The sequence below is a fragment of the Sylvia atricapilla genome, chromosome 13 (assembly GCF_009819655.1).
Source record: "Sylvia atricapilla isolate bSylAtr1 chromosome 13, bSylAtr1.pri, whole genome shotgun sequence".
In the NCBI taxonomy this organism is placed as follows: Eukaryota; Metazoa; Chordata; class Aves; order Passeriformes; family Sylviidae; genus Sylvia; species Sylvia atricapilla.
Genome location: NC_089152.1, coordinates 10,089,342 through 10,205,612, shown reverse-complemented (window position 1 = coordinate 10,205,612; position 116,271 = coordinate 10,089,342). Strand labels below are relative to the sequence as shown.

At 39.1% G+C, this 116,271-nt stretch overlaps 4 protein-coding genes and 1 long non-coding RNA gene across 11 annotated transcripts; 3 read left to right on the top strand and 2 right to left on the bottom strand.

Moving 5' to 3' along the window:
* The first annotated feature begins 9,370 nt into the window (after positions 1–9,370).
* Positions 9,371–61,263, top strand: TRPM7 (transient receptor potential cation channel subfamily M member 7). Its single transcript, XM_066328386.1, has 40 exons — positions 9,371–9,450; positions 29,852–29,931; positions 31,374–31,412; positions 31,873–32,071; positions 33,237–33,450; positions 33,978–34,102; positions 34,707–34,878; positions 35,650–35,824; positions 36,576–36,699; positions 37,260–37,332; positions 37,611–37,711; positions 38,563–38,697; positions 39,492–39,545; positions 40,111–40,251; positions 40,730–40,864; positions 41,477–41,757; positions 42,255–42,483; positions 43,725–43,880; positions 44,018–44,161; positions 44,746–44,874; positions 45,581–45,865; positions 46,913–47,087; positions 47,638–47,770; positions 48,570–48,754; positions 49,395–49,527; positions 49,998–50,713; positions 52,714–52,790; positions 53,639–53,698; positions 54,710–54,788; positions 55,147–55,217; positions 55,695–55,732; positions 56,730–56,755; positions 57,099–57,149; positions 57,238–57,303; positions 57,917–58,200; positions 58,470–58,552; positions 58,874–59,079; positions 59,183–59,234; positions 59,325–59,431; positions 59,727–61,263. Exons 1-40 carry the CDS (start codon positions 9,448–9,450, stop codon positions 59,855–59,857), a joined length of 5,667 nt encoding a protein of 1,888 aa, XP_066184483.1. The 5' UTR covers positions 9,371–9,447; the 3' UTR covers positions 59,858–61,263.
* A 3,198-nt stretch (positions 61,264–64,461) lies between these two features.
* USP50 (ubiquitin specific peptidase 50) lies at positions 64,462–68,653 on the top strand. The gene is made up of 6 exons (XM_066328385.1): positions 64,462–64,649; positions 65,054–65,249; positions 65,870–66,067; positions 66,532–66,674; positions 67,789–67,921; positions 68,489–68,653. The coding sequence occupies exons 1-6, from the start codon at positions 64,462–64,464 to the stop codon at positions 68,651–68,653; spliced, it is 1,023 nt and encodes a 340-aa protein (XP_066184482.1).
* Positions 68,310–90,366, bottom strand: USP8 (ubiquitin specific peptidase 8). 3 transcript variants are annotated; one of them, XM_066328384.1, is made up of 20 exons: positions 90,226–90,366; positions 85,520–85,690; positions 84,746–84,890; positions 84,173–84,258; positions 81,459–81,603; positions 80,769–80,826; positions 79,896–80,040; positions 79,480–79,642; positions 78,487–78,631; positions 78,102–78,295; positions 76,412–77,023; positions 75,109–75,198; positions 74,434–74,514; positions 73,807–74,069; positions 72,986–73,198; positions 72,329–72,539; positions 71,773–72,009; positions 71,122–71,264; positions 70,623–70,755; positions 68,310–68,696 (listed from the first exon to the last, which is right to left on the bottom strand). In XM_066328384.1, exons 2-20 carry the CDS (start codon positions 85,621–85,623, stop codon positions 68,661–68,663), a joined length of 3,204 nt encoding a protein of 1,067 aa, XP_066184481.1. In that variant the 5' UTR covers positions 85,624–85,690; positions 90,226–90,366; the 3' UTR covers positions 68,310–68,660. The 3 variants fall into 3 exon arrangements, with proteins under 3 accessions (XP_066184481.1, XP_066184479.1, XP_066184480.1); XM_066328382.1 differs by lacking the exon at positions 68,310–68,696 and adding an exon at positions 69,458–70,411; XM_066328383.1 differs by lacking the exons at positions 68,310–68,696; positions 75,109–75,198 and adding an exon at positions 69,458–70,411.
* A 1,367-nt stretch (positions 90,367–91,733) lies between these two features.
* LOC136367032 (uncharacterized) lies at positions 91,734–94,450 on the bottom strand. 2 transcript variants are annotated; one of them, XR_010744625.1, is made up of 3 exons: positions 94,202–94,450; positions 93,001–93,237; positions 91,734–92,111 (listed from the first exon to the last, which is right to left on the bottom strand). It is a non-coding gene; the product is annotated as an uncharacterized lncRNA (long non-coding RNA). The 2 variants fall into 2 exon arrangements; XR_010744626.1 differs by lacking the exon at positions 94,202–94,450 and adding an exon at positions 94,141–94,197.
* Positions 93,823–114,008, top strand: GABPB1 (GA binding protein transcription factor subunit beta 1). 4 transcript variants are annotated; one of them, XM_066328378.1, is made up of 9 exons: positions 93,823–93,866; positions 100,536–100,643; positions 101,447–101,614; positions 102,081–102,275; positions 103,369–103,480; positions 103,913–104,026; positions 105,779–105,964; positions 107,266–107,381; positions 112,220–114,008. In XM_066328378.1, the coding sequence occupies exons 2-9, from the start codon at positions 100,536–100,538 to the stop codon at positions 112,370–112,372; spliced, it is 1,152 nt and encodes a 383-aa protein (XP_066184475.1). In that variant the 5' UTR covers positions 93,823–93,866; the 3' UTR covers positions 112,373–114,008. The 4 variants fall into 4 exon arrangements, with proteins under 4 accessions (XP_066184475.1, XP_066184474.1, XP_066184476.1 ...); XM_066328377.1 differs by lacking the exon at positions 93,823–93,866 and adding an exon at positions 94,005–94,104; XM_066328379.1 differs by lacking the exon at positions 93,823–93,866 and adding an exon at positions 94,031–94,168.
* Positions 114,009–116,271: the final 2,263 nt, after the last annotated feature.

Below are 116,271 nucleotides of genomic sequence, written 5' to 3'. Positions count from 1 at the left end.
ATTAATGTCATTCCTACAGCAAGTACAAGTTCAAGAACCCTGAGAAAACAACTGAGTAAGCACATGCTGGGCAGTGGCAATGGAGGCTTTCCTGCAGTGCTTCCTTTGTTTGAAGGTCACCTCTGGACATTTCTAGTCAGTTTGGGGCATGTCAGCTCAGGAAAATTTACCCTGATTAAATCTAGTTTAGCTAGATTTACTTTGGAAGTATGTTAATTAAGACAATTGAAAATCTGTATTGGCAGTTAACAAAGGCTTACTGCAAATTTACCTAATCTATATCAAGTTTAAACTTTTGTTTGCAAGAGTCAGGAGCAGACAAACTGACAGCCTGGAAATCAGTTGTTGCCATTCACAGAGATTGAGCGTGGTGCCAGTTGATACGGGTAAGATAACTCACCTTGTTTGCAGCTTCCCTAAGAAAACAGAAATTCCAAACAGTTTTTGTATGTTAGTAGTTCCCCCCTTGACTGGAGCTTGAACTGACAGCCTCAGAATACAGTGGTCATCTTCTGTTTTATTTAACTGGCATTTCATCATAAATTACAGCATACCTCAGTGTTTTAATAGCAGACTGAAAATGTGTCTTCTGATGTGTTATGCTCTTTGAGGAGTCCAATATCTGCCAAAGTTCAGTGGGTTTGGAGAAGTTTCTGAAAAATCCTGAAGCAGATAAAAAAGTCATAATTCATTCAAAGTCATGTACAATTGAAAGCCCTCAGAAGCTTCACAAGCCTATTTAAGATGACTTCTTTGTCTGTTTGACATCTTCCACATGGAGGATTTATTAAATTTTCAGCTATAAGTGATAACAGAATTAGTATAAATAAAAAAGACCTTTGGCAACATAAGTGTATTCAGCAGCTGGCTGTGGAAGCTCTGTCTTGTTCTGTGCCTAATAATGCTCCATGCCTGATCATGCCTGAGGTTTCACACACGTGCTGCCATTTAGTGGGATGTAAACTAACCTTTTTTTTTTTCTTTCAAATGCTTAGGTACTTTGTTTACAAAAATTATGAATGGAGTTTAAAATTTTATATAAATAGTAGGTTAGTATTGACTACTGAAATGAGGTTTTATAAGTTCAGTAGAACTGATTGCAACACTTCTAGCAATTTTAAATGTTTTTAATATTAAATTTGGTTGAGCTAAACACTGTTAAAAGCCTTGTTAGTCATACTTTAATAGAAAAATCTTACTACCTTTTCATTGTATGTTTACTGACAACAGCCCCCTTCCTTATGACTCTTAAGTTATCACCTTAAAAATGTTATTAATAAATGTTACTTGGAAAAAAATAGTTGAGTAATTGCTTTGTTGTAACTCTTCCTACTGTGAACGTTCATGGCAAAACAATTAACACTTCATAATACCAAGTAAATTAAAAATCCATGAATATGTAGTTACAGTTTTTCTCCATGTAGCAAAGTTACAATTCTACTTCTAAGTACCTGTGTGATGGGTTTGGTACATTGCTTTTCTCTATTTTTTCCCCCGGGATGAAGAAGGAGGAACTGAATTGACCTATATCAGTTTTCCTGGTGTGACTCAGTAAATGCTGTTGTACAGCTGTTACTGCTGAGGCTCGGTGAAAGCACACCTGAGAGACAGTGAGCTGGAAACTTCACAGCTGCAAACTTCTCGATGGAAAGAAGCTCCCTACTGATGCCTCTTGGAGGCAGCCAGGAAATAGTGCTGCAGAGGAATCCTTCAGCTGAAGGTGCTTAGCCGTGAGGGCAAGGACCAGCCAAGTCTCAGACTTGAAAGCCAGGCTGGGTTGGAAGTGTTGGCAAGGAAAAAGAAAAGATCACTGTACCTGAGTGCACTTGATATGTGATCCTTGAGACATCTCTACAGCCCTGTGATAGGTGTTTTGTATGTAACATGTTTTTAGGTATTTTAGGTCTCTTTTCCTTGTACACTGGAGGTTCCAGTAACTTTGAGTCATAGTAATGGAGTGCTTAATGGGGACAAAACCCTCCAAAATGCTCTTTGAATTTACTTATTTTAAAATAAGTAGAAGTTAAGAAGGACAGATACAGCTGCAATGAGCAAACTTGTTTTTCACTGTCTGTTCCCCATGCATTCCATTATTAAAGCTGCTCCATTTGACACACTGGCTAAACTGTAATTTGGAAAATTGCAAATAGAAGAGGCAGTTTCTTCTAAGGAAGGGGATGCTTGACAGTTCAGATCAGTCCAATCTTTACAATACAGTTCCCTTTAGGCACAAAAATCAGCTTTTCCCTGTGAGTGTGGAATTAATGTGGAACTCCAGGGATGGAGACTGACAAAATACAAAATACAGGCCTGGCAGTCTGCTCTGAGCAGGTGGGGTGGAACTAGGCAACCTACAGAGAAGCATTCCACCTCTGCTGGTTGGCTTATGAAGGTGGAGGTTTTTTGCTTGTTTTTCAGCTTCAATGATCTGCAAGTTTTTTAATTCATGGGAAAACTCATTTTATCACCATGAGTTTGATTTTTTTTTTAAATTTGGAATAATTTATTTGTACTAAACGGATTGAAATATATTTTAAAGTTGTCTTTGGATTTCTAATGCTTTCAGAAGCTAAAGCACTGTTTTGTTTTCAAGCAGCCCATACAGCACATTTTCTGGGTGAATGCTTTATCACTACAGATTTTGAGGAAAGAAGAAGGGCAACTTGGAATGTTATCCTTTTTTTCAGTGGTGAGCAATCAAAGTTCAAGGTTTTGTGTTCTTGAGAGAGGTTGATGGGGGAAGCTCAGGTATCTCTGGAATTCCTCTTATTGATAAAGAATGTGCAAAATCCTGTTTCCCTGAATACTGAGGACATCAAATAGCTGAGAATTTGTTTTTGCTTGCAGCTCAAAGACCTTTTAACCAAGAAGGTGCTTAGATCAAAGAGCTTTCAGCTTTTTGTTAGGGGTGTGCTCATGGGTATTCTGCTGTCTGGTTTCTGTTCTCTCTCCTTGCTCATGAACATAGGACCTCCTTTCTTTCCTCCTCTTTTCTCTTTGGGGCAGTACTAGCATGATTTGAATTGTCTTTGCACATTACTTTATCTTGGACAATAATATGTTCCTCTGTTCCAGTATAGAGACCATTAATGAGGAGGTTTAATCTTTTGGGCTCTATGAAAACAAACACAGCCATCGTGGCCACCAGTAACAGGAGTTTAAAACAAGCTGATCTTCAGCATGTCCTTGTCTGTGTTATCATCCCACTGACTCTGGGGTTGCATCAGTGGTGGTGTAACTGGCAGGCTTAGATCTAGAAACAAAAAAAGTAAGGGTTTTTGCAGTTTCATCAGAGGCTGAAATGTGCTCATGCTGCTTCTCCCCATGTTTTGCAGAAAGGCTGCCACAATATGTGAACTTGGGTATTTGACACACTTTGGAATACAAGGAAATTGGACACGATTGATACATTTCTAGGTTCAACAACAGTTCAGTTAATTTAATTTCCACCTTTGTTGTGATGTGCCCCTTTGAAAGCTACAAGGAAAGTGGTCTCCTTTTAACTAAATATTTCTTTCAAAAGGTAATGGAAACTTAGGCTGGAGAATTGACCCATCCTCATGGATTTAAAGCAACTGACTGCAGAAAGTTAGCAAAGAGATATTTATGTGGTATATGAGTATTTCTGTGGTAGCTGATTTCAAAAGTAAATTTACATTATAGTAACCATGGAACCAAGAGCAAATGCATGCCCACTAGTACCTCCTTCTCATCTGGAAGAGCAAGCTTCTGCAGGACAAAGTGACATTTTTGTCATGGTCACTATCACATTAGAATTTCAAATTGTATGATTAAGACCTGTCCCATATAGAGTTACCTAAAATTTTTTGTTTTGATTATGAGTTATCTATCCCTGGATTTTAAAAACCCCCAAAACATCCAGAAGCAGTGCTCTGTGAACTTTATATGGCTGATAAAATTCAGGTACCTTCAGCTCCATCACTTTCCCTGCTGGTTCAAGCAGCACAGTCCTGGAAGGAGATGCTGCACCTCTGTTTCTTGCACCCGGATCATCTCTGTGCAAAGGCCACCTCATTGCCTGACCATCTGTTCAGCTAGCTCCCAAAACATGAAAACACAAGAATTTGTGAGCTCAAAGATTCAGCAAAAACAATTTTCAAAGGGAAGCTATAGAAATTCTAAAAAGTTAATGGGAGGAGAAAGTTCAGAGGGAACAAAACTGAGATGAAGTCATTTTAGCTCTATCTTTAAAGGCAGGCACTGATAAAGTCTTGCAAAGGGTCGCCATTATGTTGTAAATGCACCCATACGGTTCCTGGCAGCTAGTGATTTTACACATCTAAATAGAGATGCGTGGAGGCACACCCTTGGCAGTTTTGTGCAAGACTGTGGCCTATGTTGGTTAAGCTCTCAAACTGTTTTCTGAGCAGGAACTAACATATCATATTCCCAAATACAGGATATGCTTACATTCTACTTTAGATGATGGGTTGGGTAATGTATCTCTTTTTGTGCACTCATGGAGCATGTTAAGGACATTCTGAATTGCCTGTGCTCAATTACCTCATTAACTTGATATCCCTTCCTATTACTATGGAATATCTTTAATGCAGATTTTAAAACTGGAAAACCCACACTCTCTGTTGCCTAATTTGGATGTGACAAGTCCTAGCACAAAGTTGAACTGGAGTTACTGGTTTTGCACTCTGAGCTTGATGTGTTTGGTCATCGAGCCCTTTGTGCTGCCATCAGAAAGGCACCCTCCAGGCCTTTCCAAGTGTTAGTGGGGAATTGTCATTCCCAGCAAAGTACTGAACCACTGAAAAAACTGAGAAGCCTCATGTGCCATTCCCTGCATCTGTGTTGCAAAGTCAGAGGCTGACTTTGCCTTATGCTCTGGCCCTTATTTAACACCAAAATGCAGTTGTTAGAGAGGAGCTGAACTGCACTGGTGGCCTTCAGGTGATAGCAGATCAGGTCTTATCTCCATCTTCCCTCCCTGAGGCTGGGGCACACTGAGATGCCAATGTTATTTCATCGATTTTAATACCTGAGCAGTTTTGTTACTTGAATCTAAGGACATCCATTGTCTATGAGATTGGAGTCTAAAGCAGTCACAGGGGATAATTTGTTTAAGGACTGTTAAATATGCAAAATCAACCTTTTGTACATTATTGTCTCCTGTTGTATCTTGAATTTACCTTGGATTTTTTGACCTATTTCTGTAACCTTGTTTCTTTTGAGGGAATACATCTCAGATGTTAAAGCTAACACACTGCTTAGCCTAACTATTCTTTGCCTTTAAGAAACCTCGATATAATGCAAAAAGATTACTAAAACTTTGGGACCTCTTCAGAAGATGTGTGACTCTGGTGTGTACCAGAAACAAACAAAGTAACCAAAATTACTAAACAATTTAAAAACTGTGAAGTTACACATTTTCTTAGTTTTATTTCCTCTAGCTTCTATAGCAAGAAGCCTCCTCCTACCTGTTTCTATCTACTTCATCCCATTCCAAAGCAGTATATTTTGAATTGCTGCCAAGTTATGTGATTGTAACATTATTTAGATTATAGGTAGATTATATGAAAGGTATTGGACAAATCTCATCACATAAAATCAGCACAGAAAATCTTCCACAAGTAATGGAGGGGACTTACAGATCCCATTAACCTGTGTTATTGTATGGTTGTTTGCCTTACCTGACAAATTTTAAACTTCCATGTGGAAAGAAAAGCTATCTTCAGTTTTTAGGAGTAGCAGTCCAAATGTAAACTGCTGAGTTGCCACTACAGCTGTAGCTGGAGAAATTATTTACCTGGTAAATCAGGAAAGGACAAACTTGTGGCCAAAGAAGAAAAATGAAGCATTTGGGAGAATTCAGCCCTGTTTCAAAAAATATGAAAAGTAAACAAATAATAACTCTTTTCTGCCAGGGATTACTTCACTGTGTGACAAAAAAACTATATTTTCTACACAGAATCTGTTTGGCCTTGAGTGGGACATTAACTAGATCTTCTTATCACTTAGCATTTGCAACTTATTTAACTACTTGAACTCTAGCACTTATTTAGAGCAACATCAGAATAACAGCACATATCTGGCACGACTTTTTATAGTGTCAAACAAAGAAAGCCAAAACCAGATCACTTTCATTCAATGGTAACTCATTTAGTTTCTCATCAAGAGGAATGCTGTGGGTTTTTTTTCTATGCATGAGTCAGTGTTTCATCCATGTGAGGGTGAGCAATCAAACAGCAGTATCTTGGCTACAGGATATTGCAATACTGAGATAAGAGCTTCCTAAGAGAGGTTCCTTATCCTTTAGCACTTACATTGAGTTCGAGTTGGTTTAATGGGATGTAAGACCTATTGGGGTTGACATCACAAACTTTACTAGTTCTAGTGATGACTACATAATAAATTCAACATGTCAAGGACAGACTGATAGCTTGATTTGAGATATAAAAATGAGATATGGGAACCACATAACGAAAGGAGTTTTGTTTAAACCAGTTCTATTTAATCTGAGATAGCAGAAGCTTGCTTCAGGTTAAAGGTCCTTAAATGCGGTAAGATATAAATAACGCTTCATTATTTCCTTGTCATTCCTGGCTGACAGCTGTTGATTTGGAAGGAGATAGCAGAGGAATTTTGAGTTGACTTTTGGTGTGAATGAAAGGTAACACTTAGCATGACAAATAGCAAATACTTCTCCTACTGTGCACTGATTTGCAAGATTTAACATCTGAATGTACAAGAATTCACCTTTTGGATGACAAACTCTGCTAGTTTAGGGTCAAACCACGCCATGTTTTGTATGGCTGATCAGCTGATCAAGGTAGTAAGAGGAGAAAAGGTGACTTCCTTAAGCCATGTGCCATCACTGCCAGGTCACAGGGACGCATTTCACTGTGGTGCTGTGTTCTGCCTCCACAACACTGAAGGCTCACGCTCCCCCAGACAGCACGAGGCAGACAGGATGTTGATGACTCATTTTCCTTTCATTTTCATCCCAAGCTGTTCCTGAAACAATGTGCTCTCTTCCAAATAAGCTTATCACAGCTGAACTCTGAGTTCAGTTGACATTGATTTCTACAGTTTTGGAGGATCAACAGGAAAACAAGGCATGGAAATTCCTCATCTTACACACATTCTCCTAAACTTATAGCTTGTACCAGAGATTCATGCCCAGGCTGGCCTTCAGCTACTTCTTCCTAATTTCCTTGCTTCTTCTAGCTCTTAGATTTACAAATATGAAACTTGGAGGCCAACATGATAATCATGAGAATCAGTATAGCCCAAATATTGCTGTGAGATGAGGGGAAGGATCTAGCCATAGAAGAACTGACTCATGGACTTAATGTGGGATGTGAGCTTTAGATCAATTAATTAGAAAGTGAAGAAGAGGGAGAGAGGAAGAAGGAACGAGGTAATTTCTCAGAAACGCTTTATGGTGTCAACCATAAAAAATTAAAAAATCCCCCATTTTCTCTACTTTGGAAGATTCTTGAACCATTTCCCAAAAAATTCTACTGGGCTTCCTCTGCTCCTTCTGTTCCTGCTCCCTAAGCCAAGAACTGGCACATGGGAATCTAGGCAGAACAGGTAGTGGCAGATCAGCAGGCTTGGGACCTCTACACTCTTAAGAGAGTCTCTTTGTTGTGTGATCTTGTACTCAGTACTCGTAAGTTTTTCCTGGAAAAGCCTAGTTTTCCCTTTCTATGGAAATTGAGTCTTAAGAGCCTAATTTTCATATCTATGTAAGATAGCATGAATTCTTCTGAAGTGAACTTAAGCATTAGGAGCTCCAGCAGCTGAGGAGCTCCCTGCAACACCCTAATTCGAGCTGGATGCCTCAGTTGCTGGGTCTTCCCAAATTTGCACCTATTGTCTGCAGCAAAGATGTTCTGATGCCGGAATTTATGGACTTGCCCTGCTAAATGGCTGCTAATGCAAGAACATTTGTTTTCTCTTTATCTACAGTTCTGTTTAAAAAAAAAAAAAAAGAAAAAAAAAAAAAAGCAGCAAAAGTGGCTGCTGCAAGCTAATTCTTGGATTGATTTCTGATCATGCCTGTTTGATCATTGGAGTGGACTGTTACCCTGTGGTGCACGAGCCCAGGGTTCAGGTGAGCACAGGTCAGCTCAGCCCAACACTAATGCTGACATTTTGCAGCAAGGGAGGACACATAACTCACAACAACTGACAAATGATCAGGCCTGACAATGAAAAATCAAAGCTTTTAAATTACTTTGAATGTTTAGATTGAGTTTATATATAATTACTGCTCTTGTATGGCCATGGTATTTTAAAAACAGATGAGAGATTTTTCTAGAATCTCCTTATTTTTTTAATTTAAGGAACACAATTTAAGCCAAATCCAGTCTTTTTTTCTTCCCTTACAAATGCTGTTTACTCTAGCACAGAGCTTGTTGCAAAAGATATATAGTGACATATATAGCACAAATTATTGTGTAAGACTTTTCATTTGTGGTACCAATTCTCCAAATTTGCAGACTGCATACAGGGACAAAAGATAAGGTTCCTCCCCTGGGCAGTTCCTAATCTAAACTGGAAACTGAGCTGAGTAAAGTGGAAGAAATGCATCCTCCTTTTTCCCTCCAAAACGAAATTTCTTCCAGTTTGGCTCAGGCCTGTTAGAAGATGCCTCCGATGCGGTGCTAATGGCGGCAGTACCATGTGCGAGCAGGGCTGGCAAGAAAAGCGTGAAGCGATCTGGACGAGCGCTGTTCCCTGTCCTGTACGGAACAAGGAGGAACAGGCAGTAAGGCCGGGTCCCTCTCCGGGGCCAGCGGCTCTGACGTGCCCGGGCTGAGGTGACCCCTCGCCGCCGGCTCCGTGCCGCCCGCCGGGCAGCCCCCAGTGCAGCCGCTGCCTCAGCGGAGCGCGGGGCCCCTCTCTGAGCCGCGCCTTCCCAGCCAGGCTGTGTCTCTCCAGGGAAGCTCCATTTATAACATCTCCGCCTTCACCTCACCAGCAGCACAGGCCCGCCCGCCCGCAGCCACCGGTGCCTTCTCAGGGTATCTCCGGAGCCGCTCGGAGCTCGCCCCGCGCACAGGAGGCCGAGAAGAGCCCTCACGGCCGCGGGCGCCGGGCGGGCAGCACCGCCCCGCAGCCCCCTCCTCCCGCCGGGGGCGGTGCGCGCTGACGCGGCAGCGCCGCGGCTCCTCCGCCGGCCGAGTCGCACAATTATGAGAGAGAGGCGCCGGGCCGAGAACGCTGCCAGCCCTGGGTCCCGGTGCGGAGCCGAACCAGCGCCGTCCTCCGCGTCCCGCGCCTCCCTTCGTCCCCGGAGCGTCGTCCTCGCCCGGCCGCTCCCCACCCAGCCCTCCGCTGCCGCCGAGCCCAGCCCCGATAGATGGAGACAGGCCCCGCCACCGCCGACGCCGAACCACGAGCGGGAGCTGCCCGGCGAGAGGAGAACCAGAGTCGGCGCCGAGACCCAGCCCGGCCCTGAGGAGAATGGTGAGAGCCGCGGGGGTGCCGCGGCGGCGGCGGGGCCGGGCGCGGACGGGGCAGGGACGGGGCGGGCGGCTCAGACCTGTCCCAGCCGGCTGCCGCGGGTCCCGGCCGCCCCGAGCCGCCTCCCGCCGCCGGCGGCAAGGACGGGCTGCGCCCCGGGGCCGGAGGGGAGCTCGGGCTCCGCGCTGCCGGGCCCCGCTCATCTCCCGCCCGCGGGCCCGGCCCTGCCGGAGCTGCCGGCCGCGAATGCCCCGCCACGCCGGGCCGAGGCTCCCGCCGCCGCCCTCCTCGCGGTGCCCGCCGCCGCTGCCGCAGCCGGTGCCGCGCACCCTCCGCTCCCCGAGCGGCGCCGGCTCCCGCGGGGGAGGCACCGCAGCGCTTGGAAAGGCGAGCTCCCCGTTAGTGCTGCCCGTGCTGCCTCCGACAGTCGTGGTGGTTTGGTCTACAACCGGAATTCGCACGGTGTAATTCTCCGGGCTGCAGCAGTCCTGCCCTTCTGATCTTTACACCTATTTGGTTTTTGCAGTTTCAACATGTTGTGCGTAAGGGAGCATACATACACTTAAAGATGGATGAGTGTCTACAAAGAAAACACAATTTCAAATCCAGCTCAGTATTCTGGCTGTTAAACGGTTTTCCATTCCTATAAATTTATTCCTTAATATTTAAGAAATTTGGAGTGACTTGTCGCATCAAATGCTTTCTAGTGTTGAAAATATAAGTGTGAAGTCTAAATATATGGATTTCTACAGTCTGCTTGAGCTTCTAGTAAGATGCTTTGTTTCATTTTAAATAAAGGTGTCTTATTTCACGGCGTTTTCTTAAAAACCATGGGGATTCATGCTCATGAATCTTCCATTTCTGAGTGTATCTGTGAACTGTGTGGAAATGTGGGCTGTGTTTTTCTAGAGACTGCAAATCCAGCACTCCTCTAGGAAGAAGCTGAAAATGCAACCTTCCATTCTGATTTAAGAGTGCTTGGCATCTGCCACTTGCGTGGTACTTGCTCTTCTCAGCTAAAGTGATTTGGTGTTGGGTTTAGTTTCGAGGAGTGGAGAATTTAGGGGGTTTTGTTTATTTAATTTCTTTACTTTAGCTGTGATGGGTTTTTTTTGGTGCTGACGTAATCCTAGAAATGTACAGATTGGTTTTAACTGTCATAGTTCTTTAGATTTGAGACTCACCAGCCTTTCTGGCAATGTGGTGTGTTTGCAGTGTTTTATATTTGCTGTGTGTTTACCAAATGTTTTGAAACCTCTGTTTAATAGGTGTTTTGGTTAAGTGGAATATAGGACAATATAGGCAAGCTCATTTCGCTGAAAATTTCTCTGCTGCTCCATGACTATTTAGCAACTTTGAATAATTGCTGGACGATGTCCAACATTAAATCAGGAATTATTCTAAGGAATGAGTTGTTCAATGTGGCAATTCCGGCTGTTCAGTCTTTTTTTAAAACGTGTCTGTGTGGGTGAGATAAGTGTCTGCTAGATCATCCTTCATACCTTCTGGTATGGGGCCATTCTTTACTTTGCTATTTCAAGGCAGGAGGGGGGAAACCTTTGTGCATGTGGAGCTCTTTAGGCTGGGTTTGCACTGTTTGTCCCTTAGTTTCCTGATGTTGTACTTTGATACTGTTTTTACTTGCTTGAGCTCAGCAGTGGAAAGGTAATGTTCACTTGTCATACAAAGGCTTGAAACATCACCTTGAATCTGGCAGTTATCTCACACTTTTAAAGATACTGTATCAGATCATCTATCTCCCCACGTGGAATATCTTGAAGAGGGTTACTCCATTATGTTTTAAACTTTCGTTTATTTTCTTGTCCCTTGAGGCTCTGCCTAACTAGTCTTGCTGCATTACCATTTTGTCTTACCACATCAGCCCAGGTTTCTCTGCTGTGTTGGTGATAGACTGCAGCATCCAAAGTCCTCTCTTTTTCTCATCGTTATCTTTGCCACTTGCTGTGCTTCCCTTTCCTGGAAACTTTGGACCAACACCCACATTTTTTAAGCTTCTCTTTCATGGCCCATTCGTGAGGTACATTTGTGTTAACTCTTCAGTCCTCATGGACAGTCATGAAAGATGAGCTTTTTCTAAACAGTATTGTTTTGAACTTCAGTAAGTGACTCTGACACAATAGAGTTTGCGCTTTGGCACCAGTAATGTCACAAATAAATGTGTAAGAGGACTTGTCAAAAATCGTGTGTGAAGAGAGATGCATGATAGGATTTTGCAGTCTTGAAAGACGTGAGAATGGATTTCTATATTGCAAAGCTTTGAAATACCAAGACTATATGGAATGGTACTTCTCATGTCAAAATATTTAACCTGAAAAACATGCCTTTGTCTTTTTTTTGGCCGATACTTATTTCTTTTGGAATTTCAAATTTCTTTCAGCAGTGTCTACATTGGCTGTGGTATTTACATGTCCTGTTTATTTACTGAAATAAGCAACATTACTTCTGTTTCTTTTTCCCAGTTTTTTTAAGGGCAGACTGATAGTAAAATCAATGTGTGTGTTTTTCAGAATTGAGGTTTTGGTTTTGAGGTGATATTTTTTGTGTCTGTGAGTAATTGTCTTGGTGCATTTTACCTTCAGTGGTTAAAATTTCAGCAGCTGACTTTTCATCAGATGAATTACTGAATAATCTTATTTGCTGTGTGTATTGGAATAAGATACTTATATAATTACTAATGTTATGTCACTTTTTACCTTTGATACTGACCAGTAGCTGTGGCCCCTGACAAGTGTCTGTGTGCTTCATTGGTTCTACAAAAAATTGTCCGCTTGACCTGTGGTAGAACTTGAACTTTTGTTGCACACTTTCTTTGTGTTCTCTGGCCTGAAGCCCTCTTTTTCCTCTATTGTAGTCTCTGCAGTCTTGTTATTGTCTTTTTAAAAATTTAATCCCTTTGCTTTTGCTCACATAACGAGAACGTAGAGGTGATGGTATCATGTATCGTGATACAGCCAGTACTGGGAGTGATCTACCTAATCCTTGTTTCTGTTACGTTTATTATGGGAAACTTGGCTTTTCTTATGCTAAAACTATAGGTGTTTTTGTGTTTTAAGTAATGGAAAACTAATCTAACAAAAGAACAGAAAAAGTAAACCCCTGAAACCTTAGTGTTGGCCAGTTTTGCTCCCTGTCCTGGCTCGGGCACACGATTAGCTGGGCATCCCTGCTGCTGTGCAGGAGGGGAGGGAGGATGTGCAGGAGGTGACTTGTCTTTTTAGTAGCAGCCAGTCATTAAGCAGCCTACCAGCTGCATCTTAACTGGGTGGGTCCACAGCCCTGAGCAGCAGTGGGGATTCCAGGAGCAGTCTCCATCACTGCTGTTCTGCTGATGGAAGGGATGCTAGTTTTCTTGAAGAGTGGTGAGTTTTTTTCATCCTTTACACCTATATTTTGCTTAGCGTGTAGAGTGTGAGCCACTTTCTTTAACTGCCAGCTGTGCTGCACCCACAGAACAACTTGGGTTTTTTCCCTCCCCAGCCATTATAATTTTTGCACAGAAGAAGGGACCATGCAGGTTGTCTGATTGCTGTTAGGTGAGCAGAGGACAGTTCTTACTCCTGTGTTTTTTCCAAGAGGGAAAGGCCAGTGCACTTCTAATGGGGTAACAAAATAATAATAAAAAAAAAAAAAAACAAAAACAAAAACCACCCAAAAAAAAAAACCAAGAGAGAAACTGTAGACTTTCTTTTCCTTCCCAAAAATTGGCTGAAAAGTGTCCTGAACATATGGAGAATACAGGGAGAAAAATAACTATTGCTAATAGTGGTGCTGGTAGTTCTGAAAAGCTGCTTTATGAAAGGACAGAATATTTAACTGTGGCGAGTGGGGTGACAGCATATGGTATAAGGATGTTGCAGGATTAGTCTGTAAGATAAATGTGATTGATTGCCAAGGGGAACTTAGTGTGGTACCAAACTGACAGCACATTACAGCTTGGTTTACAAGTTATGCATTTTTTGCCCCTTAAGGAAAGTTCAGATGCTACTGAAATGGTAGGCTTGGATTGAACCTTAATTATGGGAATTTCTGTGTTTCTTAAAAAAAATCCTAAGAGTTGCATCACAGTTACAGTTTATTTAATCTTTATGTTATTAAGAGCAGTATAAGTGTTTTTCCTGAAGATTCATAGAAACTCATTCTAACTTGAGCTGGTTCATGGACTTTGTTGTCACATTCTCTGAAGTGTTTGAATGCTCTGTGTGTATTGCCAATGTGAAATTGCTGAGTTAATGTATGTCAAGTCTTTTTTTTTTTTTTCATTTGTTCTCAGCTCAGGGAGGATGGAATAAGATTTGTGTGATAGCATGTCTGTTGATTTTTCTATAGCTGCAAAATCAGAATTTTAGAGGCTGATTCAGTAATCAAGTTAGTACTCTGCTGCATGTAGTTGGAGAGCTGATGTTTTTGATGTTTTTTACAACAACTATTGTAGAGCCCCTGTGAAGCTTTAAGGGGACTTCATCCTCAGCCTGTCTGAGTAGAGCTGTAAATTACATCATATACAGTCCAACATCAAGTGTGTATTTTATTTAAATGCGCATTATGTGTTTTGCAATGACCATACACCAGGCCAATACACAGTTTCAGTGAGTGTGGTTGTATGTTAGTTGTGTAAGACTCACATGTGCATAATTTTCACAATGTCTAGACCTACTGATAGTAATTTAATAGCAAGAATATGAGGTCCCATTTTAATTTTGATTTGAACGTCTTTTTCAAGATGTGTAACCGTCTAGTCAAGCCTTTTGTTTCTTTGTCTTGGTTCCCAAAGCCGGGTCCGGATGACTCCCAGTGCTTTGGATTCTGCCTTTAATTGTTTACTGCTAAACTGAGCAGATGTAAAAAAAAAAAAAAGAAAAAGTTGCATTGTTGAGAATTGGATATTGCAATTAAGTTCTGGTTTGCTGATTTTAGTTTTTTTGTTTGATTTTTTTACTAGCAACGTTTTGGGTGATTAATGAAGTATATTTTTGCTGTATTACATGAAATCATTCTTGCTTGAGAATACTTTCTCAGTTACAACTCTAAATGAGTTTAATCTAGGTGTTCAGCCTTTCACCATATCTCTGTAATCCTCAAAGCCTGGGAAAGTGTCTGTTACAGCTCAGTCAGCGGTAGCACAATGGTTTTTGTAATTGAATCCCAGCTTTTGTTCCATGCTTTGTTCACACTTACCTCTACCTGAAGTGGTACTTATTTTCTTTACCTTATCTACTTGATTCTTGTCACCTCTGCTAACAATTTTCATTTTGTAGTCCCCTGACTTATCCTGGGTCAAATTTTGCAAAATGTCCCTGGCTGATGGTTCTTTTCCAAATGTCTGCTAATTTTTTCTTTAATGCTGCATTTTTTGTGAGATATGTACTTGAAAAACTTGGCTCTAAATGCTTAAATTTAATAAATAAATTTGCATTTATGCTGCCTTCAAATGAATTTCCAGGTGCTTTGTTAGGGAAACTTAATTTCGCAAGCACTTATTGCTTAAAAATTTCTAGAGTTGGAGCTCTCCTAGAGCTAGTATTATTTAGCAGCCCAGTCCTTCCCACTCTTACTCATTTAACATATTTTCTGACTGACCTGGAGTGCTTGAGATGCGTTGCAGGGTAATAACCTCGGGTTAAGGGTTGTTCAAGCCCTTTGCTAGCTGTTCCCACATGTGCCAAAGCTCTTCTTGAAGGTGTGTTGTAATCCAGTCAAAACTCCTTTAAATCCTGTCCGTCTCCTTTCCACCTGTCCCTTTGTGCTTCCTTGTGTGCTCAGTCACAGGGGATCTGAATTGAATAAACTTCTTGTCACCTCTTTTTTTTTTTTTTTTTTTTTTTTTTTTTGTGGATTATTTTGCCGGTCATTTCCCTGAACCGGCTTCCATGTGACTGCATAAATGCTGGTGCTGGTATGGGATAGGTTGGGATCATGTGCAGAGGCTTAGGAAAATGGGATTGTGGCACCCCAGACTTGACAGGAGCTGTGAAGCTGCATTGGCAGCTTGCTTTAAGGTGCCTGAGATTTGGTTTGTGCTATTGCATTAGAAAGTGTTCGGTCACTCTGTGCATCACCCGTGGCACATGAGTGTTTTCTGAGTCTCACAGCCTTGTGCACAGGCATGGATAGAGCTGTGCCAACACAGGTTCTATGGCCTCTTCAAAGTATAAACCAAATTGCTTTGTAGCCTTGTCTAATTTTACTGCAAGCACATGGTGGCTGTTCTTAAATGCTCCTGTATTTAAATTCTTTTTCACAGAGGATGTTTTCCTTGACCTGCTTTTCTGAATGTGTTCTAACAGGTTCAGGATCACTTAGTTTTTACCAGATATGCTGTGCTCCAGTCTGTCTCTGAACTGAGCTGCACCAAGATGAGTTTGATCCCTCCCATCAGGTTATTTCTGTTGGCAAATGATTTTCTGCTGGTAACTTGTCTCATGTAACAGAATATTGCCGGATTTTTTTCTCAGTGTCCTTAGCATGCAGCATATTTGCTTTTTAGTGCTGTTCCCATTCTTGTTTAACTTTCTCAGGAGGCTAAACCTGTTTCTTTGAGTTAGGAGAAACCAAAGCTGCATTCTACTACTGCATCTGCCCGAGCTCAGCACAGCAGCCGTGTGGACAGGTTCAAAGACAGTCATGCTGCTGTACAGCATTGTTAAAATTGCATGTGGATTGGCTTTGTGTTGTGAGTGTAAATGTAGTATTCTAATTTGTGGCTAGAGCCAGTCTGAAAAAGCTGTTTCCTTTCAAAGCCTGTCCCTGGTGCTGCTGCAGGTCATGCAAATCTTTAGGCATAACTTCAGTCACCTGGATAGCTTAAATTATGCATGTGCTTAAGTGACACATGATTAGAGCCTAAAAATACCAGTTGTGTAATTACAGAACTGTTAATCAACTTTCTCTTCAATTATAAAAATCAGTTAATCTACACGAGAGGAGGTGCAGTTAATGGTGTTTTAAATGTCAGTCTTACCAGTTTCTCCTGTGTTCCCTGGCTGCATTATTGTCTGTAGTTTGCAGAATCCTGTTATAAAGCAAGTTTAATAAAACTTCAGCTAAAGTCATTAAAAGAGTACATGGCTGAAGGTGATCTTCTGGACAAAGAGTTTAAAAGGGATTCATCTTGGAGGAGCTCCTGCTCATGGTAGTAACCTTGCACTAGGAAAGAATAATAAATCACTGATTAGCTGACAAATATCCTAGAGAACTGTCTAGGAAGTAGTATTATCTGGTGTGGCAATGCCTCTGGCTTCAGAACTGGCTGAAAGAGGTTCTATCCTCCCGATTTCACAGGCTGTTCTTTACTGACCCCGTTTCTGCTGCTGAAGGTGTTCTGGTTTTGCTGCCGCTGGCCCTGGGGACAGCGCTGTGAGCGCTCACCTGGCCTCGGCCGGGGCACTCGGCACAGATGTGGAGGTTGGGATGGACTTTTACCTCCTAAACTGGCATCAGCTGGCTTTGCAGCCAGAGGCATTGAAAAACAGAAATAGCCACTTAAATAACCTTTGCCCTTCTAATTTGTGCAGCTTCAGAAATGCTCTTGATGAGGATTTATGCCTTTGCCTCATTAAGCATTTGGTCTGTCTTAGTTTTATAAAAGAATTATGCAGAAATAAAAAAAGTTTAAATTTTCAGGTGTAGAAAACCTACCATTTGCTTGCACACAATGTTCAATCCTACCTTGTGCAACTCGGGGACTCTTCCCCATAAATTCTCTGAAATTGTTTCAAATGCTTTAGTGAAACAATGTGGCCTTTTTATGTTGCTTATGTGGGGAAAGAGGGCAGAAACCACTCATCACCCTTGTCCTGGTTTGGGCTGCCAGCTTGTGTTACAGGTGAACATTCTGCGGTGCTGAAGGCTGCTAATAAATGAGTCATTGTGTGAACGTATCCTCTGGTTCTGCTCGGTGTTTCCTGGCCCAGGACAGAGCTATTTGGTTCTGAAGGACAGCACGATGCGGTAAACTTTGGGCTGTGCTTTCTTCCTGGTGTAGAAAATATGCAAGACAGAAGCTTTTCTGCCTTCAGAAAAATCCTGTTTTCAGGTTGTAGAAGGGTGTTTTCTGGCAATCTGCAGAATACAGGTAGACTTTGCAGAGAGGGGGAGGATTATTCACAAGAGCTAATTAGGCAGTGAGTCCCCAGGCTTGCTCAGTGGAGACCAGGGGGGATTCAGAGCAGCTCTTTTCTCTCTGCAGAGAGGATGTAGAAAAATTAGCACAACTGAGATAAGGTTAGTAATTTTGACTATCCTCTTGGGGGTCATTACTGGGTTTTTGGAGGGTTTCTGACAAATACAAAGATCTTGCATGTAGGACAAGAAAGATCTTTAGTAATTAACGTATTAGGAATTGAATGTTAATTATACCATGAATTAGAGCAAATCTTCAATGCCAGATGAGAATGGTGTTCTTAAACTGAGGGTATCTGCCCCTCCAAAATGTGACCTTAGGCAATATGTTCTTGTTTCATTGGCAGCTCTCTGAGAAATAAAGAAATACAGTCTCAACTTCCTTTTCTTCCTGAGTGTTAGAATGCATGTGCATAAAAAAATTAAATCTTTTTGTGTGATAGATCTGTAGTCTTTCTCTGGGTGCCTAGAGCCTGCGTGCTTTTGGGGATTATTTTGATGTACCTTGGCAATATGCTTAGAACAGCTCAGCTCTTCTGCCAAACCAGTATCTTTTTGCTACCAAAGGGGGGTGTCCTACTTCCCTTGTTCCCACCCTGATCATGGCCATGTGATTCTTTCTTGTGCTTTAGTTTTCTGTTCAGTTTGCATCTGAATCTGTTCATTTTGACATTAAAGCTGTCTGCCTTTTTTCTTTTTTCCGTTGTTTTTTTTTTTTTTTTTTTTTTTTTTTTTTTTTTTTTTTTTTTGTGGGTGTGTGTTTGGTTTTTTCTTTTTTGTGGGTTTTTTTTTTTTTTTTTTTTTTTTTTTTTTTTTTTTTTTTTGTGGGTTTTTTTTTTTTTTTTTTTTTTTTTTCTCTGAGAGTAATGTGCTGGTTTAGGGAGCTCAATCAATTCTCCCCAAAGAGCGAGTGCATAACTGCAGGTGGGGGACAAGTTGCAGGAGAATGGGTGAGAGGGCAGAGTAGGAACTTCCTCAGCTTGTCTTCTCTGACTGCACCCTCACTTAATAATTTGAAGAATTACAACTGTAAAAGCAAATATTTCTCCTGTGTTTCTTGGCTTTGCCAAGACATCCTCCTCCCTACTGGTGTCTTTTATTTCTCTAGAAGGATTGTCTTCACTCTTCTCCCAGCAGGCCAGGCAGGAGCCTGTCCCCAGGTATTAGTTCAGTACAGCTTAGACAGGCCATTGTGCCATGTACCACTCAGCATTGGTGAGTTCTATTGGAATTTAGTATGCTGGATGAAATGACCATAAATAGAAAACATTTTCCATGTGAAGTCGTGTTGTAGTCTCTCAATACCATTTAATTAGTTATTTCCCTTACCCTGGGAAAAAAATAAAAAACCCCAAGAAACCAACCAACAACAACAAAAAAGAGGATATTTTATTTCTAAAAATAATATATTTAGTTTCTGAGTAATTATTTAGACTTGTGGTATTTAGCATAAAAGAGCCTCTGAAAGCATCAAAAACTCAAACGACCCTCAAAGGCAGAGGGTGGAAATTTTGAAAAGTGCCTAAATAAACACTGTATATTATTTCATGCAGTAATTATCTGCTTTCACATTTCCTTAACAAACCTGGTTAAGTTTCTTCTTTGCACTTTTCTAGAGCAGAAAACAGAAACTACTTGAATAGTTTTAGTGGGAACTTTTATCTTCTGATAAGAGTTTAGGTACATAGATGTGTCTCGAATGCTGTCAGGGTTCTTGTGCCCCGAGGTGGGGCTGCAGTCACAGTGCACTGAGCAGCTGCAGGCTGAGCTGCCTGTGAGAGGAGAGCTGCTGCTTTGTCTTGACAGGCACTGGAAGTGTAACTGAATCCAGTAGCTCTTTGTTATGAGCTGTCTTTAAAAATGCTTAAGTCTTTGTAATTTGACAGTAGGTGAACTATAGTAAATTCTTGTTTTGGCTTGCTTTTATGACCGCTCATCCTACTTTCTCCAGCCTGGTCTAATATCCCAAGAAGTCTGATCACTCTAAAGAGTTGACCAAAACATTTACTTCCCTACTGCGCTTAAAAAATACTGGCACATTGGTGTGCACGTGTGTACAGGCAGGAGGCGCCCAAAATTCCAGATCTGTTTCAGGTGGGTTTTTGGCTGTGTGTTTGCAGATGGGCCTCTTTCCTAGTTTCAGTAGTTTTGATTATAACAATAAAGTTGTTTTTGTATTTACTGTGTCTAAACATAAATTCTGTGAAATTTCATCATCCTTAGCACTGGTATGGTGCTGTCTCCCATTTCATGTGTCCACTAGTATATTCTGTTGCTCTTTCTTCTCACTTGTGCTATTCAGAGAAATATTATTGATCTGCCATAATTAATGTGGGCATAGGCTTCCTTTTTTTAAAAAAATATATATTCAAAGAGTTGTCTGAGGCCAGCTATGTCAAAAATCCCTTAGTGATAACAAGTTTCCATTGCTCTAGTGAGTTAATAATAGCCTACTTAAGTCAGGAGGTACCAGAATCTTTGCTGTGGTAATAGAGAAGTGTCTTTCTTTGTACAACATGAAAAATAAGTCAGATCTGTAAAGTGAACAGACTAAGAAAGTGGGAGAGCAGGACAAACAGCATCCACCCTTCCAGTTTGCTTTTGTAGTTGTAATGTGCTTCAGCACATACTGAATTAATCAGATGTTCATGCACTTCATGAACTAGAAAGGGAGGACTTTCCTTAAATCTGCAGCTCAAATATTGCCCGAGTACATCCTTTGCACGAGGTAAGGGGGTTTGCAGCCTGTAAAGCTGTCTAGGAACAGCGGCTGCCAGAGTTGAGATTTCTCATCAGGAAACAAAGCAGAAGCAAATTGAGGACAGGATTAATTATTTGGCTGGTCACACAAGCCCTTTCCCACTGCTTTATTTCCAGAGGTGGTCACCACTGCCTCCTTTCTTGCATCTGTGGCTTGTTTCTCTGTGTGAATGGGGAAGGGACTGGAGGTTGCTTGAGGAGGACAGCAACCAGATCCAGATTATGTGAGTTGCTTTATTGCTGAAACCGTGCTCCAAGCCTCATTCCTTCCAAAAATAAATCCAGAGTTTATAGGATTGTCTCTTTGTACACCCTCTGTGGCACATGCAGGGTAAGCTCAGCACTTGCCAGAAGTGTGAGGTGTGAACCAAGTGAATACTTTGATGTAGAGTAGATCTGGTGAGCCAGGGAGCACAGAAGTTTCAGCAGCCAGCTGAAACCCGTATGTCCCATCCGTCCCTGTGGAAAGGACCAGGGAGAGGCACCAGCCTTCATGCCCACAGAAATGTTTTGAGCGACTGAAAAAGACTTGGCACCGTTCTGTGTGTGTTGGTGAGTAGGAATGCTGACTCTACCTTCCTGCTGCTCCTATTTAAGACAGTGTGTAGGCTTGCAATCTGCACCTGGTAAGGTCAGGACGATTGCAGACTGCAGCTCAATCTCTGGTGCTGTGAGAGGTGAGGAGGATGCACAGTTGTGTATCACTGTGGGTAAGGAAGGGAAAGGAGGCTGGATGGTTGAAAATGTAACAGGTTTGAGGTAGGTTTATATGGGTCATTCAGCATAATTAAGAGTGGATTTTAAGTGAGGAACCCTATCAGAAAGAAGCAGGCACTGTATGACAGGCTTGCAGACATTCCTATGTACTTTGCCATTATTTTTTTTTTTTGTTTGGCTTTTGTTTTGTTTTAATCTCATTTGAGCAAAGTGAACATTAAGAGTGAAAATGTTGGCTGAAAAGCTGTAGCTATATTTCTTGTAGTTACAACCACACAGTCTTTCTCTATTCTTTTCTTTCATCCCTGGTGTTAAGTTTTAGGGAGTAAAGAATTATTTTCGTCTCCTTTGAAAACTCAGTGGTTTGTTGCTTCTAGGTCTTTACTTCAGTATATGCTTTGAAATACTTTGTGGATCACATCAAAATGCAATTGGTCTTTGGACACAGAGGAAGTAATTTATTGATTCTCTAGCAGGTCAAAAAATTTTTAGCTTGGTATTTCATTAGTTGAGAAGACTGCAAATGTAAACTATTTGGAAATCAATGTACTTCATCTCACAGCAATGAAACTGGTTTACCTTCTGCTGTATTTTCTTTTTCCTACCAAAATTCCAAATTCTGTCAATGAAAGTTGTTGGAAAATAAAAATTAAAAAGCATTTCTCTCTTTGCTTCCCCTCAGCTTTTCTGAAGGTGTGTTCAGGAACAGCGTGCCATCTGCTGTGCTGACACAGTGTCAGGGAGTCTCTGGTTTTGGAAAGTTTAATTACTGTATCTGGTATAATTGGGCACTTAACTCTGAAGGTGTTTATTGTTATATCAGCTGAGAAAAAGCCAGTTTGAAATTTCACTGGTAGGTGATTGTTGTCTGAAATCAACTGATTGTCCATTCCATACTAACTTGAGCTATCTCATACTCTAGAATAAGTGGCAAAATACATTCTAGGTGCACATTAATATTTACTTTATGCCTTATGTGGTTGTTATATGCATTTTCAAATTTTAATACTTTCTGAAAGAGTAATTTTATGGTTGGTCTAACTGCAGAACAGCACAAACTGTAACCTATTAAGCAAATAAATTTATTTATTTTAAAATATTCTGCATTTACTCTGAATTTTCCTTGAAATACCTATATTGCAGTTAGAAGATAACTTTCCCAACAATATGGGTAAAGTGGATTAAGTTTGAATGTAATAAAAACATACCAAAAATATAGGTCTGTGGATTTTATTCTAGTGCATCGAGGTTAAAAGTCACCACTTTATAATGCTAAATTCTGTTCATGAATTTAGAGTATTCTTAATTAAATGAATCTTCAGAAAAAAAATCCGTAAACTGAATTATGTGCCTTGTAATCGTGCAGTGAAATAATTCTCTCAAAACCAGCCTGTTCTCCAAATAGCAGATTGGAATAGTTTTCATCAAGTTTGAGAGAGCTGTAAAAATCCCTTTTGACAAATCCTGATTACTCTTTGCATCCAAAACTGCACGTGGATTCAGGGACTTCTGTGGTGGCTTCATTACGTCAGAGAAGAACTTGATGAAACAATAGCTACTCTGTTAGAGACCTGGATTGCTGTGAAATCTGTTCAGAGCAAATCTCCTGAACTGTTTAATAAAAAATAGGATTGTTGAAGGTTTGTTTTCAGCACTAAGGGAGCCATTGAGATGAAGATTCTTATCTTTGCTCTCTGGCTCACTTGAGATCTGCTTCCCATGTGCAGAATTCACAGAAGGCTTTCTCTGACTGCCCTATTTCCTTGCTTACTTCAACAGTTTTTATTTAATGTAAATCCAGGGTTGTAGGTTTTTTTTTTTTTTGGTGGTTTTTTTTTTTTTTTTTTTTTTTTTTTTTTGCTGTCAAACAATCTATTTTCAGAACTGTAACAATATTTTCACTAGAGAAGTTTTTTCAATCTGCAGAACTGGAGCTGTTTGCTTTCTTAGGAGTCCAGTGAATTCGGGTGAGCTGTTCTGTTCAGAACAGGATCTTCAGCATAGCAGAGACACCTTTCGTGCATGATGGGTCTGTCTGTTTGAGCTTATCACATTCTGTGACAAGAGATGCCCCAATGCATTTTGGAAAAAAAAAAAAAAAAAAAAAAAAAAAAAAAAAAAAAAACCACCAGCTTCTTGTACATGAAGCTTGTAGTTGTTTTAGACTAATAATAAATAATCCTGATGCAGCAGGTAAAATACTGTTGCTAAAATTTTCATTTGTAGTGGATTAAATGACAGTTAGGATTAAAGCACAGTCCTTGTCATTTAGAGTGACATTCTTCTCAGGGTTACATTAAAGCACTGCATAAATATCTTCTGGCATTGGAATGATGTCTGAGCCTCTCTCTTTCCAGTGTTGCACATATCTGTACTTTCTGTGGAAGTTAGTGCAAAAAATTGAGGTTGACTGATATTGTAGATACTGATTCAGGAATAAGTTTTGTAGGTGCTGTGTGTGTGTTGTACATTCTCTGGACAAACAGCACTGCTATTCTGTGTCAAAGAGTCTTAAATATAGTTCATAATACTAGCTGGCTAAATGCTTTGTCTTCTCCCCCCTCTTTTAAAAAAGAAAACAAAAATCCCCAAACTAAAATTATAGAAGTATGCAACTTTAAATTGAAGGGAAAGCTAGTAAATTAAATGCCTGGGGTTTGACAGAGTCAAGAGTTTAAAACAAATGGCAGCAAATATATGGCATTAAACTACCTAACTTTTTTTTTTTTTTTTTCTCTCATCTGCTTGTTTGCTTCAGTTAGCTGAAGTTTTGAGGAGTTTCCTCAAATGATAATTGTTTCTTTAAGGAACTGGGATGTGATCTGCTGTATTTTTAATACAAAACTTAAAGTATTTTCTTTACTAGATAGACATCACTGTCTTTTGGCTAGCTCTCCACCCTTTGCACAATGGCTTAGTTATTCAGCTCATCCTGGGGTGCACATTTTCAGTGTCATTCAGTGATTTGTCCTAAAAACAGGTCCAGGTGTTTTACCTGGATTGTGGTTCTTACTGCCTTAAGAATTTGAAGCGCCTACTAGAAATCTTTTCGGTGGGCTATTGATGTAGAGGAGACTCTATAATGTTATTAAAACATAGTTGAAACTTCTCATTTGATACATTTTATTTATGGCTCCTCTTCCCACAAGAAGCTTTGTGAATTCTGAACTACTTGATATGCATTAACCTAATTGGATATTGTATTTATCATGGCTGTTTGGCTTTGTTTGGCTTTATTCAATGTATCTAGCACAAAAGTCACAAGATAGAGGTTTGTCTGGAATTTCTGCCTTTCAGCTATAGCTGCAGGAACTCAGTGCATGGTTAGGGTTGGTCTGGGCAGGGTCACAGGTCAGTCCCATGGTGTAGCACGTGTTTGGATAATGGAGTGAGTTTCTCAGATAAGAGATCCTCTGGTAAGTCACGAAGAGTGTGTGTGGTATGTATAGTTATATAAGAAGCAGTAACTTCAAGTTGAAACATTGTCAGGGGACAATTCCTTGAACAGACAAGTTAAAGGACATCCTTAGTACAGTGTGTCTCTTAGAAATGTTTTGAAATTTGTCTTGTTGGCTTTAAGTGACCCAGACAGATAGGACTTCTCTGCGGCAGCGCTAGCATGACTGTTCCTGCTGCACATAGTTCCCACTGTGTCTTCTTGTTTGCAGGCTTGCTGAAACTTTCCTGTATTTTCTTCTGTCCAGATGGAAAACAAACCTTTTGGAAAATTTGAGGCAGTGGAGAAAGAATATAGGGTCTATATTAATTTTTAAATAAAGGATAAATAAAATTGGCGGATCTTTTCCTTAGGAAGGTATTGCATGTATTGAACTGCTGTATGGTGTAAGCAGAGATTTGAAAGATGAAATATGAGACCGTGTAGAAAGTGATATGATTTCTAAATTTGAAGCTCAGTCTATGCAATCAGTGACTGAAATCCCCATTACCAGCCCTCCACAAAGGTCACAGTTTGGCAAATTATTTATTAATTCAAGTCAGTTTCCTGATTCAGTGGGGAGCTTTATTGAAAAGTTGTCGGAACTGCTGGGTTGATATGTGCTGTTGCAGGCTCCAGGGCAATATAGTTGGGAAAAGTTAAATTTTGGGTTTGTAACAAATATTGTTACAATATTGTAACTAATGATCTTACAACAGTATACAGTATCAGAAAAGGGTAGAAAAAATTAGCTGTGATCTCTTTGTTCATGAAGAAGTTCAGGATTTCCAGCTACAAATATTATTTATACCTGCCATATTTGTGTTACTTAAAAATCATGCAAGTCATTTTGAGATCTTGCCAAGCAGGCAGGCTTACTTTCTATAGAGAAAATAATTCAGACCAAGCTTGTTGAATAAACTTTGAGACTTTCACAATAGCTTGATAAGGCTTTGCCATATTGCTGTGCATCGGTTGCTAGAACTTAATTGTCTTCTTATTTTAATAAGTTGAATGAGAGGCTCTTACAAACATGTAAGCCAAAGTGGGGAGAGTGGTAGGTGGTTGGTTTTTATTTTCCAGCCCTTTCATATTGTATCGTATTGTATCATATTTTATGTACTTTGGTGATGGTTGTTGCGTTGTTGGTTGGTTTGTGTTTTGTTGTGTTGTTTTGTTTTTCTTATTGCACCTGCTAAATGCAAAACTTGAAATTAGAGTTTGTGGTAAAAATTTCATTCTACAAAGAGTTGCTGAAGTTATCCAGTGTGAATTTCAGTAAAGATAACATGTAAATCTTGAGCAGGTACATTTAAATGATCTCTGTTACTGGAGCTTTGGAGTGCTAATGCTGTTGCTGAATCAAACATAGCTAATATTAAAATGGTTATGGTGAAAGTTCCACCTGTTATAAAAGGCCATGGGATTATCTTGGTATCTAGATGCTTCCAGAAGTTGGAAATAATTAGACATATTCTCTTGAGTTTGTAGTTCTGCAAGTCCTTGTTTAAATTTTGTTTCAAACAGCAATTAGAATTATTTCAGCATTGGTGAAACTGTAGGGAGAGGGAATATTTATTTAAAATAGTGTAAAATATTTATTTTAATCATGATCTCAGAGTGAGTATATCTCTTCTAGATGATTGAATCAAATCTATGTGTGTCCAAAAAGGTAAAAGTTGAGAATTTTTATGTGTATAGACAAAATCCTGCCAGCATTGTCTTCTGAGAAGTCTTAATGTGGTGAAATTTTCGTAGACTCACCTAAAGACAAAAGTGAAGGTAGTTTGGGAATAATATAAATCATATTAAGATTTTTCTTGTAAGGCTTAAATGTTATTTAACTTGAGATTGAGAATGCACAGGAAAAAATATGAGAAGCTAAGTTTTTTCCCACAAAATGCAGTTTTGAAAGGAAAGAAAGTAAATAGTTGAAAAGCAGATCTCTATATGTTGACGCTACTTGTGCTTTTTGCCAAAAGGCTCCTGACCCATGTTAGCCATAACCATGGTGTAAAGTGCATCTTCTAAAAATACACTGGGAAAACAGAGCACTTGGAGCACAGGAGCTGCCTGTTACTGGAAACAGAGCTTGGGGGTGGAGTTGTGTATCCTGTTCACATGATGAAAAAGCTTTAACAAGAGTAGGCCATTTTTCTTAAACAGTCTGGTAACTTGCATACTGATTTTTGACTTCTGATTTTTGGCTGTTGATTTTTGACTTGATCTCCTATTTTAACTTAAATCTTTAGCGGATGCGGAAGTATTTCTTAGAGCTAACTGCTGCAACTAACTCATACTTAACAGTGTCCTCATATCATCTTCCTTTCTCTGGTCATCACAGGAACATTTTGTAATAATAGTTCTTAATTACATGGAAGACAATACTTCCTACATTTTTAATGTGATTTTTACCCATTTATGGGAAGTGTCTTTCACATTTATCTTCTTGGTTTGTATTTTGGTTTTGTTTTCCTCTCTCAAAGGAAACAAGACTCTAGAATTCGCAAATTCAGTATAAAATCTTCTGCAATAAGGATTGATTGGCACACAGGCGTGCTTCTAGAGAGAGTCTAATTTTGCCAAAAGTTCCAAGTACGTTTTAATAACATTACAGAGCTTCTTCTACATAAATAACTGACTCGGGGTCTTGGGATGACTGGTAGATGTAGTGATGCTGTGCTGAAAATATTTGCACTGCTGAAGGATTGAAACAAATCTTCCATGAGTGGTTAAAACTACATTCTTTAAGAGAAAAATTGATTAATGTTTAGTTGTTTAAATTAAATTTGGGGTCTTTTTTTTTTTTTTTTAGGAAGTGTTTATTATGAAAAGTGATGTTGCACATTGTGAGCCAGTGTTCCTTGTCCCCAGCTTTGATCATCACTTAATAATAAAACAATATTACGTGGAGCAATTGACGCAATTGCTTGTGGTTTATATTCTTTGGATTTTAACATCTAGCATGTTATGCCTGTGCTCTCTTGCTTCAAGGTGTGGTTTTAGCCAGCTGGCTAAAACATCTAAGTATTGAATTACTCTTCTGTATCTTTTTATATTCTGGAGGATCTCCAGAGTTAAGCTTAAGTTTAAAGTAATACTCAGTTTTAAGAAATTAAATACAAAAATTCCCATGTAAACAGTGGGGACACAGGCAAGAGAAAGTAGCTTCCAGAACTGGGATTTGTCTCACAAAGGCTAAAGCTTAATAGTGCTTAAAAAACACCTTAACTAGGATCTAAAAATTTGGACTACTTACTATATGTAGAAACACACCTTTAGTATGATATGTATAAATGTGCATATAGACATGTATCAGGTTTGGTTTTGTAGCAGTGCTAATCATCTGATAAAGGTAGAGAAGAGAGAGAGCTGTTTTGTGCCCAACTCTTGTAAGGTAAAGGTATCCTAGGAAATACTCAGCTCCTTTGTGGTAGATGGTACACTTTCCTTACCAAAGAACTGAGGGGATGCTACTAAAAGATTAGAGATGGATTCTGAGGACAGCAGAGGAAGAGATCTCTTTCACAAGCCTCTTAAGGCTCAGTCACTTTGTTCTGCTTTGAAGGAGAATGAAAACAAAACACAACAAAAAAAAAAAAAACCCAACAAACAAAAAAGAGGGAAAAGGACCATAAATGGAATGGTCTAATAGAATCCTCCATAACACTCTATTTGCATATAATGTTTAATATCCTGTTTTTCCCTTGCTAGACCTTCTTTCTTCTTTGCTACAGCATTCATTCCTGTCTGTAGGGAAAGGAGCTGGGACAGCAGCAAATTATGACCTTGGCTATTTAATTTATGCTAGGTATTTAAAGGATTAGTTCAAATGTAAAATGCACTGTGAAAGTGCTCATTCTGTTGTCTTGCTTTTCCTTCCATGATTCTTCACTGTGGATTGTGCATATTTTCTCCTTCTTTGTGTCTTGAAGTGCCTTTACTCTGCAACTTTTCCTACTCCTTGGATGAGGCTGTTTGCCTTCTTAATGTGAAGACAGAATCTAGAGCAGCAGTTTGTTGCTGTCTTGATAAATTCACCATCAAAGTTCACTAAGGCAAAATATTGGAAAGTGATCATGATGAATAATATAGGAAAAATCTGCTGGGTCTGGGAAATGTTTTGAAAGAAGGTGGGACAGTTCAGGAGCAGTTTTCTGGGGGTCTTTATTAAAATTAGCTGTACATTCTTGCTTGTAATAATATGTCTGTATTATCTTAAACTGATGTTGAAGTTTCAGTGAGTGAAAAATGCGTCCATCTTTGCTTAAACTTCTCTTGTCTAAAAAAATAATTCTTCATTTCTTTATCACTTCTGCAGACCTCTGATTAGACATCTGTGAACAATAGCCATCAGTCTTTTTTCCTCTTCTTGTAAAATAAAACTGTGAAATTTATCAAATTTTTCTAAAGGTGAAATGTAAATATAGTCCATAGCTGTTAGCAATGAAGTAATTTTAATGTAATCTCAGTAAGGATTTAAAGTAATATTGCATAAGATGCAAATTAGCATTCCAAGATTTTTTTTCATGTTTTTAATTTCTGAAAGTCCTGTCTGAATTTTTACCATTGTGTTGCTGAAACACGACATAGGCGTTATGCATTATGATAGTTGGTGGTTGTTTAGCAACTAACTTAAAATTATTATGTAAGTTAATGTTCATGTGGTTGTTTAAAGCAACCAAAATGAAATTGTGTCCAGTGGTTAGAATAGTGAGCATGTAAAGTAGTGAACATCTTAATTTCATGTTTCAGAACATGTTTCAAGTTTAACCTTAGAACACAGTTCAGAGATCCCAGTTAATTTTATTTACTGAAATGAAAAGTTTCTTGATGAACACAGGTTATGAGCTATTTATTGCTAGTTGAAAAGATTGCCAGTGTTGTTGGGAAGGTTCCTTATCCACAATTTCAAGATGAAAATTTTACTTCATTGAAGAGGGAAATAGATGAAATTAGTATTATCTCAGTTTAGTGCAGGTAACTTTTAAAATTTTGACCTGATTTTCTTTCTTAGCAAGATAGGATAACAGTGTATCTTAAAATTGTTTATGGGGGTTTTTTTGAGGGGCACATATTTATTTATGTATTGAAATTCTTGCTATTTGAATATTAGCTTTGAAAAATATTACTTCTGATTTTAAGTGATTTGTATATAAATTACATGATGATTCTGGTTATCTCAACTTTTGGAGAGATGTGTGAGATGCTTTTATAAGGTAATTTGTGGTTTTGTTAGTTTTTTGGAGAGCAAACCCCTCATATTCTAACTCATGTTTTCTTAGAAAGCATTTTTCATTGCAAAGGTATGTGATTTGTATTTTATAATGCTATTAAATTTTTGTTTTTCAGTCCCAGAAATCCTGGATAGAAAATACTTTCACGAAGAGGGAGTGTGTGTATATTATACCAAGTTCAAAAGACCCCCACAGGTAAATGAGAAATGATGCAAGAACTCATTGCTGCTCTTTAATATTTAAAAAGTCAGTATTCTCATGGGAGTTGGACTGGTTTTTTGTATGAAATACTGTCTTGGGTTTGTGCTTCTGTGACTGGACATTGTAGCTCTGTGAATTGGATTTTCTTTTTCTGAAAGTACTTTGGCATTGCAGAAATCTCCCCAAAACGTTCCCCTGTTCCCTTTGCTGCTTACCTCTCCTCCTACTGATGTCTATGATCTGTTTACAGTGAGAAGGGTGTGAAAAAGAAATTTCTGAAGTCAGAAAGTCTCATAGAGATATCCTCTACTGGAATTTAAAAAACACCATTGTAAGTGTAGGGTAAAGTGTGAAAAATCAGCATGACAGAGTAGGCAAAAGGGGTGAAGAATTCATAGAAGAATAAAGAAAACTAAGAATTGGGGTGGGGAAAAAATTTCAAAAAAGAGAGCCTGAAGAAATACTTGCTTCTGGGGAAAATTGATAATGCTAATTGTTCAGATTTCATGTGATGTGTAATGATTATTCATCCTTAAGCTCTTAAAGGAAAACTAGGCTGAAAAATGGGGAAATATGTTTTTAGAGGGGAGGCTGAGGCTAAGAATATTTTGCGTATCTCGCTGCTTTTACGTTATCTTAGATTAGAGGTGTGAAATCAAGTAAGTTAGTGATAACTCTAGTGTGTATCTAGCTGACTTTGACCAAGTGTTACAGGTATAATTTAAGAGTTCCTACAATGGTTGAGTTTGATGTGTATAGTCATGACATTTGTGTCACAGATAAAGTAAAGTTAAATTGAAAATAGATTCAGAATTGCTATTTTTAAGGCAGTTTTGTCTCCCCATAACGTTTACTAGTGTAATTATGGATTTCAGTTAATCTTTTTTTTCTTAAGCTATATATGAGAGCAGCTGAGAAACCTTTTCTTCTGAGTTGGAGGGAAGAAGAATTTCTTTTTCTTAAAAATTTACATCTTAGATATATTTGAGAATCTCAAAAGAGACTTATAAATCTCTTGTTATAGTGGGGCAGGTTACCATTTTTCATTTAAGTACTTTGTTTTTAAACGGAAAAATAACTAAACACTGTAGAATTTTCAAATTATTGTAAATAATTCACCACATTCCTTGAAATCATGTGACATGAGAAGCTTTTAAAATTTATAGCCACAATTGCAGCACATGGAAAATTTGCAAATGCAAACAAAGCAATTAGGAAGCTGTTAAAATTTCCAGAGCATTTAACAAGGAACAGAATGGTCTTCAACACTTGCCCTTTCAGCTTAACCTATTTGTAGATTACAATGGACTTTACAACTTTCCCACCACATTTTGTCCTTCAGTTTCTAAGAATGGCCTGTGGTTGTTGGTGAATTGCTCACTGTTGTGTGTGAATTATGTGAGGAATTTAGTCATAACTTCAAATATTTCTTACAGATGCCTTCCAGGATGTCAGATTTGTCAGCAACTTGTCAGGTAAAAGGCCTTTGTAATTACAATATTTATGAATATTTTCTCATTAAATAAGTCCTTTCATAATAGGGTTTTCAAAAGTTTTGATCAATATTATGAGTGACAAGTCAGTGAAAGGTTAGATATGAAAGAAATATGACTAATGTTTAAAAAACTGTCTGCAATAAGTAGGTCACAGATTTATGAATGTTATATAAATTACTTGGCCTCAAAGAAGCAATTTCTCCTGGCCTCCAGCTTGCTACCTTAGTGAGCTTCAGTATTTTGCATAATAATATGTATTGTAATTGACTGTTGCTGTAAGTATTTATGGCAACAAGGTTGGCTCTGGAAAAGAGGTTTATCTAATGTCTAGAATCTTTGCTTTCTAAATCTGTTCCATTCCTGTTGTAGATAAAGGAGGTTCTTTTGTCTCACAATGGTAGTACTGACCAGGACATTCTTGGTGTCTGTGTGGGTGCAGGTGTTGCTGTGGCCGCTTGGTCAGACAACACGCTTGTTTCACTGCCAGCCTGGCCATGAAATACTCCGATGTGAAGCTGGGTGAGAACTACAATCAGGAAACAGAAGAATGGTCCGTGGAAAAACACACAGAACAGACCTCTACTGATGCTTATGGTGTCATCAACTTTCAAGGTGGCTCTCATTCTTACAGGGCTAAGGCATGTATGATGTTTTGTTGTTCCTTTTTTTTTTTTTTTTTTTTTTTTTCCTTATTCTAACGATGTTGGTGCTGAATGCTTCATTGAACTTCTATAATCGAAGACTGAACATATTAATACCTCTACTGTGGCAAACCAGTGCCCTCTTCTATCCTAGCATTTTTGTTGTGATTTGAATTCTTTCTATTTGTAAAAAGGTTTTTAGGTCTGGTAGAAATTATTTAAAGCTAATGCAGTTTCAGGCTACAGGGAGTTCTTGTAAAGTGACACTCCTGTGGTCAAACCAAAGTGCTTGAGAGAGGGAGCTGTGTTCTTATGCAGCTGGCAGAAGCCCCAAGGACAGTCCAGTGCTCTGGGTCAGATCATCCCTGGGACAGAAGGGCCCTTGGCACGGTTCTTTCATGTTCTTGATAGCAGTGTAGAGGGATTCCTTTGTATTTAGTGTTGCTTAAAATTGCTGTGAACCCTTTTCCAGGTGCACAGAAACTCCAGTCTGCCCACACTCATTTCTTCTTCCTTCTGCAGAGTGCAAGTGAGGTTGCTCAAACCAGTTAAATGGAGTAGTGGGGTTTTTTGTTGTTTAGAACTTTATTCAGAAAGAGTTAAATTTCTGCCTACTGTCCCCTCCTCTATGCAGTAGCTCTTACTGAAGATGTGGTAGTATGGTAGCTGATAACCATCTAGTTAATCTTACACTGTTAAACAGAAGAGTGTTAAAAAGTTGACAGTTTTTAAGTTTTCTGTTAAAAAGTGTAGGTTTCCTTCCCATCAGGAACAGGGAAGGAAAACCAAGCAATTGTCAAACTCTTTGCAGGGGACACAAAAGCCTCTCCAGCAGATGGCACAGCTTTTATAGATACTTCTGAATTTCATCTGATTTAGAAATCATCCAGTGCTTTCATAGAATCATTTTCCAGGTCACTGTGCCAGTAGGCTGGAATACCACGACCTTTCTGTTGTTGTTTCCTTTCCAAAACTTGCTTTCAAAACTGTGTCATCTGGACTACAGAGGATATAAAGGAAGCTTGTTCATTTATTGCATCTGCTGTGTTTTGAGAAACTGAATTACAGTTTCCATAGCCAGGAGTAGGATAATATATCCTGAAATGCATTCTGGTTCTTCTTTTTACACATTTCAACCTTTTAACTGTTCTTGTGCCTGCAGTATGTGCGATTGTCATATGACACTAAGCCTGAAGCTATTCTGCAACTTATGCTTAAAGAATGGCAGATGGAATTGCCAAAGCTTGTTATATCTGTCCATGGGGGCATGCAGAAATTTGAACTTCACCCACGCATCAAACAGTTGCTTGGCAAAGGTCTTATCAAAGCTGCAGTAACCACAGGAGCCTGGATTATAACTGGAGGAGTGAACACAGGTAAGGAACTAGCAAAGAACATGCACAATTAACTGAATTGCAGTTCTACAAGAGCTGAAAGGTTTATTGTATGGATGCATTGCTTCATCCTAAAACAAAGTAAATTTGAATTAATTTGGTCAAATGAAATTAAACTTATGCATTTTGAACATGTGTATTTGAAAGTGGGTTACTGTTTTGTCTGGGAAAGAGAAATAACATATAGAGGGATTGTGTTTGGGGCTTTGGTTTGTTTGATTAGTTGTTTTCTGGATTTTGTGTTTGAAACAAGGAAGAGCTTTGTGTGATTAAATGAAGTACAGTAATGTGCTGGAAACTCTTTAAGTTCCTGCTAGGCTAATACTTGTTTTGTTGAATGACTTTGTAGATGTTGTGCCTTTTCTTTGGTAGTCTGTCAGTAAATTTCCAGATCCTTAAAGGCCTGATTATCTAAATAAAACAACTAAAGTTCCAGTTGCCTAAATACATGTATTCTTAGTAAGATGTGGCATTCAATGCACTGGAATTTTTTTTTTATGCATGAACAGGTGTTGCAAAACATGTTGGTGATGCTCTAAGAGAACACGCTTCCAGATCATCTCGAAAGATTTGCACTATTGGGATTGCTCCGTGGGGAGTGATTGAAAACAGAAACGACCTTGTTGGAAGAGATGTAAGGATGCATTACCTAACTGAAATAATGATTTACCTCATTTACTTTTGACACATCTGCTCAAGCATGTTTTTCCCTTGCTTTGCATCATTGGAATACTTGCTTTACTATGAAGATACACTGACATCTGTGTCTTATGCAAGATCATTACTGTAAACAAGTTGCAAAATGCAAATATGCTACTAGGGGAGCTTGTTCTTAAGTACAATCCTTCCTCTCTTCCCCGCCCTGATACTATTGAATCAAATAACAAAAATGCTAAAGTATTACAGAAAATTCACATTTGGAGAGGATAATAAGTTGAAAATTTTTAATGTGTAGTCTTGAGTACTACTGTTTGCCAGAGAAGTTACAAATTTTCCCCAAATACACCTTTTCAAAGGGTCTTTTCTCTGTTACCATTCAGAACAACATCCGTAGCAATACAATTATCTGCTTCCCTGCACAAAGTGCAGAGCTGCAGCTGTTGGTGTATCCTGATCCAGGGCATGCTTATATGTATCAGTGCTTCTTGTTGAGCCACCAGTTCTTGTGTCTAGTTATGTTTCACAGAAACAAGTGTGAAACTGTGCAAGTAAAGACATTGTTGTGTGCTTACATTTAGGTGGTTGCTCCATATCAGACCTTGTTAAATCCATTAAGTAAACTAAACGTCCTAAATAACCTCCATTCCCATTTCATTCTGGTGGATGATGGAACAGTTGGAAAGTATGGAGCAGAAGTTAAACTGCGAAGAGAACTGGAAAAAACTATTAATTTGCAACGGATCCATGCAAGTAAGTAAGGTGCCTGAGGGCTGTTGAAACAGCTTAATGAAAAAGGTGTCTGCACAAAACATCTGAATGACAAAATAAAAAATTTAAAACTTTCGTTTATAATTCAAGTTTAAAATTCCAAATTTCAGCAGCTGCTTTGGACCCTAGTTATTGTTGATAGATCTGATTTCTCTGGGACCACAGAGGAATAATTTTTTAAATGAAGTTGTCTGTTTACGTTGTATAAACAAATCAGGTCTTGGTGTGTTGTCAGACCTTACTGGTCTGATTAAGTAATGGTTTTGACACTGATCACTTGCAGTTTCATTTTGCAGCTTGGTGATTTCCGAGTTGTGGAGCAACACGTGTATTTTGACCCTTATGGAAATGCCTTTGCAGTATTTCCCATCAGTGGAGGCCTTCCATGTACCTATGCTCAAACTGCATGTGTTGTCACCTTTGAAAACTATTGGGGAAGATAAAAGAAGAGTCCCATAAAGAAAAATTCTTCAGTTTTCTGCATTAGTTCATGAATTTTCTGTGAGGAATCTCTTCTGTTTTGTAGATTGTATTCTTTGGTATTGACCAGCTTGGCAGTGCTTGTGTCCCAGCCTAGAATGTAAAGTGCTTGAAACTGTACATTACCAGTAGTTAGTGTCTGGCAGGCAGCATTTTAATGTTGATTCAATAGAAAGGGCAAACCTGATTTATTAAATACATAAAACTAGTCTTAGCATTCACTGTACACTTACAGGATTGTCTGTGTTTTATTATTTATTTGCCATTTTCCAGGAATTGGCCAAGGTGTGCCTGTGGTGGCACTTGTGTTTGAAGGTGGTCCCAATGTCATCCTCACAGTTCTAGACTTCCTCCAGGAGAGCCCTCCAGTGCCCGTGGTGGTGTGTGAAGGAACTGGCAGAGCTGCAGACATCCTGGCCTATGTCCACAAGCAAACAGAAGAGGGGGGGTGAGTGCCAGCAGTGCCACACTGTCGCATAACCACTGAATGGATTGGGGTGGGAGGGACACAGTGGGTCATCCCAAAGCACACAGCACAGGATGGTTACAGTTCTTGTAACACCCAGATTAATGACAGGATGTACAGATGCATGGCATCTATGTATGCCTATTATCCACAGGTGAGTTCTGAGACCATTTCTTCATGAATTTGTACAAAAGCTTTTTCTATTTAGTGCAGAAAACAGTTGCCTGTTTTGAGTGTAGCTTCAAATAATAAAAGGGATGTGCTTGGGTTCCACAAGACTCGGTGATTTCTAATTAGTTGTCAGGCTTGCATAAATCCTCAAACACACTGGGCCTTTGTTGCAGGGGCTGCCTCAGAACCTCAGGAGGCAGGGATCTAATGTAGCTGTAAACCAAACAGCTTTGTCCAGGTCAAGATCACAAATGGGTCTTACTCAGAGGAGTGACTACTTATTATTTTGTGTCAAAATCTTTTAGTTGAGAATATCTCAGAACTCAGTATGGGAAGGAAAGGGAGAGAGAGTTGAGTTACTTCTAGGAGTCAGTAATATAGGATTGTAGATTAAGTAACCTGTAGTTCTTTCTAAAGGTTACCCAAGGTTTGGCCTCAGCAACAGTAATAAGCTTATAGATAGCAGGACTTTGAATGCACATGTTGGAACTAATTAAACACATTGTTGTTCTTACTGTTCATCTATAACAATTGTTCTCTTGCTTGTTTGTTTCAATCTCAGGAATGTTCCTGAGGGTGCTGAGCCTGAAATCATTTCAACCATCAAAAAGACGTTTAACTTCGGTCAAAGTGAAGCAGTTCATTTGTTTCAGACACTGCTGGAATGCATGAAAAAAAAAGAACTTGTAAGTAGATCTTGCCATAAAACTTTTTGTGCAAGGTGCATGCATTTGTGGATATATGATAGAATTTCTTCTTTTCATTTTTTGGATCTTTTAGTTATGACTACTAATAAAGGTATACTATCACTGTATGCTTAAAGCAAAACCACTTTGTAGAGGTTATGTGTAGCCTGTGTTCAGGGACTGGTGTCTTATTTGGATATCACATTGTGCTGTGTAAGATATAAAATTACCTTATTCAGCTAACTGTGTTAGCTGTCAGGTTAATCTCATAATCTGTAATGGACTGGAGAGGTGAACAGGATACTGTGTTATAGACAGCAGTGAGTTGTAATAATAGCAGGAAAAGAAGTTCAAATTAATTGAAGTTTCCTACTTAGGAAAACAAAACAATGCACATTAAATGTTTAAATTAAGCACAGACAGGCTTCAAATTGCATTGAAGATAATGAAGACATATCTTTTATGTCAGGAATTGAAAAAGATTTAAAAGATTGAAGCCAACCACCTTTGCCTGAAAATAACTTTAAAATATATTTTCCCTACTTTGCTGTTTTGGACAGATTACCGTTTTTCATATTGGGTCAGATGAACATCAGGACATTGATGTTGCAATACTTACAGCATTGTTAAAAGGTAAGACTTAATTTTTTGAGACCATTTGGAACCTCCAGCTATTATTTATAAGTGTTTACATGATGATTATTTATAAAATACTAATAGGAATCGTAAGGTTTAAAACAAATAAGTATCTGTGTTCTCATTGTATAATGCTAATACATGACATAAATGATGACATATACAACATAATTTTGTGTTGGATTGCTTGATGTGGTTTTTCTAGGAAGCAAGAATGTTTACTATCTTGCATTATAATTAATTTTAAATTTTCTTCATTGTGTTTTTTTCTTAAGGCACGAATGCATCTGCATTTGACCAGCTTGTTCTTACACTTGCATGGGACAGAGTTGACATAGCCAAAAATCACGTTTTTGTTTATGGGCAACAATGGCTGGTATGTAATGGTCTGGATTAAGCAGAATGATAATTTCTAATAGAGAGAAGCACTATTTATTATAAAGGGTGAATCTTGACTTTTGTGGAGAGAGACTTTGGAATGCTGACACATTTTTGAGGCAGTAATTTGGGTGTACTGCAATAGCCCATGATGTATTTGAAAATGGTCCAAAACTTTAGAAATGTGCTAACTGTTCTGAATAACTAGGAGAGAAAATACAATACAAAAAGTGGAAGCTGAATTCATGTTAGTCAGATGCTTTTTCTTTGTTACAGTTGCATGGCCCTAAAAGTTCTTAAAAAGCATCTAGTAAAATGCACTATTGGCAGCACTGCAGTGTCTTTTGAGGGAGGGACAAAATGTCTGGGTTTTGTAGTTTGAAAATGAGTTTAAGAACTACCTGGTGGCTCTTGCCTTTTCTCCCTATTACTGTAAAAATAAAGCATGAGCTTATTGAGTGTGCCGTCAGAAGCACATACTGTGTAAGGCTTGTTGATTGCCAAGATGGTTCGTACATCTTTGAAGCAATTTGTGCTTTAGATATTTTATGTCTTTTTTGTTTGTTTGTTTTATCCAATATCAGCCTATGAGAACACCTCAGTTATGTTAAACCAAATGTCTCCTTAGTCCCACTGTCTCAGTAGGCACTACATATGGAACAGTTCAAGTCTTCAGGGTATCCTCTCATCCTGTAATTGTGTGAAATTCAGGGGATATTCGGAACTGAGGGTGACATATTTATAGACTTGTAAGGTTTTTCCAGCCCTGTAAATGAAGGAGGTTGATACACTTAAGTTCACCTTTTTACTGGCACTCTCTAGGCTCTGTCTTTTTCTTCTTTGTTGTAGGTTGGCTCCCTGGAACAGGCTATGCTGGATGCCCTTGTGATGGACAGAGTTGCCTTTGTGAAACTTCTGATTGAAAACGGAGTTAGCATGCACAAATTTCTTACAATTCCCAGGCTGGAGGAACTTTATAACACAGTAAGTAGATGATTGCTTTTTAGCTGCTTTTAGAGCAGTTTTTTAGTTGCTTAGCCTATTGTGTCCTGGCTCGTGTGCAGCAGTCCAGAGGTTGCGGGTGTTGGTAGAGAAGGTTCCTGTGCACGAGGTGTGAGTGGGGAAGTGCCTGCTCTGCACGGCCCCAGCAGCACCAGAATTGCCTGTCAGCAGGGTGTTCATCTGTGTTTGATGGAGGGGATAGACACCAAAGGGAAAATTGCAGCTCTTGTGGACACACACAGTGTGCAAACCACAGTGGGGAAGAGAACGAGAGAAAGTCATATGAGGGAAACTTGTGCCCAGAATCTGAGATCTGTAGGGCTTCATAGGATAGAGTCTGTCTGTAGCAGTTAACATCATAATAGTTCTAGAAAGAGTTTAATTTGTCAACCTGCATAGTTATAATTACTACTTAGAAAAATTTTGTTGCTGTAGGTGTTGATCTAAGAATTCGAAAGTAATTTTGATAACAGACAGAACAAAGACAGAACAAAGAACCTTCCACCAAAAATTAGCTGATGTGAGTAGTACACAAATATGGCTTAGGTTTGTGTTAATAGTCTTGCTATGTGCTTTTGACAAAAAAAGAAAAAACAATGAATTCTTTAGCTAATAAAACTCTGTAGAGAAGCCTCCTTGAGAATTTTATTAATCATATTTATTTATATTTTATTACATTTTTATATTCTAAATTAGTTTTTAAGATTAACCTCTTATCGTGTTGCTGTTGAATGCTAATTTCTCATTCCAAATTTTTCTTCTCTTTTGTCATAAAGAAACAAGGCCCAACTAACCCAACACTCTTTCATCTTGTTCGGGATGTCAAACAGGTACGCTGTCCATGTGAGAATCTGTCAAAGTAGCAGGGTTTTTTTAATTACTTGTATTTGACTATCAATTTGATCTGTAGCTTATTAATTGAATTTTATTTTAAGTATTAAGCTACCTCTGCAGACATTTTGATAGTTTACAATACTTCTGTTGTGTGCTTGGTGCCCTCTTGCCTAAAAGATGTTAAACCCAAAGAGTGTTGTCTTTCATCTTTCTTTTGAATATTTTTCTTCTTGGGGGGGATTGAAAGCTGATGCTCACAGCATGGAGAAATTTTGGGTGTTAAAACAATAGACAAAAAAACCCCAGTGCCTCCCCCACCAATGGAATGAGTATCTATTCTGTTAGAGGAGTTTATGTAGAAAAGAAGGTATAACCTGGTCTTTCTTTAAAAATAATAATGGTTGAGCCATGTAAATGCTTTTTAGGTTTTGTGTTGGAGGGTTTTTTATCATGAAAGGCTTCTTTTTTTAAATTTACTATTTAGAGCTGTGATAAAACATGTAGAAACTCTCTAAGCAAGTTTAATATTATACCTTGAAAAATTCCCTTTTGTACTCCTAGGGAAATCTTCCTCCAGGGTATAAAATCAACCTGATTGATGTGGGACTGGTTATTGAATATCTGATGGGAGGAACCTACAGATGCACCTATACAAGGAAACGCTTTAGAGCGATATACAACAGTCTCAGTGGGAACAATCGGGTATGTGCACGTGGATAACAGCCCGTTGGTCCTCCAGTGAAAAACCCAAACCTCTGTGTTTTGTAGGATGATTGAATCCATGTTGGCTTGTTCTTCTTGTCAACCGACTGGTTCTTTTAAATGCAGTAGTAAGTGTTCTGAGGGGAGCTGAGAACCGTCTTGGGACTGGGGGCAACAGGTTTTGTTCTCCTCAACTTTATTCTAGCATATCCTAATTCCTTCTCTGTGATTCCCTCTTTTCCTACTCATTGAGGAAAAATGAACACCACAGATGCAGATTCACCAGGGCTTGGGATGCAGATATTTAGCTTCTTGTGTGAGCTACACTAATTGACAAGTATAACTGCCCATTTAGTGACTTCTTAAAAATAATGAAAACAAACGAGAAGCTGTGTTAAATATCCAGTGAGAATTCTGATTGTCCTGTTGTGTGAGTTCGTCCATGTGTCAGTAACCAAACCTCTCCTCCTTGTTGCAGAGATCTGGGCGAAATCCTTCAAGTACTACTCCTCAGATGTGTAAAAGCCACGAGTCTTTTGGTAACAGGGCAGACAAGAAAGAAAAAATGCGCCATAATCATTTCATCAAAACAGCACAGCCGTACAAACCAAAGGTAATGGTTGTGAGGGGAGCACCCTGGGGTTTATTTCAAGTAGCTAAGGGTCGGGAGCCTGCTCGAGATCCAAGTGCCACTGGAGGGTGAGTAGAAGCAATTGCATTGACTTTGGTAAAGCTGGACTTTTAACCTTGCTTTTGTCCTAGTTTCTAAACTGCAGCTTTTTTACAGGATTCTGTAAACTTCTCTTTCTGTAGATAGTCTTGTGGATAGGCTTAGTTTGATATGTTAGGGACCAAAAAGCTTATCTTAGACAGAGTTCTAGTAATGAGAGTGGAATTCACATGGCTTGATAGATGGAGCAAGACTTGGCCATGTGTTGCTACAAGCAGTTTCTGTGAGGTTTTTTATTTGTACGTAGGTATATTAGTTATGGCTTCTCTTTGATCTATAATTCAAATTAATTCAGTCTCATAGTTACTAAAATGAATCTTACTCAACTGAAGTTTTTGAACAAAAGTTCCAACTGCTTTTCAAGTCTTCAAAAACTTTCTTCTTTTTTTAAATAATTATTTATAATTTGGTACTGGATCTCTCAGCATTTTATTTCAAGTTACATCTGACCAAGTATAGTGACTTAAAATGTGACTTTATGGTTTTATTTTAAAGATTGACACTGGTGCAGAAGAGGGAAAAAAGAAAAGAACCAAAGATGAAATAGTTGACATAGATGATCCTGAAACGAGACGTTTTGCTTATCCTCTGAACGAGCTGTTGCTGTGGGCAGTGCTGATGAAGAGGCAGAAGATGGCCCTTTTCTTCTGGCAGCATGGCGAGGAGTCCATGGCCAAAGCTTTGGTGGCTTGCAAAGTCTACAGGTCCATGGCATATGAGGCGAAACAAAGTGACCTTGTTGACGATACTTCGGAAGAATTAAAACAGTATTCCAAGTAAATTACATTCCTATTGCTCAAAATATTTTCTTGACAACTGCAATTAAAGTAGTGGGCTGCTTATGAACAAAACATAAGTTGTTCTGGTAGCACACTTGAAGACAATTGTATTTGCAAAAAGGTTTAAGTGGAACTCTAGTAGAAGCTTTATATTAGATATTGCTCTTTCTTGAGGTCTTTTAAAAGTCTTGATTTATAGTCAGATAACAGGAGACTAAACAAGAGTCTCTTTTCAAAAGAGAAGCGTGTGCCATTTTCTTCTGTGTAATTTCTGTGAGTGTTTTAATAGCTGTTTTAGCATGCATATGTTTTTAAAAGAAGTCACAGATTTGTATATTGTGGTTACAAATGACAGTGTATCTGTACAGAAGGGACAAATAATAGTCCCTTCAAGTTGGGCAAGTTGGGAATTAATGCAAGAAAATTCACATTAAACTCATGGTCATTTCTATAGGTACTATATTTTGTTTTGTTGGTTTTTTTCTTCATTTTAGCGAGTTTGGTCAGCTGGCAGTTGAGCTGTTAGAGCAATCCTTCCGACAAGATGAAACCATGGCAATGAAATTACTGACTTATGAACTTAAAAACTGGAGCAACTCCACTTGTCTGAAGCTGGCAGTGTCCTCAAGGCTCCGTCCATTTGTCGCACACACTTGCACACAGATGTTGTTGTCAGATATGTGGATGGGAAGGCTGAACATGAGGAAGAATTCATGGTACAAAGTAAGCACTGTTGCAGTTTATTCATGTAAGAAGGGTCAATGGAGTTTATGTTTAAAGGGAAGGAAAGTGTGTGTTTAAATGCTGTTAGTGTAAAGCTTTCACATTAGCTTTTATTAATAAGTCCTGTAAACCAGTCTCCTATAACATAATCAAAACTGGAATATTTGTTGTAAACGCTTCTTTTGACACTCTATTATCTTTTCAAATAAGGTACAGAAATATAGAAGGCAAAAACCAGGCAAGTAGCCTTTAATCAGAGGCTTAAAGAGATCATGTGAATACTAATCCACTACTAAAAACATAGTAGTAACAACCCTTAACAGATGGAAAACCTGTTGTAAGACTGTAGTTTAATGCATTTTGTCTTTTTACAGGGGGCACATAAGACTTGTTGTAGAAAAGCTTTTTGAATATCCTATTTTGGAGGAACTGAGCAAAAGCAGGGCACAGAACAAAACAAGGGTAGGCAAATTGGGGACAGGTTTTCCAGTGGTGCCCTTTGTGTGATATAGATCAATTATGATCTAGACAGAGATAATTGATATAGATCGATCGAACCAAAATGTAAGTTGCATATTTCTTTGAGAAATTAGGTACCAAAACCTAATTGTTGCTAGAAATATAAAAAATGCAACTTTCCTACAAAATATCTACAAGCATCATTTAACTTGTGACCTACTAAAATCCTCTTTGATAACTGATTAACTGTTTTCTTGCTTGCTTTGTAACAGGCTAATGACAGTAAATAGCTTTCACTTACTCTCTTCATCTATACATTAGCTCATTTTTTTATCATAAACTGAAAAAAAGAAACCAAAACAAAAAACAAACAAAACATACACCACTCCCCTCTCCCCCACAAACCACAACCTTTTTTATGCTTTTAAAATACACTTTGACAATACACTGTTCCAGAGTATCTGGGAGTGGATTAAATAACAGAGTGTGAACAGAATATCTCTATCTTCATGCTTGGAGTACATTCTTTCTAGTAGCTTTGAATTTTGGAATTTCTTGGTTTTTTCCCATTTCCTATGTCTTCAAGTCAAGAAACACTCTGTATATGTGATCCTAAGCTCTTAAGTGTATTTACAAGTAATAACAACTTATTAATTTCTACATTTTCCCCCTCAATAGCAAGCAAGTGAAATTTAGATAATATATTTTCAGAGACTATTCTGTGTGTTCTGATGCTTTAATGTAGATGTGAATTATTTACACTTAGTCTTCATTTTTTCCAGGTGATATTGAGTATTCTACTCCCTCCTGCTATACTGCTGTTGGAATATAAGACCAAGGCTGAAATGTCACATATTCCTCAGTCTCAAGATGCACATCAAATGACAATGGATGACAGTGAGAACAACTTCCAGACTGCAGCAGATGAAATACCTATGGTAATGTGGGGCAGAGGGAGATACTAAAAAAAATATTCCTCACTTAAGTAATCACATTTTTAAGTCAAAGAAGTGAAACTTAGTGCCAGAAAGTATGTATTTTTGTGTTGGAAGTTAACAGTCCTTTTTCATTTTAGGAGGTTTTTAAAGAAGTGAGGATCTTGGACAGTGCTTTTGAAAAGCATGACATGGAGACTCCAGCAAAACCTAAAAGACTCCCAATTACACAGAAGTTTTATGCATTTTATCATGCTCCAATTGTGAAGTTTTGGTTTAATACGGTGAGATTTTTTTTCTGTGTAATGTGTATTTTATTTGGAAATGTAGCACAGATTTTTGGGTTATTTTCCCAACATGGAGCTCTGACTGAATCAATGTTAAGCACTTTCCAAAAAGCAGACAGAAAAACCCTTACCTTGCTGAGCTGGAAATGAGAAATACTTGATTTTGTAAAACTGCATAAGTACATGCTGTGCCCTGTGGTTTGGGTTTTTTTTAATTCTGTTCTGAGTAATTATTTTCATCAGTTGCTAGCAGCAGTTCTATAAACATGTATTAGTCTCAAGTGCATGCACAGCTTCATTTCAATCACTGTAGTAGAAATGCTAGAATTTGTACTTAAGGAAAATAGCTGTACTAAGAGTGAAGCTTTGCTAACAATAAATAGCTTATTACAGCTATTTTTTCTTTTCTAAGATGAAAATGTTTGTATGCCCTTATAAATAATCACTTGTTTGTTTAAAGGGGTAAATACAGTCCTGTAATCCTACTTAAAGCTTTCACTGTATACCACATCAAAAGATTCTGTGTACATCTAGAAAGATCCTTCAGTAATTATATGTATGTATTTTATTTGGGTTTTTAGTTGGCATACTTGGGATTCCTTATGCTCTACACATTTGTGGTTCTTGTAAAAATGGAAGAATTACCATCTGTTCAGGAGTGGATTGTTATTGCTTACATCTTCACATCAGCAATTGAGAAAATTCGTGAGGTATGCCTGTAACAATCTGGGATTTTAGCCTTTTTTTGTCACAGTAAAACAGTATGCTTTAAACAGTATGCTTTAAACTATTATTCTGTAAACAAGAAAACTGAAGAAACTTCAAGCATCAGAGTCCATGATGCAAACCTTTATCTTAAAGCTTGGTATAGGCTGCTAGATGAAGGCCTTGTAAAACAAGGTGGGTAAAATGTGTATTTATTTGTCAGGCAGGCTCTACCACTGTGCTATGACCAAGATATCAAAGCAAAAATAAAGCTTTAGTGACACAGGAGAGGCATCATAACTACAATGTTCCAGGTCAGCAAGAGACTACAAAAGTTCTGTAATAATTTTTAAATGGGAGAAATTAAGTTAGTCCCTTAACTTGGTACCTCATGCTCAAAGGAAGGCAGGTAGGGTTTATTTTTGTCACAATAACTGCCTCAAGAGAAATAAAAACATCACCAAAAACCACCACCAAAAACCACTAAATCCAAAATTCCTTTATAAATTGTTTAGACAGAGCAAAACTCTCATTTGCTTGTTGTGAAGCTGACACAGTTAAACACTGGTTTTGATTGCTCAGCATTTAAGAGTTACCAATTTGAACAGCAATTATGTTTTTGCAAGTATAAAAATGTAAGTGATTCACATATTTTACTGTAGGTCCCTGTGCCATAAACATGAGATGTCCTGACCTTCATTTCTTTTACAGATTTTTATGTCAGAGGCTGGGAAGATTAATCAGAAGATCAAAGTGTGGTTCAGTGATTACTTCAATATCAGTGACACAGTTGCCATTGTCACTTTCTTCATTGGGTTTGCGTTAAGATTTGGAGCCAAGGGGAACTTTGGAGACAACACTTACAGAGAAAATTACGTCTTTGTTGCTGGAAGAATAACATACTGTCTCAATATAATTTTTTGGTATGTGCGATTACTGGATTTTCTAGCTGTAAATCAGCAGGCTGGCCCTTATGTTATGATGATTGGGAAAATGGTAAGTACTATGTTTGTTACTGATTTTTTTTTTCTTTTTCCCCCCCGACTGCATCCATTTACAACTTCTCTCAGTAGTTTTATTTAGTTAGAAGTTTCTTCTCCTGCTATAACAGGATAACAACTTGGTGTGCAGAATTAGCTAGCTGGGATATAACTTGGAGGGTTTCAAAAGAAGCTTCCTTTTTAGAGCTATCCCTGTTACATAAATGTGAAAAAATGGCAAATCTTTCTTCTCTGGCTGTTTTGTTCTCCGATGTCAGAGACTTGAATAAATTTGATGAAGCCTGTTTCTTGATTCAGCTTGCCATTTAGGTCTGAAATTAATACCCTTTGTGTTCTTTAGGTCAAAACTTTTAACTTTAGTGTCCTAAGCACCTTCATGATACTGTGCTATGGAAAACTGAGAATAGATTGTGCTTCTTGACATCTCACAAAAAATATTAAAACTGTTTAAACTTAAAATTAAATAATCTAGCTCTACTGTCAGTAGCTATTCTGAATGTTAAAAACCATTTTAAGGCTTGAGAGCCTAAAATATGAATGTGGAAGGGGCTTTTGTGTTTCTTCCCTCTATAAAACGGTTCTTACAAAATTGAACACATTCCTTAAAAATGAGGGCATCAAGTTGCTCATTTCTCACTTGGATTTCTTGCAAGAGGCATAGGTCTTTGTTCCTGCCCTTGGAAAACTACCTCTGGTTTTTGTGCAGCTGTTGAGTACCTTTAGGAAGGAATGTTTCTCTTTGTCAGCTGTTCCTTGTGTACCTTACAGTATTCCAAGTTGAATGGGAAATACAGTCAGTTGCCTTTGGCCAAGGGTAATAAATACATTATAAGAAAGGACAGGAAAAAACTCAATAGTTTGGGGGTTTTTCACAGGGTTTGTAACTTGACAAAATTTTCTGAGTGAAATATTTGTGTCCTGGACTCTTTTCCTTATATAATACATATAATTTCTCAAGGGTACAGTGTCACCATAGAAGTTTTTAGACTTGTGAGGTCATATTTATGACCTTGTGGATTAACTGACTTTTTTGTGTTAATAGGTGGCCAACATGTTTTACATTGTGGTGATTATGGCACTTGTACTACTTAGTTTTGGTGTTCCCAGGAAGGCAATATTGTATCCTGATGAGGCACCCTCTTGGACTCTTGCTAGAGATATTGTGTTTCATCCATACTGGATGATTTTTGGTGAAGTCTATGCTTATGAAATTGATGGTAAGATACTGCAATTATGATACAAGTAAAGAGAAAACATCCTCTGATAAAGTCTTCTCAAAATCTTATGAAACTCCAGTTTTATGAAAGTCCCAGTACTGTTGGCATTGATTGCATTCATTGGAATACTTCCCTTTTGTGGGTTGCAGCTGTGTAACTATGTGACCTGATTTTTCATTTACTTTTCTAAAACTTAATTGGCTTAGAATGAAAACTACATAATTACAATTTCTCTCAAGGCTGTTCCTAGGAAGATTTTGGCATTCTGCCCCACAGCTATCATGACAAAATTTTGGCTGTGATGATGTACTCCGCTTTAAAAAAAAAAAAGCCAATAACATAATTACAGCATAGTATCAGCCAGAAAGGTATTTTTCTACCATGTTCCTAAATGCATGGAGACATTTTGAACTGCAGAATCAGTGCATGATAGTTCGTTGTTACAAACTGTAAGTGACCTTTTAATTTAGAGGTTTTTCTTGTGTCTATCCCTCCTGAGATTTCTAAAAGATATACATGTCTTCTCTGTTTCTTTTTTTCCCCAACACAGTTTGTGCAAATAATTCTGATGAAAAAGTTGCTCATCTCTGTGGCCCAGGAACATGGTTGACCCCGTTTCTTCAAGCTGTCTACCTCTTTGTACAGTACATCATCATGGTTAATCTCCTGATTGCATTTTTCAAGTAAGTATATAGATAATAGTTAATTTTTCCTAATAATTGGACATGTGTCAATCTCATTGCAATAAGATGACAAGAACTGATGCCAGATCAAAGGAATCCCATTTCCTGGAAGTTTTTTCAGGTTCTAAGGCTGGTGTTTGTCTATTCCTCACTGCAAGCCCATGGCTGTTAGTGAAGTGTGTTATGTGACTGGTTCATGTCACATCTGTGAGGTCAGGGGAATTGGAAGTTCAAGGAAATTTGAAGGCATTTTGTAACTCCTTTGTCAGAAAACAAACAAAATTGTTTGTCTTTATTGACTGTTGTTCCTAAATTCATTTAGTTGGGTAGTTGGGTTCAATTGTAGTAAGTTGTCTTTCATAGTTCTCTGCAAGTGTTTGGTTTATGGGCATAAGCAGCTCATGAACAGTGAAGAAGGCAGACTGCAGAATTAACATGGTGTGATACAAAATTCTGGGTTTAGTTAGAAAGAATTAATTTTTTTGTTCAGCAAACTTGAAATTTGATCTCAGTGTAATTTATTTCTGAGTAAAGATACTGAGATGTTACCTGATAAAGGAGAATTTCATTAGCCCTCTCCTTGCTCTGGATCATGGTGTTCTCTTGAATGTGTTTCTAACTTCCACAAAAAATAATTTTGCTGAAAAAAAAAAAGGTGTTTATGCTTTTGTCTCTTAACTGGCTTCAGAATTCAAGATTGTTATCCAAGTGTTAAAAAAACAAACAATCCAAACACCAACAGCTCCCCACCACCCCAAAAACCACCTTGATGTGTTAATATTGTTCTGTTCCCTTTCAGCAACGTGTATTTACAAGTCAAGGCAATTTCAAACATTGTGTGGAAGTATCAGCGCTATCATTTCATTATGGCCTACCATGAAAAACCTGTTCTGCCTCCACCACTGATCATTCTTAGCCATATGGCTTCCCTGTTCTGCTGTATATGTAAAAGAAGAAAGACAGACAAGACTTCAGATGGGCCAAGTATGAACAGTTATCCAAAAAATTGCAGTAATGTTTTTTGTATGGTTAAAGCAAACTGTCAGAAAAGCACCATGTTCTTGGTTTTAATATGTATTGTGAAGAAAGTCAAAGTGGGGTCTTAATTTTATGTGTTTTTGATACTGATAATTCTTTTGAAAATTAGAAAAAATTGCTGCACTTTTCTCAAGAATTTAATGCCAGCCCCTAGAAATCTCCAGTAAAACTAATGTATCGCACAAAAGATTTCTTGTCTTTGCTAATGGAGATTTTTTTTTTCTTTCTGTAAAACTTCTTTGAAACTTAAAAAAAAAATAAATTAAAATCCAGCTAAGGAATATAGCTTCTGCCTCGAAGGTAAAGGGATTAAAGGATAGAAGTGTAAGGAATGATAATATTGTGCAGACATCCTCTCAGAATTACTCATTATTTTCATTGTATTTTATTGTCGATCTTTGACCTTGAACATTTTCCTGCAACGAGAGAGGAGGGGTCTTAGGTGTCCCTCTGGTAGAGAGTGTTTTTTCTGTTTTGTTTTTATTGTGGTGTTTTATTGTTAACAACCTTTGTAGAGTTGTGATTATTAATTTTCAGCACCTGTATGACTTCACTACATATGTGTCAACCGTTGATCTCTCTTTAGAACTCTTCCTGACAGAAGAAGATCAGAAGAAACTTCATGATTTTGAAGAGCTGTGTGTTGAGATGTATTTCAATGAAAAGGATGATAAATTTCATTCTGGAAGTGAGGAGAGGATTCGAGTCACATTTGAACGGTAGAATATTTACAAGTAAAATTTCTGAATAGAGAGTTAGAACTTTCACAGGTTTTTTTAATGTACTTTAAAGAGGGAGAAATGCAGCTCAAGAACATAAAATGTTTATGCAAATTTTATATCTTATCTTTCCATTGCTATGCAGAAACTGATGATGTGATTGATGATTCTTGATCTATAGAAGCACCCAGTAAACTGATGCAATCATATTATTTAGTTTCCCATGATGTTTTAAGAAACTGATGGATTTCAGAAGGTGCTGTAGAGGCCCTCTATTGATATCTCATTTAATTCTGTGATTCAGAAGTGTGTACAAGTGTTGTATTACAAAACAAAAGTCCAATGCTATCATGTTATTGTGACATTTCAAAGTTGTTTTTCTCCCTGATTAAATGGACAGAAAGGGTTATAATCATGTTTTCTTTTGCATATTTCATTTCATATCTACTTCATAATTTCATTTTTCTTAGGGTGGAACAAATGTGCATTCAGATAAAGGAAGTTGGTGATCGTGTCAACTACATTAAAAGGTCATTACAGTCTTTAGATTCACAGATTGGCCATCTCCAGGATCTGTCTGCTCTAACTGTGGATACTCTGAAAACGCTGACTGCGCAGAAAGCCTCAGAAGCCAGCAAAGTTCATAATGAAATCACTCGGGAACTGAGCATTTCAAAGCATTTGGCACAAAATCTCATTGAGGATGGCTCTCTCAGATCATCTGTGTGGAAAAAGCACAGCATTGGAAATGTCTTTGGTTCTCTCCCACAGGGAGGCCTTGAGAGCAATAACGCTTTACTCTGTAACATTTCTATCCGTGATGACAAAGAAGTCCAACATAAGACAATTGGTCAGGAGTTGGCTCTGGTTCCCCGAAGAGAAGAAAAAAACTTCCAAGAGGCAGGTTCCTCAGGCAGTGCCTTATTTTCAAATGCTATTTCCCCTCCAGAACTTCGCCAACGAATACAGGCTGCAGAGATCTCAAAATCCACTAGTAAAAGTAAAAAATTAGGCAACTCTTCCAACAGCATGCCACATGTAACATCCCCAACAACAAAGTTTTTTGTTAGCACTCCATCTCGACCCAGTTGTAAAAGTCAGCTGGATTCTTCAGCAAAGCATGAAGAGACTGTTTTCTCTAAGGCTACAGAAGGAGATAATAATGTAGAATTTGGTGCATTTGTGGGTAAGTATAATAAAATAGATTCTGAATGTCCTGAAGTCATTATTAGCTGCTCTTATCCTCTTGCTTCTGGCTCTGCTTGCCTTGCTTTCACCCAACCTTGTGTTGAAAATGGAGGATACGTTAATTGTGGTTTTATTCATGATGAGAATGACACTAATGATAACTACAGCTGCAGAGTTGACAAATGTGCTCACCAGTCCCCTGTCAAGTTAGCGAAGAACAAGCCCCAAACGAAGTTCTTTTTGTCAACGGGCGACTTGACATCAGCAGTCAACTGTGGCGGCTCACATGGAAAATTGAATATTAAAGATGAACTTTCCAAAAGTCAGCATGTTCATGCAATGGAACTGCAAACCCGAGATTTATGTTCTAACATCCTTATGGGACTACTTCATAAACTGTGGACCAAATCTAAGCCACAAGGTTTGACTTATCAAGAATTGTATGGTATTTTGGGTGTATTCCGGTTGCAGGTGACTTTATTCTACCATTTTGCTCTGCTTTTTTTGCATTTAACATCTCTAATTTCCCTATGTTGCTTGAATGTGTTTTTTTAACTGAAATTACAATTTCTCCATAATTCTGTCACATAGACAATATTTTTCTGAAAAACATTATCCAGTTGTTTAGTGTAGCAGTTTTGGGCAATTAGCAGCTGTACAACTTGGTACGGGCACTGTAGACAAACCTTTTGTGACTCATTATAAAGCTCCTACCTTTGATTGCATAAATCAAAAATATTGTCTATTTCTTGACGTAATTACAGAACACTACTCAGGCTGATGGAGTCCTGGACAAATATCTTTGTGGCATCTGTGTCAAGCTGAGGGTTCCTCCTATACTATATTTCTAAACACTGTTACAACTGGGATCTTCCACTGTTGACTAGGCTATCCTATGTTGGGGTCATTTTGGAAGCTTCCAAAATCCTTTAATTCAATATAACGTTTTGCCTCCCCTCAAGTTCTGCTTAACAGTAAAAAGGGGGATGGTTTTGGTTAGTTACCTGCATATTTGAATGGTAAAACAGTGGCAGATTCATTGCAAAACACAGGTGTGGGTTTACTAACTGATCCCTGTAAAGTAGATAATGCTTTAAGTATGCTTAGTGTTTAGTAGAAGATTGTAATCTGGAATTGTCAGGTTGCCTGCAAAGTTGTTTTCTTGCTGTAGTTTAGGGATGTCTCTGTTTTCCAGAGATTTGCTGAGGTTGTGTAAATTTAAATCTCTAGACAAGAATTTATTCTACTGCTGTGAAGCTTGGATTTTTAAGAAGTTACCTACATTAGCTATTTGTGTACAAGTGCCTCAGGGTTGTAAAAAGAAAGCAAGGCTAAACAGAAATTATGGACAGTGATTGTACAACTCTTATCTAATCTTTAAATGTACTTCACCACTAATAACTTTTAATACTAACTATACTTATTTACTGGAGCCAGATTTTTTTGTATATGGTCCTCTGACATCTCTAGCATTTAGAACATACCCTTCATTCTTACTGTACTCAATTTTCAACATTTGTAATACCATGCAGGTTTCGATTGTGAAGCCAAGTAGATTTTCATGCATTACAAAGCCACATGCTTGGGAAAATTCTGAAAAGTATTTCTTGCAGCTTGGAGGATGAAGGGTATATTGTAAAAGCTACCTCCAGGAAACTGTCTGCTTTCCCTTCATTCGTCAAGCATACATAAAAGTACTGTAATCCAGGCCTCGGTCCTTTCCTGTGAGGAGCATGCTCTTGAGTAAAAATTTTAAATATTAGCTTTACTTTTTGAATGTGATGCTCCACACCTCAATGCAGGAAAGGCAGTAGTTTGATACTATTGTTACAACAATCTTTACTTTAGTGTTTGTAATGTCTTTTCTAGTGCAAACAGGCACACAGACCTTAGGTGGTTTGTAACCCTTTGCTATGGTGATGCAGACTATTGGCATGGTCAGAACTTTGGAGGTTGCCTTTGATTTTGAATACTCTTTTTGAATTCACTGTGTCAAAGGTCACAGAGACAGCATGGACCTACAGCGGTTCAAAGAGGCAGCCAGCAAAATGAAGGAAAGAAGAGCTGATATTGAGGTAAGCATGAAAGGCTTTGTCAGTTATGTCAATGGAGATAAATTTCTTTTAAACTGCTAAATCATGGTATCAAATATAATCAAAAAAACTTACACATTCCTTACAGACTGCACTTTGCATCTGTTTCACAATTAAAAAAAATCCGGTGAAAACTCATGTAACCTTAACTGCCATCAGGTACTGTTGCTTCATAATAGGATACTAGTGAAATAATAAACAAACTCTGAGGTTATGAGGTGAGATGACTACAACTGTGAATCGAGATTAAAATTAAGCATCCCATAATTAGTGTTTAACTAAATGTTTTACGCTCATAAATTTCAAGATCAGCCTTTAGGAAGACTAGAGTGATTTTCATTATAATTTATAGAGGAAGATGACAGTGTATATAATTTTCAAAAGCGACAAAAATCGTTCATTATCCTTCCAAGAAGAAAAAGCTTTTTAATAAAGTCATCATAAGCTAAAATGAATAATTTCCATTGCATTAAAGAATAATAAAAATTACTGAAACGGAAGAGTGATTAATCATAAACCTGCCTTCCAAGTACTATAGTGTGAATATATGTGTATATATGGGTGTGTGTATATATATGTATATGAAAACTAGTTTCTGCTATGTAACTGCTGAATTAGTACATGCAAATTACTATTTGCAGTTATCATGCAGTCAGGGGAGAATATGCCTGAGAATTGCATTATGACCATTTGTAGTGCTTCTGGTCTGCTGAGGTGCTTCTTCTGAACCTTTTGATGAGTATAATGTGTGACCAAAAAGCTTTTTGTGTGTATTTTTGGCACAGATTATTTGGGGTTAATGTTAACAATTTACTTTGTTTCTTTGATAGGAGCAACAGGAAGACTTCAAAAAAGCTATATTGGAGGGTATAGAGACAACCAGACTTCAAGTAAGTAAAGAAAGTTTCCAATTATTGGGGACATTATTTTCAGCAGATACTTACCATACTCTTTCCAGTAAAGGCATGGGTCTCTGTTCCGATCTCATTATCTGTAAACTGGATGTCTCCTTGACATAGGTCTAAACAGTTCTAGTGTTTAGGGATGTAAAGAAACTGTTTACATGCACACAGCCACACATCTGATGCATGTTTTGGACACACACAGGTGCCTGTGTATGTGTCCATGTGTGGGGTGTATTCTGTAAGACAGAACGGTGAAAAAGCATGGTAATAACTTCCTAATTGTTATAATTCTAGGAATCAAAAGCAGGGCACAATAAATGTTTTATTCAGGTAACCACTTGGGTTAATAGATGAGTAAGACCTACTCTACAGACAGTCCTAGTTTGTGATGAAACTACCTTTCTCCTTTTTTGCCAAAGGTACTTTGTTGTCAAAAGTTGACCACCTTGGTACATATTCCAAGAATGTGTAGTCGCTGTGAAGGAGTATGTCCATGAGGAAATTGCATTCATAACCCATAGGTTTTTAGGTGGTAGGAGTTTACTACATTTTGTTGCTATTTCAGGAGGGTGCAAATTCAGATTTAGTTTCTGCCAGAGCCACATTCTTACATAAGAATTGACAGCCAACAAAGGCAAGAAAGAGATGAGCTGAACATGGTGCTTGTGGGGATCCAGCCTAACGGAGGTTTCTGTAGTTGTATCCTATTGTAGCATTCACTTGCAAAGAACTCTTTGGGTGTGGGTCAGGAGTCTTCATGTGTGCCTGAAAATGTTACAGCTTGTGGCTAATGTGAGAAGAGCATTTTAACTGAATTAATGCACTCAATTTGTGCATTTCTGTGCAATGAGGTGTTTGAAGTACATCCAGAAATTTAGAAGAATCCTGGCCAGTCCTAAAAAGAAAAACTGGGGAGATAGTGTTCCAGGAGTAGTAGTTGAAAGCAATAATGGTAATAGTGATTGGTGGTAAATGTTTTTTGTTTTTTTTTTTTAGGGTCTTCAAACTGACAGTGGTCTACGACAATCCAGTTCTTGTGGTGGGTTCACTGACCCTCTGACAGCCTCAGAGCAGTGTAAGTGGTCTCTGTGCAGGTCCCCTGATGTCTCTAACTTGCCTTGCTCATATGTATCCTAGGAAGATGCAAAGCAAACACAAATGGTTAAATTATCTTGAAATATTTTCACGTTTGGTAGTACTTGTATCTTCTGCTTCTTGTGTTTCTTCTATGCCAGCTCTGTTCTGTTGCCTTTTATTTGCCACAGACAGCCAGAGTTGTAAAAAGCAAAGGGATTTATTTAGCACTGCAAACTCCTTTTGAAGTTGTGGGTCAGGCTTGTTTCATGAGAGCTATTTATTTGTTCACTATTAGGAAACAGGTGACAGTGACAGCTGCCTTTCTTTGTCCAGTTACAAATCTCCTTTATTTGCAGTGTACAGCAAGAGCAGGAGAGCATCGAGTGAAGACTCTCAGCAAGTTGACTCTAAAGCAGCCTTACTGACGGTTTGTATCAACCTTCTGTGACATTCTTGAGCAGAACTAGAAGCTGAACAAATAAAGGAGAAGAAACAGATAAAGAATAATACTGATTTGTGGACTTGCTTGTTCTAGGAGGCAACAGGAGACCTGTTTTCACTAAGGGAAGAAGTTGTGTATGTTCTCACTATGAAAATCTGTAATGTTTTCTGTTGGTAGAAAAAAATCAAAATTCTTTTCTTTTAAAGAAAAGAATTACTTATATAATCCATAAACAGTAGTGCATATAGAGCCTTATTTATTCTTTTAATTGTAGTTACCATTTCTCAGTTGTATTTGGGTCTCTCCATTCAACTGCAGTTCAGTACAGCCTGGTTTATTTCCAATAAACAGGCTGTATGCCAAGAGCTTAAAACACATTGCCACCTCACCTCCAACTGAATATGTTTTGCTTTCCTTACAAAACTGAAGCCCTCTTTGTTTTTCCTCTCCTTTGTTTTAAAGGATTGGCTACAAGGCAGACCTTCAAATAGCAGTCAAATGTAAGTAAGCTTTTTACTGATGGAGCAATTTTATCACTCTGTATTTTGGATCTGTTTTTCTTTTTGGTTGTCTTTGGCTATAGTGGTATTGCATTTAATGAGGGAAAAAAAGACAACCACAAAGTTTGGATTTTTTTCTTCTAATAAATAACGAAATATATTTACTGGAATCGTAGAATTGTCATAGAATGGTTTGGGTTGAAAGGTTCTCCCAGCCTGTCTCTGGAGCAGAGAGGCTCCAGCCCTCAGAGTATCTTTGTGGCCCCCTCTGGGCTCTCTCCAACAGGTCCTTCTTACCCTGGGGGCCCCAGAGATGGACACAGCTCCAGCTGGGCTCGCTCACAGCAGAGCAGAGGGGCAGAATCAGCCCCCTCAACCTGCTGGTCACTCTCCTTGGGATGCAGCCCAGGACTGGGTTGGCTCCCTGGGCTGCAGGTACTCATGGGTGGGGTCAGGTTGAGCTTTCATCATGCTTTAACAGGTTCTGTTTAGATTAATGGTGTCACACGTTGGAGGGCAAAACATGAAAATGACTGTGTTGACACACAGTGAGCAGCTCATTTCCCGGTAAAGGTCTTTACCCAACCTTTCAAACTGTAACCACCTCTGAAATCATACAGACATTGCTCTCGTTAACAATTACCCCCTGAGTTAACTGTTAAAGCCATTACCTTATTTATCTGATAACAGAAGGGTAAGCTGTTGTGAACAAGTTTTAATTAAAGCACCTCTGTGGGAAAGAGCTCTTGTGATGCAAACTTTACATAATGTTGTGCATGACTCGGAGGTATTTAAAGTGTAGCTCTAAAAACATGAGATTACTTAACAGCTTTCCATTACTCTTTTGTAATTAAGAAACCTGTACTGCCCTTGAAAAATAGGGTAACAGGATAAAAGTGGTACTGTGAGGTTAACAAGGTGACCTGGGATGATGTGTCAAAATCAGGGAATACAGAGTAAGTTTTGAAGATGACTGTTGTTTTTGTGGATTTCACAGGCCATCGGAAGAAGATGCATTGAATGGTAAGTTTCCTTTCTGCTCTAAAGTTGAGAGGTTTTTAAATATGACCAACTGCTTGGGTCTTATATGGGAATGTATTTAATTTATGGTAATTTGGAATTTCATCACAATACTGTGATTTTTTTTTGATTTTTTTTTTTTAATAAACAGCCTAGCATTAAGCACTACAATTTTATCCCCCTGAGGTACTAAAGACTTAAGCACAATTTTTCATTTTCTTCACAGCAGGTGCATTTCAAACTCCAGTTACTTGGTAGTTGATCTTTGTGTGTGGTATTTTAGTACATGAATTAGTAGCAAGAGTATCTCTTTTTTTCTTCTTTTTTCTCCTTAATCTCTTTTTAGGCATTGCTTCTCCTTTCAAGCCTATCATGGATATCAATTACTATTATTCAGGTCAGTCCCTCTTATGAACTAATGTTTGTATTTTTATTGACATTTATAAGATCCTTAAACTTAAACAAATGCTATAATTCTCCTCTAGCTGTAGAAAGGAATAACCTGATGAGATTATCACAGAGCATTCCATTCACTCCTGTGCCTCCAAGAGGTAAGAATTGTATTTCTTGTTTTTGTTCCCTGTGTTCTTTTGGGGAAGAAAAGCAAACCTTATATAGATTCTAATTTGGTTTGATCCTTTTAAAGTTCACAGTTTCTCACAGCAAATGTGAAACTGAAATCTTTATGAACTGAAAGAAGTCTAGTCTCTGTCTTAGAAGGCTCAGAAATATATGTGAGTATGACACCTTTTCTAGGGCAACTCACTCGATTATGAAATGTAGATTTAATTATAGTTGTCCTCAGAAATGGTGTTACAGTGATGGTAGCATTGTACCAACGGTTTTATAACAAACTATTCTTGAAGGATTCCTTTAAGTTATCTTCACTTGTTTAAACTGTAAACAAATATTCATTCAGTGTTCTTAGTACTGTTCAAACAGTGTCATTAATAGGTCTAAATAGGAGGACAAATATTGCAGCTCTGTGGAAAATAAAGCTGCCAGAGGGGTTGTCTCACTGGGCAGTTTAAATCTTTTGTTAATTCAAAATGTTTGTAATGACTTAATACTGCAGCTTGTTGTAAGAAATGGTGGAGGTTCGGTGCTTTTAATTTTGAACGTGGAAAATTCAGTCCAGTGATTACTTTTTGTGCTGCGCCACAGGTGAACCAGTCACGGTGTATCGCCTCGAAGAAAGTTCCCCCAGTATCCTGAACAACAGCATGTCCTCCTGGTCACAGCTGGGGCTCTGTGCTAAAATTGAGTTCTTAAGTAAAGAGGAGATGGGAGGAGGTTTACGTCGAGCTCTCAAAGTTGTATGCACGTGGTCAGAATATGATATCCTGAAATCAGGACATCTTTATATCATCAAATCTTTTCTTCCTGAAGTTGTGAATACTTGGTCAAGCATTTATAAGGAGGACACTGTGTTGCACTTGTGCTTGAGAGTAAGTTCTATCTTTGTCAATTATTAAACATGGACAGGCATTATATGTTAAACAGGAATCATTTTTCCGCCTCAAACTAGTATTATTTACTCTGCTCCAGGATGGCTTATTTAATCAAAAAGCTCAAATTCTTAAAATACAGATATTGTTTAAAAAGCAAGTAATCTGTTACCCTGTCCTGAGGAATAGACACTGTTCCCACTGCCTGCTTGGCTCTCTGCTGTTTCCTGTTCTGTAATTCAGCTAATGAGGTGTGGTTTGACTCACAGGAAATTCAGCAGCAGAGAGCAGCACAGAAGCTCACCTTTGCATTCAACCAGATGAAGCCCAAATCCATCCCATACTCTCCAAGGTGAGTGTCTTTAAACTGCCATTTTATTGCATGCTTTTGGCTCAGGGGAATGCCTACAGGGTTGTTAACAGATGCATCAAATATATTAAGCTATTTATATGTGGAATATTGGAATATTGCTGTGAATGTGGCAAGCAGAATTGTCCTTGGCAGTATTTTACACTGGTGTTTTCTGCAGTGATTCTAATTTAGTGTCATCATCTAAATGGCTTTGTATAATAGTTTAAAAGTATTTAAATTGTTAGTAAATCAAATAAAAATCTAATAGTAATGATAGATCCCGATTTTGGACCTATATTCATCAAGTGTATTTTTTACTAGGTTCTTGGAAGTTTTCCTGTTATATTGCCACTCTGCTGGCCAGTGGTTTGCAGTTGAAGAGTGCATGACTGGAGAGTTTAGAAAATATAATAACAATAATGGTGATGAAATAATCCCAACTAACATGTTGGAGGAAGTTATGCTGGCTTTCAGCCACTGGACATATGAGTATACAAGAGGAGAACTGTTGGTATTAGATCTGCAAGGTAATGCCCTGACTCTGAAACTTGCACTGGGCCAAGGTGTATGTGGGTTTTATGTAATCAGAAGTGTATCAGATTTAACTTTTTCTTCATGTGCTGTCTGAAGGTGTTGGTGAAAATTTGACAGATCCCTCTGTGATAAAAGCTGGGGAAAAAAGGTAAGCGTAAAGAAAGACTTAAAGTATTATAAAATTTTCACTGGAAAGAGAGCAGGGGCAAGTGATGTTTGTGTGCACTTTGTTTCTAAGGTCATACGATATGGTGTTTGGTCCGGCCAATCTGGGAGAGGATGCAATAAAAAACTTCAGAGCAAAGCACCACTGTAATTCCTGCTGCAGGAAACTGAAACTTCCTGGTAAGAGCTGCAGTGCCCTCCTCCTGAGACGCGTCATGAGACGTTGTATAACACGTAATGAAATCGTCAAGGCATGTTGTGAAAGTGGAACAAGTAATCAACAGCAGTTTTGTAATTTACCTTCAGGCTCTTGATTGCACCTATGATAAAAACATCCCTTTTTTGACAGTGCATATCCTGGAATTCCTCTTTATAAGTGCATTTGCATATCCAATTCTTTGCTAGCTTTTTATACCCCATTGATTCTACTAGCTCAAGAAACAGTAATCCTTACGACTTTGTTCTGTTTGTACAGATCTGAAGAGGAACGATTACACACCTGACAAGATCATATTTCCTCAGGACGATGCCCCTGAATTGACAATTCAGCCTGGGAGCTGCACCAAAGATTCCGATCCGGCCAATTCTATTCGTCTGATGCTCTGATGATGTGACCAACTCAGTGGCTTTGTTCAAACTTCGTGGAACCTCACAAAGTTGTCACTTACCTTTCCCTCACTATAATGAAAAGAAAGACCAGTCAAAACAAGGATTGCTGTCTTATAAGTGGAATTTTGGCTGGTCCATAATCTTAAGGATTTTATGACTTGTGATAACCATCTACAGAGCAGTGTGGCAGCTGATCATTCTAAAGGTGGAATAATGACAAGTATTTAAGATGTGTTTTTAAAGGGGCTTTTTAAGCAGAAAGTTTTATTTTTTATTTTATTTTGGTGTAGTGGAGGATTTTCTTCCTGTAGTCTTGTGGTGGGAAATATGCCTTCCACCAAAAGGATTTTGGTAGTTGATGTTTTAAGGTAAAGCATTTGTCTTTTTGGCATTTGTCTTACTGTCAGTGAGCAAAACCAGGAGAAAGCACCTACCTCTGTAATGCCAGAGTATTCTTAAGAGTGTTTTCGGAAATGTTCCACTAATATTTTATCACCAGGTGTCTTTTAATCTGGCCTTTTGAAGAGGACAGAGCCAAATGAGGTGTATATAAGATGCCAATAGACTGAAGTTGAAGGTAGGAACTTGATCTGTTCCAAAAGAAAGAGAGAGTCTCCTGAATCAGGATTCTTTCAGCTTCATAACTGTAAAACTGGGCTTGGTTGTTTTTGTTTTGTGAAATAGAGCCTGAATTGTGCATAATGAAATTTCTTGTTTTACACATTTCAATTTTATCGAGTCACTGTCAAATAGTAACAAAGCCATGATAGACTGGTATAATCATATTTAATAGAAGAATTAGTTTGTGCTGGTCCAAATAAGTTGCCTTGTAAGAACACAAGTTGGAAGTGCTTTCCCTTGTACGTACGTAGTGACTGCTTCAGAAGTTCTGCCTTCCAAAGATCTCCTAAAACCAGTATATCGAAACCGAATGTACACATAACTTGTAAATGTATTTAAAATTGTGTAGAAAACATCTTCAATGTTATATTATTTGTGGTACTTAAGAGAGGCTAGGGTTGGATTAGCATTGTGTAAAGTATGGGAGATTGCAATGCACCTTCATGCCAATAAAATGTAATTTAACTGTCCCAAATATTGTTGAGCATTCAGCAAGAAAAGAACCTGTTGTCCAACTGAAGTTTCATGCTGCGATTTTTTTTTGTTACATAGGTACTAATTTGTAATTTTTAATTAAAAGGGCAGTATATAGCTCTATAAATTTTTTATTCAGTAGTGTATCTTATAGATACAGACCTAAGGCACGAACACAATAGTTGTTTAAATGGTGTTTTATGTTTGATGGGGAAAGGTAAAATGTTATAAGGATATAATACTGTATACATTTTGTATATCATTAAATCTTTAAAGAATCTAAAATAAATTTATTCTTGTTTACAGACTTCTGCTCTCTGTCTCAGTCTGAAAGGTTGTTTTGGTGAATTTAAGTAACTCTTTATGCAGAAAAATAGAATTTGCTGTGCTGGATCAAAGCAGTTGTTTGCCTTTGAGGTATCACAACTTTGGCCAACACCAGAAACTAGGGAGGTAAAAAAGTGAAAACTGTCATAGTTGTCAAACACATGTTGAGGGGATTAATGAGGAAATGAGTCAAAAATAGCTTTTCATATGTTTATTTAAGAGCTGCTTCTTAGAGATGCCTGACTGCATCACCTCCTGTTGCTGGAAGGGAATGGGCAGATATTCGAGATGTACTTGCACGTTTCTAATGCCATGAACAGCAGCACTGAATCTGTAAGGGTGACTGGCTCTACAAATTGAGAGACATTTCTAGAGGAGTCTCTGGTGTTTTGAAAATGTGACCAAATTTCAGTGTATGAAAGAAGAAAAACATTTTGAGAAAACTGTGAGTAAAACCTGGGAAAATGTCTGTTTCTTGACAAATACGTAATTACGCACAGCAGTTTTTTAGCTGTGTTACTGGTCTTCAGTAGTTCTGCTTGTGACTCATTTTTTAGCAAAATAAACAGATTGTGACCACCTTGTGATGGGTGTGAGTGATCATGGGGCGTGCTCCTTCTGCTCAGTCTTGCAGTGACTCAGGCCTGAAGCTTTTTCAAGACCAAAAGGGGAAAATATGGTTGGGAAATGCCTGTAAGACTTGGAGTGGTTACCACTGTTCATATTTCTCTACATCTGCCTGGCATGAGCAGTAGCTTACTCTGTGAGACTTACACTTCTCATGTAATTCAAGCTGTATGTCTAAACTGAGGGGGGAGAAATGTGTAACTTTCAGAAGTGATCTGTCTCCTACTTGCAGAAAAAAAATCATAAATGTCAAGTACCCTTTAGGGAAGGAATTAGAAAAGTGTGGTGGCAAAGGGAAAAAACAAGTTGTTTTGAAAAAGCAACCTGACTCTATTTGGGCTGTGCCACATCCTGCTCATGTTGGGCAGTAGGAACATGAGAAGTATCCCATGAAATTCAAATTGTTTGAAAATGTCAAGTGTCACTCCTCTGCTGAAACCTCATCAGAAATGCTCTATAAATAGGAAAGAGTTGTGATCCTTTAGCTTTTAATTTTCCTTTAGATTACTAAAAAGGAGGAAAGTGATGTAACTGGAACTTCTGCTAACTATCCAAGAGCTTAAGTATTGGCATATCTTCTTAGAACCTAGCTTTTAAATACAGGAATATACTTCAAACCCTCTCTAATTATATTTTAGTTAAGAAAATCTGAAATGCTTCAGTGAATTTCCTACTAGGACGGTATTTAAAAAGAGTATTTCTCATATAGGGGAATTAATAAGCTGCCTAATTTAGACTTTTAATTAATGCACCAAAGTAATTATTGACTGCTTTGCAGCATTTGGGTGGTGGAAAATTTCAGAGAAAACCAATCCCAAATGCATTGTGCATCTCCTGGGCAGCTGTTTTTTTAGCTGCTGCTCAGCAGCCTTGTGATTTGGAAAAGGAGGGATTTGGTTTTTAAGCCTGTGTCAGTTATTTCCTACACTTTAATTCTTTGTGGTTGTATCTCACTTAATGCCATAACTCTTACCACTCCAGGAATAAGAAGGGAGAAAGACTGCAGCTGGAGACTTGGTAGTAACTGTTCATATTAAATGTTCCTAAAAGACCAGTTGAGGAAAAAAAACCCTTTTAACATGTAACACTGCCTCTGAAAAAACTTCTGATGGTTTAATGTTTCTTTTCACAACTAACACTTTTCCTTGCAATAATCCACTTTGTGGTGAGTAATGGGAAGTTAATTCTCAGTCCCAGAGCCTGCAGTAGGTAGCATCCATGTGGATTTATGTATCATGTCACATTAAAATAGTAAGTTGAAGTCTTGATTTAGATTCCTACACATATCCAGTTCCATTTACAAAACTCAATAAGATTTTGAGGGGTCAGTAGCAGTGACAGCTGTCCCAGGAGTGCCAGAGACAGCCTTGGCTTGAAGTTTAACAAGCTGATTAGGAGGTTTTTAAAATCACTTCATGGACTTCTTCTGTGGATACTTGTTACTCCCAAGTTGTCTGTTAAAAATAGGGAAAAACTGCTTCTCTTCAGTGGCATATGGAATTTAGAGATGAATTGCATTAAGGTAGCTAATTAAAAACCATCTGCCATACCTTTTCTTTTTCCCCTCAGGAAAATATTCAGAACACCAAGAAACAAAATCATTATGATGTTTTGAGGTAGCTCCATCCTTTTATGGTCAACACACTCAGTCATCACTGCCCTTCCAGCAGAGCATAGGAGTAATAAATCCTCAATAAATCATTGTCTTTAAATAAATAAATACAAGTATGAGCAAACACGGGTAAAGGTGTGTTGGGCCAAAGCCCCTCTCCTCCCAAGGTTTTCTGTTGTGGCTGGCACATGGAAGGAGATGGAGGCAGGTCTGGCCAGGTGTTCCCTGCCCATTGTAACCAAGTGACATCACAAGGGGCTGGGGCAGGAGTAGCTGGGCTGACAGGATGGAACACACAGGGCACTGCTCATCTTTGCTCTATGGAGATTGCTGCAGGTTTAGAGTCCCCTGTCCTGCCCCAGAGTAGAACATCAGTCTCTAAAAAAGAGCAGCAACATCGGTGAGCAAATGTGGGTGGTGTAGAGTCTGTGTTCAGCCTCTCGACTGCCTGATTGAGGAAGGGGACAGTTTGGTCCAGGACAGACTTGTGCAGCCTGAAAATAAACCTACTAAAATTTTCCTAATGTGAATTAAGTAACATTTTCTAGCACAAATCTGAAGAACCACCTGTTCATAGTAGCATCTGGACTGCAACCTATGGTTTTAGAAAATAGGTGAGTACTGTACCCCTAAGGAAATTAAATATAATGTAATATGCACTGTTAAGCATTTTTCCCTAAAGATGGCTATTCACAAATGGTTGTTGTTTTTGAGTAACTGTGTATGGAGTAAGTAACTGAATGGAGTTTTAGGAATAACTCTAAAACCTCAGGTGTTTAAATAGTACCTCACAATGATGTATCTTATATTGGAAAGAGCTTAGTGGGGAAGACGAAGTCTTCACCACTACAAACCTGGTGGAAATAAATGTGAATGTAATTTATAAAGAAGATTTTAGATTTCCACTGTTGTGGATTTTTTTCTCACAGTAGGTGGAAGGATGGCATGGAAATGGAGGTATTCCCCCAAGGAACAGCTGGAGGCCATGAGCAGCCTGCACCCAGGGCTCACGGGGCTGCAGAACCTGGAGAACACGTGCTACATGAACGCCGTGCTGCAGTGCCTCTGCAGCCTGACCCCCCTCGTGCAGTATTTCCTCTCGGGAAGGTGGAACACAGCCCTGCACGAGTGAGTTGGTTTGTTCACAGTTCTGAGAGCTTTCTGCTTGGCAGTTTTCCTTCCAAAGGATATGTGTTGCCATGGGAATGTCCAAGGCACCTGCCAGCTCCCCCCAGGCAGTTCCAGTCAGATTGGCCATCAGCTGGTTTCCTTCTCCTTTGAGAGCCCAGCTTCTTTCCTTGCTGGGTCCTTCAGCGTGATACTTTCCTTGCCTTATTGATGGTAACACCCCTTACTGCTGTCACAATGATGATTCCTACCACTTTCTGGGATCTGCAGTCCCTCAAGCCAAGTGACAGCTGCCAGAGCTGAACTGTACCTGCATCTGTTTTCTGAGTTTCTGTATTGTGCTCCCATTTGAAGGCAGACACCATTTTTTATACATCACCTGAAACTCTCCCCTTTTTTCCAAGGGAGATTGGCGAGTCGGCGACTGCCTTTGGCTGTTTAGTGTCCGACATGTGGCTTGGAGAGTTTGACTATGTTTCCCCTGAGGCTTTTCATTCCATCTTTGAGAAGCGGTACCCAGCTTTTAGCAGGACGACTCAACATGATGCACAGGAGTTCCTCATCTGTGTGCTGGATGACCTCCACGAGGCTTTCAAGGAGGTGAGAGCCCTGCTGTGATGTTTTGGGAGCTACAGCTGGTTCCTCTGCATTTCATGACAGCATTCCATGTAATAATTGCCTATCGTCCTCTTCTGAACTCCATGATGGGGCCACTAATAAATAACTTTCCTTTTCTACCTTTATTTCATACCCATGTACACACAATTATTAATCTGCTTCTCATCTAATGCTCCATCAAATTGTAGCCCCAATCTAAATGACAATGCTGGTGTCATTTTACTGTCTTTAACCTCTCCCTCTCCTTGCTCCTCCCACACTTAATGTTCTTCCACTTTCTCATCTGCCTTCACGTTTGCCATGCCTCCATGTTTTTCTCCCCTCCAGAGCCACTGATAAAGAGCTTTTCAAGCAATTAGTGCTATCAAATGTCTGAATTGTTGTATTTTTGTTACTTTTCTCTCAGAAAAGGAATCAATCTTAGTCTACATCAAGTAAAGTAGCAAGCACCAAGTAAAGTAGCAGCATTTTAAAACTAAGTTCTGTGGCAAAACTAACAAATTATCAACCCAGGCAGTGGGCAGCACCTGTTAAAACCCAGTGAAGGCACTTCTCAAACAATTGCTTATCTTCATTTTTAATTTTTTTTTCCTTCTGTGTAGCCAAGCCAAGAAAGAGCAAGCCCTGCTGCGGGAGCAAGCACAAGGAGTTTGAGAGGCACATCTATTATAACACAGTTATTTGAGGGACAGCTCAGTTATGCTATCAGGTGTCTGACATGCAGAGCCCTCAGTGACAGACCCGAGAGCTTCACCATCCTCTCCTTGCCCATCCCTTCCACCAGAGTGTGCTCTCTGCAGGTACAACAGCCAACACATTCCTGCTGGTTTCTGCTTCATGTGGCAGTAGAGGCTTAGACTAAAGTGTTATTGGAAAGATGCTGGGGTTTAGTTACTTTGGTCTCCTGGGAACTAACAGATAGTCTTGGATCTGATCTCTAGAGAAGTGAGGTCTCTTTACTGGTCTCAAGGCCATGGAGGCTGGTAAGGTTACAGGAGCAATGCTCACAAGTTGCCAGGGGATGAGAGATATTAAGATCATTCAATAGCAGCTATGAAGGTTTCTTCTAGTCATCCAAGTACTTCCCACCTTCGTGGGGAGAATGAAAGCCAATGTTGCTGCTTTGTCTTGCAAATTTCTAATGCCAGTCTTGCTGCATCACACTTCAGCGAGGAGGAGTAAATTCATCTTGCATTGCTTAGCACCTTCAGGGGTGGAGGGAGATCTGTTCCATCAAGTGATGTTTGGTTTTTCCCTTGGACAGGACTGCCTGGAATGCTTTTTTCAGCCAGACGTGCTGACCCGGAACAACCAAATCCACTGCTACTGGTGTGGAGGCAACCGAGATGCAACAGTGAAGGCCTCCATAACCAAGGCACCACAGATCATTATTTTTCATCTAAAGAGGTATAGCCTAAGTGGGGTAAGACATAGCCAGTTCCTGGGTAATGTGAGACATGAAGGACAGTCACTTGTGTTTGCCTGAAAGTAAACAAATCACTGCAAATAACTGGGCTTAGTACTTTTGATACCTGAAAGTTAAAAGGACACTTGCAGAAATACAGCTGTCAAACATGCAAGTTGCATTCCTGAATTCTCATGCACTGTGTACTGCAGCCCACCAAATTTCTCCCTGTAGTTGGGATCTGCTCTCCAGAGGGAAGAAAAACTCCAAGCAGTGACTGACTACAGCCCAGTGCAGTGGCTCATTCAGTCCCTATATGATCCCTGTGAATCAGTTCCTGTGGTGACAGAGAGCTTGTGGCTTGGGTTCCAAGAGCAGGACTGACACAGTGTTTTGCTTGCTGCTACTGCAGTTGAGACACTCTGGTTTTGTTTATCCATTTACTAAATCATGCCTGAACAGAGTGGTGCATCAGCAAAGGAGCACCTGGGTTCACAGACTTCACTAGCCACCCATAGCCACATGCTGAATTTATTCTAAAGAATTTTTTCCTTAATAACTTTCCACCTATGAAGAAAACTACTCTGGGATGATTTGGCTTCCCAGAACTGTTATCTGAAGTTCTTATTTAATTTTCCATTCAGCATCCACTATTCTCAACATTCTCAAAGGACATGTGGTTGCCAGCTGCAGCTCTTGGCCACACTCTAAATGTTTAAAAGCACAGTGCTGTACTCAGAGTTACAGAGGGACAAGGAATGGGGTCTGGCATGAGAGAAGAGCTGACACTGGCACTGCAGTCCACTCCAAAATGTTTAGGATACAGAGAGAGTGATGCAAAGATATGACTTCAGGCTTTGACTGAAGGATCAGGAAGCAAGAGCTTTGCTTTTCTTGTTGGACATCTCATGTAGGTTTAGTGCATTTTCTGTCTTTTACAGCAGTAGAAGTTTTCTTTTAAAAAAAAAACTCTTCAGTTTACTGCAATACACAACATTAATAGAGATCTTTCTCCCAAATGCTAGACAGCCAGTTGTTGATTTTTCCTCCTCCTGGGAAAGTCAGTTAAGCAATGAAGTTGAGGGCCATTTAAAATCATTCAAAATTTCACTTCAGGTTTGCCTGGCAGGACAAGCACAGAAGGAAACTCTCAACCACTGTCTGCTATCCATTCAGTGATCTGGATCTCTCTCCCTACATCTCCCCATCATGTTGCAACAATACAGAATACAGTTTGTGTGCTGTAGTGGTAAGCTTTGCCCCTCCTGCTTTTATTGGAAGTGCCCAGCTTCATGGAGCAGATGAAGATTGTGTTGGTTTGGACTTCATATATAATGATTTATAATTTAATGTATGTTTTATTGTACGCTTTTTTTTTTACCTGCCATGCACATTATCCAGTAACAGTAACTAAAGGACAGAGACATCATTTCTCCTTCTTCCCCAGCATCCCAAATTTAAAAGAATGCACTCCTGGCACATAATTCCTCCTCAGAATAAACTCACAGGCTGATCCTGCATCCTATTTTTAAATAAGGACATGGCTCACAACAAGTGGGGCCCTCTTATACCTGTATAAGGGCTAATAGTTTGGTTGCAAATGTAATTGCAAAATAAATAAGCATGATCATCATCCATTTACTCTGTTTGAAAGGATTTATTTGAATCAACATGCCCTGCCCTAGGCCAAAATGGGCTGGAACTCTCTGCCCCATCTTTTCCAAGCGCATACATAAAACAATTGCCAGTTCCTAGCTTTGCTGGTAAGCAGACAGAACAGGACTCTGGTTTCACCAGACTGTGTTGTTTGTTACAGAACCACGCTGGAGATCTGGATTATGGCCACTATACGGCCTTCTGCAAGCACTCAGTCACCAAACACTGGTACAGCTTTGATGATGCCCAGGTCACCAAGATCCCAGATTCTGCAGTGCAGGCTGACACAGCTTACCTCCTCTTCTACATCTCCCAAGGCTACTGAGACCATGTTAGTCCTTGAAAGTCAACACTGAGTAGGGCAGCACCTAGAATTCACCAGCAGCATTAGCCAACTCCTGTTTCATCAATAAACTAGAGCATGTGCACTACTGATCAGCTGCTGTGGTCTTTCAGGAAGTGATTCCTAGAAAGGAGCGTTACAGCCTCTAAGCCATGAAGGAACGTGCATCCACTCCCTGTGCACAAGGGCCGAGGGTGGTTTTCCATGACAACCTCCTTGCAGCCCTCAAAAGAACACGGATGTTGAGCACACAGATGCACTTGCCTGGAAATTCTTGGTTTTCTGCTGACAAAGGTAGGTTGTTCTAAGCTGCCTTTCAGGAACTAACAGAAGGATACCAAAGCAAAAGCACACAACCAGACCAGACTGTGTGCTACAGAAGAGAGGATGGAGTGACCTTTAATATTTAAGAAAGAGAAAGGCATTATTCTATTGATGCTAGTATTGTTCCTTCTGCACTTCAAACTTGTTTGCTGCTTGTAAGCTTCTGGAAAACAATCAATATTGGTCTTAATTCCATCAGCAAGACAGACACAGACAGGTAAAAGCTCAGAATGTAAGACTTTTGAATACCAGCCTAATCAGAAATGGAAAACTGACTCCAATCCAGAGCAGGGAAGTACATAAGATGCAACTAAAAAAAGTTCTTAAACTAATCAACTCTATGCAAAACAGTATGGTTTTTTAATCTGGAGAACCTTTAAACTGCGTGAATATGATTCAGACTGTTATTATGTACAATTTTGATCATTACATAAGCTGAGAATGAAAAACCAAACCCAAACATACATTTAACAGGATATATTTTTAAATAATTTCTTCATTAAGGTTTTTAATGCATGTGTACATGAAAATTTATATTAAAAAATTAAAAAGGAAACTCTTGTTTGTTTAGAATAACTCTGAAGTGCACAAATATTGACAAAAGCTAACAGAAAAAATAATACAGCTCTGCTTTTTTATTAAGTAGTGTTGCAATTACTTAGAGCTGGCAAATAAATGCAATCCTCTGAGTTTTAGAGATTCTCACAAAAAGGACAACATTTTATTATATACATAGTTCTGATGTGCAAGTATGCAATCAATATGTACACTTACATTCCTAACTGTTTACATCGTTCTAGAGTATTCACAGTAGAATCAAGCTTAAGGTTAGAAATGTGAAAAGGCCATTAACAGTGAAAGAAAAAAATAAACCAAGATATGCCTTGGGATTTTAAGACATTTTAAACTACTTGTTAATAGATTTCAGATGACTAAGCTAGAATTTAATTTTGGAGCAGACTAAAAATATAGTTCTTTTTTAAATAAACAGTAATGCAAGTATGCTTGTAAATGGTTCCACAGATGGCAGTATGACCACAAGCGTTACCCATCAGTCTCTGATTGTTAAGCTCTGCTCCAGGCCCCAGTGAGCCCTGCTGGCAGACACCCTGCTGCAGCCCTCCCTCTCCTCCAGTGACTACGTCTGCTGCAGTTTTGCATATTTATATGCATTCCCAGGCCTACTTTGCTCTTGAAGAAAGAAAACCAGTTTCCTTGACCCACATTCCTTTACGTGGCCATATCTACTGCTCGCTGTTCATAGGAAGTATAAAAGAGAATGTAAGCAGCTGAGGACTTCACCGAGGACGCTGAGATCTCAGACACTTCATGGTCATCAAACTTAAACCAGCGCTGCTTTGAAGCATTTTTGCAGTAGGCTGTGTAGTGCCCCCCGTCCAGCCCACCGTAATGATTCTGTGAACGTAAGGCAAGGATTAGTGACTGCTTCCCTGGTTAGGGAAATAATCTACAACACGACATTCTTACTAAATCCCAATGGTTCTTTATAGAAGGTAACTTAGTCTGCAACTACAATGCAGCCTGGGAACCTGGCTCAATCACATAGGCTACTCTGAGTCCTGGCATAAAGTGCAGATGGATTTTGAAATGTGACATGGTTACTCACCGATACTGAGAATAGATTGTATCTCTTCAAGGAAGTCTTTGGACCAATAACATACTGTGAGAGGTCAAGAGTTTCCAGTGGAAAATCTACTGAAGTTTGAAGCTTTTGTTTCCATCTTCCATCATAGGAAAATCTAGAGAATTAAAAAAATCATGAAAAGTCACAGGTCGTTCACAAGCTATTCAAGTGTATTAAGCATATTTGTTTTCCTTGTTTTTAACCAGGATGCCATCTCAGCTGAAGCTCACAGTTCTGTTAATGCTTGCCCGTGTGTTTCTTAGCACAAATAACAAGAGGTCACTTGTAAAAGTGCCTTGGGAATTTCAGCCTTATAAAAGAAGCATCAGATGAAAATAAAATTCTTGCAACATTTCAACTAGTAATATAGCAGTGACTTTGTCTAAGTAAAAATGCTCAGCTACTGCGCTGGAACAATCTAGTTTTGTCAAAGTCTGGTCATTTCATACTAACTAATATTCACCAATCACCATTTCCTTACCGTTTCAAATGCACAAGAAGGACAGGTGGTAATTTCCAAATTTCTATTTTTTTCGAAGAATCCCTTCGAGTTTTGCAATGGCTACAGTAAAATCTATTGTTATCAGTGAGCTTTTCTTCTTTGGAGAACAATCTAAGGCATTCCTAAAACAAAATATAAACAGAGATTGTGAATGGCAGGCATTTATGGAAGAGTAGCAAAAATGTTTGTTTCCCATTTGGTTGTTAACCTGCATCAGTTATCTGCAGCCCACATTTCACTGAGGAACAGTGACTTAAATCTATGTGTGGAAGCAAATTTTACTGCAGATATTAATTAGCATCCTTCAAAATATACAGACAGTATTTTGTTTAAAACCACAGAATACTTACATTGTGACCTACCAAAGCAAGTAATATACATGCTGCTATTGCAGCTTCAGTATTTCCCTCCTGCTTCTAATTTAAAACTTTTAAGGGATGACCTAGTTCTTTAAACTTTAGAAGAATTTAAGAATAATGCAGATTCAGATCTGTTCATGTTTCAGATCAGTGCAAATGAAGCAGAATGCTGACCAACCCCTCCAAGCAGAGGGTGAGCAGAAGCAGCACCACAATGAAGTGCCAGAGGAATGTTTGCACTCCAGGAGCTGTTTCTCTCCAGTTCTCATACCTGCAGAGTGCATTTACTGGAGGATGCAAGTGGCAACGACAGATACATGAAAGCCTCGAAGGTTCGGGACCTCTTGTGACACGTCAGACACTGCACAGTGGATTTGAACTGCCCTTGGAAGAGTGCCACAATAATGGACTCGTTGAGCTGCTTGTGTTTGTGCCAGGCTATTTCTGCTGCACTTGAGTCATCAAGGTGATCGTTATTTTCTTCCTTGTATCTTTTCCTGTTGTCAGCCTGGATAAGCAGAAGTTTAAACAGCAGAGCAATATATTAACATATATATAAGTAAGAAGGCTCATCTATAGGAAAGTATATGATTGAATATTCACAAGAATATATAAACATGTTAGTGCAGCCATCCAGTTCTTGCCTAGTGAGGCTTCTTCTCCACTTCATACTGTTTCATACTGAATTCCTACTTTAATTCTGAATACCCATATTTCTTTCTGTACAAGGCTGCAGTAACATAATCTTCTTATGGAATAAGAAGGTGTTTTAAAAATTTATTTCTCTTGATCATCTGACAGATGTACAATTTAACTATACTGCTTACTTTATTTAGGTCTTCATGCAAGCCATCCATTAGAAAGAGAAGCAATTCTTGGGAGTCCTGTTGGCTATATCCTGCAAATTGGTCATTAATCTTCCCAATTGTAATTTTGAAGTCTTTTGGACTGATATATTTATACTGTCCTGCCCATAAAGCTTTCATTATTACACCAAACTCTTCAGCCACTTCACCTTTATGTCCCAGGAAATTTGACCTATAAAGTAAGAGACAAAAAAAAAAATCTGAGCCATTCAAGTAACTGGGTTTTAGTATTAATGTTTTTTAATTCGAGACATGATCCAAATTTTAAAATAATTTATTCAGACTAAGGAAAACTGGCTGTTAGACTGAGTTAAATTTTCATCTATGTCAGCAGTGTAATCTAGTTCCATATTCCAGATGGAAGGTACAGCTGTTTACAGCATGTTTTGTAAACTATTTAAATATTCAGTTTTAGGAGACTCAAGAACACATGTATTTTATGAACATGGTGACCATAATTTAATTATCACTGTCCAGTAAAACCTATTTTGTGACATGAATTTTGAAAATGTCAAGGTGCCCACAAGTTAGCATTTCTCTGCTACTTAGAAAAACGAACAGCCCCACTAAGTGATCTTCTTGAATTGGCAAGTATAAAGGCAGATGAGAGATTGTTACCTGTTAATATCAGCTTGATACAAGTTTCTGTTGAAATACTCAGCCAGGTGAGGCGCATTGCACAGACACTGTAATATGGAATTCATGTAGCAAGTGTTCCCTAGGTTACGAAGTCCTGTCAGAGCTGGTCCCGATCCCCCAAACACAGGATTAAGATTTCGAATCTGTGATGCAGAGAGCCTGGAAATTTCTGCTTTCGTGTAACAGGCAGGTCTGTAAGCAAGAAATTAGTTTTTAGGAGTTTCAGATTTGACAAAGTTGTGCACAAAAATCAACAGATACTACACCTCCCCTCACCACCCACAGGGACTGGACCATCCTGGCACCAAATACATTCATTTAGGGTATTCAAAACCAGCCAATGCAACACTGAGAAATCCATATATACTGGCTTAAAATGAGGCTGAGCTTTAGGCATCATCAGTTGTGAGATTTATGGGGGTTTTTTTTGTTTATTTAATTCACAGATGAAGAGTTAGCTGTTTATTACAGTTTAAAATCTGAAAACTTGCATTTCACAAACTGTCAGAAAATAGTCTTTTAGTATGTTAATACAAATCACAGAACTTTAAAAGCAACTGTCATCCAATTAATAGACTGTGACCTCTGAAATTCCTGCTAATACGTAACTATTATATTGGTTTCTCAAAGATAACTGCTCTATACACTGAACTTTTAGCAACGAAATTTCATCTATTACTCTTGCATCCTTTCAAACCCACTTAGAAAACAGTAATGAATTTCAGTTGGTTAAACACAAAGAAAGTCCTTTGTGCTGTCATACTGCCCGAGCTGTGATCCAACTTATCAAACAAACATACTTATTGTCACGATTGACTGCAGGAGTTACAGGAATTCTTTTCTTGTCCTCCTCCTGAATGGCTTGGGTTATATCTGGGGATGAGTAGGAGCGTTTCAGCTTGGAGTGTTCTCTCTCCCGTTCCACAGTCACCTTTGGCTTGGCTTTCCGAGTTGGAGGGGTTGATGGAGGAGTGGCTGGAGGAGCCATTTCTGGTGGGTACATCTGGACAGTGTTTGTTGGTGAGTGATAGTAACGGTAGGTTCCAGTGATGTCATCTAGGAACTTGGGGAAAAAACCCAAATAGTTTCAAATCCAAGTGAAAATCCATCATTAACTTACCTATGAACAGTACGAGGTTTTCAGACATTGGGATATTAAGTCGTGACTGGCCTCAACACTCAATGGATTAAATTTAGTAGGAAGGAGCATTTTCAGTGAAATGCCCATTAAACAGCAAATACCAGGAACAGCAGATGAACTGTCCTAGTTTCATTACAAATAGTATTAAAATTTGGAAACTAACTGTGTGGAAGTTAAAGAGGAGTAAAAAAATAATGAAACAAGATCTAACTTAGAAATAAGACACAACGGAAATACAGGACAAAACAACAAGACAGTTTGATTTTGATATCAGAGGAGGAGTTACCTTTACCCAACCTGCAGGCAGCCCTGGGACTATCCTTCCCATTTCCTCACTTCGTGCTCTCATTAATGGCTCCCGCTGGGACTAGTAAAGAGAAAAGTATGTACTGTTATCTATGCAGAGCAACAAGGTGCCTGTGACTTCTCTACGGAGTTACATGATTCAGTGCAAACAGTACAATAAATCCTAAATTACAGACAGAAATACAATGTATTGTAATGGTAATTTAGTATTTTCTATTGCTCAATCTAAACAAAACCCATTTGTTGACACAGTCCAAAAAGCCAAAAAATAAACCAGCCATTCAGTCTCATAAAAGTCTGAAAACTCAATTTTTCCCTGTAGAATCAGGAAATAGTAGGAATATGTGCTTCTGTTAAACATAAGGCTGAGCTTTTCTCCCTCTTAAAGCAGCACTCAAAGGCGTATGAGATGACAAATGTGTGGCGAATGCTTGTTAATACCACCAGAAATACATCGACTTCTAATGAAAGCTTCAGGTATCTTATCATACTAATATGACAAATGAAAAAGTAACCAAACACTGTGAATATGGCATAGCATTTTCTTAAGATGATGACTTTAAAAACTGAAATGAGGTGAAATTTAACATAATGTAATAATCATAAAGCATCTGTGTTTGATTATTTTGGCTACATACAATACATTTGTATTTACTTTAAGTCTTTCAGTATCTTGTTCAGAATCCTCTCTAAGGGGTCCTGGCTTTTGAGCTCCACTGTCTGGTTGTCCTTTAACCCCCGTTTGCTGCAAAAGATTTTGAGAGAAGGCTTCAATTTTCATCCGGCACGTCAGTAAAGAATGCTGATAAAGCAGAGTTATACTTTCTTTTTTGGTTGTTAAATCATGTACCATAACAGAGTAGTTACAGCAGGTAACTTTCTTTCTACATGCTATATGCAATTCACTGGAATGGTTTTTGAAAATGCTGTATTACAGTTTGTTCTGTAGTTTTAACAGCTCAGAAATGAAGTGCAGAAGTTCCACCTATGCTACTTTCCACCCTAAAAGTTGAAGGCTTTACAATTTATTGTTAAATTTCAGGCTTTTTTTCCCTTTCACTCCTCACTGGCCAAACCTCTCCATGGAAAAGGCAAACTGTGAAGCCAACACGAATTTGGTTGATCATAGGCCATCATTTTGGGATTATGTGAAGTGGCTCTGTCAGTCAAAAGCTCATGAATGACTGTACTAAATTTGCACAGGAAGATTTATTTTGGCTTTCTTGTGCATTTGGATTCAACAAGCATCAATATTTGATCAAATCACAACTGCAATTGCAAAAGCAAACAAAAAAATCCTAATGCATGTTCTTGAGAAGTGCTTTTAAAGACATCTGTTCCATTGTTAGCTTCACAAGTGGCTCCTGTTTTATGATCAGATGATTGGTTCATTGAGAAATTTTGCAGGTTTTTTCAAGACTGAGGAAAGAAGGAACTGTGACACTCCTCTCTTCCCCCCAAGATTTGGAACTGGACCGTTTTCAGCAAAAATCCTACGTGAGGGTGTTGATTTGCTTCCTGTGCCAGGCAACAAAATCCTGTTCTGCCAGTGTTTCTACAGCTGGGGGCACTAAAGAGTTCCTTATGACACCATCGTGCCCCTGACATCACAAAACAGTACCAAGCTGGTACAAGAGAGAAAATACCAGGCTTCTATTTTTGAAACAGAGGGTTGCAGTCTATGAACCATCATCCCCCTTCTAGCTCCATGTGAGTGGGAAGTTTTATTATCCTGTGGGGATTTCATGCTGCCCACCTATAAGAAAGAAATAAGCTTGTCTTGAAAAAAAAATCTATTTCTGTCTTCGTTTTGACTCTCTCCTCTACTTTTATGTAAAAACTGGTCTAAATAAACATCCAATTATGCATTTCAAATTGCTAGATTAAAACTAGATTATTCAGAATGATCTAGCTGCATAACTACTTCATATTTGATGATGATTTTCTTTTTCACTAACCTTGCCTGGAACAGTACCAAAGGTCTGAGATGCATCACCCAGTGCCCGTTTCTGTGTTTCTGGTGTTCGAGTTCCCTTCTCTCTTTCTTCCATGGATATTTTGTCAATCTCAATCCTTTTTGCACCAATATTTTCTGGTTCATTTTTACTTTGCTTTTTTGCTTCTATTGCTTCTCTGTGTGCTCTTTCTTGTTCCTTTCCCTCCTGTTCTCTTTTTATTTGTTCATCCCTCTCCTTCTGCTCTCTGTCCTCTTTTGATTGCTGCAGCTTTTCTTTGTGTTCCTTTTCCTTCAGTTCTTCTTTTGCCTTTCGTTCTTGTTCTTTTTGTTCTTGTTCTTCTTCTTCTCTTTTGAGCCTCTCTTTCTGTTCCTGTTGTTGCCTCTCCCGCAGTTCCTTTTCCCTCCTGTTTTTCTCTAGCAGAGCAGCAGTTTCCGCATGGACCCGACTTTTTTCCTCTTCTGTCAGAGTGCTCCTCACATCACGCACGGGCTTCGTGGAGCGGTCTGGAACCATTCTTCCATTCTCACCAGACTGGCTGTCACTGACTGTACTTGGAGGTTTTGCTCTGTTATCATCAAGTATTTTTAGTGAAGGCTTTTTAGAACGATCCACCTGTAACACAGGTGCAGAACACAGAGTGTAGAACAATTCACTACAGCTATGACTGCTCTCTTAGCTAAGCTCTTCCTAAGTGAGATTTGTAAGAGAATAAAGATGATAAAAAGTTGAATCTTTCAATTTCACTAAATCTGCTCATTCTAATTGTTTGTTAGTAAAATTAGGTATTCATTCCAGGTGTGAATAATAAACAAGCCCTAAAGAACCATAAGGACAGCATTATGAATTGATTACCACAACCCTCTATTTTTGAGCTTTCAAAGGGCAATTATAGGGTAATCAGGCAGCCTAATGTGGACTGGGCTCTCTCAATCATGTGACAAAGCACATGCTTAAGGCAGATTGGTTTGGTGGGAAGGAGTATTTAAGAATGGCTTATGCTCAAATGTAGACTAGTAGGTTGTTTTTAATGCTGGAGTGAATGTTCTGAAGAAATAAAAGCCTATCTGGTTCAGGGACAAACAGAAATAAGGTCTTTAAATTTTACAGCTTAGGGTCTCTAAAAATTAAATTTATATTATCTATATCTAGAAGGCTGGAAGTGAAGAGCTTTTAGTCTTGTCTCCTAAGCAAAGTATTACTTCAGTGTAAGAACTCTACAAAGTTTTGTTCACATGAAAGGAAGAAACAAATTCCTGTACTTTCACTGCTGGGCCAAGAGTGACAAAACACCTAAATGTCAAATTATTTGAAAAAAGATACAGTGGCTGGAAATCAGACCTGTGGAATAGGCAAGGTAAGTAATGGCTTAACTGTCCTCTATTTCATCCTATGTGCTTTAAGTAGAAAGGCTACTTACAAACTTTCTGAATTAATGATCAATTGCTGACCTTGAATTTCTTATATGCTTTTGTAAAAACATTTATGAAAATTTCTGCTACTCTGTTAAATATATTTAGTTTCATAGACTTCTGTAGATCAGTTACCAGAGCTTCAAAGACCACCAAGAGTGTGTACAAGGCTTAAACAAATGTATTGAGTATGTTTGCTTGTGGATTTAGAGTTCTGGGTGTGGTGAGTCTCTAAAAGATTAACCATCTACTTACTGAAAAAAAGGAACAGGGATACTTACCTCAGGGATACTTCTTGTAACTGACATTGGATTAACTACAAAGGAACTGTCAGATTTTGGAACAGCAGCATCATGTATGTTTGGTCTGTTAAGTGATTTTAGTCTCTCTTCCAAATTATCTCCAATTTCTTCACTTTCAGCAACAACAGGTGGCATAGGAGCTGCCTCTTCCAGAGTTGGATATGTAAAATCCACTGCAGGAGGGAGGACAGGAGGGAACCATAAGAGAACTCCCAAAACAAAACCACAAAAGCAGAACAAACCCACCATTCCAACACAAAATTTAGTTTTTTGCCAGAATAAGACTTTCCTAAAACACCAGAATGAATAAAAGATTCCTCCAATACCTACAAGTGTTTGGTAGGGTGTCATCCCTTATACTTACAAGAAACAGTCACTGTTTCAGTCCTGCCATGCTGGGGTGGAGTTACTCTAGCATTTGTTGTATACTGGGGAAAACAAAGGAGCCAGTTTTCATAACCTCCCTCTAAAATTAGAGGTTCATTCTGCAGGATGGTTTTGCTTTCCCACTGTACGGAAAAAAAAATTTAAAGTTAATTGATTTAAAAATAGGAAACTTTTACAGCTTAATAGTGTTGTTGAAATTTCTGTGCCTAGTTATTAAATGGAGAGATTGTTTTCAAGATTTTTCAGCAAGCATTAAAGATGTTGCAAAACCAGGAATCCTCTCTGTGTTTGGAAAATGCCCAGCACTGTTGGGTTCCTGGCTCTGCCTACAACAGGGTGTGAGTATTTCCAGTACAGAAAGAACCACTTACTGCTACTTCACATAACAATCCTCCATGCAGAAAAGTATTCTTATCACAATATTTGATTCAGTTTCTTTTCTGGTATGTTTATTGAAGGATTCATGATTTAGAAAGCATAACATTAACTTTCAGAAACCCCTTAGGAGTTCAGGCTTCAGCCTGTTCTCCTCCTGATGTCCTCAGTATTAGCACATGAACAAGACACAGAGGGCTTAGAGAATATTCAGTAAAGCAATAAAGAGGGAGAAATGCCTGAACTATCTGTGAACCCCAGTCCTGAATGTCAAGGGTGACTGTTCCTGAGAAACAGCACTGAAAACACTTCCCCAATTAACTTGTTCAGCAAAAACTCTAAGTTGATGAGCTGCTTGTTGAGGAGGTGAGTTGAATCATTGTGCTGTTCATGTGTTTAATAGGTGATACTGTCCCCTACTAGAGTACAGGGTGAAACTTCAAACTACACTTCTGCTACCAAAACAAGCAGGCTTTGAAAATTCAACCAACTGAAGTGTCACTAAGGCCTCCACATACCTTGTAAACACAAGGGCTTCAAGACCTTATTTACTAAGATGAATTAATTAATGAATTAAAAGATGGAATTTGCCAACCTTAAAAAGTGCATCTTTCAGGCTCTGAAGAGTTGTTCCCAGCTTTAAGTCTTCAGCAGAACTGAACCAGTCTAGCAGTATAACATAATGGAACTGTCCTCTCCTCTTCCATGAATCTTTAGAATCCTCTGGGAGTCTAGTTTCAATCAGATAAGCAGTATCTCTGAAAATATATTAACATAATTTAAAGATTCATGTACAAGTAACATTTTGTCCAATAATCCATAAATGTTTATGTGCTTGGAGAAAATAAATATGCATTGTCTTGAAGGCAGTACATGCAAGAACAGAGTTGTGCACATACATCTCACCCACTGATACAGAGCAGGGATTCTGACACTAGGTGTACAAGCTTTAAAAGCATGTGTTTTTTAAGAAAATTCAATATTTCATTCTCACTTAACGTCATGTCTTACCCAGGACGGATAGCTTCTTCTGGGACGCTGATTGACTTTGGAATACAGGATTCCTGATAATCCTTCAATTTCCGAGCATCCATTATAAGCAATTCAGTGTTTTTGTCTGACATCATTGCAAACAGCTTCTCAGGTGTGACTGCTCCTTAAAATAGAGAAGCATTTACATGTAAGAAGCTACATTATAAATGAAGATAGCTATGAATGGCTATGGTATCTGACTGGTGCAATCAAGACTGCAAACAGATGAAACAGACCTAAAAAGTCCCACAAAGTCATGGAGGTGAGACATTACAGTGTGGACCTTTTTGCTCCCACTGCTGTAGTGACCAGCACCTGATCTGTTAGATTAGACAATACTGAATATTTCAGTGATAAACAAGTTTAACTTATTGTAGTCTCATTTAAATCAAGCTATACAGGCAAGCATTTGTGAACTACATGCTGCAGATGTTCCTCGTAAGAACTCTAGAGAACATTTTCACATGCTCATTATAAGAACAAAAAGCAGAAGGTTATGAGGGGAAAGGAAAAATTTTGTATTTAACTGAGTAAGCTGTCATATTTCAGCCCTGCCTATCAGCTGTAGAGCTGTTTTTCTTTCTAGACTGACCACTTCAGGACTAGCTCAACTTTAATTACTGAACAGTTGAAAAATTAACTACAGCTTTCTAAATTTATGGGAAGTAGTGAAGGCTTTATACAGAGCTTAATTAATTACTTATTTATTATAACTGAAATGCAGGATACTAGAATTTCATCAAAATATTTTAACTGTGAAATAACTCCTGAGAAGAACTGCAGCTGTGAGGTGATTAGTGCACAGTCATACAGAAACCTTTTTCACATTTGTGTAAGTGTTGCATCTCTTACCGCTCAGGCTATCAGGCTGATCCTTTTTTTCCAGTGAATGCTTTGTCTCACCATTAATCTGTATTGCAAGGGAAAAAAAAAAGTTTAGTGTGTAATACTCAGAACTAAGGTGGCCAATAGACAATTACTCTTACAGAGCCTGAAGGAAACTGGTCAGACAATTAAGCCACAGGATGAAACACAGCACAAGGGTGCTGCTTCTGAAGATGTGCTGACTAATGTACTCAAAAGATACTACAGTTGCTGTCCTGCCTAGACAGAAAACATTTAAAAAGGTAATAGAACCTAGGACACCATCATCTACCAGAAGAAATTCTTCAAGCATTTGTTGAGAAATAAGTGTTTCCATACTACTGCTAAAAAGTGAAGCTTCTCCTAAAATGGAGACGTTATCCTGAACATCAGTTTGTCACCATTATCTTGGGGTTTTTTTGCCTGTGATTCTTGCACCAATTTTAGTATAAAATTTGATTTTACCACAATGTTCAGTCTATCTCATACGTGACTTGGAGGCTGCTAGGACTTCACATATTCCAAAGATATACTAAAGAAGGGTTACAGAGAGTGTAAGTTAATTCAAAAAATCTCCACCTTGATTCTGAACTGGAAATAGCTACTAGTAGACACCAAATTCTAGATTGAAACTACACATTCAGACTGAATTAAGAGTTTGTAAATATCTTCACTTACCCTTTGGCTTTTTCCTTTGGAATCCACAGCACTTTCTGAGGAGTTTTTGGCTGAGCTCTTTCCATCATCTTTTGGTTCTTGCTTTTTCTGCAGCTCTTGTCTGTCTCTCTCTTCAAGTTTTTTCCGAACTTCAGCTTCCTCGTACCTGTTGGGGAAAAAAGTGCCTTTTTTCAATATTGTGGTTTTGGCTAACCTTGGATTATTACTATCAAAATCATTAAGTCTTCAGGCAAATATTTTAAAAGAAGTATTTTGAGTTTTAAAAAGCTAAAACTATTGTCAGTTTTTGTATTCCAACAAACTCCATTTTGCTTCCTAACTACGTGGTCTTATTTCTCCCACTTTTGGGTTGGTTTTATGTTAAATCTTGGTTTGAGTCCTATTGTATAGCCACTGATTGTAAAGCTATTTTTTTTTTTTCTTTAAACTGGGGTCATGCTTACCTATGGTACCTCTGAATGTTTTTCACTTTCCACAGATAAGGATAGGTACTAGTGACTTAAAAGTAAACTCCAATAGATTACAACACTCATCCCAGGTATTTTATTTTGTTTTGCAATGGAGCTGGTGAGAACTAGGTTAAGCTCAGTTATCTAAATTTGCTTCTTCTGAGAAATTGGATCAGAACTACTCATACAGTAATCACCTTCAGAATGTAAACTGACTCCATGATGTGCTCACCTGTGCCCTGGTGTTGTTTCAAATACTGGGCCTACAGGGAAGCCAGTGCAAGAACTGTGTTCACTGAGGGATTTGGGGGATGAGGTCTGGCACACAACTGTCCTTTTCATAAAGCCTCAGACTTGAAAATTACCCTCCCAGCCTTTCACCACTGGAAGGACAATCATGGTATTGTAAGCCAGTGATCTCCAAACTACAGTTTTTAGATCACCGACTGGAGGTTTGTACAGTCACATCGCTGTTCCATAGTATTCACTTACATTTAATACAGCTGAGAAGTTTAAGGGTTACTAGAATCATAAAACAAAAAAAGAATGTTTGACCTAACAGTTTGGATGACTAAACGAAGAAGTAAACCATGAACACAGAACTGTGTTATTAAGTGCTCATTTTAACCAGATGTTGCGTAATGAGGGTTAAATTAATGATGTCAGTACAGCTGTATTTCAGTTCAAAAGTACTGTGTTAATAACACAGATCATTCAGTTAAATTCCACCTCCAAGTCTACTGCACTAATTGCCCACTAAGAGGAAGGAGGCAGCAAGTCTGTAATTTTATTTTTGAAACAGGCTTCTTGATTTGGCACAGGCATTCTAAGTTAGAACTGAGCATTTTGTTCCCACTTCGAGTTAATGACACTAAAGCATATTTCAGATTTTAGTTTGATTTGGTCAGTGTGAAATATTTACCCATCAATTTCCCATTTATACTTCTGAAGCACATAGCAGGTCATTCATGTAAGCATTCCTGCCCCTGTACAAGTTTCAGTAGCTCCACTTTTAGTTAACAATTAACATTCAAACTATTTGCTGGCCTACTGCCTGGGGAAGAAATTATACAAATAATTTCCTTGAAAATACTTCTGTAGTTACACAGGAGTCATGTTTCATTTATGTTACCTTTAAATATTTACACGTTTTGCCAGAGTAGTTAAAAATTACTGTGTCAATTTCCAAACTCTGTTCCTTTCATAAAAAGACATAAGTTATTTAAACAACAAGTCTCTACATTTTGGGTCTTTCTGATTCTATCAATGTTTACTCTTAGACTGAATTTGTAGCCCTGTTGAATTGTAAGGCTCACCTAAAAAAGAAAATCTAAAGACTGTTTCATACACAGTGTCATGAGACATCTTTGTGAACATCTCATCACATATATGTAACTACACTCGCAGGTCACCTGAACTAACTTTATAGATTTAGCACTTTGGAGGGCATTAAAAAAAAAAAAAAAGCTTTCAGAAGAATACTTGGGAGGAAGGAGGTGGGACATGACACTTGTGAAGGGAAATGTGCCCAGCTGCAGAGAGAGAGAGTTAATGGAGTGAGAAACAGTCGCTAAGGATGCAAGAAGCAGAGAAGGCTGAAAGTAAGAACTACTGTGCTAAATATCACCTAAAGACAGACCCTACCTTACAACTTCTTACTAACACAATTTCGTGGCTTATGGCACAAACATGTAACTTGACAGCTGTCAATCAGGTAACCAAAAGCCCATTAGCATCTGCTCATTTACATACCGGTAGAACTGCGCATTCCATATACATGGTAGTAAGTGGCAGAGGAAAGGTGTGGCTAAAGAATCAAAACCTGGCACTTCGGAGTATATTCTACACCCAGACTAGGGGGACCTAACATATATGATTATTAGGAATATTCATTAATGTATTTGGGTTTAGGTGACCTTATCATTAAAAGGCTGAGGAGGAAATTGCTCTTGATCATCTCTCTCTACTGTATATGTACTTCAGACCTTGTGGTTTCTTTTTATTAGTCAATTAACAAATCTAGGAGACACTGTCAACAAACCAAAGTTACCAGGAATTAGCAGACGGTGTATAAAATGACAAGTTATTAGAGTGTGTGCAAGTGAAAATTATCTCTAGTAAAAGACATATGGGAATAAATTTAAGCTCTCAAGAGTTTCATGTGCCTATAGTTTACTCAAGTGCAATTGCTTACTACTATATAGCATAAAAACCTGCACTTCACATGAGGTATAAAGAACAACAGCCATCAGCTGTATTACATACCTGAGTTTAAGGCTGTCTGACAGTATTTCAGCTTCATCAAGAGCTTTTTTTAAATTTGTAGGTCCCAGAATTGAATGAAAATAATCCTAAAATGACAAGCATCACATCACATAAATAAACAGTTTAACAAGGCCTACTTCTATGCATGTCAAGTCTCACTAATGTATGGAGAATTTATATTATAATGATACTAATGCTGACAAAAGGAACTGGTTTGAATCAAAATATTTTCCATTCAAATATGAGTTTGTAAGTAAAATTGTTTTATAGCACTTAATAAATAAAGGCTAGACAAGGCAACTTCACCCAGAAAGTCTGACTGGTAAAAATTTCACAAATACCTTACCATGAAAAAAATATTGATAAACCTGGCAATTTATACAGTTCATACACTAAAAGAAAACTAAAAAAAAATAACACCAAACTTGTCAAAAAACAGAACAGAAATATAGCACCATAAGTGAGACAGTTTACTTAATATCACTGTGATCCTTTGAATGTGCATTAGTGTAATTCTCTGTACTTCTCATACTTTGACCAATGCAGAAGAGATAAGTCAGAAAGCTTTTATACCTGTTGCTGCTTAAAATCAGGTCTCTTTCTAATCAGGTTATAAACAGCCACATATTTCATATATAGGATATAAGCTTTTTCTTCATCTCCATCCAGTCTGCTTTCCTCTGCTGCCTTGAAAATCTTAAGAGCACTCTGCACATAACTGAAACCAAAGAAGAGGAGTAAAGCACATCATTGTTGACTTGTCCCCAAACACCTTTTCATTATAAGATGCCATCTTAAGTGTTTACAGACTTCACCCATATATTAAGCACTTGATTTTGCCACCTTAATATAAAGCTTTCATTAAATATGAATTGCAATCATGTTTCTACAAATTATGTTTATCTTTGGTGGTTTGTTTGCCAGCCTTATTTCAAGTCTTCCATAATTAAATACCATAGTGAGATATGGAAAAAGGTACTCTTCCCTTCTAAGAATAACTTTTTTCCTAGGGAAAAACTAAGTCATAGTAAGACAAAATTAAATCATTGATTGTCTAAAAATCTTAGAGGCAAAGCATTCAGACACTTGCTAAAGGTTTTATCATTTTTACAGATTTGCATTTATGTAGCCTTTCCTCTAAGTATGCAGATTTTCATGGGCATTGTGCTCTGCCCTGGCAGTATGCCAAGTGACCATATCCAATGTGACAGGTGAGAGCCATACACAGGACTACTGAAGATTTTGTATCTAGCAAAAATAATGAAGGTAATTTAGATTCATAACAAACTTGCTCTGGAACCACTAATATTTTAAGTATTGATTCAAAATCAATTATAACATATATACCTTTTTGTACTGGTCTTTTCAGGTTTTACTTCTGTCTTCTTGTTGAGATCTTTCAATGAAGTAGAGAGGTATAGCTCCTTAGGTACAGATGCTACAGCAGGCATGTTAATATTGTTACTTATGTCCTTTCTAGGATGTTACAGCTTCTTAGAAGTCTCTATCAATATTTTTCTAGAGGAGGAAAAAAGCCAAATTATATTCCAATTACTTTTAGTACAGTAGCTATAGTTACCTGTGTAGGTTTATTACCTAATTTATCTCACCTAATGTGAGCTAGCAAACTAAGTGTCTGAACAATTAACAGTATATATTAATCCTCCCAAAGTCACAGAATTATTTGAAATCACTGCAGGCAATTGATCAAGAATGTCCAGCAATATGGTGCTAAAAAAAATAAAAAAATAATAAGAAATGCTGACTCATGAATGTTCAAAATCATCATATCCAGCAAATTTATTCTACTGAAATGCCAGCAAGTATGCTATCAAAAATTAGCTGACTCTTCTGTACTCTGCAAATACACACTACCCCCTTTGAAAGATGACTTCTAACGTCTTGCTAAGAGAAAAGCTGAGAACAGAAAGGCTGCTACCATTAAAGTCAACTGAAAGAAACATCCTGGACATTCTATAGGTCTTCAACTCCTGGGTGCCATTGACTTTATGCTTTCATCTGAAAGTGCTCCAAGTAGCCATGAAATAGTTAAGCAGCGTTTGTCACAAGGGCCTGTTACATCGTATTTTCTTGAGACAGGGAAGTCCATGAAGTCTCTTGCAGACAGCCTAACTGAAACTCTCTGCATCTAGTACACAGTGAGCTATTTTAGCCTTGGGGGTGGGCAGGGGAGGAACTGAGCTCCCTCACAAGCAAGTGGTGAGACACTAGGATGCGAGCAATACTGAAGGAATTAAGGGAGACTCATTAAAACAAAGACACTCAAATAGTATCAGCAAATTATTTCCTAGTAGAGAAAAGCCACATAGCTTTTGACAAGATGAAGTTAGAGCCTCCACTTTCAATGTGATGATCAGCATGACAAGTGTGACCAAAAAAACCCGCCAGTGACCTCAGAGGGAAGTTTCACCTGACCAAACTGATCAGTAGCTGACTGCCACTGAATGAGGTAGCCCAAATTTCCCTCCTTATTTCTCATGCTGGTCTGGTACTTCTCCAACCTTACTGAGCCAATTCAGCCTGCTGAAGAAGCAAAAGGCTGCACAGCTTGTGCAAGGGCAGCAGTTGGCATGTGCAGTCGAGAATGAGAAGCCAAGGTGGGAATGGGATCCCTTCCCAAGGCTCATAGCTGTTGTACTCCTTGAAGTATTACTGCACAGAGTATTGCTAGGTTGACTATTATTGGTCTAGGAACTGCTTATCAAACAAAGATACTAAGTTAACACAAACCTTTGGTTTAAGGTCTGGTATGCCAAGGTCAGACAAAACAATATCTAGCAAAATAACTTACTGCTTGAACACGGATGCTTTACTTGCTAATTTCTAACTAGGTATCAGCTTTTTAAAACTGAAAAAAATTGTTAAAAATCCCCTCTTAGGAGAATAAATTCCAAATAATTCTAAAAATTAAGTAATAAAGTTCTCAAATACTATCTTTAATACATAAAAATAAAAATATACCCTATACCTCACTCATCTTAAAGCATTGTCTTTTCTATATGATGTGTCATACATTCAATTGTAACTTTCAGGGAGACAATTCATTAGAACAGCATGCAGTACAAACAAAACACAGACACCCCCTGCCCCAAAGAAGACCTTTCCAGTATAAAAGCCTTTTAGCCTAAAACAAAGACATACTTTCTGCAACCTCATAAAGAGAGGCTTCACTCTTATTAAGATTTTAGTATCACTCCTCTCATTCTACCTTCAGAGCATGTCTTCACCTGGCTTTTTTTATTCTCCGTGGAACTGTAAATAGACTTTTCCTTTGAAGCTTTAAGTCCTTTCCAAATATATCTTCAATGTTTGCTCTGTTATGTAACCAGTATTTTCTTAATCTTAAGTAGCAGCATTTGGTTGTGTTCTGACAGAATATTGTAACTAAATACGCAGTCTGAATAAGATATGCACGTAGCATCAGAGTTGCTATGTGCATAGAAGCAGAAAAAGCTCAAGATTATGTGGAAGATGAACCATCTAATGATGTCAGTAAATTCTCAAGTGTTGCTGACACACCTTGAAAAGGGCAGATCTTCTGGAACATCATCTATACAGATGCAGAACTACTAAATAAAAGCCAGCTCTGAGCTTTGGCCTGAAACAGAAATTGTCTTTCCACATTTTCCTATGGCCACAAAGTTATAATTGCAGGTTTTTAAACTGCCTTGCAAGCTTATTGCTGAACTTTAATACCTCATTCATCAGATACTGTGGTCAGAAGATCATGTTTTAAAAAAAGGTATAGAAATTTCTTTTAATTAGAAAATAACTCTTTGACCGCCCACAGCACCACAATTCCTACAATATGCTGCAGTGAAACAAGTAAGAATGGATAAGGAATAACATTTTCTAAACTTTAAAAAAAGTCAAATTCTCAAGCACACTTAATCAAAATACAGCATATGTCATAAGTTGATATGATATTTCAGCTGCAGTTTCTAAGTCATTCTTCTATACAGAATCTTAACTTTGGATCTGCAACTAACATTTCCAGGTTTTTGCATCACAAATGCCCTAACTGAATTTTAGTTACTACAGTGTGGTGGTTTGTAGACTGCCATTGTTGACTGTCAGTTGACTGCTCAGTCTTAGCTCATAGGGACCTTTAAAATTTCTTAAGCGTCTACTAAATTTTAAGACGTGCTTTACCTTAATTTTTTCTCATACTCAAAAAAAACATGGTTTATTTCCTTTATTTTCGAGCAAGTTTTGCGAAGACTGATTTCAGAATCCAAAGCAGCTCCTTCATTGATAAATATTGCTATCTGATTTTGAACACAATGTTTTGCAGATTCCTAACTGGCTTAGTCCCAGTAGAGGAATCCAGTTGGACAAATACAGTTTGGAACTTGTCAACATAAAAGAAAACTGGATTGTAAACCCATGAATACAAGGGACTGAAGAAGTTCTAATAGCTAAACCTACTGTTAGTCAACCCTATGAGGAAGAAGAAACAACCTATTTCAGGTTTGTCAACTTTTTTCTTAAAAATTAAGATCAAACTCAAAACCTGTGACCTTTTCTACCCCCAGCTGAAGTATTATCTCTGGCTCCTTCTTCATACTTATGAGTGCTGAAAACCAGGCCAATATACCAAAACCGTAAGCGAAGTCATGCTTGTATGTTTACAGGCATTTGACATACTTAGAATGGATAGTTTTACCCTGACAGGGAAACATACCTGTTGGTAACAGGTTTTTCAACATCTAATTATCATGCCAGTTTTACTAAGGATATGAGTAAGCTTTAAGTGGAATGACTACAGAAAGAACAATGCACAGAAGCAGTTACACTGCAAGCAGTGCACACACTAACGCATTGTGAAATACTGACACAAGTACTGTGCATCACCGATTCAGGTATGTAATAAAGTATTATTCACTTACTTATTTTTGTCTCTAACACTTGAAAAAATGAGAAATGGATTTCTCATGAGCATTAAGTTATTCAGTTTTCTCAGAATTCAGTTTTACTGTCTGCACTTAGTACACAGGAGTTGGTTTTGTTAAGATTATCAGTGTGAGCCCAGAGAGTGAGAATTTTACAATGACTGAACTACACAATCAATCAGCATATTTAGTTCTGTGAGTCCTCTAGCTCTCTTCCAGGCTCTGGAATTGTTAATACTACAGACCTCAGCCCTGTCACCTAATGTGCATAGGATGATGATAACCACTGGGGCTTCTTATGGCAAGCTCATTATGCGCAGAGTGTAGTCAAACTCTCACCATTCTGGCTGCCACCAGTCACCAGGGCAGTAACACATCACGGGTTTCTCTCCAGCCACGCACCCTGTGAAACCTGCACCAGCCTCACTGCCAGGCCTCGCAATGACTCTCTCCACAGTGAGAAAACCCTCTGACAGCCAACCATCCAACAGTTTCACTGACACCGAGGGGAAAGAAAGACACTATAAAGTTTCTTAAAAAGAAATACACTGGATTTTCTTCAGGGAGTTTGAAAGTTGATCTAAGTAAAACCACAAATAGTTCCACTTCTTATTTAGATAAATAAACATTGGCAAGGCGTAGGCGAACAGCAGAGGTGATAAGAAGCCGGGGAGGTGACAGACGCAGAAAACTCCTTCAAGTTTCTATCCGGGCGGTGAATAGCGCAGCGGCGGCCGGGCCGGGCTGTGGCCATCTCCATGACACCGCAGCTCGCCGGCCGCAGGAGTGCGGCACTCTGGGAAGCGCCGCTTCCCTGCCGTCTTCCTCCGGCCGCTCTCGGGCTCGGCGCCGGCTCCCCCGGCCCCGCTCGCTGCTCACCGTGGCCGGGCTAAGGCTGGGGTACTGCGGGCTGCCCAAGGTCACACCGCCGGCTCCCCGCCGGGCCAGGCCCGATTCTCCCCGCGGGCCCGGACCGGCTCCCCCGTCCTCCGCAGCCCCTCGAGGGCCGCTCCCCCCGCACAGCGGGGCTGGGCCCGGCGATCCGTCCAAGGGCGCCCGTCCCCCCCGTCACCGCCGGAGTCCCCCTGCCCCGCAGGCCTCGCTCCCCGCCGGCCAGAGCCGCCCCGGCCGCACACTCACCGCCGCGGGGACTCGCTGCCTCCGCCCGCCGGCCCGGGGCAGGCCCATGTCCGAGCGCGGCTGCCGAGGAGACGCTACGCGGCCATGGCTGCTAGGGCGGAACTCGACAGCGTCCCTCCTTCCCGGCCTTCCTCCCTCCTCCCGGGCTCCGCTCCCCGCGGGGGCGGGACTGTCTCGGCCCTATCGGTGCCGCGGGGCCGGCTCGGGCCGCGGGGAGGCCCCGGCCCTGGCGCTGGCCTGCGGGCCCTGCGGGGCGCGGCCGGGCGGGGAGCGCACACCGCTGGGGTGGCTCTGGGGGCGGTGTGAGGGGAGGGAGACGCGGGTGACCTCGGCCCGGCACCACCCGCCGGCCCTGGACAGCGCTCCGAGGGGGAGCGAGGTTACCTGCCGTGCCCTGCCAGCCTCCTTGGCCTGCTGCCCCGCCGGGCCTGGCTCCTCGGCTCGGGAGCGGGAGATTTGTTACCAATCACTAAGTATTGTTACAATTACTTAGTGACCAAGCCACTAAGACCGGGCTCTGGAGTCTGTCACGTTCTGTAGGGCATCCCAGCGTTCGTATGGGCATTAAACTGGCTCACTGCACTGTGCAGTCTGGTGTGGGAAGGTGAGACACCTCTTTTTATAAAAGTATCCTATTTTCAGTCTAGAGAAAACTGGGTTGAGAGGGGACACTCTAAGTTTTCTGTTGGTGACAGTGTTTTCTGCGCACCTTGTGTTAGTTACTACAAGCACCTCAGAGATGGCAGGTATGTGTGGACATGCTGGTACAGCCATGCTAGGAGAAGGGGAAAGGCTGGTTGTGCCATGGAGATCTTACACAAATGGAGGAGATGCTCTGTCCTGGCCTGTCCCCTAACTGTGTTGGAGGGTGAGGCGATTCAACAACTACATTTCAACTTGGTGCTCAGTTTTGCCAGTGGAAATGTCTTGTGAGCTGGAGCACTTTCCGTCAGTGACTTCAGAAAACGGAGGTCTTGGAGCCTAAACAGGGAAGTTTAGAAAGCATGTAGCCTTCCAAAATACTTCTGATTCCTCGCCCAGGAAGCTGAAGTGTATCACAGCACCCTGTAGTACAGTAACACTGGTTGGTACTGGGCACATGAAAGGCTCAGACAACTTCTCCATCTGTAGTTTGTAGTGTGTGAGAGTGATCAGGCATGCGAAAGGTTCTGGGAGAAATGAGAACAGTCTTCTATATTGTGCAGAACGGCTCATACCAAAGTAAGTACATAGAGTCCAACACCTCTAAGCTGAACTGAATATTAGTAACACTGTGCTCTTGGAAGTGCCTTTTTCAAACCTGCTCTATGTGTTTTATTTAGCCAGGGTGGGTGATGCCAGAAAGTTATGACAGGATGGAAGGGGCAAGTCCACTAATGTCAGAGCTTGGGATGTGTACAAATTAATGTTGACTCTCACACTCACTGCTGTCCAAACTGGACTCAAAGAATTCCTTTTACTGCTTCTCTTATATGAAAAAATTGTGTGATACAATCTTTGGTCTTACTTGTATGGGCAAACCCCAGCCATATGTAGAAAAGTGTTGGGGCGGAGCTGCCCGCGCAATCAGCTTTACCTCACTCCAAAGCTTGTTAAAACATGCTAATAATGTTGATTACATTATAACATACCGTGGTTGCCTCGGGTTAGAACACGTTTCTATCAGCATATATGTTCTTGTGCAGCAGTATTAAATAAAGAAAATAATTTTAAACAGTAGAAATTGGTGTGCTTTTTAGTAGAACGTATTTGATTATTTAGCTAAAAAAATTACATCTTCTAAAGCAGGGTAAAATAGAAACCAGGTACTTTACAGATGTTAAATGTGTTCTGACTTGCCCACATCAGACATCCAATGTCTCTCTTACATGTAGTTTTGGTGAATCCTGTAAAAAAAACAGATATGATTATTTTGTGATTGTAATAATGAAAACTGATATACAGTGCTAATGGACTAAATGCAGACTCTATTCTTCACCTCTATGAAAGATTGTCATTAATATGCAAAGTTTGGCTTTTCTGTAGCACTGCTGCTAACACCACTAAGTCTTCCGTTTCTTCGCAGGTGCCTGTGAGGACATTGTAACATTTCCTGTGTCTACTGCTACCGCATAAATGCAAAGCCTTAACATGGCGTGCTAAACCCTTGTTGAGAGACACAGACACTTGCCCACAACGAAAGAGAAATGTGCTGAAGGTTGGATTTAAGGTTTCTGTGGTTTGGGTGACCAGTGGCAGGCCCGAGGTGTTTGGATTTGTTCTCTAGTGCCGCCTTCTGGCTGAGCACGCCCAGAAAAACCAGTCCGCAGGTGACAACCTAGGAAGAAATGGTTAATCTTTGCAATATTGCTATTTGTATTTTGTACAAAGCTGCATTAGGTAGGTCAAAGGCAAAAAATAATGCCTCTGTAAACAATGCTATTACAGGAACTCTGATTATCTAGTGGGTATTATAATCTCCAAAATAATAGACTGGAATTTTGTCATTGGTATGACCATTATGAGATCCATGCTTCAGAGTAGCAGATGTATGACTTGGAACAGCTTTGGGGAGAATGTGAGCACCACCATTTCGCATTGTTGAAACAAAACCAGGAGAGAAATGTTTCAGGGCCTGGGCTGTCAGGTTCAGTACCAGTCTGGGACGGAAGTGCCAGAGCCCTCTGAAAGAGCAGCAACGACTGAAGACCATTTTGGAGCTATCATCCTATCAAGTCTTATCTCTATGATCCCAAAGAGTAGCTTCCCCTGTATTTGCAACTGCTGAGGCCACACCTTGAGTACAGAATCCGGTTCTCAGACCCTTAGTTCAAGGACATTTTGGGTCTGGAGCAGGTCCAGAGAAGGTCAATGAAGCTGGTGAGGGACCTGGAATGCAAGTCCTGTGAGGAGTGGCTGAGGTAGGTGGGGTTCAGACTGGAGGAGGTTCAGGGGTTACTTTATCACTCTCTACAAGTCTCAGATACCAAGTTGTGGCCACGAGGGAGGGAGTTGGTCTCTTCCAGGTAAACACTGCAAGAAGAGGACATAGTTTTAAGTTGCACCAGGGAAGGTTTAGGCTGGAAATTTAAGAATTTCTTCACAGAAAGCACGATTAGACATTGGAACTGTCTGCCCAGGGAGGCAGTGGACCGTCCCTGGGGGTCTTGAAGGAAAGACTGGACCTGACACCCAGTACCATGGTCTAAGCTGACACGGTGGCGTTGGGTCACACGTTGGACTCTTATGATCTCTGAGGCCTTCTCCAACCGAATTGATTCCGTGACTATCTCTAAAGTCCTGCCTCAGACAGGCAAGGCAGCGAAGTCCATGCTCAGACACTGCACCCTCACCTGTGAGCACAAGAGCCCCAGCAGCCAGGAGGCGGGAACCGCAAGCCCCGCCACCCTGTGGCACAGACTAACCCAGGATAGCGACCCCTGTTCCTATTCCCTAACCTGCCTCTAGGGAGGCCACCCGGGCCTGCCGAGAGCGGGGGGCCGGCCCTGCCCCCGCCGGGCGGGCAGCGGGACGGAACATGGCGGGGCCCCTTCAGCCCGCGCTTCCCCGCCTTTCCCCGCGGCGGCGCGCATGCGCGCTGTGCGGCGGCGAGGCCGTATCCCTCCGCGCGCCCCTTTCCCCTCGATGTCTGTGTTAATAAGGTAATTCCCGCGCCCATGGTAAGTGCCGGGCGCCCCTCCGGGCCCGCCCGGGGCACCCCGCGCCGCCTCGCGCCCGCCCGCGCGCCCGCGGCGGGGCAGAGCCGCGCGGAGCCGCGCCACTCCCCTCCGCCCGCCGTGTCCCTCCGCCGGGCGCGGCGCGGACTCTCGTGTGGGGCTCTCGGCCTGCGGAGCCCCGGGTCGGTGCGGCGGCGGCGGCGGCGGCCGGGCCGGCAGCACGGTAAGGGCCCGTCCCCGCGCCTCGTCTCTCCCTCACCCCCCCCGGGCCGGCCAAGCTTTTCCAGGTCAGTCTGCGCCTTTGTATAGGGCCCTGTTACCGGATGTGGAAGTTGATCTCTTCGCTGGTAAAAAATAATTCCACTTCCCCCGGAACCCGGCGCCGCGGCTCCCTCCGCAGCGCCCAGCCCAGCCAGGATTTCCTGTCGGGGAGAGCGGGCGGCCGGCCGGCCTTCCGGGGACCCCGCCGCGCGGGGGGCGCGGGCGGCGCGCTGGGCCGCGGTGGCGGCCTGGGCGGCCCGCGGGGCGCGGGCGAGCGCGACGCGCCCGGCGAGGGACTCGGGAGCCGAGGGGCAGAGCGGGGCTCGGCTCGTCCCGCGGGTTTCTCCGGCGGGCAGCGCGGTGTGGGCCGCGTGGGCACGGTCCCGAGCCCCGCGTGGGCCGGGGGGCCGTGGGGCCGCGGCCCGGGCCCCTGAGGCGGCGGGGCTGCGTGCGCGAGCTTGGCGCCAAAGCTGCCCTGGGGAGAGGCGGCTCGGGCGGGAAGGGAGCGGTTTCCCCTCCGCTGTGCCCCTCACCCGGCGTCTGTAACTCTTGCTTTGGACTCTTAATAAAGCGTTTGGTGGCAGCATAAAAGTGAGATACGATATGTTAGTGCGGATTGTCATTTTTTTTAATGTTTTCTCCAAGTAGTCAAAGTAGTTTCCGTTGGTGGGACACTGGTGGCACGTCGGTGAAATCCCCTTTAGGAAGTAGTCTGTGGTAGTTCTTAAAGCGTTTGTGTATTTTCCTTTAACCTGCTTACTAAAGTGGCTTTGATTTAACGGCAAATGCTTCATAGTAGAGTAGAATGTGCTCAGAGTTGTGAATGCACACCCTGTAGTTCTTCAGTCTGTTTTAAGTTATTCATTACTTCTGAACTATTAGTACGACCGTGCGGTGTAGCCGAGTTTTGTATGCACACAAATATTTGCAAGAGAACATAAGTGTACCATGTGAGTAAGGTTAAGAATATATTTGGCAGATCAGCATACACTAAATAGAGACTCCTGTTCATGACCCGCTTTCTTTGCTGAAAACACTTTGTTTTCTAGTTGGATTTTTTTTTAGGCCTTTGTGCTAGACAGAAACTGTCGAGGAAGATTCCTCATGATAAAATGGATGTTGTATGTAGGAGGCAGATGATTTTTATTTGATAGTATTTTTAAGTTTAATCAACCTGAGACAGCCTCCTAAGGCTGTGGTACCGTTCAAAGGCTACATCACAAGCTCTTGGATTCTTCATGTCAATCACAGTTGCTGTAAATTAACCTTTTTGGTATCTAGTGCTGAATTTATTTGTGAAAACTGTGTGGCTTGCTGACAGTGTCAGTCCAAATCTTGGTGCCAATGGTTCACCCTTGTTGCATAATTACACTCTTTGGATATTACAGATCATGGCCAAATCTGTGCTCTCCTTCGTAAGAAAAGATTTTTCTGTGGTCTCTGTTATTTAATTGAGTTCATTGTTGATTGGTGCTTATTTAAGTTAATTTGTGAGCCTAACAGGAGGACAGATCTGCATTATTAACAGGCCTGGCTGTCTTTTCCACTAAGCTATTCAGTGTTAGCTTTTCTCAGCTCAGGTATTTTTCATCTGATGCATTTCTGGCATGAGGGTCATGCTGCTGTTCAAGCAAACTAGAGAGAATTTAATTACAAATACAACAATAAGAGGAAAGCTGAAAGCACTGGAATTAAAGCTGACTGCAATTACCATATTGGTGTAATTTTCACTGTCACAATAGAAATGTGGATAGTCTAAGTCTATGATATTTATATTAAGATTTGAAATATTGCTTGTGAATTCATTGTCAATTCACGTAGGAAACCAGACAGGAACTTTTTGAGCTTATCCCATGTAAGTTGCTATAATCACTGCTAATTGATATGTACGTTAAAATGGTGCCAGAGTGTTCAAGAGATGCTAACTACCCTGTGCTGTACTTTGGAATATTATTGACCTGTGTATGGACAGGCATGTAAAATTAGCTAGAAATGGCTATTCTGAATTTCTAGCAATACTGTGAAATGTTGAAATCAGTAGGATGGTAGTGTTTGTGAAGGTCAGGTGTGGTGAAGCAGGTTAAATTGGGGTTTTTTCTTAAGTAGTGGATAGAAAAAGACATTCTGAAAGGGCATTCTTTTTCCAGATGTAATGGATGTGAGACATGATGGGTCTCCAGCCATCTTCTAAGTAAATTCTGCCATCTGTCACTTGAGCAGGGAAAAGTGTTTAATGAGCCTTTAGTGGAACTTTGTGATTGCAAATCCTTATCAGAGATATGGTGTGGGTTGATTTGGGTACATGATAAGTTGCAGTGCGGCAGTCCCTGCTCCTCTAGAGTGAGGATGTCCCTTCCAGGAGTGCTCCTTGGGACAAACGCTGGGCTGGGAGAGCTCCATGCTCACAGATGTTCTGCAGCAGCTGGTTTGTGCCTGTTGGTCTTAGCCAGCTGATGCTCAGCACTGCAGTGATAGAAGAGGAACAGGTCTGGGTTCTGGGGGCAGGACACCAGCCTGAGACATGCTGCAACTTAATTTTAATTTGGACTGCAGACTCTGCTGCTCTGTTGTCTGTAGACTGTGGTGTGATAGCCCAGGCATCCCAAGTTGCCAGGTTTTTAGCTCCACTTGCTTCCCACTGAGCCTATTTCACACATAGTTCCACCTAAGCTCCTCGTGAGTGCTATTCTATACCCTTCTGGTAACAGCGTGATATTCGGAATTTATTATAGAGTGTATAAAAACCTATATCTGAGATAGATGCAAAAAAGTAGCATGTTTTTCTTTTGAACATAAGTAAAATAGCAATAATAATTTGATGTTATTTAAAATTACCATTTAATTGTGACATCTGGCTAATGATGCTGTGCAGAATACATTGCAGCAATGTGAAAGTTCAGGAGGTTATTAATCCAGAGAAGTCTAAACCCACCATAAGCTCTTCCCTATTTACTCAGTTGTAGACAAAACCCTCTCTTCACACAATTGTGTAGGAGCTCTTAGAAGTCTGAAAACATTATCACATTGCCATAACTCCAACAGTCTCAAGTCTTTATTTCAGAGCCAGTGATGCATTTATTCTCTGAAAAAGTCCTCATGCGAAGTGTTACACAGCTGTCATGCTAGCAGAGCTTGATAGGAATGGCAGTTAGTGAAGAGAACCCTCTAACACCGTTAGCAGAGTTGATTTTAACACTGAGGAGTAGCAGCAGAGTGCTCTTTGAAAAAGCAATCTCATTTCAATTTTAAATGTACTATTGTATCTTGCTTGTGATAGTATCACTGCACTATTGTAGTGTTACTGGTCGATGTCAAGAGAGCAGCTGGAAAGGTTTTCTGGAATGGGAGTGTGACCCCACAGACCCTTGCTCTGGATGAGTACAGGGGAAGTTGAGTATGTTGTTTCTTGGGGGGTTTCTTACAGTAGCAGTCCTTGGAATGGGCTGCCAAGTGGAAATCAGGGTTTGGGTTTCAGAAATGTTGTGAGTGCTAGTATTCATTGGTTAAAAGTGACTCAACATCCATGAGTTTTGGTGGAAATGCCTCATCATTTGCTGCTGTTAGTGCTTTAGTGACATATAATGGGATTTTTATTATTTTAGTTGAACAATGGAATTTTGCTGGGTTTTTCTTTTTTTCCACTAGATGGCCCAAGCATGCTTCCAAGTACCCCAAGAGAACTGAAACTTAATTCATTTCTCTTTTAACTGAAATGAAAATTCTGCATTATGAGGCATATACCAATCTGTGTGATACTTTGTGGTTGGTTAAAATACAAACACTTTATACCAACCAAGAGAGTGTTGGTTAATGATAGGAATATGTGGTAATGAAAGTTTTTTTTTTTTCCTTGATTAGAACATTTTTTATCAAGTGTAGTATGAAGCTATTTAGTTTTGCACTGAGAAGAGAGCTGGTGTGCTTCACAGTAGTCCAGGGAGGTCAGGGAGGCTCTGAAAAGGTGTTGGTCTGAAGTTTGTCCCTAACATCTCCTGGGAGTGAAACTGGTATTTTGCAGGCCACCATCATTGATTGTTTTGGGGGGTGGCTTGACTTTCACTGCATAGGGTTTTCATAACAGCTTTGCAGTTCATTTCAGTAGTGTGTAGATGTGGGCAGTGGGTTCTGAAGAGGCTGTTAAATTTCCTTATTTAATTTGGCTATTTTGGTTTAACAGACATCAAATAGAAGCTTGTTATCATGAGTGTGTTTTTGGTTAGTGGAGGTAGATGGGAATGCACTGAAGGCAGCTCTTCCATGAGGGTGGTTGGATGCTGGAATGAGGCTGAAGAAGTGGTGGGATGTTCATCCATAGAGAAACATTCAAAACTCAACAGAACTGAGCCCTGGGCCAGGTCTGGGCTCTGACTGGGATATTGAACTAGGTGACCTTGAGAGGTCCCCTTCAGCCTTAATTATTCTGCAATTCCAGAATGAGATTTTATTAATTCCTTTCCTCTATTGCTGCTTAAACCAAAAATAAATATAAGGAAAATGGATAGTTGTCTTTCAGAGCTAGTTGTAACCTCAGTATTTTGAATTTAGTTCCATCTTTCCTTTGCTTCTGAGGGCCTTGATGTGGTGGTACTAGATCACCAGAAAAAGGATGTCTGTCTGTGGGTGTCGTCCTCTTTAGCTTGCAGTCCCCACTGGGGAAAAAAAAAAAGTAAAAAGGAGTGCTCTACTCCATCATTTCACTGCTGCATTTGCCAAGTACCATCTCTTGCTTTATGTTTGGTATTGTTAATTTTAGTGTATCTCTTTAACAGGTGTGACAGAATTTCTCTTATTCCATTGCTTAGGATATTTCCTAGATAGTCTCTTTTGCTTCTTTTCTTTATGGAAGAGAGACAGCAGTTGTCCCTTCCTCTGCATCTGACTGTGTTCCTTTTTTCCTTCCTTTTCCCATTGTCAGTATTTGTACTGTCCTGCCACCTTCCTGCTTCTCTTCACTTTTCTGGCTGGAGACAAAGCAATGTGTTCACGTGTACCAGAGGAATGGACATAAATGGAGTATTTTGGTGACAGGGATATTGCTGCCTGCAGTCAGTTCTGTAGACAGAGGTAATCTGCTCTAGTTAACAGGCCTACCAATATGTGTTCAGTACTGCATTTGCAGTATTTTGGTCTCCTTTCTAGTTTCTTCCAAAGTCAACAGCTTTCAGTTTATTGAGCAATGTGCCAGTTGAGCCAGGTACAGAGAAATTTCTAAAGATCCTGTTTTCATGATGGATTTGTAAGTTTGATAGGATTTCTTTCCTGGACTGAAGACTCTTCAGTTTGTGTGGGACCTTGGCTGTGTGGCCTCACAACTGCTCTTATTAGCAATACGGGCTTAACTTTGTTTGTGACTGGAAACTAAACTGATGAAAGCAATTCCATTTTTAGCATCCTGGTAGTGGAAAACATAGCTATAGGTATACTGAAATGTTAGTAGTAGTATATTTTGATTAGTAGCATAAGTTATGGTTTGGTTCTAATTTTTTTTTACTGAACAAATTTAATAGCAAGTATGAAATGGGGTGAGTTTAAAAAGTTGTGTTTCTAGCAAATCTTCAATGCAACAGAAACAGGTGTATTTTGTCTACATATATTATTGCAAGTATTATATGTAACCTTGGGGTAAAAGGGGCATTATCCAATCATGATGTGGAGGTTTCTCAGCTAGTATCTTGGTCATGTCTCAAAACTTTGCATTTCACATGGTTTTAGTAACTGTAGAGAGTTAAAGCAGGTAGTAATATTTGCTTTCAGGCAAAGATTTTATTCCGTGTATCTGTTGTATGTAGTACAATAATATTTATTGTACTTATTGTGTCATTTTGCATATGAGAGTACAGAAATTATATTTTTAGGGTGAACAAAACCAATGATGAACAAGCTGTCAGAAAAGTGTTGTGTTTCATACCTATCTCAGTGCATTTACATAGTGGTACCTCCTAAACACGTGTAGGCATTTTGGGTAAGTGGCTGTAGTGCCTTTGGGTGCATGACATAGCAGCTGTGATGTAATACCCTTTGAAAGCTGGACAAAGCTGCCCAAGGTTGCAGTATCAGGTGAGAACTTTGAAACCACCTTCTGATATTAGAAACGTGCATCCGGTTCAGTTTAAATTTTGTTTAACTGTGCAGCTGCAGTGGTTACAGCACTGCGATACTGAAATCTTCGCGTCAGTATCCATTCAGTTTGGCTGGCAGAAGTAATTCTAAAATCAAACGGCTTATTGCAATCAGTAAAGCTTGTTCTCATGGCTAAAATAACAACTCCAAACTCTGAACTTTTCAGAGTAGTTCAGAAATAATAATTAAAAAAAGAGAAAGGCAACATGTGTGTATTTAAAATAGTGCTAATATTATTATTTTGTCTTTGTATTCCTTTATGTTCCTCACTAGATGTCACTAGTAGATTTGGGAAAGAAACTTTTAGAAGCTGCACGAGCAGGTCAAGATGATGAAGTTCGCATTTTGATGGCAAATGGAGCACCTTTTACCACAGACTGGGTAATCAAAACTTTTGCATTGGAGAAAGTAGATCATCTTACTTTTCTCCACTGAAGAAAGAAATACAATTCTTACAGTTTAGCATTTATACAATAGTTCTTCTTGGAATTCTGCAATCACATGTCTAATTCAAAATTAAAATTGTCTGTTTCTTCATATGACCTCTTACTGATTTTAGTAGCAGACTGTGAATGAGCTCATTCTGGTGACTTTCAAGATGAGCTTTGGAATGGTTAATGAGAAAAATCAGCAGTCATCCTCTTAGTTATTGTGTTTATGCATTCAGTGTAGTAAGAGATCGGAAATATGAAAACAGTCCTTACTAGCTAATATGTGCAGCTGAGAGTTCCTTGACGTAGGAGTACTGAGTTGTCTTTTTGCAGATGCTGATTTTTGAAGAGGTTGTAGAGAGAGGTCAGGTACCCAAAATTCCTAAGGCATTTACAAGCTCTTAAGAGCCTTAATCTGCTTAGTGACCTAACTTTCAAATTAACTCTGTTTTGAGCAGGAGATTGGACTTAATTGACTTCTAAAGGTCCCTGTTGACTAACACTAAAAATGGGGTTAGGCCCCTTGAAATATTACACATCAAAAAGACATAAAAACCAGAGTAAAAAGAAAGCAGAAACAAACCTCCCTCCCCTGTTCGTATTCTGTAAAAGCCCCAACAGCTTCTCTCCTTGAGACTGCAGGGGGGAATGGTTTTAAAGTGGTGGCTTGACACCTGGGTTTGGTAGCTTCAGAGTAAGAAGAATTGCTTCGCAGTGACACCTGTTAGAGCTGCATGTTTTGTTCCATTACAGCTGGGAACATCTCCACTTCATCTAGCAGCACAGTATGGACACTACTCCACCACAGAAGTGTTGCTGCGAGCAGGTGTGAGTCGGGATGCCAGAACCAAAGTGGACAGAACTCCATTACACATGGCAGCATCAGAAGGCCATGCCAGCATAGTAGAAGTCTTACTTAAGGTAGGAACTGCTGAAACAAATCTGAAGTGAGGTTATTGCAATGGTTTATGATCAGATATTTGCAATTTGCTTTTATTCATGAAACCAACATTGAAATTATATGAATAGTTAAACTGTGTGCATTGGGAGCTTTGTTTTCCAATTGAATTGCAATTTATTTTACATTAAAATCATAATGATTTCGGGTGAATTATTTACTGCTCTTTCAAAGTAAGAATACTCCCTAATTTGATATTGTGTTTAATAATAGATTTTGGAAGTAAGATGTGCTTTAGGGAATCTGTAATCCTTTTGAGATAAATAATGGATTTGGTAGATGGATTGGATTACTTTTAATAAATATGTAAATGTAAGATAACAGGGTATTCCTCATAGAGAAGGACAATTTTAGGCTTCGTTCTGTAACCAGCATTATTTAATTCAGCTATTTCTAATGACATAATTTATGCAATGATCTTGTTTGTAGCATGGTGCTGATGTCAATGCAAAGGACATGCTCAAAATGACTGCACTTCACTGGGCTACTGAACATCACCACCAAGAAGTTGTAGAACTCTTGATAAAGTATGGAGCAGATGTTCATGCTCAGAGTAAATTTTGCAAAACGGCATTAGACATTGCAGTAGACAATGGAAATGAAGACATTGCAGAAATATTACAGGTAACTCTTAATTCCTCATGTTAAGGGAACTTATAGCAAAGTACTTGATTACACATGTCATAAACTAAGCTTTCACTGTAGCAGCTGTGACACTATATATTGATAATGCCACACTCCAGTCTAATTCATTACATGAAGTGAGATTAATGTTAGTAAACATCAGTTGGTCAAAGAACATTTTCACCACCTACAAAGTCAAGGATAAGTATTCTTTATTTTCTTAAATTTGAGTGATGTAATACAGAGGTAGGTGGACTCTTTTCAACTGAGGTGTAAAAAAGTAACTCCCTTCTCTGACAGTATATTTTGATTATCCCCTAGTATTCAAGTTAGCTTCATATATGGATATTAATTTCCTAACAGTTGGAGTTCTGACAGGAGAGAAGAGATGCCAATTTTTCCAGAATTAGAAAAGCTAAAATTGAATTGTTGGAGAATTGATTATAATAGATAATTCCATGGAATTGTGTGCTCACTGTTCAATAGTGTTGTTAAAGGCAAATTAAGTGATAAGTCTTACTGAGAAAAGAATGCGAACCAAATGAAAAATACCACTATGCCACTGTATAAATGTAGTCTTCCTATGTTTTTAAATGTCTGAGCTTCTGGTGTGTTCCTTTAGCCTCCTCCTGATTGCAGAAAGGGTGTAGTTAACAGAAGTTAGTAATAATTCATAGAAGGACAAAAAGACTGTCATGTACATTTCATGGCAATTGCAAAGCTGTCAGAACATCTTTTCATGACATGTGTCTGCCCAAGCAGACTTGGTTCTTCAGAGTTCTCTTTTAGATAGGTGAGCTTGCATATCTACAAAAGGGCCTTGTCCTCTTCGTTTACACTACCTGGTAGAGAGAAGTAGTGGTGTGTTGTTAAACTTTTTCTCTCCAACAGACCTTCTGTCTTTAGATTTCAACCAAAAAAAAAAAGTCTCTTATGTACTTGGAGGTAGGACATGATGTCTGTGTATTGCATGGGTATAATGAGGGAGATCCTCCTTGTTTGTGTGAAGTGTGCAAGAATTCTAACCCTTCCACAGGGTCAGTAAGTCCTTTATACCTGCAGTGGGAATGATGTTGTTCCCTTTGTGTCCCAGATTGCAATGCAGAACCAAATCAATACGAACCCCGAGAGTCCGGACACTGTGACGATACACGCAGCCACACCGCAGTTCATCATTGGACCTGGAGGGGTGGTGAACCTAACAGGTCTGGTATCCTCTGCAAATACATCCAATAAAACAGGCATTTAGATGCCTAAAGGATAGCTGCTGGGATTTTATACTTGCATTGATTTTTCACCATTTAATGAAAAGATTTGAGGAAAAACAGTGGTAAGAATAGTTACCATATTCCTCGTCAGTGTTTTTTTGTGTGTTGTAAATATATATAAATATACATACATACATACATATATATATATATATCTTTATATATATACCCAAAACAAAAATCTTCAGAGACATAAATTATCTAATTTATTGTTCTTTTTGCTTAACAAACTTCACTTCAGAATAGCATTTGGTTCAGCAGAATGCTGCTGAAAATGGAGTGTGTGCTGGAAGTTTCAGTGCAATAAAAATAGAAAAAGGGACTTTGCTGGTTTTAAATTTATCAGCTAATTCTTTTTCATCCTTCTAGATGAAACAGGAGTGTCTGCTGTACAGTTTGGAAATTCATCAACATCAGTATTAGCTACGTTGGCAGCTTTAGCAGAAGCATCAGCTCCCCTGTCTAATTCTTCAGAAACACCAGGTTAGAAAGCTAAGTCATTTTATAATTTATAATAATTTATAAGTCATACTTTGTACTTTAAATTTATAGTAATTTATAATTTAATAAATTTAAAGCACATAACTTCAAGTTTCCTTCAGCACATGAAGAAGTGTAGTAAATAATGATTCTATGGGTATAGATACGGAAGGAGAGCAAGGAAGAAATAACCATATTTAAATAATAACCATATTTAAGGGGCTATTTTTATATAGAATAGCTTCTTTTTAGACAAAATCTTCCCTTTTCTTTCAAGATTTGAAGAAGTTCTAGCAATGTTTCCTTCCAGAACTAAAACCCAACACTGAGTTTGACACTGGAAGATCAGAGCTGTTTGCCACAGCACCTAGTATTGGTACTTGTAATTTGGATTTGTTTTTGACAGTGGCCTTCCTTACTGCTGAGCCTGTACTTGGAAACCAAATCAAGTTCAATACAACACCACTTATTCATGTGGGAGTTGCTGTTTTGGTTTCCTGAATAAACACACTGTGAATATTTAAGCAGTGTTATAGGACAGTAATCTCTAAACATAAAGATCTTCAGAAGACAATGTCTGCAGTCATTATTTCAACTACAGAGTGATTTTTCTGTGTATGTTATATTGTAATTAACTTAAAAGATGAAAGCTTCAGAGTTTTATCTACCTTCTGTCATCTTGAACATCACAACACTGTCTATAGGGTTTTAATTTCATCTCTGTAGATAGAGAGCACTCTAATTTCTGTTATTTAAATCAAAGGCTTTGCTTTTACTCTGATAAATTGAAAATAAAATACAGAGCTAGTGTTCTTGAATTTCCTTGATTGTGGTGCCAGTGATCTTGCCCTTTGTCTCAGCTTCTTGTTGTTTTAAAAAAGGAAGCATGGTAGCACAATACCCCATTTGCAGCATACAGTGCAAGCTGGGGTGTGTACTGTAGTTCTGAATGCAGGCTTACTTTGTCCTACCTTCATTTGTAGAAGTGATACAGAGCTGTGAGAGTTCACTGCTTTTACTCATTATTGAATCATGAATTTGAAATGGATAGTTGAGGTTGAATTTTTCACTTTTACCTATGTAATTATATGCATACAAGATTTGTTTTACTTCTTAAGCTTTATCCTTCTTCTTCAAAAGTGTAAAAATGTCAGTACTGCAGAACTTTAGTCTTGTTTCATACTTTGTACAGGAAATAAAGTTGTTGGGTTTGAAGTACTCATGGAGTACAGACAAAACTTTTAATATTCTCTAGGAGTCCTTTAGTCTGTTACCATCCTTAAGACCATTATATTAAGTAGAGAAATCTAGGATGGGTTCTGAGGTACAGTGGCAAGGTATTGGTTCAGAAGTAGCTCCAAGGTAGTATTTCAAGTTTAGGGTTTTTTTTAATCCTGCTATTAGTGTAACTTACTTCAGCTTGTGTACAATGCAAAAGTTCCGTGTGTTCTTGAAAGAACCTCCTATTCTTGCTGACCTGTTAACATTGAACCCAAATCGTCAATTTTGAGTGGGGTATATCAATATTATTATATTGAGCAGGGATGGTATTGCATATACTGTCAAAATGTGAGTGCTTTATGTTGGCCTGATGAAAGACTCTATTTAAAATATAATACATAGTAAAGTATTCTTCGCAGGGTCAAGTTTGGAAAGCCATGGAAAAAATTTTTTCTCAGTGGTACCAAAATGAATTTGAAATCATAAAAGCTTTGTTTATAAATTGACTTAATTCCTTTACTAATCTGTTGCTAGTTGTGGCCACAGAAGAAGTTGTGACTGCAGAATCTGTGGATGGGGCCATTCAGCAAGTGGTCAGTTCTGGAGGTCAGCAGGTTATTACCATAGTTACGGACGGCATTCAGCTGGGTAACCTGCATTCCATTCCAACCAGTGGGATAGGGCAGCCCATCATTGTGACCATGCCAGATGGGCAGCAAGGTGAGTGCACTCTTGCATGAGTCCAGCTTGAGGAACTGTTTCAGCTACAGTAATAACAATGACTTTTTAGGTGCAAATGGCTTTGACCATTTTGTGTACATCTGTGAATTCTTATATTAGAGAAGGCTCAGAAACAAGCCTCTACATTTTAGTGGGTTAACATGTCAGCTGAACCTCTGCTTTAGGAGAGAGAATATAAGAGTTACTAAACTATGGAGGAGACATGGGACATTTAAAAGAAAAGTGATAACTACTTGCTTTGCTTTCAGTAAGTTTGATTTTTGAAAACTCGTTACAAAAACTAGAAGATAGAGTAAAAGAAAAACCTTCTTCTAATTCTTAGGCTGTTGCTTTGCTAGAAGTACTGTGGGGAGGTGAGGCTTGGACTTGGAAATCCATGGAGCAATCTGGGCAAGTCCCACGGAGTGTCAAGTACACTGACACACTGACCTGACAAATGGTCTGGTCTTACATGTCTGAAGTTTCAGAGCACCAGTGACAGAACTAGTGAAGCCAGAGTGACACAACATTTTGGGGGGGCGGTCGTATGTACTTTGTAGAAGCTGCTAGTGTGATAAATCCTATTTAGTGATGTGTATGCTTTGGATGGTTTCTTTTAAAGATGCTCTGCCACTGTTTAGATAAAAATGGTCCCTTCTCTGGTTTCTTTGTGAGGACTCTCAGTGTGAAGCTTGAGGAGTTATACACAGGAGGCAAATTATTTGGTTCACAGTCTGCCTGAACTAGTACACCTTGTTATCATTCTGAGTGAGTGGGTGTAGATAGGAACTGAGGTGACAGTCACATTTCTCATACGTCTGCGTGAGGAATTAGAATATGACCTTACTGAGAACCCTGCTTTCTTACTCATGGCTAATAACTACTGGATTTTTAGATTATTTAAGGTGTATTAATCAAAAAAAAAGCAAGATTTGTATTTACTATTTAAGAAACATTATACAAATGGCTGCTACAGAAGTTGGAGTTGACAAACTGGTGACTCTGCTGCAGTTCTCTGCCGTGTCTGTTTACTCTGTGAAAAATGGCAGCAATATTCCAGAGCTAATTACTTCAGATCTCATTAAGGAAGAATTTTAAAGTTCTTTAGTAGCATACAAGCAATTACAGTTTTTAGTAGATTTTCACTGAGCTTATCATGCACTTTATTATATAGATGCGTTTTCACAGGCAGAAGTATCTGCATTTTTTACTGCTAATAAAATTACTTAAATAATATGAGTTTTATATAGTGCAAGTATTGTTCAAAGTTAATGAATTTACATGAACAAATATGTTTTCAGTGTTAACAGTTCCAGCAACAGACATTGCTGAAGAAACTGTGATAAGTGAAGAACCGCCAGTGAAGAGACAGTGCATTGAGATTGTTGAAAATCGTGTGGAATCTGCAGAAATAGAAGTAAGGAGTATATTACATGATCTGTGTTGAACAGTGTTCAGGACTGAGTATCTGGTTGTGGTTTTTGTATTGTTCAGGAGGTTAATTTCTGTGTTATCACAGAAGGAAGTGTGTGAAACATTTAACTTGTTCAGTCTCTCCTGTAACTGAAATTCATCTTTTACAAAGTTGTTGTAAAAAGAAAATAGGAGGGCTATTTGCATGATCCTGTGGTCATGCATCTAAAAGCAACACTTGTTTAAGTATATGAGAACTTTTTTTTTTTTTTGTTTGTAGTGATCTTTCCTTGAAGATCACTGGCTGTTTTTTAAAACTGGTGCTGATACATGATCGAGTGACTTGACTCTTTCCACTAGGAGTAAATGAGAGCACTGTACCCTCATCTTTCTGTTACAGCCACATGCTTCTGATTGTGAGATCATTTTTACCAATGTTTCCTTTCCAGTCATGGTATCTAGATAACTGCTGATGGATGTGTGAAACAGTAAGATTCTGTTTGTTAATTTTTATCTGCGTGGTGTTCCCCGCCTTTTTTTTTAATTCTGAAGCAGTTTATTATTACACAACTTTGCACCATCTTTTTTTTTAAAACTGCAAAACGGTTTTTTTATACTGCAAAAGACCTAAAAATGTTGAGAGTGCTTTCCTTTTTATATGACAAATGGATGTAGCTGTTCAGTTTTAAATTGTAGCTTTTTTATGCTATCCGCAAAAGGTCAACCATCTCATTCCTCTTCCTGTTACTTTTAACTGTGCTGACCAGTTTTGGTCAAAAGTTTATGAAAATTGCTGTCTGCTTTGACTAGACTGTAAGTTCTCATTTTGTCAATTCCATGATACTTCATTTATCAAAGGTTGTATTCTCCAACTTCTGTTCATATTATCAAGTTGTGCCTAATTGAATACTTTTTGTTGTACAGTATGTGCTATATGTTATCCATGTCGAATAACAATAATTACCACCTCTCATCATTTGCTTTCCATGTCCCTAAGTTGTTGTGTGAAATACTTTAAGCCTTTGCAGCTTTGTGGTCGTTACAGATTATCCTGACAGTTGAAATTTTCTTGCTGCATTTTTTAAAATGTATGATTGTTACAATAAAAGTATTTCTTTTGTTCACACTTTTAAAAATCTGCCTGGATTATTCATAAAGGAAATTACATTTCCTTAAGTATTATAGTCATTCTGTTATATTAATTTTTTAAAAAATCCAGATTGGTTAAGGGACAAATTGCCCTGGTATTACAATACCACTAATTCTTTTAAGGGGGTTTTATTTATATATGTTAAACATATTTCTCCAATATTGAAAGAAATTGGTTTAGATGAGTTATTTGGTCTGTTACTTTTAAGTGAAAGTTTTGATGACTTTCTTGTCCCTGCCTGTACAACTGGAAATGCACATGCAGACCTCTGCCTCAAGGCCAGTTGACTTTAGGGGCCTTGTTGTAGTTCACAGGAGTATGATGCTACCTTACTTCAGTAGCAGTGGCATTAAAGAAGTGCACACAGTGTTGGTTCACTTCAAATTTCTTCATCACAGACTGTGGTAGATATTTAAATTTGGAGAGAGTGGGACCCCTCCCTTCATTAAAGTATTTAAAAATATTTTAGAATGTGGAAATACAGAAAACATTTATTTGTTTACTTTGCCTCACGCTAATTCATTATAAACAGTTGATTCAAGGCTGAATACTTCTTTCAGCTGTTTTAAGTTCATAGTGTGTGAACAGTTTACTGTAGTTTGAAAGATTTTGTAGCTGAAAATCCTCCAGTCCATGTGAGGTGACAAACTTTCCTGTGAAAGTATTGTGGAATAACTAAAGCTGTAGTAGTGTTCTTAAATTTTCTATTCTGGATCTGCTAAGTTAAAACATTTCAGCTCGTTTTGAAGAGTTACAGCAGTTTTCCTAAGCAGTTTGATATTTTAAACATGGGATGGCAGCAAAAAAACCCTGTCACACAGATACTCTGTTTTTCATATTCATGCATTATTCATTAACATAGAGTGATCTTTATTTTCATTCTTTAATTTGACTGTTTCTCCCATGTTGCATGTTTGAATGGTAACACACATCAGAACCAGGACAATCATTTGATTAGACTAAAAAATAATCATAATTGTAAACTAATTATATTAATGGATTCATATCCTGTGTCTCTGTGTTGTTTAAAAGAGTGGTTGGTCATTTTAGTTATGGATGTTCCTATTGTCAATGGAAAGTTACATATAATGAAGAAAATTCCCTGGTAAAATGGAAGATTTCTTTGGAGCACTGAGCATCCTCTAATCTGACAGTTATCTGTTTGGCGGTACAAAAATACTCCAGACCTCTAGAACACTTCTGGTTGTGTTCTAAAAATGTCCCAAGAACACTTTCTGGGTTTGGTTAAATTGGTAGATGAGATACAGTCCTCCCTACTCTAGATGTCAAAGTTAGAGAATCAGTTTTGACCACTGAGTCCACAGTGGATATATGTTGCTCCTCCAGAAGCACTGGGTTCTTCCCACTACCTAGTCACACAGAAAAGTTGGCCTCATCTCCTTAACTCCTTCTGTTTGTTGAGACTGTGACAGTCTGAAAATTACACCTGTTAGCTGCTGAACTAATCTATGTGCTTTGAATTGCTAGTCTGTGTAGGATGTACTGGTTTTATCTTCTGGCCATACGTGGAGACTTGGGGTTTTTCCTGGTTTTTCTTACCCTTTCCTTAACGTGCTGTACTACATTTGGATACACAGCTCTAGTTCTCTCTGTTGTGGAAATACTCTTAAAATGTTGTTCAAGAGCCTCCCCACCTCCAAATGCGTGCACACTCCACAGCAGTGATTCCATCCCCAAATGTTAGCACACATTCTGTAGCAGTGATAGCCCCTTACTGTTTGTAATGCATCATAGGGCTTGCCAGTGAACTACCAGTGGTTCTTATTTCTGTGCAGGCCATTAGATAGAGCAGCTTTGCTTCTTGACAGTATTAGGTTTTTGATGGTTTTTATGAGACTAATTCATGGGGTAGATAATGCCCAGCTCCATACATCCCAGCCCTCAAAAAGGAAAGGCTGCTTTCTACATGTGGAAAGATCAACTGTTTTTGATTAATTCCCTGGAAATTGTCTTGTAGCTCTGTTCACCAAGGCTCTAATCCATGAGGCTGTTTCGTATGGGCTGTTGGTCCCCTCATACTACAGAGATAACTTTTGGAAATAGCAGTACATTTTGGCTGGGCTGGTGTTGGAGGATCGTTGGTGGGTTTCACATTGTCTGAGGTGTAGGCTCTGCTGTTCATTTGGCATCTGTCAGGTTGGTTGCTACAGAGGCTGACCATCCATAAGGTTGCCTTAAAAGCAGAATCCAAATTTTCAGACGTGGAAGCTGAACTTCCTTTTCAAATAAGTAAGCAAAATCAGATGAACTCTCATTTTATTAGCATATGCTCCAAATGAAGCAAACCCTAGCATGCTGCCTGCAACTCTTAAAGCCCCTTGGAAAATCCAGTTGCACTTACTAGACTTTGTTCTGTATTCTAGCTAGTCTCTTTATGACCTGTTAATAACATCTCCTTCTCCTGTTGTTTTTCCTGTTCAGGTGCTGACCTGACCACCTCTGTCACTGTATTTCAGCACATTCAGCTGACATGTGACTGCTAAATGTGACTGTGACAAGTACTGAGAACAGTAGCAAGTAGAAGGGAGGCAGAGTATTGTCTTTTTTTCTGACCATGAAAATATGTGAGTGCATCAGAGATGAAGAATAGGGATGCTCTTATGGGAGTGTGGCAGACTGAAATTTCTAGCAACTGTTAGAGGTATTAAATGGAATGTGATACTGAACTGCTGGAATGGGAATATGGTGAAAAGACAACTTGTTTTCACTGGACCTCAGCTTTTTGATAAGTCAAAGAGATGGTTTGTTTCTCTGGCAACCTTCCTTACTGTTCCTACTGAACAACTACAGTGGAAAGAATGATTTTCAGTGTAGTACTACCTTACTCATAAAAGTATGATGCACTTCAATGAAATTGTATTTAATTGAATATTTGATCAAAACAGAACTATTTCCCCAGCAAATTGCTTTTTCAGTTGGCCTCAGAGCAACATCAGACAAAATGACAGTACCTACATCACTGGAGATGGAAATGTGTTCTCCTTAGTTCCTAATGCAGCTTCAGAGGAAGTGTCATTTTCCGTATCATTTTGCTTGGAAACCATTTTATAGCTACCCCCAACAAACTTGTATGCAGGATTTCTGCAGTTACTTAAGGATTTCTTTACTAGCTGCCTTTAAAAGGAAAAAAGGTTATCTGGATAATTGCCTGTTAATTCATAAAGATACAGTGTCCTTGGGGATGTAATTAGACCTCTGGATTGCAGAAGCATCAATCCCTGTTTAGAAAGAAACAGTTAGATTTATGCTTTGGTCAGGGGGCAGCTGCCACTCTCCGGTGCAGATGGCTGATAGGTAACAGTTTGTCCTTTTTACTGTCTGATTAGAAATACAACAGCAAGTGAAATTATTAGAAATATAACAGCAAGTGTGTGAAATTGAATGGTTGGAGAAATGTTAATATATTCTGTTAGTATGTAATCACCACACTTCCACTTTTTTCATTTAGCTCTTTTTTGATGAAGACTTCCAGCCCTGTGTGGGGAGTTGGCTGGTTGATAATTGGGGTCTAATTTGACAGCAGCATTCATGCAGGTTTGCCCGAGTTAAGAACTGAACAGCTTCTCCATGATACCCTAACACTTGAACTGCATGTAAAGGAAAAGTATTTGCCATTTTAGCTTGTATTTGATACTTATTTGACAAAATATTGCTGATTCTGTTTCTAATAGGAAAGAGAAACTCTTCAGAAACAGCTGGATGAGGCAAACAGAGAAGCACAAAAATACCGTCAGCAGCTTCTAAAGAAGGAACAAGAAGCAGAGGCCTATCGGCAGAAGTTAGAGGCAATGAACCGCCTCCAGACTAATAAAGAAGCTGTTTAATAAAAAGTGAACACACTGCAAAGCCTGTTACTTTCAAAAACCTGCAGTACAATCTTGAACTGTACAGTATATAGGTACAGCCATGGGATTTCATTATAGAGAAGATGCTACAAGTTGATAACTGGACTTAAGCCGTGAGCTCTGATTAATTTCTTGTAACATAAAAACTCTGAATTTAGAAATTGTGAAAAGTATTTAAAATTAAATACTGTAAATAGTTGGTTTTTTTACAGTTTCAAAATGAGTTGATAAATCTTTTTGAAGGGATCCAGAAACATGAAAAGCCAATGTTTTTGTGAAATTTTTGATTTTAGTATGAATCTAACTTCTGAAAAACAGAACAGTTTTAAGGGTGATGTTGATTTAAGCTGACAATTTGAAATTTGATTATGTGACAAAATTAATTAACAGTTATTTCTATATGATAACAACTCAACTTCTCTGAATAAGATATTTCCAGGTGGAAATCTTTGTACAGCTTTAAGTAGTTGTCTCAGATTCTCTGAAAACCATTTTTGGTTGGTTTTTTTATTTTAGGTGGTGAAATTTTTATATTTAATTTCAGATATATCCAAGTAGATTTACATGTATATGAAGCTAATATTTTTTAAACTTTTCAGTTTGTACATATGCTGCATGTTTTTATAATTTCTACACATACATCTTGCATAGGTATTTTTCAGCAAAGATGAGAAAAATTATGAGAAAAATGTTTAGCCTATAGGTCATTTGAAGTAAGCTAGCAGCCAGTTTTATTGTGGATGGTATATTTCTTGGAAGAATGTAATTTGTAATTAAGAAGAACAAAAAAGTATCCTAATTTACATATTAAGAGGCAAAATTTGGTAGTGGAGGCATTGAAACTTCATTTCATGTGTCTTATAATTTTCCTGTACAAACATTTTAAAGTTCAGTAATGAGTAGAAAAGAATGTCTCCACTGGAACACAAATAGTAGCTCTTTTAGAATATCCCTATTGATCTCTCTTCCCCAATAGCCTTGAAATTACTTCAGTGATACATCTTTTTAACGAACTTTTGCATTTTAATTACACAATTGGACGAGTATTTTTTTTATGTTGTAGTGATGCTCTTCCTACCCAGCATCATTATTCCTCACTGTGATACTGTGTTTGTGTGTGTCTGTGCAGTGATCTATTATTCTTAAAATTTATATGGCACGTTACATCTTCAGAGCATTGTAAAATCTTTTAAAGAACCCTTACTGCACTGCCTGAGGCAGGTAAGTGAGTGTTATTGTCTCAATTTTATAACTGGTTTAAGTGCAACACAAGGGAGTGTTCACTGACTGGCTTAACACCACGTGAACCTGTGGTCACCTGGGAATGGATCTCAGGAGTTCTTGGCTTCTAGTCCTGTGCTTAGACTGAGCTGCCTTAAGATTGTTCAGTGCTATGTTACATTAAATTTTGAACTACTGTGCAGATCTGTTTTTTGTAAGATAAAACTCCTTGTGCTTTGCTTTGTTGTTCCATGTTCACTGCTTTTATGGAATTGTTTATATAAACTTAAGTAAAGAGTCTGGTTTATCTATACTGTACACGGAAGAATTACCCTTAAAACTGTACTCTGGCCTACTTTTTCTATTTTACAATTAAATATCTTTTCCACATATATATAGTGTAGTATCAATTCAATTCAATTGGTTTGTGTGTGAGTGAGAGGGACAAAGCTGTTCTGTGTTAGGCATCTGGAAAAACATGAAAAAACTGGCTTGGGTATAGAATGGCCTTAAATAGTAGGAGGGAGGAATGGGGAAAGGACTGCATTTACTCTACAAAACTTTGTCAAACTGGTCAAAATTTGACTTGGGTTTATAGATTTGGCAGTTAGGAAAAATTCTAAAAATTCTAAATATCTTTGTATTATATGTTTAGTAAATTTGATTTTGATTGGCAAATTTGAGCTAAAAATAATCAAAAGATAAAAATGGAAAATCTATGATGGTGGGTTTTAGAAGAATTATTTTCAAGGACATCATCATGCTAGTACTAGGACTTGAAGCAAACCTTATGCAGTGGTTAACTGGAAATTGCTCTATTTTAGGTTTTTTTTTTCCAGGAGCTATCCATTATGTTACTAGCAGGTTGAGGAACCAGTTAGCCAAGGGAAATGTGCTGCTTAGGCATTGCTCCAATTAATTATTTTATGATCAAAATAATGTTTGTGTCCTCACATCCCACAAATTTAACAGCAGTGTAATCTCTATGATTTCTTAATAATGATAAGAGAGGCAGTGTTTCAGTGGTGATAGTGGCAACGTTCACATCCAAGTGGAGAGTTTCTCACGGTTGTGACGGCAGATGTTGGCACCAAACAATGAAATGAACCTTTCCTATTCATTCTGTTTCCTGTGAGCAAATATTCTCTTCATCATGGTCCATAACAAAACCCTTCTGAGTGCAGTGTAGCTGTAACAAAACCTTATTTACCACCAGCAACATTTACCCCACCTGTAATCCATTATAGTCTATTTTATTTTAGTTCCGAGCAGGACCTGCTGTTTGTTCTCTTCTGCACAAAATGAGATCAACCCAATGAAACAGTCACCTTTGAGCTAAAGTGTAGGGTACATGTTACATGAGATATTTATTATATAGTTCAACTCTGAAAACATTGTTAAAAATACCGTTCCTTATTTGCTGTTCCAAATTAAAAACACAAACGTAGTTAGCTACCATCTGTTTCTTTGAACAGATGTCCATATATATTAGCATATTAATCACTTGCAATGAGCTAAAATCAGAGTTTTTGAGAACTTTGGGCTCATTCTGCGTTGGTCCTGTGCTTGATGCCTGTCTGTTCTTAGTCTGTTCCCCTTTATGGGATCATTTACAGTACAGCCAAGAGATGTTCATAAATCTCTATTAAACATGTGGGCAGCTTATTTATTTTTTCCTAATGTTTCCAGAGCAATATGAGATAAAACAGATGAATATGCATACAGTAGTTTTTTGCACTTCTCTCCGTGCCTTTTTATCAATTTTACTTTTTTTTTATTTCGGTACATTAATCTGATGTGTGTACACATATCTGTGAGAAAAGGGCATCTTTTCTCATATCTATAAAACAGTTCCTTCTCAAGTATCTAATTGCAGCAGAAACTAGGAAAGGTTTCACACTGTTCTGTAGACAGTGTGCTCTGAGAACAATGTCAAAACTTCGTAGAACTATGTAAGTGGTTGTGCTGCATTAGAGTATCTGGGACAGAGAATCAAAGGTCCCTGGCAGCCAGTTCTCTCCTATGAGAGAACAGCAAAACTGCTGTCAGGTATCAGACACAGGGTTTGCCTAGCCTGGCATCCAGCAGGACCAGCCCCAAGCAGGAGCTTAGCTTATGGCAAAAATAAGCAAGAATATATTGTATGGGAAATAATTCTGGTGCTTAGTCCACAAGTCCTACCTCTCTGTTTTCCCAGAGCTGTCTGGTGCAGTGTAGAGCAAGTGAAGATGGGTAAAGATTCAACATTGAGTAGTGTCAAAGATTGTGCTGCCAGAGAGGTCAGGATGTGTTTGCAGGTCCTAAAACTGGAACAAGAAGCAATCTGTAAGGCTGTTCTTTGAAACTGAGAACAAATCCAGGTGGAGGACTTGGAGGAACTCTGGAGAGACAAGACTAAATCCCAGCGTTTATGCATATCATAAGGGAGAAGAGAAAGCACAGTGAGGGAAAAGGTGTGTTTTCCCAGCTCAGTGGTCTGGGGTGATATCCATGGAGGAGCATCACCCTGCTCAGTGTAACTTGCTCTGATCTGAAGAGTAGGAAACCCACAAAAAAGATCATTGCTGCTTCACATTGTAGTTCTGGAGCTGTGAAGCCTTTCCTTCCAGCAGCATGGGACTGACAGCATAAGGACTTAAGGACTGAAAGCTTGTGGG

Excerpts from the sequence above, each read along its gene's own strand:
- TRPM7 (XM_066328386.1), top strand. Across the intron at positions 34,879-35,649 it reads TTTGCAACGGATCCATGCAA|GAATTGGCCAAGGTGTGCCT; the intron begins GTAAGTAAGGTG and ends GCCATTTTCCAG. Across the intron at positions 41,758-42,254 it reads GAATTAAAACAGTATTCCAA|CGAGTTTGGTCAGCTGGCAG; the intron begins GTAAATTACATT and ends TCTTCATTTTAG.
- USP50 (XM_066328385.1), top strand. The coding sequence starts at position 64,462 with ATGGCATGGAAATGGAGGTATTCCCCCAAGGAACAGCTGGAGGCCATG. Across the intron at positions 64,650-65,053 it reads TGGAACACAGCCCTGCACGA|GGAGATTGGCGAGTCGGCGA; the intron begins GTGAGTTGGTTT and ends CTTTTTTCCAAG. Across the intron at positions 66,675-67,788 it reads ATTATTTTTCATCTAAAGAG|GTTTGCCTGGCAGGACAAGC; the intron begins GTATAGCCTAAG and ends ATTTCACTTCAG.
- USP8 (XM_066328382.1), bottom strand. The coding sequence starts at position 85,623 with ATGCCTGCTGTAGCATCTGTACCTAAGGAGCTATACCTCTCTACTTCA. Across the intron at positions 80,827-81,458 it reads CCAAAGGAAAAAGCCAAAGG|ATTAATGGTGAGACAAAGCA; the intron begins GTAAGTGAAGAT and ends CTTGCAATACAG. Across the intron at positions 71,265-71,772 it reads CCAGTAAATGCACTCTGCAG|GAATGCCTTAGATTGTTCTC; the intron begins GTATGAGAACTG and ends ATTTTGTTTTAG.
- GABPB1 (XM_066328378.1), top strand. The coding sequence starts at position 100,536 with ATGTCACTAGTAGATTTGGGAAAGAAACTTTTAGAAGCTGCACGAGCA. Across the intron at positions 100,644-101,446 it reads CACCTTTTACCACAGACTGG|CTGGGAACATCTCCACTTCA; the intron begins GTAATCAAAACT and ends GTTCCATTACAG. Across the intron at positions 104,027-105,778 it reads TAATTCTTCAGAAACACCAG|TTGTGGCCACAGAAGAAGTT; the intron begins GTTAGAAAGCTA and ends ATCTGTTGCTAG.